The sequence below is a fragment of the Sciurus carolinensis genome, chromosome 9 (assembly GCF_902686445.1).
Source record: "Sciurus carolinensis chromosome 9, mSciCar1.2, whole genome shotgun sequence".
In the NCBI taxonomy this organism is placed as follows: Eukaryota; Metazoa; Chordata; class Mammalia; order Rodentia; family Sciuridae; genus Sciurus; species Sciurus carolinensis.
The window spans coordinates 70,248,093-70,361,549 of NC_062221.1; the positions used below are offsets into that span (position 1 = coordinate 70,248,093).

Sequence of the window (113,457 nt, forward strand, 5' to 3'; positions counted from 1 at the left end):
AGTGGCCGCTTGGGTTGGGTGCCGGCTCACAGGCCATCCGTGTGCCCACGGAGAATCTGCCTTCCCTCCCAGCCAGTGTGCACAGCAAACAGCCAGCAAGGTCCCTCTCCATATGCCGCTGCACTCACCTCTGCATGGGAACTTCATATTCTTTGGCAGAAGAGTGGGGAGGGAATGGAGAGGGAGACAGACGCAGCTGGAGAAGAGACACTAAATAAGTTCCCCAAATGGAAACCACAAGGGTCCAGAAGCAGCCACGGCTCAGTTTCCGGCTACTTTGGTATCCCGACCCCTGGTCACCTTCATGATTAACCTCATCAACTAGCCTTTTCCCCACAGGGTATTTTGTGGTCCACTTCCTCTCTTCTACTGTCAAATGACTGGCAGGTGCCAGCGCCCCAGGCCTCCAGGAACCCCCTCCCTGCAGACATGACTCTGGAGAGTGGCTCTCCCTCCCGGGAGGACGTGGACAGCAGAACGGGAGTCTCCATCTCCATGTGAGCCTGTTAGTAAAGGCTCTGCGAAAATAAACCACACCATCAAATAAATGGTTCAATTTTATTTCAAAATTGTACAAAAGGCCATAAGTGGCTATAAAAAACTTTGTCTTCAGAACACGTTGAAATTCAGAAAGAACAACAAAACCGGTATCATTCACAGTGTAATGGAAAAGCTTCCTCTGAGGCAGAAATTACAACTCCTCCTTCCTTTTCCCTAGTTTTTCGAGGTCTCCCTCCCGGAGGGTTCGAATAAAATTGGTAAATCCCAATTCCTGTTGGGTAGGGAAGGAGAAAGAGAGAGAAAGGAACTTAAAACCCTGGGCCAAAGTGCACATTCCCTTCCCTCCCCACCACTCAGCCAGCTCACAGAGCGTGGGCAGGATTGACAGGGAGGCTCTGCTTGGCCTCTGAGGCCAGCCCCAAGAAGCACGTGAGGAATCCACCCGGTTCTGGGGGCAGGACTCTGGGCCAACCCCTTGGGACTCCTGCAGCAGTGTGTAGCTCTATCTGGTCCTGGGGGCCGAGACAAGTTGGTGCCAAGCCTTACAGCTGTGATGTTCCCAGGGAGCTGTGCTCACTGCCTCCTGAGTGGCTGATTCAACAGCAGAGACCTGGGCAGCGGCTCCCCCAACTCACCGTGCGATCGCTGTCATACTTTTCTGCAAACTTCCCGTAGTGGTAGTAGTGGAAAGTGGGGTAGGCCTTCACAGCCTCCTGCTGACACAGGTCCTGGTTCTTGTCTTTGACACAGTCCACAGCAGCACAGGCGATCTAGGGGGTGAAGCAATGAGGGTCAGCATGGTGCATGCTGGACTGAGGTGAAAAGCAAGAGCTTGGAAGTTATTTCCTAAGAGCAAATCTTGGGTTGCCTGCACATTAACATTTGGAGAGTCAAATGTGTGGCGCACACCTATAAATCCAACAATTGAGGAGGCTCAGGCAGGAGGATCCAAGTTCGAGGCCAGCCTCAGCAACTTAGTGAGACTGTCTCATAAAGGTACAGGGAAGATTAGTGGAGAAGGAGATTGACAGGGAGGAGGGAGGGATGGGAAAGGAAAGGCAGAATGAATTTAATAAAATCATGTTATGTGCATATATAAATATACCATAGGGAATTTTACCTATATGTGTGTGTGGAGAGTACCAATCAAGGAAGGATAATGATGAGCAAGGGGAGGATCAGTGGAATGCAGGGGAGGATGGGGTGGGGGTGGGGGCAAGAACAGGAACTGAAATGGAGTGATCAGATTCCGTGTATGTATGATTTTGCTGGGATGAACTCAGATACTATATATAACTTTAATGCGCTAATTAAAGAAATAAAATAGGCTAAGGATGTAGGTCAGTGGTACAGCATCCCTGGGCTCTATCCCAAGTACTTGGGGGGTGGGTAGGGAAAAGATTTAGAGAAAATGACCTAGTCTTGGGGCCTCAGTTTCTTCAGTTGTAAAATGGGGTACTACCTAGGTTATCAGGATATCAGAAGACTAATTAAGAGAACTCGAATGAGGTGGATGTGCACAGGAACTGACACAGCACGATGGTGAATGGCAGCTGTCAAGGCAGTCACTCCTACAGACCCCAGGCTCTGTCCTCAGAAGCTCAGCGCCTGGAGAGGGAGTTGGATCAACAGATAATCCCAACACGGGATAGCTCATGACTCTGAGCGAGATAGAGGTGACCCATGGTGGCAGTGGAGCTAAGGCACTCTGTGCCATTCACCACGTGAGCAGAGGCCTGCAGGGTGGAGGAGAAAGCCAAGGGAGATTTTCCAGAAACTGGGAAGGAGTTTAGCATGACTAAGGCAATCAGGGTCTTCATTCAGAAAGAGGTTCTCAAACTGGCCACTGATGACTTCTTGTCCATCTAACAAATTCCATGCACTGGATAGCTTTTCCTTATTTGTTGTTCTTTCAAAATAAGAGGGTATAAAGCAAAAATGGAGGACTTCTTTTCTGTTGAAGGTAACAAACTGGAGAAGGAAGGAAAAGGGCCAATTAATGGTAATATACAATACAGAAGTTTCGTGGAAAAGGGGAAAGGCAAATTCAGATGGGGACAAAGGGAGAAGTCCTCTCACCAGTCCACATGTTTTAAAGCCGTTATGTGCCAAGCCCGTTCTAGGTGCTGGGGTACTGTTATGGTTTGAATATGAAGTGTTTCCCAAAGCTCCCGTGTTAATGCATAGTGAATATTCAGAGGTGAAATGATTGGATTGTGAGTTCTGTAACCTAATCAATCCATCCTAGTTTGAACGGACTGACTGGGTGGTAACCATAGGCAGTTGGGGTGTGGCTAGAGGAGGTGGGTCACTGGGGGCTGCCCTGGAAGGGTTCGTCTTCCCTGGGATCCCTTCTCCCATCTCTGCTTCACTGGCAGCCATGAATGGAGCGATGTTCCTCTGCCACACCCTTCCGCCATGATGTTCTACCTCACCTTGGGCTCACAGCAATGGAATCAACCGCTTGTGAACTGAAACCGTGGAAACCATGAACCCCAAACAAACTTTTCTTCTCTAGGTTGTTTTAGGTATTTTGGTCACAGCAACACAAAAGTAACAGGTACAAAGGTGACCTTGACGAAGACCAGTCATTAAATATCTGCCACATAACAAATGAGATTATTCTGGAGCCCAGTGAATGCTGTGAAGAAGTTTGTGATTTGGTGAGTCTACTTAAGACTGCTGACTAACCATGATTCATGGTGCTTTGGCTGCTGGTTACTCACATGAGCATGAGCCCCCTTTCTAGGTGGACAGCTCTGCAGGCCATCAAAGGCCACATCTTCTGATCACTTACTTTGTGCCCGGGTAAGCTGGCTTCTATAAGTACGGGACTGACAGACAGAGAGAGGGGAATGAGGTGCGACCTTCCCTGGAGCCACCAGAAAGCCACACCTGCCTTCCTCACCTCATGCTTTCCTACTGCCTCTTTGGCCACCAAATGTCCTACGCAGTGAGAGTTTTTAGAGGGGAGTTTGCAAACTTGCTGCACACAATCCATAGCTGGCTCTCAGTCCCGTTCTATTTGGCCCACATAGAATTTAAAAAGAAAATAAATTTGAATTAGCTGCCAACAGAGAAAGGAGCCAGAAGATTTAATATAAAAATTTGGCTTTCCAGCTTCTTTTTAAGCATCAGAAGATTTGATGGCACCTGCCCTGCCTTCCCACAGGCTGGAGTGGAGAGGCTGTTGTCTCGTTTGGCGAGGCTTGTGGCCTTCACCAGAGTCAGCGTGGGGCCTGCTTCACTCAGGCTGGCCGGCGGGCCCTGACAGGCTTCTGAGAACCCCAGCTCACCCTCCAAAGTGTTTTCTGAATTATTTAGAAAGGTGAAGCAGATGCTCCTTGGGTTGTCCAATGCAGGGTTTCATTTCTCAGGACCGGCATGTCCATGACTTTGCCTCTACCCAGTTGGCAGCAAAGGGCCCTCTGTGTCCAGCCCTTGGCCAAGGGTGGCAGCTCCTCTGCTAGGCTGCGGGAGTGTTTCATGAACATGGCTCCAGGCTGCTGCTCTCCCTGTATCCGCTTTAAATTATGAATTTAATTTGTATACATGCCCTGGAGCTGTTGGAAACATACTGTATGGTTTTATAAATCTACTAAATTAAAAATGTGCACCTCTTCTGAATCCCCTACACTCACCACCAGCCACAGACACAGAATGTAACTTGTAGTTGCAAAGGGGAACACACTCACTTTCTATGGAGGAGAGACAGCTCATTCTTTGGGAAGAAGGCAGCGACTAAACCTCTTCGCAATGCTCCCCGGCTCACTCGCCCAATGCCTGGTCCATTGGACCCACCAGGCTCTGGGTGATCACCTGCCACGGTATAGACACCTGTGACTTCTGGGTTTGTTCTATGGTAGCTGGCATGAATTCCTGGGTACAAGGTTAAGTGTCCTGATAGGTCCCCTCAGCCCAGTACATGACACAGCCTGGGAGCTCCTTTCTTGCCCCAAGGAACTGGACTGAGGCCAGTGACAGATAGGGGTCAAGGACAAGTACTCTGGTTTTCTGGACCTCTGAATGGCATGTCTCCTGGTGAGGTCTTCCAGGGAACTGAACCTCCGTTTCCCACTGCTATCTACCTATTACCTGCTTCTTTCCTTTCCCGGCTCTTCCTCCATCCCCTCTGGGGCTTCCTGAGACCATCTCCCAAGTATATCCCCCACATGCACGTGGGCCCCAGGCACAAGACTTCTTCTGGGCGGGTTGAACCACACAATGCCTGTGTATTCCATTCTGACTCTGCTCCTTTCCTGCACAGGAACCGAGGGCTGGTCATTTAACCTCTCTGAGCTTCTGTCTTCTCCTCTGTAAATTGAGGACCATAATAATGCCTGGTCCATTAAACTATTGTGAGGACTACATGACATAATGCTGTTAGTGGAAGAAGAGTACTCAGGCACCAGCAGACACATAACATTTACAGGGATCTAAGGTGTCAAGGCTTCGGGGAATTCAAGGGCCACTGAGTCCCTGCCCTCAGGAGGTTTTCTTTACTCCTGATGCACAAGGGCCAGCCTTATGATAGGAGGGCCCACACGACACAGCCAGATTACACCCGTGATGTGGCATTCACAGAGGGGGTGCCTGCTGCCTCCCAGCCTCCCCACAGGGTGACTTTCACACTGTGGCTGGCCCCATCCCGCACTGAGTTGGGCACACCTTTAAGTGCAGTAAAAGGTGAGCCCCTCCTAACCAGCCCAGTGGTTCCCAGGCTCCTCCCTGGCCCGCCAGCTCCCACCATGGATCCTTGTCCTCCATGCACTTTCAATAACACCATTCGTTCCAAGGCTAACAGTCTGCAGCCCTTTCTCCAACAGTGTGTCAACTGATAAAGTCCCCAAGTAAGCTCCTGGGTGGGGGTGGAGGCTCCCCACCTAAAATATGAGCTGCCTCACACAGCTTTATTGATTCAGTAAAATAAATCTCTGCAGGAGCTAATATTGACTTTGGCTATGAAAATGGAAGTGAAGAACCAACTGCATATTGATTGGGGAAGGAACTGGGACTGGCTTCTGGGTGGGGAAAAAAAAAAAAAAAACCAATTCCAGCTCAGAAGAGGCAGCAGGCGGTGGCAGGAAGAATGGAGTTGGAGACCCAGTTCTGGTTGTCCATAAACTGCTGGATATCCTTGGGCAAGGGATACAGCTCTTCTCTGGACTCTTGATATCTCATGAATAAAAGGGGAGTGGACAGGCCAGTGGTTCCCAGATACCTGGGAAAAGCTGGTGGCCAGGACAGCTTTCCAAAATCACTGATTTCGGGAAGCATCCCCCAGAGCCTCCAATCTGACATTTGCAGGATGGCATCCCACAATTGTACACCATGCCTGGAGCACAGAATGGGCACCAGTCACCTTAGCCCTCAGGCCAGATGCTGGCCCTGATAACTGTGCTGCCTACAGGAACCTCAGGTGGGCTGGCTGCTAAGTGACAGTGAACCCTGGCTTGGAATAGGAAGGAGGGACAGAGGGAAAAGGACAGAGGGAACGAACCCAAGAAAAGGCCAGCAACATTACTGGCCCACCTGAAGATAATCAAGCTAAGGAATATCAGTGTTCAAGAGAAGCGGGGCATGAAGGGAAATGGGGACCCTATGCATCAGCAGAGGGGTAATGAGGAAGAGGGAAGCTGGCTCTAGGTTGCCCACTGTGGGCCTGGTAAGCCCACTGTGAGGTGAGTCAGGCCACAGGAAAGGCTGGTCCCAGATGGTCCCAGCAGTGATCCAGTGGGCAGAGAGAGCCATCCTCCAGGGTTTCCTGGCTCCCCTGGCATCTCCCCTGAGAGAAGCCAGCCCAGGCTCTATTCATCAGTGATCCTCAGGATCCCTTCCCAGATCTCCTGGAGGCTGAGTAGATCTGAGCAGCAAGTGGGGCAGGGAGACTGGCCACCTCAGCTATTCTGTCTGTCCCAGAGCACAGTGCTCTAGTAAGGGGTGATGGGAGCTGATGTGGAGTGACAGCTATTTCAGTCCTAGAGTGGGCAGCTGGGCTGTGCTGGACATCTCTGGAGCCCCCATGGTGTGTACAGGGCCTGGGTGTCACAAGTAGGTGGGGACGGTGAAGGAGACAGGACACAGGATGCCCCTTCTTGCCATACCTCTGTCAATCTGGGACAAGCAGCAGGTCTTTATATTCCCTCCTGGTGGGATGAGGGATGCCTCAAGGGCACAGCTAGGACTTATGGGGGACAGTAGAGCTCCCTGACTCCAGAGAAGAGCCCCAAGGTCTGAGTCTAAGTGGGAATGTGGTCCCTAGTTTGTTCTCACCCTCCATGTATGTGCCTGTCTTTCTCTGGCTTACTATCCCTGAAAGTTCTCAGCACACATCTCTGTGCTCCCTCTGGGACTGTGCAGGTGATCCTAGTACACGTATTTCTGCCTCCGTGGGCCTGGAGAGCAGCTGAAGGCCTGCCACTAGGATGGTAATCTAACTCTGCTTCACGGGTGCCCCTCCCCACCTCGGCTGAACCCTGTTCTGGCTGCTTGGTCTGTATGCTGTCTGTGACTCTGCTTAGTGAGTGCCTGGCCCGAATGTCTCCCTGCCCTGGTCCAGCCTGAAGATTCTGCCTGTGAAAATAAGGCAACAGTAGCAGTGCCCCCAATTCTGGGCATAAGTGTGGGAACGTGGGTCCCGCCCTGCCCTGTGCTTCTGAGATCTGTTAGGTGAAAGGTTGCTATGGCTGAGTTCAAGGGCTGGGAAGTCTTCGCAATCATCTCTGCTCACTGGGAAGATGAGAAGGGAATTCAAGGATAGGGGTGGGGAAGAGGGGTTCAGTGACACAGCCCGTGCCTAGCAAGTCCATGGGCTCTGTCCCCATCAGCACAAAAAAAGAAGGCAATGCAAGGACTTGGGGCTCAAGGAACTTCCCTGAGTCCTAGAACTTGTCTTGCCCTAGGGGCCACAAACTGCCCTCTCCCAGTGGCAGTCTGGCTGCTGGAGCTGCCTGAGGGCTGCGCCTGGTGCCTGCATCCTAATCCAATCTGCAGATCCAGCTTGTTAATTTTATGCTTCATCAGCTGGCGGCTGCAGGAGCCTCTCGCTCAGGAAGGATGAGGCTCCACCGGCATGGCCTGGCTCTCCTCCATTTGACTTTTGTGGGTTTTTTTATTTGTGTTTTTAATTATATAAGTGATGCATGACTACAACCCTACTGTAAAAAAATAGACATATGACCCTTTTTACTCTCCCTCCTCCAAGTCAGCACTGTAACGCTTCAGTGTATCTCTCTTAGTGGAATCTGCAGCACAAATCCAGCCTCCTCTGTCTTGCCTTATAAAGAAAAAAAAAATGTCCCAGTTCCCAAAGAACCCCTTTGGCAAAACTGCACCTATTTAGGGACAGGGGCCTGACTGGTAGGGAAGAAGGTATAGGAATGAGTGGCAGGGCAAAGATGGAGGTAGGACAAGAAATGAAGGGGGTATCCTTACCTTCCGGTCATCTTTGAAGGCATCAGCAGTGGCAGTAAAGTATGGGATGACCTTCTTACAGTGTGGGCACCCTGTGTGAGAGGGGACAGATTGTCACACACTGAGACGGCAGAGTCAGGGCCACTTCCATGAGCCTCCAGAGGTTTTTCCAGGAATCTCACATCCTTCCCAACCCACCGTCTGGGTCCATGTGTCAAACTTGCTAATGAAAACACCCCCTGCTTGATATGTGGGCATGGGGCTTTTCAGGAGTCCCTGACACAAGCATCAGTGTGCTCCTGCCTCAGGACCTCCCATCTACCCGCAAGAGGTAGCTCACTGTGGTCTTATTCTCCAGGATTCCTCCACAAGGCTGCCCTTAGGACTGGGAAGAACCTGATCCAGGGAGCAGAGGGAGCTTTGGGTTCAGGAATGAAGCACATGTGCTCAGAATTCCTGAGCCTGTCACATTCTTCTTTTGCCCCAGGATAACAGAAAAATCTCTCTACTTCATGAGTATGAAGCAACACTGAAGTAGCATTGGGAAAGACAGGGGCAACCGCTCTGCCTGAGCCCCCACGGCTCGTGCTCCACTGCTAACTTCTATACTCCTGGAAAGTTCCACACTTTGCTCTAAACCTTGACCTGGAAACCAGGACAGGATTCAAGACAGCCTAGGAAGCAAGACGAACTACAGCGAGTCAAAAGCAGTCCTCAAGGCCCCAGACACTTCCTGTTACCAGGAAAAGGCCTGTCAGAGTGGATGAAGGCCTGTGATGTTCCGCGAACATGTGCCCTTCCCTGGTGGTCTTGTCTCTTGGTCTGTGCATCATCCTGAGCCCCTTCATCTGGGGTGCAGGGCAGGACTGTTTGTGGCCACTTTCTTCAAGTGTCACAGTAAGCCCAGGAAGCTTCAGGCTACTCTGGTCTTTCCCTCAATGTGAAAAGATCAGGACCCAAACCAACCTCCTCTCTCACCTTTCCCCAGATACTGTTGAACAGAACTGCCAAGAGGACAGAATGGCTTTGACCCTGACTGTGGTAATTAATTCTGATCAAAACAGGTGGGAGAGGCCACAGGCTCCAGGGGGAGACCTGGCTCTAGCCACAACTTCCTGCCAAACAGCCTGCATGTCCCCGCCTCGGGGAAGCGGAAGACGTGGTGGGGAATAGAAATAGCTTTGCTCTTCTGCTTTCTCCTTTTTTAGAGTAAGATAATAATGACTGGCATTTCAAAGGGTTTTGTGAAACGAAATTAAGGTTAGGCTACAAATTTAATCTGAATTTAATCAGAACATATCACTTGAGCTATGTTCTGAGGTGGGTGGGTGGGCCATATGGCCAGGCTGGCAGAGTAGCCGGCTGGACCAGAACAGCGTTGTGGGTGGTGGGGAGGGGGCTTAGAGGGATTTCCCCAACATCTGACGCAGAAGGAACAGAAGAGACCTGGGCTGGTTATGGGTCATATCAGAACTAAATGAGAAAAAGTACCTAGCGCAGCCCACACGGCAGATACCAGATGGATTCCTTTTGATTGCCTAAAATGGTAAATACAAGTAACACTTAGCTAATTTGACCTAACAGAGGGACAAAAAGCGCAAACTCATGAAAATGTCATACTATAAAGGAGTGATGTTATATAATTTTCAAAACATTTAAAGAACCCTAACTATTGGTTAACAATGTCTGTCAAAGGCTAACCTTGCAGGCAACTATAGGTCCCTGTGCACTCACTAACAGTATTAGGCTGGCTGAAAATAACCTACTCCATCCTCAAAATCTGGTTTCACTATTAATTTTCATTTTTTAACCTCTTTGCCTATTGAAAGTATAAATGTTAACTGTCAGTTTAGTGCAAATATATGTACCATCAATTTAAAATATCTGGGCTTTAGATTAATGGCCTCAGTTGCATCTCATTTTCTCATTATCCAAAACGAAGAGCACGGCTGATTAGTAACTGGAGGGGAGGATGTTTTGGAAAGCACGTGAAGACGTTTCCGAGAGGTGGCAGGTGGATCAAGGAGGAATGCTTTTTAAAAAGTGGGGCTTTTTAAAAAAGGCACCCCACCTTGTGGAGAAAAGTGGGGAGAGAGGAGTCAAGAGTGGGGAGGGGGGTGGAAAGTCCCACAGTGACTGGCCAAGCTGGCCTAGGAAGGGCTGTCCCCATGACTGGGCCACATGGCACAGGGCAATGACCCAGCAGGAGGAAGAAGAGTGGAAACCAGGGGCAGCATGTGGGGGTGACATAGGTAACACAGGAATGTAGGAATGAAGCAATGTGGGGGTGTGAGGACATGGGGAGGCAGGGGTGTGGGGGACTAATGAGGGGTGAAGTGATGACCGTGGAGTGGGGGAGGCAGACAGTGGAGTGCGGGGCAGCAGGAGTGGGTGGGGCAGGATGTGAGGGCCAGCTTCTGCTTTTGGCTTCACCTTCATCAGGTGTGACTGTACTGCTTGACCTTTCTGCAATGCTGCAGTGTTTAAATTCTCTTTTTTCTTTTTCTTTTTCTTTTTTGCCTGTACTGGGGATTGAGCCCGGGCCCTCACACGTGCCAGACAGGTGCTCTATCACTGAGCTTCATCCCCAGCCTTTTAAAAAATTTTATTTTGAGACAGGGTCTGGCTAAGTTGCCCAAGCTGGCTGAACTTTCAATTCCCCTGCCTTGGCCTCTGGAGTAGCTAGGATTAAGGTGTGCACCGCAGTGCCCAGCTAGCTTCTCTCTATATAAATGAGTTTAAGTATACTGTAATGTATATAAGTACACATTATTTTTATCATTGAAAAAAAGATTTCTTTGTCCATGGGTGGTCTTCCCTTGTCTCCCGACCCCCAACCCACAGACGCTGATTAAAGATGTATCCCCTAGGAGTACTGAGGCACGATTTGGGGACAGAAAAGGGCAAAAGAGAGATGGGAAAACTCTAAGGGTTAAGCCTTTGCCAGAAAGTGAGTCACTGAGTGACAATGCCCCTAAAGGATTGTCGGTGTAGACAGGCCCCTGAGGCCTGGCAAGGACATCCATGGTTCCTTCTTTGTACCATGGGCCACGACGCTGCCCAACACAGTCACGATTTGATCAAAGAAGGAAAGAAGAATGGAAGGTGAATCTTACAGCCCAGCAGGGTAGGAGTCCCTACCTCAGACATCCTGGAGGTTTAGGAGCCTGTCTGCTCCAGTGTCTAGTGGGGCCTTGGGTCTATCATGAGGGTCCCTCAGTCAGGAACGCACCAGATAGAGGCAGAGGAAAAGCCTGGCTCTGGTTCAGAGGCCTGGGTGAAGAGACAGGAACTGCTGGCAGAAAGCATTTCATCTGTACTTTGTGATGTGCACCTGCCCGGAAGATGGTCAAGGACTCCTATAGCCAGGTGCTCACTTGCTAAGAAAACTCTTGCTGAATAGTGCTTGTGACAGAGAGCTGCCCGGCAGAGGAAGGGCCTGCCACTAACTTGATACAAGGCCTTGAGCAGGTCATGCCTCTCCTGGGTGTCTCGTCTCTGCCTTCTTCTGCCCTGAAGGAAGATGTTCTCAAAATCCAAGACTGATGAGGACAGTGAGAAAGAAGCTCTGTAAGGAACTGAGAGAACAAGTCCTGCTCTGAGAAGAGGTGGAAGTTGAGGGGCAGGAAGGCTGCCCCTGCCCCCCCACTGGCCACCACAGAGACAGGTTTGAGGCCGGGGACTGCCAGGCCCAGGCAGTGGCCCTTCCCAGACAGCGAGCGTGAGAAGGCATTACAGATTACTGCCACTTGAACAGTGGGGGCAGGAGGGGAGCAAACAGGAGGGCTGGCTACAACTGAGCGGGTTTATGACTGGATTGAGCTGCCTGGCTTCTCCGTAGACAGCAGCTTTTATTATCCTCACTCCATTAAGCTGAGCTGTAACCCGGGGGAGGGAGAGAAGGGCAACAGAACAGTGGGAAATTCTAAGAACCTTTCCTTCTAAGTGTCAATTAACAACTTCAAAATGGGAATACACAAAAACCCGAGGTCACAAACACCCACGTGAGCAGACCTGTCACATCCTTAGCTTAAGCTCTGATTAAAATGAGAAACACAAGGGACCTGGGATGTGACTGTGCCTGTTCCTGTACCACAATGTTAAACCCAAATGGCTCAGACCCATTGGGAAGGTCATGAGAAGGAGTTCCAAAGTCCCAAAGGTGAAGACAGTGCCTGGAGGAGGAGGAGGAAGAGGGGTGGAAAGGAAGCGGCTGCACAAAGAATCCCGGGATGGGAGGAGACTGGGTCCCACCAAAGACAGAAGCACAGGCTTTACACTGAAAAAGGAGCCCCCCAAATGAGGGTGAGAGCCCCAGGGAGCTGACGAAAGGGAGACGCTGGATGTTCAAGGCCCTCTTAGCCTGGGGTGAAACCAGGGAGCCTGGATCCTAGCAAGTGATTCTCGAGTTGACCAGTGGCTGTCTTGGTCCCTGGGGATGTGGTGACAGCCAGTTGGGTGGGGGGGTGGGGGGGTGGGGCACGGTATGCATTCTTGGTTTGGGGAGCAGCCCCTCTCGCCTCACCCCTCAGGGGCATGAGTTACTTACAAGGAGCATAGAACATGACCAAGGTGTGTTTCTTCCTCTTCAGGGTGTCCCGGAAGTTGTCCCCCACCAGATGCAACACACTTGTCTGCTGCTCTTCCCAAGTGGACTCTGGGGGTGGAGGGGCCTCGGGGCTGCAGGAAGCAGGGGTGGGGGAGCAGTTATGAGGAGGGAGCTAGAGACGGACAGGTGTACCAACTCCCAAATCCCACCCCCACAGGAGCACATATGAATTCCTTTTGGATTACTTCTGGAATTTCGCTGTAAAACTTCTGTTTAAACACTCACAAGTTCATATCATCCACAAAAAGATCCCTTCTGAGGGAAGTCATTTGTGAAGTGGTGGGAGACCTGGTCCTGTTTTAGGCCAGGCACACCTTTGGCTATGGGCCATCAGCCCTCCCCAAGGGTATAGAACCTCTTCCCAGCCCTCTCTCCCACCCTAGGGGTTCCCCAACCATCTTCTTCTCCAAAGCTTTTGTTCTTAGCACAGGCCAAGAAGTCACGCAGGCCTAGGCTCAAATCTGAATTACTAGCCTGCTGTGTGATCTTGGGTAAGTCACTAAATCCCTCTGAACCTCTATTTTCTTTTCTGATGAGTGAACACAGTGGTACCTACATCTGAGATATCTATGAAGAGCAGAGACAGTTTATGTAAAGCACTTATGTGATCAAGCAATGGATATTTACTAAGAACCTGGAAGCTCTAATAAATGACAGACAGTAAATGCTGTCCCCTGAGTAAATAAATGCCTGTCCCCCGGTTTCTTCCACTCTGCTTCATACAAGGATACAGAAATTTTGCTGTAATTTTGATCTGGAATGTTCCCCAAAGGCCCATGTGTTAAAGGTTTGTTCCCCAGAGTGACATTATTTGGAGGTGGTGGAAACTTTTAATAGGTGGGGCTTAGTGGGAGGTTTGAAGTTACTGCTAGGTTTTAAAATTCAGTACCATGAACTAAAACCTCCAAAACTGTGAGCCAAAATAAACCTTTTCTCTTTCAAAGCTGATTATCTCAGGTATTTGTTACAGTAATGGAAAGCTGACTATCACAGAGCTCCAGGGTCATTTAAAAGCTCTTGCTGCCCTTGCTCCCCTGCCTCTACAACCTTTTTTCCCTTCCTCCTCTGAGAAGTGTCTCCCCCTGCACAGCTACAGCCAGGCCTGGAGCACAGCTGGTGTGGCATGGAGTCACTCTGACCTCACTCACTTTTTTGAGGCCCTCTCTGAACCAAAAGCAGCCATGCCCTCCACCTTTGCACACAGTCCTTTCTTCCAATTCTATTCCAAGCCTTTGCAATTTTCAAAAGATGTCATCCCTTTGCATGACTCCAGTGACACCCACGATTGAGAGTAACTCTAGGTATTTATCACCTATTTCCAGGTAGAGGCCCCACTGTCACCTCCAACCCACCAAGACTTAGAGCACATTACTCTTCCCTCCTTCACACCTCCAAATTGGTCTTCCTCCCCCATTTTCTTCCTGTTGGCAAAGCACCCCTGTGCTGGTGATCAAGACGAACCCCTCCCTGCCTTCCTGTCCTCCTCTTTGTCCTCTAGGTCCCCTGGCTCCACGATGACACCACCAACCTGACCTTTCTGCTCTTCCCTTATCCTGAATGTGGTTTTTTTTGGCTGCTGGCCTGCAGGCACGTCTCAATCACCTGCAGCTTGGCCACCTGTGCAGACGCCATCACCTCACCTGGTACCGTCTGCTCTCCCTGCTTCTGGGTGAGAAGCTTCAATCCTCCACCCCAGAGCCATCTGCTGATCATGCACCACACCACCTGGAGGCTCCCTTCCATGTGCCTGGAGAACTACAATTTGTCCCTGGGCAGGGTCCTTAATGTCTCTGAACATGTTTTTCTTCATCAATGAGACAGGAATAAAAACTCTTATCTTATTAAAAAATAAAATCCTCAGTAGGATTTGTGGGTGACACAAGACACGAGTTAGAAGAGCAAGGGACTAGGGATGTGGCTCAGTGGCAGAGCACATGCCTTGAATGTGTGGTGCCCTGGGTTTGATCCCCAGCACTGTGAAAAAGCAAAAGAATGAAAAGAGATGGGAAAGCATCCTACAAAGGCTGAATGGTATCATCGCTTGTCACATATTGTCAGTGAAAGCCCCCTGATGGCTGTGATCAGTCATAAAAATAGCCTCCTTTGAACATTTACACATGAGGCACCACACTAAGCGTTTTTCACACTTAATTCCCTAGACGAGTCTATGAGGAAAATGTTGTCTCCATTTTACAGAGGGGAAACTGGGGCTTCGAGGGGCCAAGTACAAGGCCATGCTCTGACAGCATCCTGCAGTCCACGAAGGCCAAGCTCTTTAGGTTCTCTGTAGTGGGGGCTACATACAGGAAGGACAGGGGCTCCTGTGCTCACCACTTGGGTGCAGGACTCTGGTGCATTGATGAGCAGTGATCCATGCTCTGCATCCCTCCTCATCATCAGGATCTGTGACCTGATCCTCCACCTGGCTCAGTGCCCCCCAGAGCACGGCTGGAATGGTGGGTGTGAATGAATCACAGGCATCAGACACCAGAAGGCTCAGGAGGAGTGAGCACCTGCTCTTTCTCGGAGGTGAGTCACTCCCTTTGGTTCCTCGGACAAAGATCTGGCTACTCTTAGCGGTGAGCAGTACAAAGTAGGAGGAGCCAGGGCCAGGCCCTGCCTTCTGCTCGCCTCTCCTGGACCTCGTGCTAACTCTACTCCCGTTCTATATGCTGCTATTTTCCCCAGTTACCATGGCTGAGAGTTCCATTCACATCTCCTGAACCAAAGCTGCAGGGACAGGAGTCCCAGACTTTGGCCTTAAATAAGCACTTCTCACCACGAAATGCTTATTTACATCAGGTTGGAGGACCAAAGTTTTAACCAAGTACTTCAATCAAAACGCCTTTGTTTTGCACAGTTCTTGTGTTGCTTTGTGACTTTTAGTCTTGCTTTGCACATGCGCATCACTACCCTGTGTACTAGGGACCTTGGTCAAGGCTAGAATATGGCTTCTATTACTCTGTCTTCCCCCAACTGCTGAAATGAGAAACCTCCTGAAACACTCAAGCTCTGTGTGAACATTCGAATCTGGCAGGGGTAGGGGAGGGGCAGGCAGAAAGAAGGTTGCTCAACTGTGTCCTGCTACTCAGGCAGGGCTAGAGGCCTCCTCCCTGTCTCAGTGCACCATGCATTGGGTCTCACTAGTCCCCTCACAGAGGGGGAAAGACTTACTACCGTGGGCTCTCAACCTCTTGGGTCTTTGGGTCAATAATCACAAAGCTATGTAGATTCCCTATACTTACAGGCTGTATGGGTTGAACTGTGTTCCCTCCAAATTCATATATTGAAGCCCTAACCCCCAGTACCTCAGGATGTGTCTACTTTTGGAGAAAGAACCTTTAAAAAGATAATTTAGATGAAGTCATTAGGGTAGGCTAATCCAGGGTAACTGGAGGAGGTTAGGATACATACACAGGGAAGACTATGTGAAGACTCAGGCAGAAGATGACCGGCCACAAGCTAGGAGAGGCCTCTGAAGAAACCAACCCTGACAACATCCTGATCTCTGATTTCTAGTCTCCAGAACTGCAAGGAAAGACACTTCTGTTGTTAAACTAGTCTGTTGTTTTTTTGGTGTATGTGTGTTGTTGTTATGGTGTGTTAATAAACTAACACATAGGCTAAGAGGGCTCTTCAAAAGCTCATCCTCACACTACAGCAGTCGACACTGGACACTACAGGAGGCCCAGGCAACCACCAGCAAATGGGGGGTGAATGAGGCCGACTCCGGAGGTGAAGAGCTGCGTGTTCCCTTCATTCACTCAAACGGAAGGAGTTCAATGCAGATGACAAAATGGGGCTAGGGAGACTTAATGGGGAGGGGAAACAGAGGACCTGGTGAAACTGCATCCCGAGGGGCTGCCGGGAACCCGCTGGCTTGACACGAGGTCAGCGTGAGGGGTGGCCTTCGGACGGAGGATGTCAACTCTACCTTGGCTCCTGTGAGCTCTGGGCCAAGAACCTTGGGCCGTAAAGTGTACTTCATCTTTTCAAGGTAGTTCCCAGTGGCCGACAGCCAGCAGTTAGGATGTGCTATCAAGATCATAAAACTCACTTCTGCATCCACTCAATAAACTTCTTCTTTGTTCTGAGCGCAGGCACTGCATATTTCTCTCCATTCTTAAAATACTTCAATGTGGGAAACTCTGAGATGTGGAATCTCTCTGCCAGGGCCTTGTTGACAGTGGCATCGACAGCTGCAAGGACACCAGAGCTCTGGGATGGGGGAAAGGCCAACCATGCATTACAGCCTCAGACGCGGTGCTGGTGGAGCGAGGAGCCCAGACGCCAGCCCCACGCCCCTCCCGGGCCTGCCGGAGTCTACCCGGGGGTGACTGGCCCCCAGGAGTCAGACATCCCAGGGAACAGCTGAACACTGGCATGTGCTGAGATACGGTTTTTGAAACTGCCCCACCAACCATGCTGGGAAGACTAGGGCCTGCTCCCAATAGTTAAGGTCCCAGAGAAAAGACAGAGCAGGCAGAGGTCACCTAGACAGATACAGGAACATAGCTCCATAGGCTTTCTGTCCCCCTCCATCCCTCGAAGGGGCCCCATCTGTCCAACCAAGATGTGTCTACTGAGGGACACAGAAGTACTGAGGCCCCCAGGAACTGGGAGAGCTACTTTCAGGGCGTACAGGAAAAGTCACTGTAATGATTCTACGTGTCAGTGACTCTTCAAAGGGAAAGATGAGGGACCGGGGAGGGAGCTTACATCCACTTCTCCATGGAGGACTTCTGCTGCACTCTCAAACTCTGGCTTCATCTTCTTACAGTGTCCACACCCTGTGGGGAGAGATCAAGAGAAACCACTTCCATGGCATGAAGACCCCGGTGATGCCCCCTGGTTGCCTCCCCAAGACAGCCTGGCCCCATTCCCAGAATCTGGAGTATGTGAGAGAAAAGAGGACAAATACCAGCTCAGAAAAACCCTCTTCTGCCTAATCCACTGGGGGTGGACTGGGGTGGCAGGGTGCCCAAGAGATAAAAATGAGATAACTACATAAGCAACATGTGCAACATGAAGATAGCCCTGGTGTGCCGGGCACTGATCTAGTGCCTTATATCCTCACATCGGCCCTACAGGTAGGAACCGACAGGATACCCATTTCACAGATGGAAAAACTGAAGTACCAAGAGGGCAGGGGACTGCCCTCAGATGCATACACAACCACAGGTCATAGAGTCAGGCTGAAAATCCAAGTAATCCAGCTGGAGGTCACAGCAGGAAGCAGGTGCCTGCTGTTCCTGTGTTACTATTGCCACCACCATCCCTGGGCCTGGAGTCCAGAATAAGAATTCACAGAAGCAAAAGCACAAGGGAAAATAAGTTCAAGTTGTCCCCACAGGAGAGGGGGTAGGATGCAATAAGCACAGAGATGGACTTCTAGTTTCCAGATGAACAGTATTTTCTTGGGATAAAGACAGCTTTGCCCTTTCTTCACAACCACATGAACGCAGTTGGATGTCATGAAGAATAACATGATACGTTAGGAAGATAACAGGCACTTTGTGCAATGACATCAGGGCACTGGTAAACTCTTCATTTGCATAGAAAGAGTGCTCTCTGGCTTTCGATGCTGGAGGGGTGCCAGAGGGGTGCCGAGGTGAGGTGATCAGGACTGGCTTAAGATCGTAGGCTGCTCTCGAGGAGAACTGGCTGCGTGGGGATCCTGCATACACCAGGCTCAGCGGATGCCAAGATGTGACTCAGTCTTCTTGGGGTGTGCTACTATGTGGGAGCTGACAGCACCGCAATTCTGATTGTTAAAACAAAGATAAGAGGAAAGGAAGACAGACTTGTATGATCAGAGACTTCCCATGTCCTCCCAGGAGCACCTGAGCCACAGAATCAGCTCCGTTGAGCCCTCGGCTGGGATGAAGGTTCCCGTCTCCTTCAAGGTCATTCTTACAGAGCTTAGCTCCAAGTGGCACTGAGACAAGAGCCTGTCTCACTCTTGATCTTTCCATTCTATTTCTGCCTATACTCAGCTTCCTCAGTCTATCCTTGTTCAGTCCCTTCCAGGGACAAGGGGCCCCAGAGCAGCTACTCCCACTTACTGGTTACATAAAATCTAACTGATCATCAAATTCCCATCCAGTGTTGTCAAGACCATCCTCTGGAAAAAGCACTGGGGACTGAACTCAGTCAAGGAACTGACCAACCCAGGGAGCAGCTATAGCTCTCAGCCACACCAATAGGTTGGTTCTTAACAAGTGAGCACATGGCACAGTGACATCACCTCGGAGGTGCCACAGTGCCCAGTGGGCAGGAAGGAGAGAAAGTGCCAAGCACACAGACCCACTGAACAGGAGCTCCTTACACCTGCTGGGCCACAATGCAGAGGAAAGGGGAGGCTTTTCCTTGGGCAATTCCCGCTTAAAGACAGAAAGGAACAAGTTCTTTAGACCAGAGGGGGAAATAGTGCCTTCAAGAGATGAACCAGAAAATTGCACTCTCTGTCCCTGTCCCTAAACCCCAGGGAGCTGGAGGCCTCTTCCTAGAACCCTGACACATGCTGTACACACATTACACTGTCACCAGGCAGGGCTGCACCTACCAGACTATGATAACCTAAAAGGCAGGGCCCATGGGGTTTCTACCTTGTACCTCCACAGCAAAAGGGGTCACCATTTAACACAAACCTGGTAAGTACTTATTGCTGGCAAGGAAAAGAATATATGGAATTAAATAATTAGTAGAGAACAGGGAAAGACTTCTGGAGGAGGCAGGTGACAGGACACATGGAGAGTAGTGAGTAAGAGGGACAGCACTGCCCACTCGGCAGAGCAAGAGCAGCTCAGAGGAACGGGATGCCCCAGGTCCCACTCAGCAGTGCAAATTCTGCTGCTGGGACCAAGGAGGGGCCACTGTCCCAAGGTGCCTCTGGACAGCAGCACTACTGGCCCCAGGGGACAGCCTGGCTCTGCTAGGCCTCATTCTGACTAGAGCCCACTCAGATTCTGGGTCCCTCAAAAACTGAAGCAGGATCAAGGTCACAGCCATTTTGAATTAGAAGAACACTATTTTCCATAAATGAACTTCTAGCGTCATCATAATCCATGTGTCATTTTCTAAATAATCAGTTTACAAAGGGTTGATATGGCAAGTTGGTCGGTTGTTTTCTCCACAGAAACCATTTTATACCCAGATTACAAGCAGATTCCCCAGAGCGACTGCAAACGCCCATGTAACAGAATGTACCTGAAGCATACAGAGTGTGTTTCCATCTCACTGAATCTGCCCCCAGATGGGAAGGCACAGCCTGCAACCCAGCTGAAGACACAGAGCCGGTCCCTCCTGCCAGGCAACAGGATGGAGAGCACTCCGTCAGGGCAGGGGGCGAGGACGGCAGAGTCTACTGCCTCTAACAAAATCTCCTCCCCCGTGTCCCCCTCAAAGGGCACAGCTACACCTCCAATCTCATGAAAGACTTCCAGGGATCTCAGTTCCCCTCACTGGCTCACAGAACTCAGATCCCAGGCCAGGGCAGAAGACTGCCCAAAGTCACTCCAATCCTCTTCCCAGGGGAGGTACATGGAAGGGATGCTCCACTGGTGTACTTCCATGCCACTCCGTAGGTCGGCAGCAAATGGGACATTCTGTGGAAGGTTCTACTGACTTACCATGAAATAATCAAGATTAAAAAAGTATTTGAGGGCTGGTTGTGGCTCAGTTGTAGAGCGCTTGCCTTGCATGTGTGAGGCACTGGGTTCGATTTTTGGCACCATGTATAAGTAAATAAAATAAAGGTCCACCAACAACTAAAAAATATTTTTTTAAAAAAAGTATTCAATTCTAATTAGGATAAGAAGAAAGGAAGAGATCATTCTTTGGGGCTTACGGTCAGGATGAAATGTTCTACGACTCTCAGCCTGAGGTCTACCACCAGGCTGACAGCTCCCTGCACTCTACAGGAGGCGACCACCCATTCTCCTGCTCCCAAGCTGACTCGGGTGGAATGAGGAGGTTTTGTACTACACAGAGATTTTGAGAAAAGAAAATTCAGAGACACTGCTGCTGTTGTGGGTCCATCACCAAGAGCCCAGCCCACACTGGTGAGGAGGAAGAGAGTGATCCCTGCAGAGTCCTCCGAGTGCCACTGCCCCAAGTGCCCTGAGAGCCATAGGCTGGCTCAGTGCACTGGGGAGGATGCCTGGCAGGCCTTGGGAGATGTCCCCTGAACACACTCTCCCTTAAACATATGGTGGTGCTACGGTCAGGCCAGTTGTTGGCAGGGTCCTTGGTCAAAGTGGAGTGGGACTGGAGTAGGGATCAGGGGAGGAAAGACAAAGAAAAGACTGCCATGGACACACATGGAAAACCAGTTTCTAAATGTGCCAATCCCTGTGGCAAGACCCCTGAAGATTAGAGAATCCACCTTACACTGGTAGAGAGTACTACCTTCAGAGCTTTACCAGGGTCCTGCCCTTTGGTGCCATGTCCTGCCTGTTTCTATTAGTAACAGCCAGAGATGAGTTTTGAGACTAAGAATTGGCTCACCTGGGAGATGGGTGGTGATAGCCCGTGGTGTCTGCCATACATGTGGAAGGCTGGCTGGGGCAAGTGCCAGGAAACTTCTAAGACTCCCCCAAGTAAGAAAAAGTTTGCTGTCTTCCGGGGACTTCTAGTCTATCTGTGCAGCCACACGAGATGTGTGACAGAGTTCAGTAGGTCTGTTTTATAAAGCCAGAAATCGTGGCTCCAGGAGATGAAGTGATAAATCCACCAGGGCCTCCACCCTCTTTACCACAGCCCTTTCCCTGATAGGTAAGGTCTCTCTGCACAGAGTCCCTTGTGATCTCACTGGGTCATTCCCTTGTGATCCCACTTGGTTCTGGCCCTGTTGCATCTTCCTGGTTTACTCAAACCCCAATGAATGGGTTATTTCTCAACTAATCACAAAATATTTCTTTCTTTCTTTCTTTTTTTTTTTTTTAAACTGAGGATTTAATCCAGAGACAATTTACCTCTGAACCACATTCCTAGCCTTTTTTTATTTTTATTTTTAAATTTTGAGACAGGGTCTTGCTAAGTTGCTGAAAGCTGGCTTTGAACTTGCTCTCCTCCTGCCTCAGCCTTCCAGGTTGTTAGGATTACAGGTGTGCACCACCTCTCCGGAGCAGCATTACAAAATACTTCTTATTCAAGTATTTCCATGGCATTTAATTTTATGTTGCCTTGTGACTGTTACATTGCTGTGCTCTGATATTTAAGAGCACCCAAGGTATCTTTTCAAAACAGAAATCACATCAAATCCCCTTGCTTAAAACTGTCTGACAGATTAAAATTCCAACTCCTCATTGTGGCCACAAGCCTTGTATCTTCTAGCTCCTGTCTGTTCCCAATCTCAACTCAGGTCCCTGCTCTACTCCATGCTGCAGCCTCGGGCTACCTTCTCCTCTCCTATCACACCCATCTCAGTTTTACCTCAGGGCCCCCGAATATACTCTTGCCTCTGCCTGGAGCATGGTCTTCCCCCAATCTCTGTGAGGCTCACTCTGTATCACTGAGGCTTTGGCTCACTTTTTATTTCCATAGGGACCTTCGCTGACCACCTGACCAGAAGGAACCTCACCTCTTTACCTCTTTTCTACTATCCAGCTTTATTTCCTTAACTGTACTCAAAATAGCTGGAGCAGTCTGATAACTTTTGTCCTGTTTTTCTCTCAGCTGGAATGGAAGCTCCAATAGGCAGAGGCTTACCTGTCTGTCTAGCTGATGGTGAGAGACAACAGTCCTCTGCATGCTTTCTGAATGAATTAACTTCAGGACTGTCCTGTTGAGGTGTCCACCTATGCACACAAGCTGCTGTGGTTTGGAAATGTCCTCCACAGGCCTAAGTGTTAAAGGCTTGGTTTCTAGTCTAACGTGCTATTAGGAGGTGGGAGAACCTTTAAGAGGTGGGGCCTGATAGGAGGAAGACGGGTCACTGGGAACATGCCCTTGAAGGGGATCATGGAACCCCAGACCTTTCTTCTTTCCTTCACTTCCTCTGCCATGTGCTCCAACCATGATGTACTACAACCACAGGCTCCAAAGCAATAGGGTCAATGGGCCGTGGAACAAACCATCTGAAACTGTGAGCCAAAATAAACCTCCTATTTTGTTATCTTGGGTATTTTGTCACAGTGATGGAACACTAACACACAGGCTTAACTTACTGTTTTGTGGGCAAGGGTCATGACTTGCATTCAATGACTGCTGATTTGACTAAGCACCTCCGTATAGCTGGCAACCCTCCTCTCCCACTACCACTGTGCGCTTCCTACTTGTCTAGAAACGTCTTCAGAAATCAATATCTGTTGATGTTGTTCTAACGTTTCCCATACATACCCTAGAGATTCAATTCTAGCATCAACTCTTTCTGCCCCCTGAACAAGACACTAAGAATAAGCAATAAACTTCTGAAAAGAGTTTTCAATGAGACTGGCCAGGCTCAGAAGAGAAAGCCTAGCTGAGCGAAGGTCTCCCTGCCTGACACCTGCCTGTCCTGGAGAGCTGTGGTGACAAATGATGCCTGCCATGACCTGAGCCCCAGCCTCCTGGGCCTGGCCTTTGGCATGTTGCTGGCTGTGTGGGCTGTGGGGCAATCAGAGGAGGAGGGTGAGATGTGGGGAGCAGAGCTCTGGCCTGCTGCATTTAGTGTTCTCATTGTGATTTGACAGGCCATTAAGTTTTATTGCCAAACTTCCTTGTTGGGTTTTTATCATCTGTGTAAGTGCACTTGCTTGTAGTTTCATGATATGGCATGGAGGTCTGCACATCAATTCCTCGATCATGCTCTTTGGGCTGTGGGAAGCTGGTCTCCTGTCAATCCTAACCCCTCAGATTCCTCTTCATTTCATTAAATTCAATTACACTTATGATTTTATTACAGATCAGCTATGGCACTTTCCTGGCTACTAGATTTTTCCAAGGGACCAGATTAATCTGTAAAGATCCCTAGTAGCCAGCTCCCTGAGTAGTACCTGGGTTCTAGGTGAGCCTGTCTTCTGCCTGACCTGGAACTTATCTTAGATCAGTCAGAAAGAATGGGTTTTCTACAAATAGACTCACTGATGCGTGAATACTGTGAAGGGCCCCACGGAGACCTCGAGGGTTCTTCTAAGGCATCTCCCTGTCTCGGCACCAAAGCTGACTCACTGACAGACATCATGGGCAGATTCACACACTGATGGATGCCTCTATGCAATGCGTTCCTTCTTGCACAGTGGATCCCCCTGCTCTTATGAGGTGCAAAATGTGGAAAATAAGTGCTTAAATTCTTATTTCCAGGCTCCCAACCTAAGGAAATAATCTGATATATGGACAAATACTCATGCATGAAAATGTTCTCTGCAACATGATTTATAATGTGAAATTTAGTAAACTACTCAAGCCCTCAACATTATGGTGCTGGTTGAGCAATTTATGGCAGCATTAGTTGATGGAATATTATGTGGCCACCAAAAGCATGTATGAAAAGGTGTTTTTAATTACATAAGAAAATGTAACAGTTCAGGGAAAGTGTAAAGAAAAAAGATGCATGAGTGAAAGACTACATTTACATGAAAACATCTTCAAAACCTAGTAATAAGTGAAAAAAATCAGAATCACAGAAAAATGGATAGAGCATGATTCTATTTTTTTGTTTGTCTGTTTTTTTTTTGTTAAGGCAAAAATCCTGTAATTTAGGTACAAGTACTTAAATTAGGAGAAAGAGGTCATGCCAATCTTAGTAGTATCCAATCCCACAAAAATGAAGTGGGTTTCCACTGATTGTACTAGATTCTGATGTACCTCCTTAACCTGCACTGCCAACAAGAAGGAAGCTGTTAGTATTATTCTTGAATTATTTGTAAAATCAGAAAAAGAAAAGTAATAGCATGAAGGTGTTTTATGGCATGACATTACACAAACGTATACATGTGTTCACAAAAAGGTCAATTTTACTGGATGCTAATTTTTAAAAGTTAAAAATGGGAAAATATAAGAAAAAGAGACTTGTAAGAATGATGGCAAAAAAACAAAGAGGGTATCTCTGGATAATGGGATTATAGGTGGTTTTATTTCCTTCATCATTTATATTACTCTGTACCTTTTTGAATTTCTACAAAGATCATACATCACTTTGAGAATTAGATAAAAATAGATTAAAGGTAAAAAAAAAGACAACAGCAAGACATCTAGAGCCTGACAGGGATCTGCCACCAGAGACAGCCCAGGTCCCGGAAGGCAGGCAGGCACAGTGGCCTCTTGCACACACCTGCTGGAGGTGAGCTGGGGCAAAGAAAGAATCTCACCTCAGGACTGTTGCCAAGGACAAGGAGCAGGAGGCAAGTGGGGGCAGAGTCTGTGCCTCCAGTTAGTCCCTGAAGCACAGGCCAAAGGACGAGCAGGGGACCCTGGCTCCCTGGCAGATTTTTCTCAGGCCTCAACACCTACGGTGTTGGTGGGCCTGGCAGAGGGACAAGCTGCTTCTCAGGGATGCCCTTTGCTCCTTTCAACCCCCTCCAGTGATGCTGACCAAGCTGGTATAACCACAGCACTGTTCTTCCCTAGAAGTTACATGGAAAAGGACAGAAAACAAACAGCAAGAAGAGAAGAGTGACAGTGGACAATCCGACTTCTCAAACAGAATATTGCAAAAACAAAAAAGGTCCGAGGGAGTAGCAGCAACCTGTGTCCTGCTGATATGCCCTTTGCAGACTCCACCTTTGTCTGTGTGATGGGAGGATGGGTCTGGAGTTGTAGCCTCCCACGTCCCATGAGCACCAAGGGCCACAGAGTGGCCAGGTGCAAAGCCTCTCAGACAAAGGAGGGCTAAGTTAGAGGAAGGCTGCTCTAAGGCTGCAGGATAGGGCTCTGTCACACACAGCACTGTGCACATGGACACACTCCTCCAGCTCGGCTCCTAGAGGGCCCATGGGACACACCTGGTTAGAAATCTCACTGTGAGCTGGGGTGCGCTGGAGCTAGCCTGCGTGGAGGGCCTAGCCCAGTGGCTATTGTATGCTTACTCATTCACTGATGACCCGGGAGTCAGGGGACTAAAGAATACGTGTGGGCTTTCAAAAGACTCACTGAGAGGGAGAGAGAAGGGAGATGATGAGGCCACAGGGAAGTTGAGCAGGGGAGTGAATGGCAAGAGAGCTGGGGAGAGGGTAAAGGAGCTGGGGGCCAATGGAAGTCGAGGTGGGGCCAACCTCAGCATACTGAGGACAGACAACCAGGTTCTGTGTGCTCTGGCTGAGGACCCAGGAATGTGCTCCACAGGCGTCCTGTCAAAGTTCCAGGCAGAGAAGCAAGTGATTTGCCTCTGGAACATACAGTTGCCAGGGAGCACCCACCTTGGGCAGGCCCGCATTTCCTTGGGTGAAAAGCAGAAGACCCTCTCTCTCCAGGCTTTTCAAAGTAGAACCAGTAAAGAAACTAAGTGGCTGAGCACTTACTACACAAACAGAATCAACACTGCAAAGAGTCTGTGGGTTCTCTCTGGAAGTACCATGAATAATTTTAATTTTCTTCTCTATACTTTCCTATATTATTCCTTTACAAAATGCATATGCATTACTTTTATAACTAGCTAAGAGTCATAAAAATAAATTCTGTTTTTTAGATTGAGTCCCACTCTTCACTCTTTCCGTGTGTCGGGGTGTTTCTTACTGCAACTGTTTGGTATTTTCCTGCTATTCTTTTCCAGCTCCAAGTCTTGCAAATTTGAAAGTATGTCATGTTTCTTATAGCTTCAATGAACTTGCTGTCTGAAAACAAGTGCACACCCTGTAGGCAGGCCCAGGCCAGGTTCACAGTCACAGGCCCAGAGGGATGCTCCCCCAGGGGTGGCACCACCCTGCCTGACTCTCCACATCGCTCAGGAAAATAGCAACTCGCTCTAGCAAATGTATTAAGAAAGCATGCCAACTCATGCCAGTCACCCTCAGGATTCCTGCGCGTACGGCAATCCCAAGTAGAATGTATGGTCTGCTATGTCGACAGATCCCTGTTTATTTTCCTAAATCTCCACACAACAGTCTGTCCCCAAACCATTCCCAACTTGGCCTGGGACTGACGGACAACTATTATTCTATGATTTGCAGAAGTCACCTTTTCGGGACCTGGGAAGCCTGGGATGGCATCGTGGATTTCTGGCTTCCTGACACTTGTCCTGGTTTCCTGATCACTGGGGGCTTTTTGGAGCATTCCTGCACCAGGTGTAAAGTTCAGCAACTAAAAGTTCTGCTCTCAGCTCACCTGTCCTGAACTCTGAATCCCCTTTAAACCCTGCATTATGTTCCTTCCCAGATCAAAGAACATGCTTCCAGATAAGGAGGAGGCACAGAGAGAAGAGCCTTCAGTGCACAGTCACTGCCATCTGATGGGAAAGTCACCTGGCAGTTCATCGGGACACCATCTCAAGCCTTGGCCTGATCCCTCTTCACTCCACAGTGAAGCAGAAATAAACTCACACGCACAGAGCCATGGATGGCCACGGGATAGTGGGCTCTCTTGCCTCAGACCAGAAGGACAGACAGGTGGGGGTGAACTTGTTCCAGGGGGCAAGTGAAAATAGTCAGCCAGTATCTGCCTTTGTGGCAGGGACAGGGAGGCAAGAATGGCGACTGGGGCTCTGGATTCAACACTGAAACTACCTGCAAGGCCTCTTTCCATCGGCAGCTCTGGGAGTGGCCAGGAGAGCACATTAGCTAGGGAGGCCCACGGCAGAGCAGCCCAGCTATCCAACGGGGCAATCTTTCAGGCACTTCTATCCCGAGGGACACCCTCACTAAGGCCACAGGGGATCTGGGAGTGACAAGCTCCTAAGGCCTGACTGTCATGCCTTTACTCAGGAGGGTCCAAAACTGGAGGATCTTCGAAAGGATCTTTTGAGCTTTCTTCATTTCTTTTGTAGAAACTCAGAAGAACCATAGGAAATACTTCTCCTTTGGATTCTCTTAAGAAGTGAGCACTTCTTAATGAGGAATTAGGGAAATCTAGAGTAATAATATGTTTACAAACAACTCCCAGACGAACCACACCCACGTGATGCTTCAGGGAAGAGGACAGTGAGCAGGAGTCATGGGTCAGGACTTGACCCTGCTCCTCCCAGGTCCAGTGGCCCTGAAATCTGAAGCAGTACAGTACTCACGAGCAGTGCAAACTGTCATTTCTCTGTGTGGCAGTCTCCTTATCTGCAAAATGGGGCTAATCATACTCTGTGGTATGGTGGGTAAGATTAAAGATGACCCTTCCAGAAGCCACTCTCGCACACGGTGTGACACACAAGTGTTAGCATGAGAATCCTATGACATTACAATTATGACACTGACTCATGAAGCATGTAATTCCTGATTTTTTTTTCCTCCTCCACGATCTCTTACCCACCATTGCTGGGCCAAAGAGTTGGCTGGAGGCCCTGTCCCAGGCTGTGCTGATAGGGCAGCTCTGTACCCCTGTGGCTGCCATCTCTTGCTCTCCTATGATCCTTGCTCACCCTTTCAGAAGCAGCCCTCTTCCTCTTGGAAACTAGTTTTCTATTCTCCAGAGGTGTGGGGAGGACACAGGCCCAGAAAAGTTCTGAGCTGCAGGTCTTCCAGCCATTATTGCAAGTGCATGCTAACAGCACTGACATACTTGCTTTCCTTGATTCAGGCTGACACTGAAACCAGGAGAAGCAAAAAGAAGGCATTCTAGAGCTGGGAGATCGGAGGCTCAGTTAGCCTCATGATGCCTGTTCAGCCACCTGGCATGCACAGGCCCTCTCCGTGCCTTCCCCACCCCAGGTATAAAAAGGGTGGGCTACTGCTCCTGCTCTAGGTAGGCTCTAAGACCACTTCCTGTCTTGACTTCTCCAGTTTATGCTGGTGTAGAGGAAGCCTGCAGGTGGTGGACCTCACTGAGCTCTAGCTGAGAGACACCTGTGGCCTGATCAGGACTTCTGTACAGTTCTGACAAGGATGCAGGGCGGAGATCTTGCCTGTCTCCACTGCATCTCTGGTTCCTGGTATCCAACAATAAGTGCCTGCAGGACTTGGGTACCAAAGCAGCACGCCCATGTTACTCTGTGGGAGGGGAGGGCAGAGGAGAGAGCAGAGTTCCACTCACATGGGGCGTGGAACATGACGAGGACAGAGGAGTGTTCCTTCACAAACTGGTCAAAGTCTTCATCGGTCAGGTGATAAACGGAGCCGCCCTCATCTGCCCAGGGAGTCTCGGGGACCTGGGGCTGTGGCGGTTGTGGACTGGAAGACCAAAAACAGGCAGAGCTCAGAGCAAGCCCAGGGCTGAGAAGCCCTTACAAAATCCAGCTCCCTGAATACAAAGCCCCCACTGGCTTGGCATGTCCCATTCCAGGGGTGCAGCCTTTTACATGCCAGAAACTGGCCCTGGTGGAGGAGTCATGGAGTGAGCGGCATGGCCCTGCCCACCTCCAACTTCCCTTCAGAGTCCCAGAGAGGTACTCAGCTCATACCCTGGTACAAATAGTAGCTTTTAGCTATCGCTCTTTAGGCAGCTCAGGAAATCTCACTTCCTCCCAGGAACTGGAGGGTTTGTTAGCTTTCTCAAGCTATTGCAAAATATCAGCAAACTGGCAAAAATAAACATCAACAGTGGACAGCGTGACCTTTGGAAAAGCTCCATGTTGTGCTCAGTACTACCCGCAGGGCAGGGGGTGAATGGGGGAGGTGGAGGGAGGTGGCTCTTTGCAGGGGGCGAGGGGAAAGGAGAGTGGCCAGGTATCTGAGAAAGACTAAATCCAGGCAGGGAAGGAGAAGCTGCTGTAAGGGCGCAGGGGCAACCACTGACCAGCCTGAGGAAAAGAAGGTTGGGATATCCTAACTGACAGTGTCCACTCCACCTCACTAATCCTTCCAGAGGCCAAGAACAAACTTATGCAGTTCTCCTAAAGCCCAAATCAACGCCACCACTCATGAGCTGCAAAATCTTGGGTCACTGCCTGACCTGTCAGGTGCCCATGCCCCTAATATGTAACCACACACTGACACCCGTGAGGGGGAAAGGCTCCCAGGTGCCCTCCCTTGCTCAGGACCAGAACGTAAGGGGCCAGGAACGTAACATCCCTGCTGCTTAACTGCCAGAAGCACCTTCACCAAAGCACCTTAAGTGCAGTTTTGAAAGAACCCTTTAGGATGACACATGTGAAAGACAACCATTGCTTCCTGTCTGTGAGGGCTGATAATAGGGAACATTTTAAGGTTCCAGCAGTCAGGGCTGGAGAGAGCAACAGGGCCCACACAATGGAGCCTGCCGACACCCCACACCCCCACAGCAAAGCTCACACTCGTGCTTCTGACTGGGTCTCACCGGCAGCCCCAGCCTCCCTAGTTCCAAGAGATAGAAAGTGGCAGGGAGATGGCAAACCATGTCAGGCCATGCATACCCAAAGTCTGATGGAACTGGTGGCAAAAATCAAGCTTCAGAATGAGTCACCAGCCAGATGATGGTCCCAGACCACAGCATGGAATCCAGCTCCCTCCACTGGGCTCAAACCACTAACCCCTCACACCACCAATTCCACTAGGGAATTCATCTTCACAATATACCTGCACACAAGCAAACCTACAGGAATTTGAGGGTATTTACTATAGATTATTTGTCATGGCAGAGATGGGATACAAGCCATTATTCAGATGTAGGGAGGGGACAGATAAGGTCAACTAAGGTCCAGTCACACAACCGAGGGCTGAGCACTGAAGGAAGAACAAGGACTCACTCTATATACTGACATGGACAGATTGCTGGAGATGGACAGAATGGTCTATGATTTTTTAACTTGCATAATGGGGAGACAAAATATATTTATTCGCATTTGCTTGATTCTGCATAAGGTCTTTCAGAGCATACAAGAAATGAGTTGAAGTTGTTACATCTAGGGGGTGGGAGGGATAACAGAAGGGAGAAAATGGGTGGAAGAGAAGCTTTTGGATATATACTTTTAAGTATCTCTAAAAAAATCTTTTTTATTATGTGAATGTAATCTATTCAAAAATCAAAATAAAAATTTTAAAAATTCAGCAAAACAATAAACACGAGATGGAGAAGCTGTGGCTTGGCAGGGTCATAAGCAAATGAAAGACCCTAAGATACATGTAGTTAAATATGGAGGAGAATGTATCCCCAAATCATGAAAGTATAGGAATTTTTTTGTTTTTGTTTTTAAAGTATGAATCCTCTGGAGCACAGAGAACAGAAAAGACAAAGCAGAAAAGAGTAAAAGAGGCCAGCACAACATTAGTAGCTAGGAAACTAACTTGGCAAAATGGGAGGCAGTGGGGAGAGCAAGGACAGGGCCCAGAGACCACAGTGGTGTGCAAAGACCCAGGTCTCCAAGGACCATGCCTCAAAGCAGAGCTGCAGACCCCTCTGAAAACAGGTGTCATTGAAACTTGGAGCAGTCAGACCCGTAGGTCCTGGGGAGCACCTCATTCCCATCCAGCAGACCACCAGAAGTTTACTTTCCATAGAGCCTGCAGAGTGGGCGGACTTAAGAACATGTGCTGGAAAGAGTGAGTGGAGGTCTGAGCCCAAAGCACTGACTGATGCCTTCCCCTGCGGCCTCCCCAGATGGCGAGCTCCCTAAAGACCAGCTCACTCAAGGCTCTTCACCTCTTAAACCCAACCCACAGCAGACGCCCAGTAAATGCTTGTCGAATGACTAAATCAGAGAAAAGTGGTTAAAGGAATGGGGGATGTTTAAATTGGAGACGACATGAGAGAACATAGGGGCTTTCTTCAATCATTTCAGACTACCTTCAAGAGAAATTTATTTTCTATGGCCCCAATCTGTAGAATCAACACTGACAAGAGGATGCACCAGAGAAAGAAACGCCAGCTCAGTAGAAGTTAAGACTGTTCACTCAGCAGGAGAGAGGGACAGAGAGCAGAAGTGGGGGTGGCAAGACCTGGCTGGGTCCAACTTCCTCTGCTCACCAGCTGGGGAGCTCAGGCAAGCAAATTCGACTTAAAACATCTGTGGGACAGTGTGTGTGTGTGTGTGTGTGTGTGTGTGTGTGTGTGTGTGTGTGTTTGTGTGTGGTCCTTTCTTCATCTACCTCTCAGGTTAGGCAGCTAATGCAAGCGAGCTGCTTTGTGAATCTGTAAAATGCTACCCAAGTGTCCCTAGATATCATGCAATCTGTAAGAATCAGCCAAACATGGACCTGATCTCAACACGAGGCAAAGGGCACTAAGGAAATGCAAACATTTGGAGGGCCCTGCTGGTCCTTCCCTGCCTCCGACTACTGTCGCATACTCTGTGGTTTGGGGAGGGTGCCTGTCTCTGGCTTTCCAGCACTGAGGGCCACACATCAGTTCCTCACCTCAGAAAGGTACTAGGAGTACTGCAAGGCAAGGATACTCCGCGTTCATTAATTCAGTTAAGCTCTGGTTGGCTTAAGCAACAGCAGAAATGTGGTTAATACAAAGCAGAAAGGTGGTTCGGCCAAAGCACATGGCTGCTTCCGAGTCCCCTACCTGCCTGCCTAGCCCAACCCACCAGTGTGAGTTCTGCTGCAACGATGAGACACAGGCCATTACTGCTGTCAGTGTGCCTGCTCCAGGGCCCTCAGGTGCAGGGACACCAGAACTCACTCCCTGACCTGCATCTCTCCATGCCATCCACCACAGTCACCTGGTAGAGGGCAGAATGTAGGCTCTTCTCTCCTGGGCTTTTAAAATCACTGGGAAATTTAGCCAGGCTGGATTCACCACTTTTTTTTTTTTTTTTCCTATGTCAATTTTCTTTTTTTTTTTTAATTTTTTTTATTTTTAAATTTATTTGTATTGTAAACAAATGGGATACGTCTTGTTTCTCTGTACATGAAGTAGAGGCATACCATTTGTGTAATCATACATGTACCTAGGGTCATAGTTTTTGATTCATTCTGTTAATCTTTTTACCTCCCCCCCCACCCCTCCCACCCTGGATTCACCTTTGTCCTACATGTGGCCTCATAAGCCCTGAGTGACTAAAAGCCAACCAAGAGGCCCAGGGTGGCAGGAAAGGGGAGGGAGATCACTACGGCCTGCCAGGATTGTGAGGGGAAGCTGATAAAGATTTAAAATGTACGGGCCAGGGAAAAACCTCACACAGAGCTGGGTATTCATGGAGGGAAAACCCAGAAGGAAATTCACCAAAACATCATGTTACCTTTGGATAATGGGGTAGGGGAGGGCTTTTTTGGTTTCATTATACTTTAGAGATTTTTCTATAATAAACTTGAAATATCCTTAAAACTAGAAAAGACTTTAAAATCAAGCCTGTGAGTCGCACAGTGACATCACCACTCCTGCTGGAGCGTGAGGGCAGGCAGCTCACAGGATGTCCTTTGGCAGGTGGCCTTCCTGCTCCCGCCCCACCGCGGGGCAGGCTGCAATCCATCTCCAGGGCAGTCCACCTACGTGTGCCCCAACAGAGTGCTTGTGGGCAGCCAGGAGGGGCTACAGGAGCCCAGGTGCCCTTCCTTCCTGAAAGCACCCACGTCCCTCCTCCCTCTGAGACCACACATGAACCTCAGGCTGGGAAGAGGGCTCCTTCCCACTACGAGGAGCAGGAGGAGAGGAGGAGGTGGGAGGTGGAGGGGTGCCAGCCCAGGCAGGTAGCCCTGGGGTTCAGGCAGGTCAGAGCAAGTTCTATGGGGGAGCTAGATGGGTGTGCAAGAAGGAGAGGGTGGGAGGACAAGATGGCAAGCTCCAGTCTGGAGGTAATAACCTGTCTCAGAAACTCCATGATGCACTCCCCTTGTCTGGGACTAGCAAGCGATTCTGAACACTTCAAAAAAAGAAACAGAAAACCAAACCTTATCCTTCCAAAAAGATATGAGGGTGTTTTGAAACCAGGAAAGGTTAGAGAAGGGGGAGGGAAGCAGACAGATTTTATGCTCTGGTGACAAATGAGATTGCTATTTGTTGAAACCTTTTCCCAAAGCAGAGCGAGATATGTCTGGCTGGAGGAGAGGACATGCTTATTATCAAATGAAAAAGGAAAATAGGAAAGTGAAGGCCAGGCTAAGACAATGAATACATGATAATGGGGAGCAGCCTTCCCAGGCAGGGGCTGAAAATAAGGTAGCCGATGGGGACAGAGATGTGAAAATGTTTCCGAGAAATAAAAAATGCTATGCAAACACGGGACTGCATGGATGCATCATCCTCCGGGCCCTTGGGAGTGGGGAGAGCAGCAGACCGAGGTTTTCAACCTTTAGGTATCCAACAGCTGTTTCTATGGTGCTTTTAAAAATTTTTTAATACAAAATCTAACCTTTATACCATTGTGAAAATACTTATTTTGAATTCCCTATCTTTGGATAACTAATTATTTAACTCGGATTTGTACAGTGGGTCCTCAACGTAAGGGTGTCAATTAACTACCCTTGTGCTGGTAACTGGGGAAGGTGGAGACTCAGAGTAGACCTTGGAGGAGGCTGACCTGGACGGTGGAGAGCTGCCACAATAGAGGGTGGGATCAGCTCTAGGACCTCAGGCAAGCTGCTCCAACACTATGCCTCAAGTGACCTCAATGCAAACCGAGGACTCCAAGACCTGCCTCACCACCTGACTGTGAAGTTTAAACAAGAATCCCTGTAAAGTGCTTAGAATGGTGTCAGTCACAAACCGGAGCCCCAAAAACATTAGCTGTTATCCCTATGCACAAATACCCTGCAGAGCCAGCAGGGTGAACGCTCATTGGTGGTGGCCTGGTGACTGCAGGAGGGGACACTGAGCCATTCTGAAGGCACTCATAAGGTTATGATAGGTGGGAACAATCAAAGGGGTGATCAGGACCTGATCACCAGGACCAGTATAGTGGGGCTCCAGGTGAGGGGTGGTGCCAATGAGTGGTGGGATCTGGTGTTCTATGGTTCCAATCACATTCTAAACCAGGGAGGGCGCATGGCAGTAAAGCAGGGTCTGCAGGAGCAGGGGGCAGGTGGGTGAAAGGTGAAGCCTAAGGCATTGAGAATACTTCTTAGTAGTTTCACAGCACCTAAAACACTATTGTGTTTGAAATAAATGTTCAAGTGACAATTCTATTTTCAGAAAGACCTTCAGTGGAACTTTTCTCAAGTCTGATATCCTAGGAGAGAAATACCATTATTCATCAAAGAGTGTGTGTGTGTGGGGGGGCAGATTCTATTTGAAATGTGAAGCCAGGCATGGTGGCACACACCTGTAATCCCAGCAGCTCAGGAGGCTGAGGTAGGAGGATCACAAGTTCAAAGTCAGCCTCAGCAACTTAGTGAAGCCCTGATCAACTCAGCAAGACCCTAAGCAACTTAGCCACACCCTGTCTCAAACTATAAAATAAAAAAGGCTGGGGATGTGGGTTAGTTGTTCAATCTCAGGTACAAAAACAAAAACAAAAACAAAAACAAAACAAACAACAACAACAACAAAAAAAGAAAGAAAATGAAATGTGGGAAGATTTTAGATTTTAGAAAGCCCTTGACTAATCCAAGAGGGCTGACAGGTTTAGGTGGCCCCACCCCCAACTCCTGGCATGCAGAAGAGGGAGAGGGGAGACAGATTCTGGCCAGTGTCTGATCATCACAGGCCCAAGGCATACCAAGTCCTCCCAACCCGGTGATCCAAATTCCTCAGACCCCCACCCTGCGCCAGCCACGCAGGCAGTGCGATAAATCTCCTTCCCTTCCTCACTCTTTCCTGGGCCCTGAGACTGAGGAGCCTCCCCTGGGCCCAGCAGCTGCCCCTCCCTCTGGCTGCACAGTCCCTGAGGCGAGCACCTGACTTACTTCTTCAGCCACTCCACGATGTCCTCAGCTGTGGACCCGTAGTTATCATACTGGAACAGAAATCGGCCTTTCCTGTGAAACATGGAGAGACAGCATGGCTCAGCCAGGGATGCGAATGCCATCAGGGAGGGCTGAGCTCCAGAAGGGAAGCAGGGGACTCACTCGAAATAGCAGATGGTGGGGTAGCCACGCACGTTGTACTCCTCCTTGATGTTTTCAAACTCAGAGGGGTAGACGTTCATCCCGGCTAGCACCTGGAGGGAAGGCAGAAGGAACTAGCCACCCTCTGCACCCTCGTCCTGTCTCCGGGCCTAAACACTGTGTGTTTGTGTGTGTGTGTCTGTCTGTCTGTCAAAGTCTTTCAGACTGAAGTACACCAGGGCCCCTGGAGAACAAGGCTGGCTAGCCAGGCTGGGACTAACAATAGAGAGCTCTGGAAGAGTCCGACTTCTGGGTCCAAGTGCTGCACTCCATACAGCTATATCCTTATGCCTGCCCTGTAGGGTGATCATCCTTGAGGAAAATGCAAAGTCCTGAGAGCTGAGGAAGAAACCTGGCCTTGCTACCAAGTTCAAGCAGGACCTGGAGCAGGGCCATGGCCACTTAAGTGCATCTTATGTCTTTCTGTCTGCCCGTGCTAACGCAGATTGTGCCCTTCTCCTAAGTAATGGAAGCAAGTGGCTTTCAGATACCACTGAGATGAGTACAAGGTCCTCAGACACTTCCTGGATACCTCAAGGCCTGTCCCCACTCTTTCCACCTACACTCGACACATGACATTTGCAGAACTTATGGCTCAGATGATAGCCAAGGAGACTGGGTGGTTCTCAGGTGCAACATGAGAAACGAGGTATCCAGAGGCCTGCCCACCTCTCCTTCCTTCAGACCTCGCCATGCCTCCTTAACTCCCTCCTCCTGTTTGTGATCACCTTCAGCTTGGTTGGACCAACCACAGAAGCCAACAGGTTGTGGTACCAGGGGTCCACTTGGTCAATACCCCCGAATTGGAAAGAGTATTTTAGTAGCTATGCTACTGACATGTGGCTAGATACTAAGAACAACCCAGAATACCCCTGAGATTCTTCCTTTCCTGCAAGAGATACCTTCTTCTCTAGGACTGGGTGAGCCACTAGGACTTGGAAGTCTGTTCTTAGAAGAGAATGTAGCTGGCATGGGCAGACAGAGAATAGTCCGCAGAGCCAGGTGGCAGAGAGGCAAGGGGAAAAGAAGTTCCAAAGGGTCAATAGCAGTTACAGCACAAGAGAAGCAGCCCAGGAAACTCAGTCTTACCATTTCCAATACAAAAGAACACTCAGGAAGAGCAAAGGGAAAACAGTGGTTTCAGTAGACAATGAACCAGAAGGCAGTTCATGTGGCCTGGGCAGGTCACCCTCACTGAGTTCCTTGTCTGGAATATGTGGGTAATGATACAGTCACAGGACTTGTAAGAGAATGGAATGAGATGACCTATGTCAACAGCTTTAGCACAGAACTAGTGTTCAGTGACTATCAAGGTCCTTACTTCCTACAAATTTTCCTGGTGGTGGGGACCACCTGTGCCTCTGGACTCTTCATCCCCAGAGGCACATGGATATGTCTTTCCAACTGTTTTAAGTACCTAGTGCAATGCCTGGTGTACAGCAGGCACATAATAAATGCTTGCTAAATCACTGGTTTTTTTTTCCCAGCCCATTTTGGGATGCTGCAAAGAATAGAGGGAAAATAAACCTGAAACAGAACTTACTAGAAGCCCTGGAGCCCTCTAAAAGCCATCCTGCTCATTTCCCAGATTGATTCAGCCTGTTGCAGTAATATTTGTCTATTTTAAAGTTCTTTTTTTCTGTCTAATTGATCTCCCTAGCGTCAGTGCACATTCACTGCAAGATTAATCGTACACAGTCTCCTCTTTCATTATACCAGTTCCCTGCACAAAAACCTTCCAATTCCATGGAATACAGGCTGAACTCCATCTTCATACTCAGCCCATATGGTCCCTATCTCATTTTTGAATCCTTCTTTCTTACAAAACTCTTACTTGTACACCTGCTAGGGTCTCAATTTTTTATTCACCGGGGAAGAAGATAGCCAGAGATTTCTACACAGGACGTCAGACCTCTGCCTTCTCAGGCCCTGTGGAGCTCAGCAGCAGCACCCCACAGCAACTGGGAGCAGGGGCTCGGGGCTCAGGCCTCCTGGGCTGGAGTCCTGACTCTGCACTTGGCAGACTCATTTCCTCCTTGGACAAGTCCCAGTGCCTCTTTGCCCTCAGCTTCCTCATCTGCAGCCACCTCATGTGCTTGTGGAGAAGATTAAATGAGATAATACAAATAAACAAAAAAAGCATCTTTTGTTTTTGTTTTTTTTGTTTGTTTGTTTCTTGTGTGAAACTAAGGATTGAACCAAGGGCCTTGCACATACCAGGCAAGTATTTCACTGCTGAGTTACATCCTGGCCCATAGGCAAAGCAACTGTAACACTCCAGATGAATTAGTGATTTTTATTACTATTACTAAGAGTCCCTATAATCCTTCCCATAGTTCCAGAGCACACACTGTTCTTGCCTGGCTCCCATTCTGTGCTCTCTGGTCCCCTTCCTAAGGATGCCTGTTCCTCAGCACTTGAGTGCCATCCAAAAATCATTCATCCCCTAAGGCAAATCAAATCTCACCTCCCTGGGTAGCCTTTCCAAATCACCATTGCTTGGGGTGACTCTTAATTCTCTTGAGTTTCTGCAGGACTTCTGTGAAACTTGAGGCACTGGTTAGTTAATAAGATAAACATTTTTTGAAAAACTATGCACACTTTTTGGAGTTGGGAGTTTTTGAAGCCAAGTGAGGCAAAATTATCTAGTCTTGGTTTAAGGCAAATAAAAGGTCACAACCCCTAGGAGTGTGTGGGGTTGTATAGCTGGTACGCCTGGCATGTTCTTTTTCACTTCCAGCCCTCAGCCAGGATGAATCATGGAAGCTGCATGGTGCAGGGAGCACGTGCCCTACTGCTCAAGGGAGGGTCAGACTTCCACAGGCACTCCAGGAGGGAAAACGGAGGCAAGACAATGTGGCCCAAGAAGTAGACAACATTCCCACCTAACTGAACTGTGGGACACACAAAAAGGGAGAAGGGACAGAAGGCTGAGCAAGCTAGCTGGTGTGTGTTGGGGGTTTGACTCTAGAAAAGGCTTTAACCGCCTATGAAACTGGGACTCTAGGGGCTGGGGTTGTGGCTCAGTGGTAGAGCACCTGCCTGGCACGCAGGAGGCCCTGGGTTCAATCCTCAGCACCACATAAAAATAAATGAATAAATAAATAAAGGTATTGTGTCCATCTACAACTAAAAATATATATTAAAAAAAAAAAAAAACTGGGACTCTATCAGAAGGTGATGGAGAGCTACTGAGGTCTAAGTAGCACAGCAATCATGACCCTGCCACTTTTATTTAAGCAATCATCCTTCTGTATATGGGTAGGGGACTGGTTCCAGGACCACCCCTTCTCCCAAGATACTCAAGTCCTCAGATGCTCAAGTCTCATAAAAATTGGAGCACCATTTGCATATAACCTATGCAGATTCTCCCATATGCTTTAAATCATATCTATGTTAATACACATTACAATGTAAATGCTATATAAATAGTTGTGTTGCTGTATTGTTTAGGGAATAATGACAATAAAAAAAGTGTGTATATGTTCAGTACAGAGGCAATTTCTTTCCAAATAATTCAATTCACAGTTGATTGAATCTATGGATGCAGAACCCAAGAATACATAGGTCTGACCACAAAGGACAAGTTGTGTAGAGGAAAGATGTGGGTAGGGAGACAAGTCAGCAGCCTTCCACAACCAGTGTGCCTCAGCAGAGTCTGAGCCAGCATGATGGGCAGGGGCGAGAAGAGGGATGTGAGAAGGGATGTCTGATGAGGCCCCAACACAGGACATGCTTGTGGAGGAGCCTGGGTGACTCAGACGGGGTCCTGAAGGAAAGCTGGAAGTAGTGGTCTGAGGGAAAAATGCTGAGATGTATTTAGATGTCCTGCATTTGGGGAAAAAATCCATACTGAGATGTCAAGCAAACTGTGGCATGTGGTAGCTGGAGCTTAGGTGAAGGACTGGGGCTCACCAGAGCTACATTTTGGTGAGGCCATGGACATAGATAACTACTGAGGGACAGACTCCTGGTGCCAATGGCCCACATTCCATGTGCCAAAAAGAGAGAGTCTTGGAGCACCCCACCCAGTGAGTGGGAGGAATGGGTTCAGGTCGGCTGGGGGAGGGTCTGTCCTCTGTATCTACCGTGTGCTCCATAGGTCACAGAGCTACTCCTACCCACTTGTGCCTCACAACAACCTAGTGAGAAGGACAGAGTTGGCATTTATCAGTCCCACTTCACAGATGGGGCCATGGAGGCTCCAAGGCTGAGGAGCTTGCCCATGTTCTCCCAGCTGGTTGAGGAAGGCAGCACCAGAGACTGATCTACACCAATCTGTCACCAGGACTGTTCCGTTTCCCAGTGTGTGCACCCAGGCTGGTTCATGGTGGCCAAGGTTAACAAGAGACCAGGCAAAGCTCAGAGGCTCAGCGTGGATATGGATAACTGGCAAGGCTGGAGACAGGAATGGGGCTCATTCTGACGGCTTCCGAGACAGGGAGCAGCTCAGCTGCGGATGAGGATGTCAATTAGCAAGCAGTTGGGAGGACAGACGAGATGACTCACCAGACACCAGTGACAGCCAAAAAGAGGCAGATCTGAGTCTGGAAAATGGCAAAGGCCACTCATCCCTGACCTGGCCTTGCTTCTTTCTTATGACATCATCAGGTTGGATACCTCCCAAGAAATCTGTGGAGGAGGAAGAATTCTGACCCTTACCACAGACGCAGCCAGCCAAAAAGGGCTCAAAGATGACGGAGATGAAGAGGAGACAGGAGGTTCGAAGCTGGCTAGATTTCAGTGGTGGGAAGGGGTGAGTGTTTGATTCCTGGGGAATAGCAGCCCATCTGTTAGCCAGGCTGGGCTGCGTGTGTGAAGACAGAAAGCAATCAACACCTCTGGTCACCCAGCCACTCCAGCCCTGTCCCTGGCACCTAGGGACCTGCTGCTGTACCATGAGCCCTGTCCCCAGAGGCCAAGTAAAGCAGGTGGTACCCCTGGTAGCCAGGGTCCTTCCCCTTCTGTGTATCTGAGAAAGGTTCAGATTTTACAAAAGGTGCTTTCCTAAGAAACTAAAGGAAAAATGGAACAAAATAAACCCCAACAATGAAACACAAGCAAGGAAACAGTTCATAAAACACAGAAGCCTTGGGCAGAGGCAACCAACCCCTGGCCACTGCTGGGCTGCCGAATGGATGAACAAGCATCCTGACTCCTGCAACATCATCCAGGGACCTGAGGGGGCACCTTTTACATCTCCAGATTGAGGCCCAGGCAGGAAGCAGCTCCTCTGAACACAGGTGCTCTTCAGAACCAACCTTGTGAAAGAGCTTGGTGTGAGCCTGAGTCCAGGGCAAGGTCCTGGTCCCAAAGACTTCCTTCCCACTGTGTCCCCGTCCTTAAATACCAAAGCTCCGGATTCCCTTAAGAGAAGGGCTGGGGTGTAGCTTGGTGGCAGTGCGGGCCTAGCATGCACAAGGCTCCGGGTTCAAGCCTCAGCACCACAAAATAAAACAAAAAGGTGGAAGTGGGACATCACTCTATGTAGATAAAAAGCTTAAAATAAAAACACCCAGAATGATAGACCACATCCTTGTTCATCCATCAGTGTCCTGGAACCTCCTGTGAACATGGCCCTGTGCTGTGTGCTGAAGTAGGAGACGTGACTCAAACCCGGCTCCTACACCCAGGAAGGTGACATATCATAATTAGCATCAAACAGTGAACAAAGTGATGTGGAACGAAAGCTAGGATGGATGCACCTGGCCAAGCACGGCAGACAAGCTCTGTGGTGGCGGGGGAGGGGGCCTAGAGGAAGACTGCGCTCGGCAGCAGAGGCGGCACTGGCTGAGGATGGTCCACATGTGGCACCTGACTGGCATCAAGTCCTCTTCTGCTTTGATGGGCTGGCTGGGATAATTCACCATCTGATTTGGGGCTGGAGCTATTTATCCGACAGCCCCACAGAGTTTGGAAGTCAAGCTGAGCAGTTTTCTGCACAGGCAGGTAGAACACAGTGGGTAATTAAGTCTTTTCTCCAGGCTAAATAATCTTAAAATATGGCACCTACTGAGGCACCAGAAATGCGCAGGGGAACTTCCCCAGAGTGATGCGTGTGTGCCCCAAGGCCAAACATCTCCAGGCAAGCTTCTAAAAATTCATTAGTGAGAAGCAAGCAGGACCCCGGTGTTGCCCCAAAATGAGGTCGAAAGAGAAAGCACTGGTTCTCTGCAAGCCAGCTTTGCAGTTGGCTAGTGGCCTCTGCTGCCGAGCTCAGATGCTGTCACTTAGACTTCACAAGTTCACTGGGAGCTAATCACCACTTCATTTGATCCATAAGGATCATGATGCAGTTTCAAAACCTCAGATCTCTCTTAATGAGGCTTGGGCCAGCCTCACTGAGATGGCTCCTTGACACCCTTCCATGAAAGGTGTATGTATCTTTTCATACTCCAAGAAGAGCCAGCAGTTATTTTTCTGTTGCCACCAAAAGAAAACATGCCACTCAGGTTAGGTACAAAAATGAATAAACATATATCAAAAAGAATTTGAAGCAAGATCTCAAACAGATATTTGCATAGCGAAGTTCATAGCAGTTATTATTCACAATAGCCCAGAGCTGGAAGCATCCCAAATGTCCATGAACATGAATGGATAAAGATGAATGAATCAAGAAAGTATGGTACATGTAAATGGTGGAATATTATTTAGCCTTAAAAAAAGGAAATCCTGTCACCTGCTACAAACTGGATGAACCTTGGGGATATTATGCTAAGTCAAATAAGCTAGTCACAAAATCACAAATATTATATGACCATTCATATGAGGGATCTAAAATAGTCATTGAAAAAAAATTAGAAAGGTGTTTATAAGGCTGGGGAGCGAAGGGGAATTCATGGTTAGTGGACGTAGAGTCCAGTTTTGCAAGATGAAAAACTTCTGTATAACTGCTTCAAAACAACATAAATACACTTAACATTGCTGAACTGTATGCTTAAAAATAGCTAAGCTGTCAGTGAAATAGTGCTATTGTCACAGTTAAAAAAAAAAAAATCAATAAAAATTGGACATATAGCACAGAAGAAAAAGCCTGGAAGAGACATGACATATGGAGCACCCAGTGACAAATCCTCAGTCCTCCTGGGAGAGGCCTAAATGCCCCTTCCATTTCCTTCTGCCTCCTGAATACCTGGCCTTCTCTGTTCCATCCCAGTTGCTCTGACTTCTCTGACAGCCTTAATGGCTCCTCTTCCTCCTCCTGTCCCCTAAGGATGGGCATCCCTAGTGCACACCTATCTTCTCCCACTTCTCTCGCCCCCTTCTTCAGGGATCGCCTGCGTGCTAGGTTCTCTAGCTCCCCATCCAGGCTTGACTCTTTCTGCTTTGCTTTCTGTGGTTCTCTCCATCACACTGAACACAAAGCCAGGCAGGGATGGTGGAGGGGAGCTGGGCAGGACACAGCCATTCTGAGCCTGCTCTGTGCTTCTATTCCACTCTTATGTCACCGACTTCCTTCTTGGTCACTGGGTTCCTCAGATCACTTTGGAACCCACCCCACCAATTCCAGATCCCTGCTGTCCTGTCCTTGGTCTCTGGCCTCTCAGCAGTAGCATATGTGGCTTGCTGGTTTCTTTACTATTTCATCACTGGCCTTTGACAGGTGCCAAATTCCAGGTCCCAGTAATTCTGTTGAGCTATTTCTCAACCTTCACAGAGCCACATGCAAAGCTTTGTTTTAGAAGCCACCTGGGCAGTGGGGTCAGTCCCCTCCCATCATTTCAACACCTGCCCTCCCCAACCCACGCCTAGCATGGATCTCTGTGAAGCCTGAGAGCCACCCAGCCCTGCTGGCCCATGATGCCTCACTTACAAAGTGGCCTCGCAGCTGCGTTGCAGCCTTCTGGAAATGCGGCATGATCCTCTTGCACATGCTGCACCCTGGTCACAGGCAGGAGAAAAAGCAAACCCGGTTATAGTGATTGTGAGGCCTCTGTACTCTGCCCTTCCTCCCCTCATGTGTCCTCCACCCACAAACATTTATCCCACTGCATGAAGCACAAGACTGACTTGGACCCTGGGAATGCAAAAGGAATAGGAGTCAGAGGTCTAGCCCCACAAAGAGCTTACAGTCAATGGCACAAAACAGGCAGCGCCCAGAACACCCTCCATGAATGGCAGACTGAATAAGCAAATCTGCCACTAGTGGAGGGGAGCACAGCCTGAGTACCTTGGCGTGGCTGGTGAGCACAACAGGGATTCAGGGAACCAGCACCCATGTCCTGAGAGCAATCTCCTTCATGCACGGTAAAAAGCCACCCCTCACCACCCAGTCAGGTGCTATAAACGAACTGGAGCCAAACTGGAGTCAAACGTCACTAAGAAGGAAAAATCTGTGACCATAAAATGACTTTTGGGATTTTCATGCCTCTTTTCCCTTCCATTAACAAGGATAATTAAGCAATGACTAGGGGCAGGCCAAGCGTGAACGGCGCTGGCTCTGGCCTGTGGGAAGAGCTCCAGGCTGACTTGGGACATGGCACTAATCTTCGTTCGACTTGCTGAAGGCCTTAGCCAAGTCACCTCCTCTCTCTGGACTGTTTCTTCTTCTTGCAAAAGACATTGGCCAGATGACCTCAAGCCCCTTCCGGTTCTGACACCAGTGGATCCTGTGACGCTTTGGTTCAACCCTCTCTGGGGTTTCTGTGGTATAAATGGTTACATTCCTCTCCTGAGGCAGTAATGTCCCCAGCCTTGGGGGACTCCAGCCAGAATGGCCAGATCCTCAAGATTCACTCCAATCCAGAAAGATCTTAATTTAAACCCAACCAGAGCACGCTATTTCTGCACTGACCACAGTGGACATGAAAAGCAGTTTCCTCAGTCACCAGGAATCCTGACATGCCAGGCTGTCACCCTTTCTGACAGTTGCTCTCCTGCAAAACAAGCTTTGAGATGCATCTGTAGGCCACAGAAACCAAAGCTGCCTGGAACCACACATCAGGCTGGTTCTCATCTCAACTCGGCAGGGTGGGGCCAGGGCCCACTTGGGAGCAGCCTGACAAGCTCTAATCTGTGTCCAGTTAGCACGTTGGCAGGCTGAGAGCAAAGCAATCCAGATCAGAAGGGCCTCCTGCCAGACAATCAGGAGGAGGTGCATTCCTCCTGGACCACCTGAACCTCCTCAACACCAAGTCCATGGGGCAAGATGCAGACACAGGAGAGTCTAACATGAAACATCCAAAATGCCCCACAGCCCCTCCCCAGCATTCCTGCCTGACAGACAGGTGTACACACACACACACACACACACACACACACACACACACACACCATGGCATATGAACCCTGGGCTTCAGTTCCTGCCATCAGTTTGAGTTTTGGCCCCAAGAGAAGAAAGCCTAATGCTATTGTAAGGTCAGCACCTGTCCTTGGGGGACAAGAGGCTCTCTCTTGGGGACTTGCTACCACAGCACCAACACCACTAGCAGCATGAAGGAGGGAACACAATGCTTGTCAGGGGACATTGTTCCTACTGTGGGGAATCACGGAGAATGGAAGTTGGGACAATGCTCCAGTGGGAATGCACGGTGGACACCGTAGGGAAATCGGTAGGCCACAAAACACAAAGGAAGCTGGGCTCCAAAGAATGGGACTCCGTCTGCATCTGCCCTTGACACTGGCTGGCCAGTGACTTGGGCTGTCTGAGCCTCGGTGTCCCTGTGGACACAGCACTAGCCCCACAGGAAGTGGGCAGAGCCTGGCCCTTGCATGAGATGCTGAGGCCCCTGACAGGAGACATGTCAGGCTTCTACTCCATGGTGGAAAAACACTTTGACCGGAGAAAAAGGAGGCCACTCCACTCTCAGGAGGGAAATAAGGGGTGCATAAGCTGTCTTCCTCTCATTCTGGGCCTCTTCACTCAGTGACTTGAGTGTGACACCCGCTGGGCCAGTCATCCATCAGGAGTTAACTGCTCACCTGTCTCCAGTGTGGCTTCTCTTCCAGCTCTACCCATCTGCAGCCGGTAGCAACATTACCCTTCCCGCTCCCCAAACAGGTGCTACGCCAGCCAGCTGTCCCCAAAGGCAGAGGCCAGCAATTTGGGTGAAGTTATTGGAGAGAAGAGGAGATGAAGAAATAATATAGGAAGCTGCAGGCCAAGCCAGTTTCCAATTTAACTTTACCAAAAATAGAGTTGGTAGTATGATTCCTATCTGAGTTTATCTTTCAGTGGATTCAACTGGGAGACAGGGGAAGAGGCAAGACTAATTATCACTCTCAAAGCCCAAAAGTCAGAGCACACAGCCCTTTTATTTTCTCATTAATTCAGTGAACAAACATTTACTGAATAAGCAGGTCCTGGGGACCGAGATTCCTTGTCACAATGAAAGACTCCCGTTGCCTCTGGGTTCATTCACTCCACATGTGATCAGAGGCTCTGAGTCCTAACAGACGTCCCAGGCTGGGAATTGCTTTGTATCCAGGAGTAAGCTAAATTATGAGGCCAGGCTGTGAAGGCTGGATTGGACTAGTGTAATAAAAGCACAGGTTTATTTCATTAAAAACACATATAACAAAAGGAGTCCCAGGATCCCTGGAACCTTGGAGACCATGCAATCTGATCTTCCACCAAAAGTTAACTTAGCAACTCAGTTTTCTCTCCCTCCCCCACCACTAATATGCTCTGTGACACTTACAGGTTCCTAACTTCCCCCGCCCCAACTTTCTATTATATAAAGATAATCACTATGCTCACATCTCTGCCATGATGAATAGGACAGGCACACTGCCAGGCAGCCGGGAGAGTGGGTGGGGCCAGACCGCACAAACATCAGATGCAAACTGCTAGTGAACCACTATTTCAAAATGATTAATGTCACTACACCAAAACTTGCATGCTTGTGCCATAATCCTGCCATGACATCCACTGCCTTCAGACACACACCCGATTCATTTCACCAACACATTGAGTCCTGAAGGGTTCTGAGGTAAACCAAAGGAGACCCCGCTCCTCCAGGGAATGTGGAGGCAGGGTGACCCCTGAAGTAATTCATAGCTGGGAAGTTCATAAGATCCCTCCGAGGAGAAAAGAAAACAGGGTGAAACCAACTAGTGAACGTTAATAAAGAGAACAGGCCAGGGTTAAAGATTAGTGAGCAAGCAGGTCTGCAGGCAAATGCCAAGGCCTCCTCACACGGGCAGAACACCCTGGGGCTGGAAGAGGTCTGGGGAGGAGGTTGGGGCTGTTGTCAGGACAAAGGCCCATGTCAGGCTGTGTCACCAGTGAACCCCATGGTTCATCCAGCAGAGGATCTCACCACCATCACTGGCACAGAGCGGGAGAACTCAGGGAAGAACTTGGAAGGAGGAATCCAAAGGGCTTTTGAGAGTCAACTGAAGGGCTGGGGATGTAGCTCAGTGATAGGGTACATATGTGAGGCCCTGGATTTGATCCCCAGCACTACAAAAAAAACAAAAACAAAAACAAAAAAAAATGGGGGTAGGGGATGCAGCCTAAACAGAAGCCTGGCACCACAGCCTGTGCCACAGACACCCAGGTATACCCACCTCCCACCAGACAGCCTCCTCTCTCTCCAGTCTTCAGGCAGACAGTGATACCTCTGGCTTCCTGCAGGGCACGAGTAGTCCCCAGAGTCTCTGCCCGAACGGCCTGACCAGGCTTTTACCCACAGCTTTCATTCTGGTTGGGACCCATGGGACTGCAGCTATGGCCCTGTAGTTGAGACTGTCTGTCACAACGACTCAATTTGCTGTTATTGCTCAAAAGCAGTCACAAAAAAAAAAAAAAAAAGTGACAATGTATAGAAAGGGCTGTGTTCAATAAAATTTATTTACAAACATGGTGGGCAGCCAATGGGCCATAATTTGCTGACCCTTTATTACAGACTCATCATGCAGTAGGTATAGCCAATAATTTTGCAATAAAACAGAAGAGTGTGTATTACATCTGGCAGAGCAGCTGGCAAGTAGTAAGGGTAAGTAGTGGTAGTGTTGATAGTAATCGTAATAGTTTAGCGAAACTTATTTACATATAACATATATACTTACAGTACTGGGTTGCAATATAAAATATTTTTTGTTAAATATTTTTTTAGATGTTGATAGACCCTTATTTTTGTTCATTTAGTTATATGCAGTGCTGAGAACTGAACCCAGTGCCTCACACATGCTAGGCAAGTTGTGGCTCTACCACTGATCCACAACCCCAGTCCCCAATAGTTTTAATTCTGTGAACTGCAGTCAAAAATTTTGAAAGACGCTGATCTGACTCAACCCCTTCTCTTACAGATGTGGAAAAAGACCCAGAGAGATGAAGAACATGGCCAAGCTCACCCAGCTTGCTGTTAGCATAGCTGGAATCAGAACCCAGGTCTTCTGGTTGTCATTTCAATGAACCTTCTGCCATTCCACATGGCTTGTGGTCTCATATGGAGATGAAGCCCGATTCTGGGGCCTGATTGCTCTCTGATTTTCCCCCACCTCTCCCAGGTGGCATCAGCAGAAGGATGCAGGAGCCAGAGCTAGAGGAGCTACAGCCCCAGAGATAGGTCAGGCTCCAGATGGTGAGAAACAGGGTCCCTGACAGGCAGCAGTATCACTGAGGGGGAGACTGAGGACACAGGTCTGTGGGTCTGTGGGAGGCAGTGAGTGCAGGAAGGAGAAGCCAACTCCCCTGTTGTGCTGGATGGAGCTCAAGGTGAAGAGGACAGAAGGCTATCAATTCTAGCGCATAGAGCGCCAATGTGAACAGCAGGAGAAAGAGCCAGTGAAAGGCCAAGAGAAAAGCAGAGGTGCAGATGGAGCAATGGACAGAGAGACCAAGGCTGGTTCCCAGTTGCCCCCAGGAACCCCAGTTGCCCACCACCCTCAGAGACTGAATGACTCTGGCCCAAAGAAGAGTTCACTTACAGGGGGCATAAAACATCATGAGCAGTGGCTTCTCTTCCTTCTTTAGGAGTCGTCTGAAGTCCTAAGGCACAAAGAGAGACAACACTGGCAGGTCATACACAATGCCCAACAGGATGTCACTGCTCCCGTCCCCTCCTCCTGCACGGCAGGAGTGAGCACATCAGAATTCACACAGACACAGTCATAGCACATCAGGAGCCACAAAAATCTCAGAGTTGATCTATTCTAGACCACCCTTACATATCATAGAGGGGGAAACCGAGCCCCTAAGGGGACAAATAGCTTTTCCAGGGACACTGGTGCAGGAGTAGGCTACTGGCTTTACTTTCAGCTCCATCTGACAATAAAAGATGGCAAGGAGCTATTTTTGTCCCAGGAGTCTGCTGAAAAGGTTGCCCCTTCGTATGACTTTGGGAGTGATTTTGTGGGGGTGAGGTAGCTGTTTTCATGTCTGCCCCACTTGGCCAGATGCTTCCTGTGGTAATGGGGTCAAGCCACACCCACTAATCTCTTCCCCAGCTCCACTCGTGTCCACTACCCTCACAGGGGCATAAGGATGAGGTCTGCCTCACCCTTTAGAAGGCTACAACCTAAATGGATCTTTCTTATTTGCAAAATCCTTAGATCAGAGCCTGGCACATTATTAAGCAATATATAATGATTTGTTAAATAAATACAATAAGTGTAAAAAGACAAATGGTCACAATGATGCTAATGTGAAGACTTAAGTGTCAGCAGGGTAGAGTATTCTTCCAACAAGAGCCAAAGACAGATGAGAAAAAGCAGATCCATCAAGGACTGCAGTGAAGTACCAAGACATAGCATATTTAGATGAAAATGAGCTCCTCTAATCAGTTTTCACAGAATTAGAGGTTTTCTTCTGAATAATAAGAAAAATAAGAGGAAAACCTCAAAATGCAGCTTTCTGGCAGCAACAAGGCATTAGGTAAATAAATGATGGCATACTCTGCACAGTAGAACACTACCACAGCATTAGGAACGGCGACGAGAAATATTTAATGCCACGATAAGATGTGCATGTTACGTTAAGTGGGGAGGGGGAGCGAGTTACAAAACAGCATATAAAATGTAATGACACTTTTGTGAGTAAAAATATTTATGTATGCATTACTTTAAAAGCCTGGAAGGCTTATAAAAATATCAGCAGTGGGAATCTCTCAATGAAAAGGTATGGGGTGATCTGTGGGTTTTTAAGGCTTAAGTTATATTTCTCCATTTTCAACAACAAATGTGTATTACTTACAAATTTGTAGTTAGATTAAAAAAAAAGATTGTAATTTTTTTGGTGAGGTTCTAAAACATCTTACAATAAATCCTGAAAGTGTTTACTTTTATTTACATAACTAGAGGGTTTAGGCACTCATTCTCAAGTAGGATTGGTGACCAAGCGGTCACCAAGACAAACAGAGAGGGTCTCTAAAATATCATGCTGTTAATCTGGGAGTAATCAAGGAGCACTGTGAGGCCGAAGAGGGGATGGGTAAGGGGGAACTTTTAAGGGTAAATGAAGAGGATGACATAAATTACAATAATCCTTAGCCACAAGGATCAATAACAAAGATGCCATCAGTCCAAGGCTGACCAGTCACTGGTAGATGTCTTTGCAGAAGTATTACATGTGTAAAGCTGCAGTACCTTTGTGCAAGAATGTGGTTCTGATGGAATCTTTTGCACCAGTTCCTGCTGTCAGGCATAAATGCATAAAGGACCTCTCCTTCCTAACCTCACAGCTTTATTTATTTTATTATTTTTTGTTGTTAGGGCTTCACACAGTGACTCCATTTTGATTCTGACAACTTTCATACAAGGTATTTGACCCTAACTAGGGATGACAGATACAAACACTTTAAAAATTACCTCTGGGATCTCTGGAGATAAAAATCCAGTAAAAGATGTGAGAAGAAAAGGTTTTACTGAGCCTGCAGCAATTTAGTTTCATATATTGAGCAGTAATAAATATAACATGCAAAAGATGCTTAATTGCCTTCACAAAGTGTAGAATTCTAAGCCTACAAATTGAATCAGTAATTCAAACCTGAAATTGAACCTATAGTTATTTTATGTGGGGATTCTAGAAGTAGAAAAATAGCTACACCTTGCATTTCTGCATGAGAGAAAAGAGCACAAAGAATAACAACAAGATTACTGACAGCGGTGAAGAAAATACCTCTGCTTAATATTCCTACAGCTCTGGAAGAACAATCTTAGGAAGTTCAGGACATGACATTTGGGATAAGAAGGTGCCAAGCAATTGCTTTCCAGAGAAGTTAAAAATATTTATCATCTCAGGAGCAACAATCAGTTTGGGCTCTTTGTTTTTTTCCTATTCTGGGTCCCCTTGCACCCTCTCCTGTCACTTGCCCCACTCCCCTCTCCCACAGGCCATGTCTTTTAAAGAGACTACCTTCTTGCTGGATTATACTGTCACTTTTTATCACAGGGAATGTTAAGGCCCAGTCCCTTAAACCGAATCACCACAAATTAACCTTCTTAGGTTGCCCACAAGATCACATATGATCTCTCCTCCGGAAAGTAAGGCACCATTTCCTTTTGTGGTCAGGAGTGTTGACAGTAGAGCAGGCAAGTGTGGTGACACACACCCGTACTCCCAGCGACTCAGGAGGCTGAGGCAGGAGGAGCACTTGAGCCCACAAGTTTGAAGGCAGCCTGAGCAGCACAGCAAGACCCATTCTCAAAAAATAAACAAAGACTGTGGGTTGTAAGTGTCCATGTTATTTGACATTAGACAATTAATATAATTCGCCTCCAAAACTGTGAGCCAAAATAAATATTTTCTCCTTAAAAAAAAAAAAAAAAAAAAAAACTCAATAATTTTAAGTGAAAAGGGAGATGAGGCAGAATAAGATTAAAGTTATGTTTTATTTCACCAAGATAAGAACAAGCATTCTCTCTCTATCTATACGATGCTGCATAGTCCATATGAAACCTAATAGAGAAGTTGCTGCCCATCCCCATGGGAAGGCAGGACTCAGCCAACAGGGCACTGACACAGACAGAAGTGAGTGTGGATAGGATGCATACTCAGGCCGGGGATGGGGGGCGGCCTGGAGCTGGGGCAGCTGTATCACAGCACTGGTTAAGTACCAAGAAGGGAGGAATACTATAAACTAAGCCTACCCTTCCAGCCTTCAACTAGTCAGTCCTGAAAAGTGAAGTTTAAGAGGATAATGTGTTCAACCAGCAGCTTGGGAGGCTGAGCAGGAGGATAGTGAGTTCAAAGCCAACCTCAGAAAAAGCAAGGCCCTAAGCAACTCAGTGAGACCCTATCTCTAAATAAAATACAAAATAGGGTTGGGGATGTGGCTCAGTGGTCGAGTGCCCCTGAGTTCAATGTCCAGTACTTCCCCTCCCAAAAAAAAAGCAAGTTCAAAGTTACACAATGACTCAGAATTGTAGACACTTGACCCATGTCTTTGGAAATACAACCTAAATCAGATTATTTATTACCATATTATTCTTAAAAAAAGAAAAACCATCCACTTTAAAAGACAAGTCAAAAAGTGCAAAACCAAGCCCAGCAACATCTAGATCATATATATATATATATAATTAAATGAATACATAAATATTTATTTTTGTGAGATGCTAAGGATCAGACCCTGGGCCTCCCAGGCCAGGAAAACACTGTATCACTGACATACATACCCATTAGGGAGATATTTGAAACTCTACTCTTGTAAAGAAAATATAACATGTTAAAATAAATTAAATAAGGGGGTCAGGGCTGGGGCTGGGGTTCAGCAGTAGAGCACTTGCCTGGCATGTGTGAGGCACTGGATTTGATCCTCAGCACCACAGTAAAAAAATAAATAAATAAAATAAAGGTGTTGTGTCCATCTACAACTAAAACAATTTTTTAAAATAAATAAGTGAGGGGATGGAGGATGAAGAAAGTCCTTGGGCAGTCAATCTGTAACTTGATTATATCACACAGCTGAGTAAGGGAATCGAGCATTCGGGTCCTGGTTCAATTCTCCTTTCTCAGTTCCTCGGCTTAGTTCCTCTGGATCAGGTACCAGAGAAGCTACATGCATCAGAACTGAAGGGGAATATATTACCTTTTCACTGTCAATGTGAACAACATCTTTGGCTCCAGGATCTTCCTCCCACAGTGGAGGCCCTTTTGGATCCTTCAGAAAGGCCACTATGGACTGAGAAGAACAAAGAGAAAAAAATGTGTTTTAGCCAGGAAGAAAGGGAGGTAAGGGAATTGGGAACTGCCCTGTTTCCCTGCCTGAAGTCCCAGGTACACGCAGTGCAGGGCTTGGGACTGTGTGGCATATGCTTGGAGGGTGAGCTATTTCCTTTGTCCACTGACATCACTGCTAAGTACCCCAAAATGCACCACCATCATGCCAGCTGGCTTTTTCAAGCACAAGACACCTTGCAAGTCAGCTGATCCATACCTAATTATGCATTTTCGTGGACAAAAAAATAGAAATATAAGCAATGAACTGACATATTCAAACCAGACACACTAGTGCTTCTACGAAATCTTACCTCCTTTAAGAAGCCTTTCCAATTCAGCCTTTCCAATTTCTCTAGCCTTGTCCCAAGTAGATATTTCCACATTTCTGGAGTCACTAAAACTGTCAACCCCATAAGCAAATAACTACACCTACTTATTACCTGCTTGCTATTTCATGATCTAAACTGGTTTGGAGTAGGTCTGACCCTGACTGTCCTCTGCTGTGTGTGGATCAGTGGTCCCAGGCTGGGAAGCCCCCGGGGCAGGGTGCTCATCAATATGGCCAGAAGACCGGCTGTATTTCCCTCCCTGCAGGCCCTTCTTCTAGACCAATAGGAATAAAGCTAAATGGCTTCGCTGGCCTTTGACATGTGGACTGCTGGCCCAGACCTCTACTTCTTCTGGAAAAGGGATCTGAGGGGCAGAGGAGAGAGGCACTGTCCCCCCGCTGCCCTCCCTGCCACCCTTTGCTGGTGTGGACAGAAGTGGCATTCTCTTTCCCCTCAGGCAGTGTCTCTGGGAAATGACTCTCAAAGTCTGTGAGAACCAGGAAAGGTTTGCCAGAAACCAGTCACATCTCCAACCCTCCCACCCTGGAGGGGAGTTGCTGGCTTGTGTCAACACACCAGGCTCTCTGTGTCCCCAGCTTGATAAAGGAAGATTCTGTTACTCTGGTCAACTTTGAACAAATTCCAATGAGCAGATGCTGAACTAGGTGGGGTGTGTGTGTGTGTGTGTGTGTGTGTGTGTGTGTGCGCCTGTGTGTGTGTGTTTTTGGGAGGAGGGGTCTGAGGTGAGAAAAGGAAACACCCCTTTAATGAGGCTGTGCATTCAGCCCTTCTGCTGGTCACACACAATGAGGCCCTCAGCAAGGCTTACCATTTCTGGAAACTCCTAGATGGAAAGAACTGCTAGGGGAGAATGGGAGACTGCCAAGCCTTTGTAGGGTCTCATTCAGGTAGCACTTCCGAATGAAGTGCTGTTCAAATGAAACTGTGAAGTACTTCCTGGCAAGGGAAGAACAGCCATTTCTGCTGCAGCAAAGGGCAGATCTGTCCTTTCACAGGCCCTTGTCAGTGTTTCACTGGAACAATATAGGCCAAAGTGGAACTGGCAGCACCTTCCCAAAGCCCACACTTACCCACAGCTGCATAGGTGCCTGCCCATGTGGCATGTGGGTGCTCACCTCTTTGCTGCTCCAGAAATACCTGGTGTAGGGGTTTTCAATCTAGGGACACTATGGACTTCAGGAGTGTGGAAAACCCCAGGCTCACCAGGAACAGCTACTGCACTAATATGCAGTTTCTAGGAAGATGGTTCCAATTCAGTGGATTGTCAATGGGATCAGAAACCCACAATGGGTTAGGAGCTGCTGCTCTGGGGGACTCCTGTTCCTACACCCTGCATGATTAAGCTTCAGGGTTAGGACAGCCTCCATCTGCTCTTTCCCCATCAAGAAACAAAGACAAAATCAATGGAAAAAGAAATGGTCTCTTTTAATGTAAAAACTGCAACAGTCCTGCTTGCGACATTCTGGTTTTCAGGAAGGATTATTCTCATTTAACTGAAGCTGAATAATCCCATCCATAGGTTCTCTCCAGCTGGTCTAACAGAATGAGATCCTGGGTGGAAAGGTCTGCAGGAAGCAGTACCTGGAAGTCCACCCTGGGTGCTCAGAATCTCTGGGAAATGGTCCAAAAGCTGCACTTGGCCTTCAAGACATATTCAAGGCTGTGGGCATGGTTCAGAACTATAATGCCTTGGGAGAAGGACATTAGAGGGTCTTCTGAATCTAGATTCTCAGGCATCTCAGGTTCTTCCCACTTAATAAGGACTTTGGTTGACACAGGCTGACAAGCAGAAGTTCCTTTTTTAAGTTTCCTGCTATTTGCAAGTGGGGAGATGTAATATGCCCTTACGTATATGGCCTTTGACTTCCTTTAGGGGTCACAGCACAGTTCCTGTGACCAGGCCCTTGCCGAACCACGCAGGATGGCAGCAATAACAGCCAGAGCATAAGCCTGTGGGCTGTGTGCCACCCTTGCCAGGGGCCCTCCATCTTTCCGGATCAAGGTCCCAGGAACATCCTGAAAGGAAAGTTAATCAGTGACCAACGCAGGTTTGATCTCAGCTGCTCAAGCAGAAGAGTCAGAAGCCATCAGGCAGTCATAGAGAATGTTATGTCACTATCCCCATGTCCTGGAGAACTCTAGGGGCTCTGTCCTAGTCCCTCCCAGCCATATGGACTTTAGGATCCTGGGGCTATGGGTACCCACCATGTCTGAAATCAAAGACTTTGACCCTGGACAAGGCTCAGCCCACTGTTCCAGCTCGTTGATACAAAATCAGAGGAAGGGTGAGGAAGCTGCTTCCCCCACCCACCACACACACACACACACACACACACACACACACACACAGGAATGGGACAAAGGCCAGGACTCTGTCTCCTCTACCATTCAGTGGCAAGCTGGGACCTCTATTTCGAAGAATTCTCCAGATGTCTATGTGGATGTTAACACAGTAAGTTATCAGGCCAGGCACCTGCAGAGGGTGAAAGCTATAGTAATGTAACAAAAAGGACAAGTTGTGAGCAGATAAACAAGAAACAAGCTGGGGGGTGAGGCGTGGGAGACAGGGAAAGAAGGAAGGACAGCTACACAGATAGATGGACATACAGGAAAGAATGGAAGGAGACATGGAAAAAGGAAGATAGAATCACAGGTCCAACAGACTGAGAGACAGAAGAGTTAGAGAAGCTGAGTTTAGCCCAGGTTAGGGCCACAGGAAATATATGGCCCCACACAAGGCAGGGAGCAGCACCTGGACCAGAGGTGAAAGGAGACTGGATTGAGGAAGAGGCTGCTAGAGCTGAAGAAGAAGGGCTGAGGGCTGGGCAACTGCTCTGCAATAAGCAGACAGAACCTGTAGACTACAGGGTCTCACTTATTTTCATTTATGCTTTTCCATCTATATTTTGATTACTGGTAGCAGAGAACACTTCAGTGATATCCACATCTCATCTGGAACAAGCCAAATCAACCCAAAGGTACCATTAGTTCAAGTTACCAAAGTCCTATACCTGGGCACATAGCATGACCCCTTTAGCAACGGGTGTCCACTGTGGGCACCACCACAGAGATGAGGAGAATGCTTTGAAGCCACAGCAACCTGGTCCTGAGGAGCAGAGAGGCATGACATCACCTCTTTGAGGCTGGACTGTTCCCTTGTGTTAAGTTACAAACTTTTCCAGACACTCTGCTGACACACAATCTAGAGATGAGGATCTTCAGGTCTTTCAGAAGAGCCACTGTGCAATCTGCCCTTCCTTCTCTCACAGGGAACCTGCCAGACTTTGGGCATCCATTCAGACACCACCTCAGCTGAGAACGAGGGAGGTGAATTTACCTTAAATGTCACAGCTCGGTTATATTCAGTATGAAATGCACCATCCCTGTCAAATGAGAAAAAAGTGTTAACTTTAAGAATGGTTATAAAGATGCATACCTTTGGTTTCCTGAAGCATCTTTCCCCGCCCCCCTTTATTTATTTATTTTATGTGGTGCTGAGATAGAACCCAGTGCCTTACATATGCCAGGCATGCTACCACTGAGCTATAACCCCAGCCCCTCCTGAAGTGTCTTAATAAGACTCAGCTACTGAACACAGTTCACGATTTTTTTTTTTAAGAAATAAATGTAAACACCAAAAAAAATCATTCTGCAATAAAATTAATCTAACTAAAAACTGCTGTTCTCCGTGAATACCAATGAAAGCTTTCAGCACTTACTTGGAAATTGGAATTGTCCCATGTACTTACTGGTAATGGAATAATTCAACCTTTTTGTCCTTTGGGCTGAGGTCAACTTTCATCTTCTTGCACAATTTTCTGCTCTCTGTGTCACTGAAAAACACAAATGTCAGGAACCATTTGTTACCTGAAGTCTTCACGTAGGTGTTGACAGCAAAATCTGTTGGTGGCCTTAGAAATAAGCCTGGTAACCTGGAATTCTCAGTAGCAAATGAGGAGTTTGAGAGTTGGTTCTTAGAGAATTGGAGAAGGAGAATACCCAGCAGGATACAGTCTGATCAAGAGAACAGGGACAAGCAGACAGGAGAGGATACATCACTTCTCATAAGTGGTCACACAGATGGGTCCAGACAGAAAAAGTGTCCAGAAGCTGAGTGGATGGATGGCACACTGCGGTAAGAAAGGTAGTCCCTAAGCCAGCTCTGGTGGCATGCATGTATAGTCCTAGCTACTTGAGGCAGAGGGATCACTTGAGCCCACGAGTCTGGGGTCATCCTGAGGCACATAGTGAAACCCTGTCTCAAAAAAAGGAAGGAAGGAAGGAAGGAAAGGAAAGAAAGAAAAAAATGAAAGAAAGAAAGAGGGGGGAGGGAAAAGAAGGAAGGAAGGACAGGAAGAGAAAGAAACAAAGAGAAGGAAGGAAGGGAGGGAGGGAAGGAGAAACGGAGAGAAACAAAGACAGGAAGAAGGGAGGGAAAGGGGAGGGAAGAGGAGGGGAAGGGAAGGAAGAAAAACAGAAAGGAAATCCCAATCCCTGTGGCTCATCAGATTCACCTGTGGAAGTTTAAACCACACTGATTCCTGATCCTCTCAGATGGTTACTTCAGGATCATGGGGGTGAGGCCCAAGCAAGATTTTGTTTTCAAAGTTCTAACCTGTGTCATCTGTAACAGACCATCTGATCCATAAAAGAGGAAAATTTCCTACCATATTGAAGAAGTGATGAAGATGAGATACTGACAAAAGCTAGAAGAGGAAGGGAAACATTGGTGAAAGGAGCCCCTCCCTTGCCCTCTGAGACATTATGCTTCCAATTCTTCTGACCAGAAATGTCTGTTAGTGGAGCTCACTGTTTAGAGTGCCTGTGCATGACCTCATTTAATCTCGGTCCTTCCTGCTAGAAAAATAGATCTCCTAGTATGGTCCCATTAGACATGCAAAATCTCAGCCCCATCCCAGACCCACTGAATCAAACACCCTTAGGGTATTTGAGCAACTATTTTAACAAGTCTTCCAGGCAATTATGATGCATGCTCAAGTTTGGGAACCACTGAGTGGGACTCCTATCCTGCAGTGGCTCTTCCTCCTGGCCCCTACTTCCCTACATCAGTCCCTTGGAGGCCATACTTGCTCTCACCATCCTCTCTGCACTCAGCCAAGCTCCCAGAAACCAGCCAAAGGCAGCTGGTCAGTGTGCATGTGTAGAGTCCTGCTTGTTACGTCAGGCCATGTCTCCAGATCCTAATGGATGTGGTGAGAGCATCTGGGCCAACTGACACCCACTAGATACCACTGACCACTCTTCTACCAAGTACACAGCCACCTGCAGGAAGTCCCTTCTTACCGCACCTGTTTACATACCTCATCTCCCTCTATAGTCATCAGCTTCACACAGCTGTGCATGAGCGCCTGAACAGATGGACTCATTAAATCACTCAGCTCAATTCTAAAAGCAACACTCATCGATGGACAAGCAAAATTGCAGGACATCAATGTAAGTGTAAAGATGTAATTTGCAAGTCAAGAAGCATATCTCCATGGACAGGGGCGTGTGGGTCAGGGAGATGTGCCCCTACCCACTCAGGCCCTGGGCTTCCCTCCCCACTAGCCCCAGCTGTCTAGCCACCTCTGTGGTCACGATGGCTTCCAGATGCAGGCCTGCAAACAGTGGGGACTCAAGAAATGCATAATGCATGAAGAGAGGAAAGGGTAATGACATTGCAATGGCTCCTCCATTATGTAGTGAAGGGCTTGTAAGATAGGGAGAGCAAGCAAGAAGGAATAAGCTGCAGGTGAGGAGGAGAGTCAGGGAGAGCCAGGACACAGCAGCAGAAGGAAGCCCACAGCATCGGGTTGCTGGAAACTTTCTTACCCTAAAGCCCTATGGGGACCTCAGACATGCCTTTTCCAACAAGAGCTATTCTGGTTTAAGTCTGCCTGTCCCTCCGGGACTCTAGACTCTGTTACAAAGCCACACTGATAAGTGGCAGGTTTGTCTGAGAGCAACCCACAGCAAATCTGGTGCCCCTTCCCTGCCTCAGAGTTAATTCCACTTGGGACGTTCACAACCTGGCACCCTCCTTATGGAGCTTTGTTGTCCTGCGCTCAAGTGTTCCTGTGGCCACCAACCATACACGACAGCCAGCAGCTGGGGCAGGAACCACGCCTCAAGCCCAGTCCCAGCCTGGGCGTCAGCAGGAGCACCAGCAGGGGCTTGTGACCTTCGCAAGGCAAAGGGCTCAGGTCATTCCCACCCCAATCCCTGCTCAGAACATGCTCAGGAGCAATGCTCCAAAATAACCACGTGGCTGACGGAGCTGGGAGCACAGAGGCACCCTGGTCAGTGTGGCCTGAGGTCCAGCCCAGCTCACAGTAAGAGGCCTTTGTTCCAGTTAAGTTAATCACCCTTCTGTGCCCAGGATTCCTTGTGGCAGACTCTATGCACCCTCTTCCTTAGGTTATGGGACACTTCCCAAGACTTCTCTTCCCTGCTCTAACCTCTGAACACACACTCTTTCTGTCAGATGGGTGGGTGAGGAGGTGGCTTCCTGCCCTGACACAGCACACTTCTGCCATAGACCTGAGAGCCTCAGTCAACCACTGGATCCAGCATGCCCACCTTCCCTTCCCTTGACTGCATTTCAATATCTGATCAGCTGTCCACTGACTGCCCCCCATTGGAAACATCTGCTCCCTGAAGGCAAGGGATAGGTTTTGTTCACACTTCTTTCCCCAGGGTCACTATGACACCTGGCACACAACAGTCACTATAAATAAGCTCACTGTGGGGGGTGGGAGGGGTGGCTGAACAGAATCAATGGTGTCTCAGAGCTGCTGGGCTGAGGTCCTGCACATCAGGCTTTCTGGGTTATCTGCTGGGCTCCAGGAATCCTGCCAGGTGACAATTCCTAACGGGGTACTCTCAGCCCTGCTCCCCTCCCCAAGTCCTGTCTCTTACAGAGTCTCTAAGTGTGCACGTGAACATGTACTAATTGTGCAGCACAGACAATAAAAGTCATAAGAGTTCAAGAAGGGGAGAAAATTACCCAAGCTCAGGGACTTAAAAGGATCTGAGTTGATAGATTAAGTACAATTAATTGATCTACTGCCTCCCTGCTTCCCTCCTTCTGCCAGCCTGTGGCTGAGGCTCTAGGGGAAAAGGAGACAAAGGCAGCAAGCAGGGATATGAGCTGCTTTGCCAGAAGTCGTGGAGTGCCAAGGGTCACCCCTGGCCCGCGGCCCCTGGCCTGCAGGAACCAGCCATCAGTCTGCCTACTCACTTCCCTACTGTTCAGGGGCAAGGCATCAAGGCCACTGATCTGCTAGAACCCGTCCCTCCCCCACTTGCTTGGATCTCCTCTGAGGAGAATGAGGAGGGAGAGATCAGAGGTCTGTACACACTCCCCTGCCCCCACACATAAGCATGGCATTGTCATGTGGCGTTGCTGCAGGTGGCTGGCTGCTGCGGGCATGTGATGCTGTGCTGATTTAATCCTTGTGTGCGAAGATAATCACCCAAGAGGCTGTTGACGTACACTTCAGACCCAGGGACGACAGGTGGGGGTGAGAGAAAGAAGAAAGAGAACAAGGTGCTGGAGGCTAAGAAGAGGAGGTATCAGGTCTCTGAGTTGCAGCCTAAGTACCAACAACTTCCCTGAAGGGAGGTGCCACAGTCAGCTGCAATGGTGGCTTCTAGACCTGATTCTGCCACCTTCGACGAGACTCTCGATTTCTTTTTTTTTTTTTTTTTTATTATAAAATTGTAAACAAATGGGATACATGTTGTTTCTCTGTCTGTACATGGCGTAAAGGCATACCATTTGTGTAATCATAAATCTACATAGGGTAATGTTGTTTGATTCATTCTGCCATTTTTTCCCTTCCCCCCCTCCCCTCCCACCCTTCCCCTCCATCTATACAGTCCTTCCTTCCTCCATTCCTGCCCCCCTCCCTAAACCCAACTCCAACCCCAAAACTAACCCTTCCCACCCCCCATTTGTGTCATCATCCACTTATTAGCGATATCATTCTTCCTTTGGTTTTTTGAGATTGGCTTATCTCACTTAGCATGATATTCTCCAGTTTCATCCATTTGCCTGCAAATGCCATAATTTTATCGTTCTTTATGGCTGAGGACTCTCGATTTCTTGAATTGCAAAATGCAGGAATTGTTCATGTAAGCTGAGCAGAGCTTCTGACCCCTCTACCAGGCCAACTAACACTACAGGATCAAGAGAAGTTGCCTTATGTTCTGACATAAGAACTAGAAGTCAGAACCCAAGATAGACTATGGAGACTCAAAAAAAAAAAATCAGAACTCCTATTATCTCTCTCCTCACCCCCACTGGATCCTCCCATTCTTATGTCCACAGCATACCACGTTCCGTCTCCTCCTGGTTGGGTAGAAAGTCACCTCTGAAAATCAGCGGGCAAGGCCTCCCCATTGTCTGGCATGAACTCTGTGCTTTTGGTTACCTCAGCCTCTCTGGATTCCATTTCCCCATCAGTCAAAAAAGGGTAAATCTTTTCCTCCCATCTGCCGTGGCAAGATTCCAAGCAGATAGACCTGTGATCCCTGAGGATGTGGAGGAGATGAAAGCAGGGCCTCGCTTCAGAGACAGGAAGGGCATGGGGGTTAATCAGAGAGCAGCAGATACTGAGGGTGACTGTCTGCAGTCAAGCAGCCAGGACAATGGGAAGGAATGTGACTGGAGAGTAGGAGGCAAGGGACAATGAGAGAACAGTCCTGGAACAGCTGGACCTTGAACTTGGACAGACCACAGTGCCACATAGCACTCTCTGAAGGGACTCAATAACAGCGACCCTCCCCAACTGACTATTTTCCTTGGTACCTACCTCTACAAGGTAGGTAATTCAGCACAAGCGAGGCACCGCAGTCAGTAAGAGTGATGGAGACGAGAGAGAAGGGCGAAGGGCGAGGCTTCTCCACAGATGCCCTCTCCACCTGCCTGCCCAGGCGAGTGATTTGAAGGTTCTGCTTCTTAGCAGGAACATGTCACGGCAAGTGCATGGCCATGTGCCAGAAGGAATCTGAAGCCACAAGATAAATCCGGCACTTCTGGGAGTCTATTTTATCATTTTATCCCAGGGAAGTGATGTTTGCCTTGCTTATATATAAAGGGACAAATGCTAAATGCAAATAATTTTTAGAAGAAAATCTAAGACTTCAAAATAACGTTACATCTGCTTTGGCAGGCCCCTAATCTTGCATCTGGGGAGTCAGTACCCTTCCAGGGAAATCAAGCAGATGGGAGGAGAGCAAAGTAGAAAGAATATGTGGTTAGGCAATGACCTTAAACACTAGGAAAAGAAAGCAGCATGCACCCTACAAGACAGTGTCACCCCAGCAGGGCAGCTGCAGGAACCAGAACACCAGCCTCAGCGGCTGCAGCTGGCTCCAGCTCAACTTCCCGACGGCAGCACCGCATGCCTAGGCCCAGCCCCAGGCTGGCAAGGCATGAGGGATGACCGCGACTCCTTCATATAACCTGCTTAGCTGGACAACTACCACCAGCCCATCCAAGCCTGACTGTGGAGGTCAGGGCTGGGAGGTGGAGGGAGGGGGAAGGAGAACTGTCAAACCCTTGGACAGAAGCCATGCTCCCTGCTGACACCTCACAGCACAAGTGACAGAGCCTGGGACCAGGGAGAAACCAAGCAGAAGGGCATGTGTGTGACTGCAGGTGGACATCCAGAACAGCAAGGAAAGAGCCAGAAGAACCAAAAAAGAGGAAAAGAGGTAGAAAAAGAGGGAAAAAAAGAGGCCAAAAGAATGGGAGAGGCAGGGACCAAGTTCCCTCTGGGAAGAAGCATCAGAAACTTAGTAAGAGAAGAGGAAAACGGGGGGGGGGCACAGAAGGTAGCACCTTAGGGAGAAGAATAGGGGTCACACATAACAGGGAGAGACACAAAAAAAGAACCCAGACACTGGAAGGCACATGCCTCCCACATACCTGCACATACACACCAAGTCTGGCAGCTTCTGGCATTTTCTGAACCAGGCTAATTTAGGGATGAGAGCAACTTGGAAGAATCTACTCCACATTTCACAGAAGATTAAGCTGAAGCCCAGAGAAAGGTAGTGATTTGCCAAAGGTCCTGCAGCTATTTGTGAACAGCCTGGACTTAAAGCCAGGTTTCCTGTCCTGGGGGCCTACAAATTCTGCTATACCCCATACTTAAGGGGCACAGCAAACACCCCACAGGCTGTGGCTGACTCCCATGCCCAATACATCCTTGAGGGGCATGCTCCCCAGAACTAAGCAACCTCACCCAATAAGAAGTGCTCAAAGAACAAAATGTGCTACTTCTCCCATCCAGCTTTGTTCTGATCAATGTCACCCCGATAAAAAATAACAATAGCAGAATGGCATTTCACATTTAAATTGCTTTTTCGTCGAGAACATTTACTTACCTGTTCCTTACCATAGACCTGGAAAGAAGACAGATTGCAGATGAGGACAGACTTGGGTTAACAGACTCACCCAAAGTCACAGGGCTAATAAGTAGAGGGGCTGGCCTCTTAACCAGGCCTCCTCTTCCTCAAAGGCTGTGCCTGTTATTCCATACACCTGCGAAGACACCTCAACACCACAGCAGCGTCTTCTCTTACCCACAAGTTCCCTGATCCTCTCGCCTTCCCTTCACCTGCTCATTCCCAGTATTCCTGGTCATCACCATCTCAAGCCCTGGCGTCCCCATTCTAGCTACCAACCCTCTGCCGGAAGGGCAGGAGGTGGCACAGTTGGAGAGGATGAGATGGGAACCTCAGTAGGGCCCACTGGAGGGGAGGCGCACTCCGACTGACCATCTGTTGCTTAAAAGCGGCGGGTTGAAGAGAGCAGCGCTGGCTCTGCGCCACCCCTCCCTCCTCTGCAGACAGCAGCAGAAAGCATGCCCAACCTCGGCCCATCCTGGGGGTGTCGCAGTCACACACTCAGACATAGATGGAACGCAAATGCACAGGAGACCACAGCGCGAACTGCCATCCCAGGGCCCCAAGTTAACATGGGGCTCCCCTGGGGATTTACAGGGCAAGTTTAGAAGTCCGGCGCAGGAGTGGCTAAGCAGAGGGCAGAAGCCAACTTGTGCCTTGGGATCTACTTGTCTCACAGTGGTCCCTGAGACCTGCCACCCAGAGTGACCCGTAGGGACCAGAGCTGTCCCTTGGGTTGCTCGGGTATATTCAGGTGTGCTTCGCCTCTAATTTCAAAGTCAGACGCAGTTATCCTGGCTTCCAACATAATCCATGTCAGCACCATAATCCACCTACTTATCTACACTACTTTAATGCTATTTAACATTTCAGTGTGTACTTCCTCTTATGGGGATAAACTCAATAAAGTGAGAAGCAACTACGTGGAACATTCTATTCTTTTCTATAAGGTGCCTCTTTTAAGCTCTCACATCAGATTCACAGGATTTTCTCATTGGCATTTTTACTGACTCCAGACATCAGGACTCCAATCTTTAGTCCTGAGCCCTAATCCTACCCATCCGTCTTCACATACTGGCCCTGACCCCATCATTTAGCTCAGGCATCCTGCTCTGGATGTTCTGCAGCCCATCTAGGGATCACAGCAGGCCTTTTGCCCCCACAGGGAGCACTTGGAAGCCACAAGGCAGAGGGTTGTCTGTGGGCACTGTGAGCAAAATATACTCTGAGGACTTTACCCCCCATTGGAATTGCACCTCTTCTGGGCAGCTTTCCTTGGCCTTTCCATTGGCATTAAGTGACTGCCCCTCTGGACACAGAGCCTCTGTTACAGATTCTCCATCTGGGAATTTAAGGATCTGCTTGTGTATCAGCCTCCTCCCTGCACACCAGGCTCCTGAGGGCACTGCTGCTCATCTGTGTGTTCTCGAAGCACATAGTGGGTGCTCAGTAATGACTTACAAACAGATCCCGGAGAAAACAGCAACTAAATCGAGGCTTTTCTGCCCATTCCTACCACTGATGAGCCTCTTAAGAATTCTGCACAATAGGGCTCCGTCAGCTTGGCAGAACTATTGTCATCTTCAGATATGGAAATTCTAAAGTGACTTGCTCCTCCAATAGGCTTTGTCACTTTGCCAGTCACACAGAGCACTGCTGGTAAATGTGGGCGTTAGACCCCTGGAAGACAGTACTACTTTCAGACCAACCATGAACTAGAATTGGCCAGTGGCTAAGATCTCACCAGCCACCTAGAGAGCAATCTGTTCTGTTCAGCTTGTGGGGGAACAAATCTGGGTTTGTGAGGCCAGATGCATGCAGAGGTACTCACATTCACCCCCACACACACACTACTTGGCTATAGACATATTCTCCTGGCCTTGTTCAGGGCTTTGTTAAAATATGAATCTCCTTTAATTCTCTCTAATTGTAGGTGGAATAAGCCTGAGGTCATCAACCTATAAATCAGTGTGTTCCAAAACTTCCCTTGCAAAACAGTCATTTAGAACTCAGATTGAATCAGAGAGGATTACACTGAAGTGAGGCCCATAAAAGCTCACTTAACCTGCAGGGTGGTGGCAGGGCTTGTGTCTCAGGCAAGAAGAGCTACGTTAAAGGTTAAAAAGACCTTTGCAGGCCTGACCCACTGTAGGAGCCCAAGCCCAGGCACAGTCACATGGAGTAGCTCACCTCACTACCTTTGTGCTATGGGCAGCAGAGACTTCTAGTGGGAAGGCCTGGGCTGGAGGTAAAGCTTGTGGTTCTCACCGCAGACTTACCACAAGCCAATCCTAAAAATCACCAAGCATCTCTGGCCCCCACCTCTATAAAACCAGAACCCCTCTGCCACCCATTTCCCCCTAGGAATACAAAATAAAGCAACAGATGAATGAAAAAAGAGAATGTGATATATATACATATACACACACACACTCAGTCATAAAAAATAATGACTTGTTGATATTTGTCAGTTAATGGATGGAACTAGAGGCTATCATGCTAAGTGGAATAAGCCAGTCCCCCCAAAAATCAAAAGGTAAATGTTTTCTCTGTTATGCAGAAGCTAATACACAATAAAGCAAGTGGGGTTAAAAAAAGAATAGAAGAAAGATCAGTGGGGTAGACAAAGAGGAATGAAGGGAAGGGACAAGGGATGGGATAAGGAAAGACAGTGGAATGAATTTGACCTAACTATCCTATGTACCTGTATAAATAAACCATAGTGAATCTCACCATCGTGTACATCCACAAGAAATTAATTAAAAAAATAACTATGGGTAAATGGTGGAAAGAGTAGAGAAGAAGAAAGGGATCAGGGGTGGGGGAAGGGAAGGGGAAGTACTGGGGACAGAAACAAAATATATTCCAATTTTTTAAATTGTGTCAAAATGGATTCTACTATCATATATAACTAGAAAGAAACAAGGAAAATAAGAACAACAACAACAACAAAGGAAACAGAAAGTTAAAACTCTGGAAAATGAGAAGGAAACGGCAGGGACTGGGAAGAAAGGGAAGGACAGACCTCCCCTCTGCAGGGCAGGGATAATCCTCACATGACCTGCCATCTTCTCTGCCAGAGGATTAACCAAAGGACAATTCTGTCCCAACCACCAAAGCCCTCACGCTCCCGCCCGCCCCCCAGGACATACCCACAGTCCACCCAGCAGATGGTGCCTTGTCCTTTCACTGCCTGGGCCACAGTGGACAATAACCTGAGATGATTTTCAGCTGCTGCCTCTGTAAAAAACAAAACATTAAACATTTATGTCTAAAGGTTCTGAAACCTGGGGCAGGATGGAAGAACATCAGAAAGGAAAGGTCTCTCATTGGTCCAGCATCAATCCCTGTGGATCTGGGCAAAGAACCTGGGTACTATTGTGAGATACAGGGTCTTGGGGACAAGCCTCTGTGGCCAGTGTTTGATACCAGCACCCAACACACTTCCGGTCACCTTCCCACATGTGACCCCAGTTAGTAAGCTCACTCAAAAGGTGCACCAGGCAGATGCGGGTAGGGAGAGCAGTCTGCTGCCTTTCATGCCCAAAACCATGTGATATGTCCCAAAGCCAAGCAGAAATGATGTCTGAATTACGAGCCTCCATGAATCTTCTCTTCCAGTTTGGATAATGGTAGCTGTTTGTGGATACAAAGCAAGCTGAGCCTTTCAGACGCCAACAAAAACACCGTTCAAGAAACACTTCTGGGCCCTCAGAGGAGGCCCTCCCAGGCAAGAGGGTGAGCCACTGAAGGGGGAAAGCCTCCCAATGTGCAGGGAGGGGCTTGGGGCAAGGGATAAAGGACAGCAATACAGAAGTACCCCACCACCTGTCCCAACCCTGCCTTTCAGTCACAGAAAGGGAAGGGAAGAAGAAAATCCAGTTCTATGATGCTCAGAAAACACACTGGAGGTCACAAGTCTCATGCGACAGGTGTGGGAGAGGGGGCAGGGGGCTGAAATAACTGCCCAGGCCCCTCCTCCAGCACTCCAAAGCAGGAAGGAGTAAGGTACATGGGTAGCACAGGCGCTCTACTGCCAAGAAACTGAGAGCAGGCTAGGCAAGGGGCAGGGACCAGAGCTCGGCCTGATACACCCCACTCTAACTTCCTGTAAAATTCCCTGTCTCTGCCCCAAGCTGATCTCAAAGTTCTCTATCACTGCAGAATGAGCCAGTTCTTCCTATCCTCCTTAAGAGGACACAAGAGCCAGAGGCAACTTAAGGGGCCAGTTATGCTGCCACTAGCGGGGAGAACTCAAGCAAGTCAGTTACTCCCTCTTAGCTTCAAGGCCCTCATTTGTAACCTGGATGCAGTCTGACAGCCTGCACAGCCTCCCCTGTGGCAAGGGAGCAAATGAGATCATCTCAACAAAGTACTGTGTGTGTCATAAAAGTACCTTGTATCACAGGACCTGTCCCAGAGAAGGAGCCCAGCATGCTTCTTCACTGACAACCAGCTCAGCTGCATGAGTGTCCCAGGGAGTGAGCGAGGTTTATTCAGGGCCCTGTACCTGGGCCTCCAGAGAAACACTGCTTCCCCCCTGCCTCAGTTTCCCCCATCCCAAGAGCTGAGAAATGCTAGTCACACTCTAGGTTTCCAAAAACTAACTCAGGGAGTGTGTGCACCAGACCCTTGGAAAGGGAAGGAGCAGCAAGTGGCCACAAGAACAGCCGTGTGCCAGGGACGCTTGGGGAGCACAGGCTTCAGGAGGGTCACGCGTCCAAAACATCCATCAGTCGCAAGTGCCAATGATGTCGAGGATGAACGGCCAGGGAGAGCTGTGCCCAGAGCTGGCCCAGCTACTGGCTGCTGCTTCTCCAGGAGCACAGAAAACTTGACATCCTTGGGAGCTGCAGAAAACACTTCACTCTGCTGGAACAAGACCAACCATTGCCATTTGCCCTCCCAAAGTCCCTGCCAGGAGCCAGGCCAACCTCTCTCTGTCCACTGTGCCCTTGCCTGTCTTAAGGTCAGAAGAGAGGCAGGCTGCTGCTCCCGCCCCAGTGAGCTTAGGGCCTACTCCAGAGTCAGTCTTGTGTGCCTTGTGTCTGACCCAGAGAGGGACAGGTGGGGACCAGGCAGGGCCAGGGCTGCTGGCCCGGGTGAGTGCCTCCGCACTTGGGACCAATTCAGCTGGCAACAGGCAGGCTCAGGCAGTTAATCAACAGCTCCAGCAAAGCATACCCCAGTGGGGCTCGGCTCTGCTGGTGCAGGGAGCCAGTGTCCATCCCGCTGCCCACCCTGGGGTTTCCGTCCTTCCAAGGTAGTAAGGGGCTCCAGAGCCCTTTTCCCAAGGAATACTCATAATCAAGAACTTAAATGACCCTCAGGATGCAAAAGCAGCTGAACTAATGCCCGTATGTAACTCTGCCTCCATCTTCTGAGGAGAGCTGACACTCTAACATCCCTGGACCCTCCCTGAGTGGCCTTAATCCGAAGGTCTTCCTTACCGCCTACACCCCACCCATTTTATGCTGCCCGGATGGATGATGACAAGGTCAGGAGAGACACTCACCAGATTTGGAGTAAAGCACCAATACGTTATTCCGGGTCCTGAGAATTTTTTTCAAGTCCTTGGGGTCAGAGATTCTCTCAATGAGCGAGGAGACCTTTGCCGAGGATAGCCACGTAGGCAGGACCACCTGTGGATCAAGGAGCCAAGGACCATGAGTCCCAGGCCCCAGCCTGGCCCTTGGAAGAATCAGTGTGTAGGTAGGTGGCACCTTGAGCACATTTTTCTTCTAGGGAATGAGGTTACCAGCCCTTCTCAGGGCACTACCACACCCCCCCTCTTCGCTTCCAGAGACACCTCCCAGTCTCCACCTGGCCCTTCCCCTCCACGCACTTCATGAGGCTAATATGGACGGTGGGGTACACAGACATGCAGCATTATCACTCCAACTGAAAGCCCCCTGGGAGGTCAATGTCTGTAATTGTATACATTTCCCAAATGCCACACACCGGTGCTGTATGAAAACCCATCCACCCAGAAGCACTAAAGCAGAAACCCACAGGGAAAGCACATCTCCCCTTTGTGTTTGGGATGGGAATGGGCGAGAGGTGTTAGTTTTTGTCACTGTTACGATATCTCCGCACTGAAAAAAATTCCTAGAAAAAAAAACTGAAAAGGATATACAATAAGAAAAATAAGAGAATGGATCCATTAGACACAAGACCCAAATTAAAGGAACTCCAGAAAAAAGGAGAAAACTAAGGAAAAGAAATTATAAAAAAAAAAAAAAAAAAAATAGGGCTGGGGCTGTAGCTCAGTGGCAGAGCGCATGCCTAGTACACCTGAGGCACTGGGTTCAATCCTTAGCAGCACATAAAAATAAACAAATAAAACAAAGGCATTCTGTCCATCTACAACTACAAAAAAATTTTTTTTGAATTCAAGAAAATGTTGTAATATGAAGAGTGCGTCTTCAGTTGAGAGAGCCCAGAATCCTGAATGAAAATAGACCCTCACCAAGGTACAGCAACTAAAAACTTTCATAGTACTGCTGACAAAGAGGAGATCATATAAGCTTCCAAGAGAAAATGCACAACAGAAGACAATGAAATGCTGCCCTCATGATTCTCAAGAAGCATCATAACCAAATGGAATTCTATAACCAAACTGTCGTGAGTATAGAGTTACTCATGCAGACTGATGATGTCAGATAAACAAAATTTCCCACCAACACCTCTTTCTCAGGAAGCCACTGGAACCCAGTGCAAAACAAGAAATAAAAAATGAGAGCACATGGAACCTAGGTAAAAAGGATCCAACAGATAAGAGAGGCAAGGAGAATTATCACATTGGTGGTGAAGAGAGGTCCTGAGACAAAAGGGACTATAAAGCAATCAGCCTGGACTGGAGCAAGGACAGAGATCATAGAGGAATGTGGTCAATGAAAAGGGGCAACTGGAGACGATTTGATATGCTCTACCATATCGAGGAGAGTTTTAATTTATGTCAGGAAAATTTTAAAAAGAAAGAATCTGATCAAAATTCCACAGCTAAAAAGGTCAACCAGGGTATCCAAATCCCAGTCTCCCTGCTTTGCCCCTGTGTCTCTCAGTCCATGGCCTCTTGGTGGCCAGAGTTGAGTCTGGACTCTACCACTCTACAACTAAGATACCAGGTAACATCACTCAACTTCCAGAGGCTTCATGGAATATGACATGGGATACCTTCCTCATGCGACTGCTGTGCGGGGGTGAAGGGATAACTTATGGAACATGCTCTATAAATCATAAAGCACTCTGACAATATCAGTTACCATAATATATAACACAAATTTCCATCTCGGCAGCCTAGAGACAGAAAACATGACCATAGTCCAGTGTTTCTAAATATAATCTACCAGTAGAATCCAGAGGTTCCTTCTCTGCAGAGTACAACCTTCCAAGAGGAAGAGTCAAGGAATTATTTTTCCTTCAGTCCACCCTGCCCATCCTGCCCAAGCTAGACACAGTGCTTGAGGACCCACTGCCCTTGTCCAAGTCACCTAAGAGCTCACCAAAAAGCTCCTTCAACTTGATTAGTATGTGTTATCCAACTGCTCCCAGGGAGCTAATGAACTTCAGTCTAAAATGTCCATAGTTCAATGCATGTGGTGATGAGAGAGAAAAAAAAAATCTGTTTAAAAAACAGATTGCCTTGCTGCTGTTTTTAATCCTCAGATAATCTGAGCAGTCAAGAAAAACAACTGCCCTGGCACAGGACTCTTGACCTACAGGCCAGCCCCTCCTGAGCCTGGCAGGCACCTACTTTGGGAACTGCAGAGAAGGAAGAAGAACTGTCCAGGCAGAGGCATGCAGCTGGGCCACAGTGACACAGTGTCCACACAAGAAACCACAGGAGCCTGTCTCAGACACAGCTGAGCTTCCTTCCTATAAAACCAGACTATCCCTCAGGTCATCTAACCAAAGGCCACCTGAGATTAAACAAGCCACTTTCCAGTCAGTCACCTAACCCAATGTTTACCATGACACAGTAGAGAATTTAAGCTCCACAGGAAATACACTGAGCAAATTGACTTTGCCTGAATCCTATCACCAGGCATCAAGCTGGGGCTGACAGGGGCACTCCCTGAAGTCTGCCTGCTCTACAAGTCTCTATGAAGGGTTGGTCTGCTCCCTACCCTCACCTCCACCCCCATGATTAAGAGCTCTGGAGGGCAAGGCCCCGTTGAAAGCCCTCAGGAAATGTTTGTCCAGCTTAATAAACAGGACAAATCACATCCATTACCACTCTGACCTGCAGAGGTCTCCTACCAAGAGTAGGTTAGAAAGAAGGCGAATACATGGCAAGTTTTGGAGCTCTCGAGGGAACCAACCCACACAAGTGAGGGGCTGGGAGTCGATGGCCTGGGCAGAAAGCAGGTGGGAGCATGGCTGACCAGTTAACAAAGGAGTGCAGGAATGAGTGTGGGATTATACAGACTCATCTGCCTGTGACCGCAGACTATGCAGCAGCCATGGAGGCTGGAGGCATAGGGACCAGCTGGGTGGCTACCCAAGCGGAGAGAAAAGGGTCAGTCCAAACGCCTAGAGGGAAAAGCTACAAATTCAATGGCTGCTCATAGGTGAGCAAGGAAGAAAGAAAAAAAAGTTCAAAATGCCTCTGAGGAGGCTGGGCTGGGAGACCGGAACCCACAGCCAAAGATGGAAGAGTGGGAACAGAGGTGGAGGAGGCTTTTCTCTCGGGGTGAGAAAGATGATGGCAGACCCAGGTTGGAGACATGTGAGCAAGAAGGAACCCAAAGAGGGTGAGCCACAGAGCAAATGAAGTCTCTGTGGGTGGGCCAGAGGGGGCAGACGACAGGAGGGAGGTGGGAAGGCAGTGCCAGCTCAGGCCAGGCTGACTGGTGAGGGGCTAGGAGGGGCTGCAGCAAGTTCCCCAGGACGTCTGGGAGAATTTGAGAGGGGGGAGTTTTGGAAGACAGGTTGCTGAGTAGTCTTGCTGAGTGCCAGAGCTGGTGACAAGGGAGGGGTGAGGAGGCCCAGCAGGGTCAGGAGGAGGGGCCATCTCCACCAAGACTAGCCTGCAGGATTTGCCTAGAGAAGCAGAGTTTGAAGGTCAGAGAGAGAGAGAGAGGAAAACAATGGGGATAGCCAGATCCTGGCAGAATCCAGGAAGACTAGATCTAGAGAGCTCAGTGTGAGGCCTCAGGTTCTGAGGTGGGGAGGGATGAAAGGCCCATGTCCCCCACAGACAGACATTACCCTAGCCAGCAAGCACTGAGACAAGCAAGAGAAGGGTTACGACCTCCCTCCCCTTAAGCCCTAGGGGACTTCCTCAGGCCACTTAACATTCACCTTTCTGCACTCCAGTCTGCTTAACCTTTCAGCATGGGCTCCTTCCTCTCCAGGAGATGCAGCTCCAGTGAGCCTGGATCGCCCTGCCCAGAGCCTGCCTGCAGACTCCATAAGTCACAACCCACAAACCTCGGTAACAATAACTAGAGCTACAATAACAACATTAATGATGCAAAGACTGTCTGTTCTTTTGTCACACCGTGGGGGGAAAGCACAGTACCGAACAGGTGCCCCCAAAGTCAGCCTGCTTGCAAGCCAGCATGGTGGTATCGTTTCTGTGCTTGGCAGGCTCTTCACATTCGAAGTCAGCAGTCTAGAGGTTGAGGGGAGAAAAAGGATCCCTTTGTTCACCATGCAAACTTCTCTGATGTCACCAGTCACCATCTTCCTGCTCATTAGCCCTCCAATTTACCTTGGGGCTGAGCTGCCCCCATTGGCTGAGTGGAGACTCATGGAACATTTCCATAGTGCAGGTCAAACACTGCCGGGAAGAATGGCTTCCCCCTTTTCTACTGCTGGGGAATGGTGGCCCCCAAACCAGGTCCTGCTTGTATCAGAAAACCAGCACTCTACCCCATGACAGCACCAGTACCCCCCAATCTGTCACAGCACTAGCACCCTCCCCTCCCCTGCATTGGTCCCCTTCCACCACCTTCCTGCCTCCATCAAAGTACAAGGCTCTCTTCAGAGCCCAGGAAGCACCCAGGATGCTCCCACAGTGGTCCTTGCCGGAGCCTAGTGCAACTGCAGGCAATGGTGGAGGAGACTGAGTTCCTTCCTTTTGAGCCAGGTGTTTGCCCATCTCGCATGTCTCTAAGCTCTGCCCGCCTCTTCTCCCTTTACCAGCTGTGGAAAGAGCACTGACTTTGGAGTTGGACAGACCTGGGTGAACCTAGGTGTCACCATTTAGAGCATGAAGACCTCAGGCTTGTGATACACCTCTGAGTGTCATCTCCACGGCCAGAGGATGGAGAGGACAATACTAATGCCTACCTGGAGGGTTGGCACAGGATTAAATGGGGGGGGCGGAAACGATATGATGACCCTAACATAATGCTTGCATATGGAAGCACATAATAATTGCTGAGTATCTTTATGACTACTACTAGTAAGCAAGGACAACAGAAAAGCAGGACCACCTCTTCCTCTCCAGGGCCCTGCCTGCAATCAGGCAAAATAGCAGGTCCAGGCAGGAAGGAGCACACACGTACGCACATTTAGCACCATTGGCCAGCTGTACTGTGACAAAGATCGAGAGGTTGCCCAGCACATTTGGAGTGTGCTTTCCAGGAATCACGCGCATTGGCTCTTTGACCCTTCACAGTAGCTCAGGGGGTAAGTGCTCCCTTCTCTAAAGATAAGGAGAAAGAGGCTCCAAGGTTAGGTTACCAGGGTCACACATTAGGCAAGCAGCACAGTTAGGACTAGAATTCAGTCCTGACTCCTGGCCAGAGGACTTCTGCCTCTCCACTCCACCAGCCCCCTGGTCTGCTGCAACGGACCTGGAAAGCCAAGCAGAAAAGACCAGCTCCTGCCCAGGTAGGTCCTGTCCACACAACCAGGAGCCTACATCTCCCAGAACCGTGGCAAGGCGGTCCCCACAGGAATTTACACTGACCCTATTTCTGGCAAGCCCAAAGGATCCTGGGGGTCTGCCAGGGGCCTCAGGGACAAGAGCATGAAGATCCCACATGTGACCATTTCCCCAGATCTGAACCCTGGGGCCAAATCCAGGGGTGTGCACTTCTTCCTTTCCACCTTGCCCTGGCCTCATGCCCCCCCCACTTGTGCACCCAGCACACTCCTCTATCAGCTGAATGAGCCTGCTACCCACCCACCATCACCACCAGACTAAAGAGTCGTACAATTGTGGAAAATAATCAGGGAGAACAGTGCTTGCACGTTATACCCTCCGCTTTAAAAAGCTCTGTCTCCGGGGCGTGCGCCAGCACCCTCATATTCGCTGTAACCAGTAAAGCCGTCTGTCATTATAGATTTACTTTCTGCTGCAGATCCTGAAGCCAGAGACAGTCAATTACGTAAAAGTGGCTTGCTAACGAAGGAAGATTTGGGGACAGAAATCTAACATTTAGGAGAAGGGGCGGAGGTGGGCAGCAAAACTCGACCTTTTTAGTGCTCTGTCACCTGAAAAAAGATACCCTTCTCATGCCGGGAGCTGTGAAGAAATCGGTTTAATTTAGTTTAACCCACATTTTGCTCAAAATAGCTTTGAAATGTCAGATTCTAAAAGTCTAGAAGCTAAAGAAGCTGGTGGTAAAGGGCCTCAAGGAGAAGGTTAAAAACAGATGAGGTCTGAACCCAAGGTCGAAGGACTTACGCTGGATGAGAGTTTAGAGCTTAGGATTTGGGGGAGACAGCAAGGTACTTGGAGTCCAACCCAAGTTTAATGCTGACCTTGATAGTTACTGGCTGTGACCTTGGACCAGTCATCTCTCCTTGAAATCTCAGTTTCCTCTTCTGGAAGATGGGGGTGCTCAAAGTGACTTCCAAGTTCTTTCCAACTGTGGCTTCTGGGACTCTCATCTTGAGGACTACCAGAGGTAATCACATCTCGTGAAGAAGCCAATGTTCCTCTGGGCATGTGGCCGCCCCCCAATAAAAGTCTCACTTCTCAGTCTCCCTTGTAGCAAGTGTGGCCATGTGGTGAGATCCCAGTCCCTGGAATGTAAGCCTAAGTGTTATAAGGTCACTTTTAGGAACTGTCCCTAACAGACATCTGATGTGAGTCTTCTCAGTCCCCTCCTCCTTCCTCCAGCTGGAATTTAGACAGATGGTTGAAACTCAAGAAGCCACCTTGAGACCATGAGAAGGACTTGCTGAAGATGTGGAGTTAACAACAGAGATGACATCTGTCTCCCTGGCGCCACACAGGGATACATCGGCCAGGGAATATCCCTTCTATAGGAGTGAAACAGTCTTTAAGGCACTATCATTCTGGGTCCTCAGGCACATATACAAATAGATTAGAATACCTATTAAAACAAACGTTTTAACTAGAAAGAAATATTAACATCTGTTCCAGTGGGGATACTTCAAAGTGTCTAAGGCATCAAATCTTGCATTACACTTTAGATAAATTGTTTATAAGGAAGGAGACAGAGAGACTGACAAGGGATTGATCTGCCCTGTGTTTCTCCTGGGTATCCAGGTTTTCTCTGACCCTGTTCTCATCAGGTATCTTGGTCAGCTGGTTAACAGCTACCCAGGAATGTAAGAACAATTAACTCTCCAGTTTCCCTAACTCAGCCCCTTTCTATTAAGGGGACCCTGCAACAGACTCAGCTCAGGATGTCTCCTGCAGGTGACTGCTTTGAGTTGGGTTGGTTGGTTTCCCTATACAGAAATCCTCTCACATGTCATCTTCAGATGAGCCCAAAAAACTCAAAAATTTCCTTAGCTGGTTCAACTCAGCCAGACCCAGAAGGTTTTGAGATCTTGATACGTTAATACTCACGTAAGTCCACATCCTCTGTCCTACCCATTTCATCTTGGATAGCTCCGATCATAGAATGTGTAAATTACTCCCCCTCCCACACCAACCGTCAGGCAATCACACTCTAAAGACCGCAAATACGTCCCCCTTAGAAATCCCCAGGTGAAATACCCTAAGTCCTCACGTGGGACCTCAAATCCCTCTCTGTCCTGAGGATCTTCCCTAGACACTGCTATCTCCAAGACCTCAGAGCTCATCCTGATGCTGGGGAGTAGTGTTACCACTTGAAAAGAGCAATGGGCTACATTGTATTAAAATTTATTTTTGGAAAGAAATACCAATGCTCTCATAATTCAAAATCCAGGAAATTAATCTAACACCTATCTTTACTGGTGGGCCTCAGTTTAAAAATTAAAAAAAAAAGCTAAGAAGCATCATTAGTCAATCACTTAAAATATGGGGCCCAACTGTCATATACTGTTGGCAAACACATAAACTATACATTTCTTTTGGAAAGCTATTTGACATAATGCATCAGGTATCTTGAAAGTATTTATGCTCTTTGATTTTATAATTCCACTTCTGGGAATCTGCCTTGAGGAAATTAGCAAAAGTTCTGACACAGATATGACTCATACATCCCTACTCGGAAGAGGCAAGACCTGTAAACAACCTAAATGCCCATCAGTAGGGGAATGGTTATACAAAATGGAAAACAATACAGATGTTTAAATGATGTTTGCAAAGATGGTACGATGCAAAAAAAATTTGCCTTCATGTTAAATTTTTAAAAAGCAGAATGCAAAATACACATAGCATGACCACGACTACAAGCAAACAAAATTACACTTAGAAACTGGTAAGGGGGAAAAAATGCAAGTTAAGGTTTTGTCCTTGGATACTATATATTCTTCTCCTTTCTCTAATTTTCCAACTTGCCATAATAATTATGTCTGATTTAAATATATATAGAGAAAGAAACCATCATTTGGCTACCATTATGGAAATAATTAACAGTCTCAAAGTATCTCCCCAACAGAAAATACAACTTTACAGTGGATAAGCAGGGCAGAAACCCCCTTAACTAAGGGGCCAACATTAACAACACTAGTGATGGGTCAAACTGACAGCATGTGCCTCCTGACAAAATGTACTGAATGGAAACATCATCCAAAACCAAATTGAGAAAAATTCTTCAAAAATGTCATGGCCACAAAAGACAAAGACTAAGAACTGTGCCAGATTAAAGGCAACTAAATAACAATTAAACCCAATGTATGATTTGGATTGAGTTTTGAATCTGTGGAGTCCTTCTATATCTCTATATCTGTGGGTTCCTCATCTATAAATTCAACCAACTTTGGATGGAAAAAAATTTTTTTTTAAATTTTCATCTACACTGAACAGGAATAGACTTTATTTTTCTTACTATGGTTCCCTAAACAATATAACAAAAACTATTTACAAAGCATTTTCAACTGAACCAGGCATTGTAAGTGAGCTAGAAATGATTGTGACATAAAGTACATGTGTAGTTTTTATGCATGTACTACACCATCTTATGTAAGGAACTTGGGCATCCACGGATTTTATTATCTGTATGCATTCCTGGAACCAATCCCCCAAAGATACTGAGGGGGCCACTGTACTACCTTTCTGATTTTAATCACTATAGTGTGGTTATGAAAGAATGTCCTTGCATTTTAAGAAATACAGTCATGCATCACTTAACTACAGGGATCAGTTCTGGGAAGTGCAGACCATCACTGAACAAAACATGTGCCACATGACCGTACTAAAGCATTTGGGGGCAAAGAAGCATCACATACAAACTTTACACATGTAGAGGAAGAGCATGATTAAACAGATGTGATAAAATACTAATATTAATGAGATATAAGAATCCTTTGTATTCTTCTTGCACCCCTTTTATGGGACCAGCACTACTTCCAAACAGTAGGAAAAAAAAAAAAAAAAAAAAAACTTGTATAACAAAATAAGAAAAAAAGAGATGCTCAGCCCTACCTCTTCCACAGCCTACTGATACCAGTCTCTGTCCCATAAGTGCTCATTGGCACTTTCCCATGTAAGCTGAGAGCTTTTTTACAGGAACTATTACAGAGAAACTGCAAAACGCTTTGTATGCAACATACACCTTACAAATACTTGTAGAATGGCTTTGACGAGAAAGATACACAAAAGAACATTAATTTTAAAATGAGTAAGTTATGCTCCTTAAAAGTCAAATTTTAAGCATGTCATCAACTGCCACAGTTAAGCACCACTCTTCACCAGAAGTGAAGGCCTAACGGCAAGTCAAGATTGGGAACTTCATCACCCACACTTCCGAACGCTCAAGTGTCTCTCTGGCAGCCTTCAAAATAAGAACGAGCACCACGAGTCCCCAAATGGTGACATTGTGCACGGTGTGTGTGTGACAGTGTGTGTGTGTGTGTGTGTGTGTGTGAGAGAGAGAGAGAGAGAGAGAGAGAGAGAGAGAGAGAGAGAGAGAGAAAGAGAGAGAGAGAGAGAGAGAGAGAGAGAGAGAGAGAGAGGTGGGACCCCTGGCTAGCTGGACCTGGGGGAGCTAACTATGCTTATTAAAGAGGGCGTGGTGGCGCAGGCCTGTAATCTCAGAAAGGAGCACAAAGTCAAGGCCAGCCTCAGTAACTCAGTAAGACCCTGTTTCAACATAAAAAATAAAAAGGTCTGAGATGTAGCTCAGTGGTAAAAACAGCCCTTGGGTTCAATCAGATAGAAAGCAAGAGAGCTAGAGGGAGGGGGGAGGGAATGGGGGGAGATGGGGGGAGGGGAAAGCATGTGAATAGAAGACTCCAAGAGAGGATTTTTTTCATTCCAAAATTCAGGACCTAGGGATTAGCCCATTATGATGAGAATAGCAGTGTGACCAGTAGTGAACCAAGCAGTTCACACAATTATCTAATTTAATTACCCTGACAAGTATAAGAAGTACTTTATTACATTCATTTCTTAAAGAGTCTGAGTTAAGAATTTTGCTGAATTATTAAGCTTTTTGTCACTATTACAAAATACTTGAGATAATTAATGCCAAGAGAAAAGGTTTCTTTTAGTTCGTGGTTTTGAAGGTTCTGTTCTAAGGTCAGGTAGATCCACACCTCTGGTGAGGGTGCCTGATGACAAGAGCAGGAAGTGGATGGTAAATTTCATGGTCAGGGAATCAAAGAAAATGAAGAAGGAGCCGCATCCCAATGGCCCCCTAATGTTAGGTTCCCAACGACCTAACTTCCTTCCACTAGAGCCTACCTTCTAAAGGTTTAACCACCTTCCAATAGCGCCACAGGCTGGCAAGCAAACCTTCCACACCTGGGCCTTTGGGGGACACTCAAGATCAAAACTACAGCACTTGGTCAAGGTCACAGAGCGAGTAAGTGAGCTGTGACTCAGAACCAAGTCTGACGAACCCCGGTGCCCAAGATGAAGCATAAAGAAGACAGATTCTGACAGTCACACATCTTACTATTGTTCCCCCAAAACAAGGGAGGCTGAATTTCTTACACAAGCTAAGCATCCCTAATCTAAAAATCCAAAATCCTAAATTCTCCAAAATCCAAAACTTTCTGAGTGTTGACATGAGCTCAAGTGGAAAATTCCATGTCAGAGTCAAAATGCAAGTATGCCAAATGTCAGGTATGAAATTACCTTCAGGCTGTGTGTATGAAAGGTGTGAAAGATAAATGAATTCTGTGTTTAGTCTTGGGTCCCATCACCAGAATATCACATTATGTATCTATGCAAATATGACAAAATTAAAAAAAAAAATCTGAAATCCAACACTTACACTTTCAAGCATTTTGGATAAGGGATACTCAACCTGCATTTTGCTTCCTTTAAAAAAACATAACACCTTTGGGTGCAATGGTACATGCCTGTAATCCCAGTTACTGAGGCTGAAGCAGAACAGCAAGTTTGAGGTCAGCCTGGGCAACTTAGCAAGAAGCTGTCTCAAAAAAAAAAAAAAAAAAAAAAAAAAAAAAATTAAAAAGAGCCGGAAATGTAGCTCAGAGGTAGAGCACCCTAGGTTCAACCCCCAGTACTAAAAGAAAGAACAAGAACAAGAAACCACACTTTATATATAGGGCTCCACAGTACAGCCTCCCTTCTCCCCCCATATCCCCCACAGCACAAATGTGGCTGTCAACAGGGACAAGTCAGGGGCAGTACAATTGATCCGAGAGCTTATAAAAACAGGTTTCTTATCCTGAAATTGCAACTGCAGTGCATTTAACCAAGACTTAAGTCCCTGAAGCTTTTAATGTTTTGGAAAACCTCTTTTGGAGCCAAGAGGACTTTGGGTGGCTGCCAACCTGGTGTGCCAGGCCTGTTAACGAGGAAGAACCGGTAGAGGGAACATTGAATTAGGCAGCAGGGAGGAGGAAGAGCAGGTGAATTCCCACTCCGGAAATCCAACTCTGCCTCAAATCTCTGCTAATTGATAAGAAAATAACAACTCCCTCCCCCTCATGACCCACAGTGCACAGCTGCGCTCTGATGCACATTATCTCAATTCGTCCTCTAAAGGTGAGAGTTCACCATGGTTCTGCCCTCCAGGTCTCAACCCAAGAGCAGTCATAAAACCAATCCATTGGGTGACACCAGCATCTTTTTAAAATGGCATTAAAGAGCAAACATAGTGTGTAACATAGGCGGCAAGACTAAGCATTTAGGGGAAGCTTTATATCTGTTGTATTTATTTATATATACTGGACTAGATTTTAAAAGGTACAACTGTTCTTGCAGGAGTCACAGTAAAAATGTTTGCAAAACTGCTATAAACAACCAGTGTGGGAAGTGGTAGAGATGTGAAAACTGAGGCTCCAGGCAGTTAAGAGACCTGCCTCAGGTCAAGCCCAGACAATATGTCTAGGACCCTAACAGAGGCCCAAGAGCACAAAAGCTATGCTCTTCTCTAAGGACCCGGACCCCACGTGGAGAGTTCCCACAGATACTGCTCGAGCTCTCTCCCTCCCCTAGGGCTCCATCCAGGACAAAGCCCAAGAGGCCAGCAAGTCTGCTTTCCCTTCCAACCTGCGACTGAGTGTGACCAACTGCAAAGAGCCACAGGGATGACCTGATCCATCCTTCCTCTGCTACCTGCAGTCCCCCAAATCCCTTCAGCAAGAACAGCGTGTGCTCAGGTCACATAACGCTGGAGTGGATGCTGTGCAAGTGGAACCTGTGCTATGCCACTCAGTGCAGAGCAGCAACCCTGCCCAGCAAAATACTCCCCACCACACAAAACGAATGGCACCTGCTACAGTTTGGATCTGGAGTGTCCTCCAAAGGCCTGTGTGTTAATGGCTTGGTGGCCAGCCTGTGGTGCTATGGGCAGGTGATGGAACCTTTAGGGGGTAGGATCATGGGGGGCATACCCTCAAAGGGGATATTGGACCCCAGCTCCCTCCTTTCGCTCTGGCTTCCTGGCTGCCACGAGGTGAACTGGCTTCCTCCACCGCATGTTCCTGCCATGATGTACTGGGCCATCACAGGACCACAGCAATGGGGCAAAGCAAACATGGACTGAAACCCACAAAACTGAGAACCAAAACAAACCTTTCCTCCTTTTAAGTTGACTATCACAGGTATTTTGTTACAGTCATGGAAACCTGACTAAAACATGACATTATAAATTTCTGTAGCCAAACCACAGTTCTAAGTACAGGACTTTTGGAAATACAGACTCATGGTCCTTATTCCTGAAGAAAATCATCCCTCGTCTGGAGGGTGTGCAAATACATACATATGTACCCTTAAATTGTTTTTTATTCACAGCCAGGTTGGAGAAATTCTGTCACTGACACACCCTTTAAAAACCCCGCATCACACCCCACTCCATTCATAGCCAGAATTTTCCACTACCCCACCTGCATCCATTCCTTATCCCTCTGAAACCTGTACCCCCTTCACCACCAACAAAACAGCTCTTGGTGGAGGTTCGACAATCACCTCCCCAGTTCTCATTGTGTTCGACCTCTCAGACCAGGCAAGCCATTCCTGGCCTCCCTCTACCTCTCTGGCCAACCTGTCTTCTTCACACACCCTCCTTTCCCTTATCCCTTTGCACACTGATGTTCCTCGGCCCTCCCTCAGCCCACCCACTCTTCCTGCCCTACACTCTCCCAAGGAAATCTCACTCACTCTCGTACAGCACCCTAAATTAATGTCTCCAGTCCCATCTCTTCGAGGAACACACCCTCACGTCCTGCTCCCTCAGCAGTTCTGACTCCAGAGTCAAGGGTATGTCAAATGTTAAAAACCTAATTCCCATAAAAACAGACACTGAACGCATTTCAAATTTATATTTAACCACTGCTGGGCATGGTGGTGCATTCCTGTAATCCCAGTGGGCTTAGGAGGCTGAGGCAGGAGGATTGCAAGTTCAGAGCCAGCCTCAGCAATTTAGTGAGGCCCTAAACAACTTAGTAAAACACTGTCTCGTGTGTGTGTGTGTGTGTGTGTGTGTGTGTGTGTATATATATATATATACAGAGAGAGAGAGAGAGAGACAGAGAGAGAGAGACAGAGAGAGAGAGACAGAGAGAGAGAGAGACAGAGAGAGAGATGGCTAGGGATATGACTCAGAGGTTAAGTGCCCCCAGGTTCAATCCCTGGTACCAAAAACAAAAAAAGGACCCACTAAAATGACAAAGTTTGGTCAAAAGAAGATACAAGGGGAAAAAAGCCTTTAAAAATACTTTTATAAAGAGGATATAGGGCTGGGGTGTGGCTCAGTGGTAGAGAGCCCACCTACCATGTGAGGCACTGGGTTTGATCCTCAGCACCACATAAAAATAAATAAAGGTTTTGTGTCTATCTACAACTAAAAATTATTTTTTTAAAAAAAGAGGATATAAGAAAGTAATACACATATGGCCAATGGGGAGAAGGGGAAAGAATCGTGAGTTAATATTGCTAAATTAGAAACCAAACTGGTTACAGTTCTTCAGGCCAGTAACAGCTGAGTTTCTCTTCTCTATCAAGCAGGAACCATTCACATCCTACTTAACCCTACAGTGTGTGGGTCCTGAAGAAAAACAGGCTGCATCACCCAGGACAACAGATGGCCCTCAGGTAGGCTTCTTATGCAATGCCCCAGTACTGCATTAAAAGGTCACAAAGTCAACTCTTATTTTCAAATTTTGAACACTTTTTCTTTGCATTGGAGTCTATGAAGTTGGGTGAAGAGAAGTTATACTTTTATTTTCACCAACCTCGAACTGAAATCCAGCCTTTACTATAATTGTATTTATGAATGTTTGAATGCTTTCTGCATTTGTGAATGTGGGCGGCACATTACAGTGGTAATTACGGCAGCAGTGTCTGACTTTGCCAACAGAAATCACCTTTTCCAATCATATTACGATTAGTGTAGATATCTTGAAACACTGTTCATGCACATCGCTGCTTAAAATTATAGAAGATATCAAACCTATGGCTTAATCTTCTCATCTGATACATCAATTTAAGAAAGTATTATTTTATCACAAATTTACTGTTATATAATTCAATATGTGTTCTATTTCGATAGAATTGTTTCCTTTATAAGTCTATATGTTCTGTTTTGTACATTTAAAAACATTCTAAGAGAGGGTCCGTAAGTTCTCAGAGAAGGCTGTCCTGACTCCCTGCATCAAGCAAGGGATCCCTGATACACATTCTGTTACCACCTTATATTTCCTTTCCAGCACTTACTGTGTGAATGAAATCATTAACTAGTGGCTCTCTCCTAAGTCACTGGGAGGAGGGACAGTGTCCATCTTATTTATCATTATATCCCCAATACCTTAGTGTAGGGACTGGCTCACAGATTCACAGGAGATATCCATTTGGAAAAGCGGTGTCTGTTGAATGGGCACACCTGTGACACATGCAGGATGTCAAGTCTGGTCCACACACCCCTGATGCAGACATATAATACTCTCCCAGAACACAGCAAAATTAGGCCCCTTGATGACAGCAGACCCACTGGCCCTTGGGCACCCTCACCTACTTGGCTTTAGCCCAGTCTGCAAATGGGCTTAGCTGCTGAGTCACCTGTGTGCTTGAACCTCATTTGTGACTCTCCACCTGGATCTTCCTTAGCACCTTCCAACAAGGGACTAAAGGACCTGCTCACACATTCGTGACACCAAGGAGTTGGAGGAACTGCAGGATTCTTTGGCAGGAATGGATACTCCCCCACTGCCCTGGCAAGCTATAGTGAGTTAGAAACTGCACATACAACTGGGACCTCAGTGTGACTTTGAGGAATAAAGACACAAAAAGGCTATTCTAACATCATGCCATCTGAGCATCATTAACCCCCCACCACATGATTGCAAAGCTAATAGTGAGAAGTGTTCACAGACTGGTATGTGGCATAGGGAGGTCAGAGGGGACAGCAAACTGGAACTACTAGGGAGGATAAAGTCATTCCGTGTCCATCTGGCTGCCCCTCCTGTATTGCAGCCATGAGAAGCTAAACAATAAATTGCAGGGATGGTCCAGGAAAATAGCTGCTGGCATGGCTACTTAAACATGCAAGTGAGCCACTGTGTGTCTCAGTCTATTCCTCTGTGCCTTCACCTTCGAGACCACATACACCTCCAATCTTGTCAAATCATATATTGCTCCCGACCTCTGCCCATCCCTCTCTGGGGTCAGGGAACTTAACCAGCTTACCTCATCAAGTTAACCCGGGACTCAACACTACATTGATATGAAATATGTAGAAGTGCCTTGCAAACTCTAAGGCCCTCTTCAAATGTAACAGGTTTTACAAAATTCAGGAGAGCAGAGCAAACAGGCAGCTGGAGGCTCCAGCCCATACTTCAGGATGGACAGCCCACCAGGAGTGTGTGCTGCTGCTCCTTCCCTCTCCCACTGGGCCCTGAGATGCAGGGGGCAGGGAGGCACGTAAGTGGGGAGATTCAGGCAACATGAAAGAACATTAGCCTTCCTCATACCCCATGCATCCGGTTCCGGCCTGTTGGCACTTAGCTTCAAATCCTACCACAAGCACTAAGAAGACATGAAAGTCTCACAGAGCAGACCACAAAGCCAAGGCAAAACCCTCCAGAGATTAGTGTGGTCGGCATCTCTGTTCTCAAGAGAGCATCCACTTTCAGGAGGAAGGAGAGAGAAACATAGTGCACTTAAATCCTTAGTCCCTCTGTATAGGACACTTGCCAAGTACCTCCACAGGGGGTAGGGGGAGAGGGAGCAAGGTGAGTCAAGAGCAGGCCCAAGGGCCTCAGGGAGTACCCCAGCAGCACAGGGCCCCCTATGTGGCATCCATGTCACACCCCCACTCTGGTCTGCCACTGGCCGCTGCTCCCTCTTCACTGACTCCCCATCACCTCATATTTAACAGCCTGCAATGGCTGCTGAGGTTCCACTGGCCAGGCCTTTCCCCAAGCCAAGCATTGTGCTGTGTGCCTGTGTTATTTCTGATCCTTTCAACTCTGCAAAATGGATATTATTATCACCACTTACCAACAAGAAAAGTGAGGCAGGGCCTGAGGCCACACAGCTCCTGAGCTAGGTCTAGCTGGCTAAAAGCCCACGTTCTTTCCACACGTCACACTTGACTCTATCTTGTGGATAACAGGGAGGAAATCAAGAGGATGAAAGTGTATTCTGGAAAAGTAACCCAGTCTCTCCCCTCCAACCCAACTCAACCCAACCCAGCACGAGGCCTGATTGATGTTGTTATTAAAAGGGCGGCTTTGATCACGTCTTTTCATCACCTACAGGAACCACTCTCCAGGGCTTTGCCGGGCATTTAAGCTTCTTTATGACCCATTGCCAGACTCAATCCTCCTTCCAGCAGCCTGGTCTCTCCCTCCTCGGGTCTGCTTTGGAGGCTTCCTTCCCTGCCCATAACATTCATTCTTTCCAACACACACACAGACACCTGCACACCAGGCCTGGGCTGGGGGCTAGGGACGTGTCAGCCAGACAGGAGGATCCACACTATGGTCACAGGGCTCAGAGTCTGCCTTTCCTTGAGGCCAGCTCTCAACTCACTCTTTCCTGTAGCCTTCTCTGGTCACTCGGTGCCCGCTGCCTGGCCCCATCCCAAATCCCCAGCAGTTGGCACTTGTCATTCATATGGCACTCAGCCACAGCTCCACCTGATGCACTGGCTCTGTTTTAAGACTTCCTCCTTAATGTGTTTATTTCTGTGGGAAAAGTGCACTCCAGGTTCCAAACAGCATTATAAATGGCAATAAGGTCCCCAGGCCAGCCCACAAAAGCCTATTAAATATATAATGGTCCCAGAGAAGTGCAGAACCTGAGTGAGTGTACCTTAAAAGCTCTGCAGGAGAGACCAGGGGCAAAAATCTGTATCCAGTACCTCCACCCACTGTGTCCCCTAGGGTCTGAGCTTCAAGTCACCATCAGGGGCAAAGGCAGAGGAGCAGGCAGGAGATGGGGGACTGGGAGGACAGGAGTGGGAAGAAGCCAATTTATAATGTAGCAGGTCTGGCTCTACTCCAGCTCTGCCCTTGCTAAGTGGGTGGCTGTGAATCTTGTCCCTCTGGGAGCCTCATCATTCCCTCATAAAATAAGAGGGCTGGAGTGGGTGTAGCTCAGTGGTGGGGCACTTGCCCAGCATTTGTAAGGCTCTGAGTTCCATCCCTGGTACTTCAAATCAAACAAAATAAAATAAAAGGCTGAATGAGAGCAATTCTCAGACTTTTGAATCTTAGGTTATATTTTTAATACACACACATTCCCCACCCACCTCCCCCCAGTACTGGGTATAGAACCCACGGGCACCACATCACCAGCTGTTTACTTTTATTTTGAGACAGTCTCACTAGGTTGCTAAGGCTGGACTCAAACTTGCAATCCTCCTGCTTCAGCCTCCTAAGTGACTGGTATTATAGATATACACCAACATACCTGGCTTAAAATACATTTTTAAACAAAACATGCATCATACATACTCAAAAATAAATGTTATCAAGGACTTTTTAAAAGGAAATCACGAGGTTGGAGTTGTGGCTCAGTGGTAGAGTGCTTGCCTGGCATGTGTAAGGCCCGGGGTTCAATACGTAAATAAATACAATAAAAGATCCATTGACAATTAAAAAGATATTTAAAAAAAAAAAAAAAAAAGGAAATCACAATATGCGACTGACAGTTTGACCTTTCAAAACAAAACAAAACAAACGAACAAACAAACAAAGAAAACACAAGAAACACCCCACCAAAACAGGGACATCAAGTCAGAAAAAGAGACAAGTTTTTTTTTAACTGAAAATATCTAGATTCAGAGGAAAAAAAAAAAAAAAAAAACAGCAAGAACATTCATTGTTGTTATTTTTCCAATTTGTTTGTGAATCAGTGAAAACCTCATCACAGCACAGCTCCAGGCATTACCTGACGTGTGAGAACCACTGAACTAGGAAAGGGTGCTCCAGCCCTGGCAGGACACCTCTCCATCCTGTGGACTGGATGGAGACGGGACTGCAATCTGCAGGCACCGCCCCAGAAGAGGGTGCACTGCAGGGAGAAGTAGGGCTGATGTCACTCACAGGGCTCGGTGGGACAGCACAGCCTGCCCCTCAGCAGCCCCCGGGGGCAGAGATACCCAGCCTGGAAGCTCTGGGGCTAACTTGACCCAGGGGTTGACAGTGCCACTCTCAACTCCAGTACTTTTCTGAGAGGTTGAAGGAAGATCCCCAAAGAAAGGTTTTTTTAAAAGTCTTTAACTTCTCTGATTATAAAGTAGTATATATTCACAGGGAAAACATAAGAGAAGCAGAAGCAAAGAAGTAAGTGAAAATCATCCACTACTCCACCTTCCAGAACAATCACGCGGTTAATATTTTGATGCACTGCTAATTCTTCACGTACGTAACATCGGCCACCCTGGGATTTGGTTTTATATCCTGCTTTTCTGGTAATTACACTTGGGCATTTTCCACACATTCAGATATTCTTCATTAACATCTTAACATATTTTAACAATAATCAATAGATTTATTTATAAGCATTGCAATGGGCTGAAAGTATGTAGCCCCCCCAAAATTCATACTGAAATCCTAACCCCTACTGTGACAGTATTAAAAGGTGGGGCCCTGGAAAGGTGATTAGGCCATGAGGGTATGGCCTTATCAGTGGGATCAGTGCCCTTGAAAAAGGGACCCAAGAGAGGTCACCAGTCTTCTTTGTGTCACACAAGGATGCAAACAAGTCAGTAGTCTACATCCAGGAAGACCACCCCTAACCCTGGACCCGATCATGTGAGTAACCTGGTCTCAGACTCCCAGCCTCTAGAATTTTGAGAAACAAATTTCTATTATTTATAAGCCACCCAGGCTATGATATATTTGTTATAGCAGCCCAAAATGACGAAGACAAATGTCACTTTCCATAGTATGAACAAGGTCAGAAGTTATTTACTTGTATTACTATTGTGGAACATTTATGTCATTTCCATATTTTTGCTATAATATGGTGGGTGTGTATCCCTAAACACGAATCTCCTTAGACCTCTTTATGTAGTCCTCCCTTGTCCAAGTGGGATAGTTCCACAACCCCATGGACGTCTGAAACCAGATAGTATCCAACCTTACTTACATATAACATTTTTTTCTGTGAGCACATACCTATAATAAAGTTCAACTTATAAATTAAACACAGTAAGAGATCAACAACATTAACTAATAATAATCTAACATAACTATACTGTGATAAAAGTTATGTGAATCTAGTCTCTCATTCAAAATAATGTACCATATTCTCCCTTCTTGTTGACCACAGACAACTGAAACTGCCGAAAGTGACTGAGGATGGAGGACTACTGTTCTTCCTTATATTTCTTGGGTCTCAGCCCAGTGTTGTGCACATATCAGTCCTCAGTAAATACTGAGTGAACAAAGAAACCCAATCTGCTCCCAGGGACTCAGGAAGCCCTTATCTGATCTACATAGCATTTAAATTTACAGAGGCCCAGCCCAGTGTCCAGCAGCCACTCACCACTGTCCCTGTAGGCTCACTCCCTCCACCTCGCACCTGCTAAGCCATCTCTTGATTTCAGGGAAAGAGAAGATACAAATTGTTTGCTCAGGACTCCCAGTTTCTAATGCTCTCACAAACCTCCGTGCTCTTCCACATGGCCCAGAGGACACCTGCAGGCCTCCACTGCCTAGCTAACTACAGCACCCGCTCCCTACAGTGCTGCTCAGACCATCATCTCAGGAAGGCCATGGTTGACCTCCCTTTTAAATTAATGTATGGCTCCCATTCAGCTGAAGCTACCAGCAGTAGGGGATTAGCACCTGCTCTTCTGTTATTTGCTCACAGTACTAATACCCCACCCAGCCTAGGGCCACACCATAGGGCAGGCACAATGTACATTTTGCTCCCCACCCAAAATCCAACCCTTTGCCAAGCAATGTGGTTGACAAATGTTTGCTGAACAAAACTTCAGATTCCCAAGCTCCATTTTCACAAGAAGGGTAGAAAGGAAGATGGCAGAACCCCCTGAAAGAGTCCTAAGGCAAAGACCTGATGGGTGGCAAAGACCTGATGGGTGTCAAAGACCTGATGGGTGTCAGGCAGGAGATGGCCCCCAACCCCTGCTCAGTCCTGCCTTGCCTGGAGACCTCCAGGGAACTGATGGCAGACATATGCAACACACCCAGATACTGTGAAGTGACAGTGAAGAAACCCACTCAAGCCTGGTTATATTCTGGAAGGAGAATGGAGACCTCAGAACAGAGAGTTTTCTTCCCCACCCTTTTCCAGACAACCAGAAAATGCTGGACCACTCCTCACTGGTGATTCCAAAAGGACAGGGTATTGGGCGATGGAAATATTTAAACCAACTGTTTTTCTCCTCTCATTTGCCACTACCCTTGCCACACCCAAAAAAAAAAAAAAAAAAAAAAAAAAGGCTGAAAAAATCTGGTTTGACTAGTGTGCCTGGAGCTGGAGGTTCCCTACTTCAGGGCAAAAGGGAGCCAGGATGGTCCCAACATGAGAGAGACCAGAAGTTCTGGAAGAGAAGTGGAAGGTCACTCATTCCATCACACTCCCACAACAACACCGAAGGCCAAACCCAGGTCCTCATCTGGCCAGGCACACCCATTCCGACCTCTTCCAGGGACCTCGGAGGCCCCCTTAGTAGAGCAAATTCATGTCACCCATCCCAGCACCGTGGCCCACCTCTCCTCTACTCCTGTATGGTGTTTGCCGTTTCCAGATCTCCCTTCTCCGACTTTTCATCTGACCCTCCCAACAACCTTGAGATGAGGGGTGTCTTGACTGTCCCTCGTCTCACGGGTAAGAAAACGAAGATACATTAAGTGACACGCCGCTCCACGCCAGAGCTAGAAAGTAGTGGGGCTGGAGCCAACATCGGATGGATGTCGGAGAACTCCCCGGGGGTGGTGACCCCACCCAGACGGCCGAACCAGGTGGCGAGCCGCAGTTTCCTAGTCATCTGGGGTGGAAACCAAGAACAAGGGTGGTTCTAAAACAAGGATCCCGTAGTGCAGGTGGAAAGCACCCTCGCCCCACACTGCACTCACACAGGTGCAAAGCCTGGAGTCTGGGGCGAGGCGCATCCTCCGGCCCATCAGAGTCCCGCCCTGGCTGGGGGCGACCCCTGACCTGCGCCCTAGCAAAGTTATGCCGGGGCGCAAGCACCCTGCGAGGGATAGCCCAGCGCCCCAAGGCTGCCTCTGGCCCCGGTGTCCGCGAGCGCTCGGCGGGAAGGGAACCCGGACCAACTCGCTGTCTCCTGCGCGGCCACTGGTTACCCGCCTGCCTGCCACGCACGCCAGACCCGGGTGCCCGGAGGCAGCTCCCGCGCGCCGCGGGGAGGGCCGGCAGCGGAGAACGCGGACTGGCAAGCCGGGCGCACGTGTCGGCCCGGCCCCCCGCTCGCGACCTCGCCCCACAGCCTTACCCAGATCGCCAGCAGCAGCCCCCACGCTGGCCTGGCCCGTGCCATCCCCGCCGCTACCCGCCGCCGCCTCCTGCCTCCACTCTGGCTCCCACGCCCGCCCGCTAGCTCCGCGGCCGCCAAGAGCCACCGCCACTTCCCAACCACTCCCCGCCTCCGAGTTCCCGGTGCCACGTCTGCCAAAGCATGCGCACCAGGCTGGGAGGGGCAGCCGGGAGAAGGGCTTGCTGGGACTTGTAGTTTGCGACCCCGCAGAGCAGAGTACTCACGCGTAGGGACTTACCCAAGAGCCACGTAGTAGCTTGAGTGAATGCGAAAAGGCAGGGAGTTATGAAAAGCTATTAGTTTGCAGGGTGATGCGGGGAGGGGGTTTTTCTGTCAATCAGCACACGGAAATAAGAGTTTTTATTTTGTGGGTTTTTATTCCCCCCATTGTAAAGATTAGGAATCAGCCCAGAGAATTTAAGGCATTTGGTCCAGATCGCACAGCTTGTAAATGGCAAAGTCCAGGGCTTCTTGGGGAGGATAGGAAAAGCCCTCATCCCTGCCTCCCAGGTTCCCACCTACCTTTTCTTTTTCCCTCAGGAAAACTTTATCAAGCTGTTGGAAAACAGTTTGATCCAACCATTCTTTATGTACAAACTCAAAAGAATTGAAGATGGGCATTCAGACAAACGATTGTACATCAATGTTCATAGGAGTAATTTTTACATTAACCAAAAGGTAAAAACAACCCAAATGTCCTCGAAGGACAAATGGATACACAAAATGTGGTATATTCATACAATGGAAAATTATTCGCTCATTAAAAGGAATGAGGTACGAATCATGCTACCTTGTGGACAAATCTCAAAAACATTATGCTAATAAAAAAGCCAGACACAAAAGCTCACTCATATTGAATGATTACACTTATATGAAATATCTAGAATAGATAAATGATAGAGACAGAAAACAGATTAGTGGTTGCTGTGGTGGGAGGAAAAAATGAAAGACTGCTTAGTAGAGGGGACACCTTTTTGGAGTGATGAAAAAAATTTAGAATTAGAGGTAATGGTTGCACAACATTGTGAATGTACTAAATGCTGCTGAATTGTGCATTTTAAAATGATTAATTAATGTTATATGTATGTTCCTTAATTTAAATTTTTTAAAAGAAAAAATCCTTTCTTTTTAAAAAATGTGTTTATTTGTTTACTTTGGTGATGCGGGGGACTGGACCCAAGGCCTTGCACATGCTAGGCAAGCTCTCCCACTAAGCTACCCCTTGACCCTTTTTAATTTTGAGACTGTCTTATTGGCCTGCCTACTCTGACCTCAAACTTGTGATCCTCCTGCCTCAGCCTCTTGAGTAGCTGGGACTACAGGCATGTGCCACCATTCCCAGTTAAAAACAGTCTGTTTGTTGGACCCTGGAGGATTGAGATATATACTAGTTAGAGGGATGAAGAATTGCACAGTCAGAGGTTGGTAGGTTATAGCTGAAAAGATCCTTGCCCTCCTTCTAGAAGTTCAAAGCCAAAACTTAGAAGTCATCTTTGATCAACCCTTCTTCTCAACAGGCCCATCCTATCCGTCACTATGTCCCAATAGTTTTACCTCCAAAATATATCTCTTCTGCTACCTTCTCTAAGTCACTTTCACGTCTCACCTAGGCCAGAGTGACAGACTTCTAAAGAAGATGCCTGCTTCTTCCCCATCAGTCCATGTGGTAATGTCAGCTGGATTTTTCTGGTCACTCGCCTGAAGCCCTCCCATGACTTCCCATTGTCCTTAGAATAAAAGCCAGTATCCTCCTGGACCTGCAACTCTGCATGATGTGGGCCCTGCTCTCTGGACCACCCCTTCTGCCCTCCCACCCTGGCCCCCTCTGCTCCAGTTATACACGCCATCAGTTCCTGCCCCTTCCCCTCCCTGGAGCAGCTCCATTTCAGGGCTTAAGCTTTTCCTATTCTCCCTGCCTGGACATTTTCCCTCACCTTTGCCTGACCAGTGCTTTCTAATCCTTGGGAGCTCTCTTTCTGTCCTCCCTTGGAGAGGCCCTTCAGAACAACCCACCTAAAGGTGCTTTCACCCTCCCCACCTGAACCCCTTATTCCCTGGCTCAGGTTCTGTTGAATACTCATCCAGCACTTAACCACTATCTGCAATTTCAGTCAGCCTTCTATATCTGAATCCACAGCTGTGGATTTGACCAACTGTAGATTGAAAACGTCAAAAAAAAATGTGTCTGTATGGAACAGGTACAGACATTTTTCTTGTTAATATTCCTCAAACAATACAGCCTAACAACTATTTACATAACATTTGCATTGTATTAGATATTGTAAGTAATTTAGAAATGCCTAAGTTATATGTATATACTATGCCATTTTATATAAGGGACTTGAGTATCCATGGATTTTGGTATCCGTGAGGATTCTTGGAACAAATCCCCAGCAGATACCAAGTGTTAGTCAGCTTTGCATCCCTGTGATGAAAATACCTGACAAGAACAACTTAGAGGAGGGAAAGTTAATTTGGGGCTCATGGTTTCAGAAGTCTCAGTCCACATTGTTCTGTGCCTGAGGTGAGACAGAGCATCATGGACAAAGGATAGGGTGGAGGAAAGCAGCTGACCTCATAGTAGCCAGGAAGCAGAGAGAGAAAGAAGAGGTCACAGGGAAGATGAACCTTTCCATGATATATCCCCAGTGACCCACCTCCTCCAGCTACACCCCACCTGCCTACAGTTACTAGTCAGTCACTCAGTTCATTCAAACTAGGGTGGACTGATTACAGCTCTCACAATCCAATTATTTTACCTCTGAACATTCTTGCATTAACACAAGAGTTTTGGGGAAGACACCTCATATCCAAGTCATAACACTAAGGGACAAATGTACTTAAGTAGTTGTCATGTTTGTTGTCTGTTGCACCCACGTGCATGTTTCTGTCTCTGCTGCTCACCACCTCACTTTCAGAGCCTAGCACAGGACCTGAGCCGCAGGTGGTTCCCAATGCTACTTTAGATGAATGACCGAATGAGGTAATGTGTTGGGGAATTTCAGAAATTCCTAAAGCTGGATGGGGACAGGGCTTCATCGGCAAGCTCATGATCCACATTGGGTAAGTAAGCCTTGCCCCTCTTTTCTGTGGGTCTGTTTCTCATCTGCAAAGTGAAGCAACTGATTAGGATATAGAAAAACTGGGACCCTCACATATTGCTGATGGGTGCACAAATTGGTTCAACTGCTTTGGACAACTCTACGTGTAAAAATGCATTTAAAAATGTTGATAGCAGCTCAATTCAGAGTAGCTGTTATGGACTGAATTGTGTCCCCCAAAATGTATATGTTGAAGTCTCAGCCCCAGCAGAAAGTGACTGTATTCAGAGACTTTAAAGAGGTAATTAAGGTTCAGTGAGGTCTTTGGTGTGGGCCCTAACCCCAAATGACTGGTGTCCTTATAAAAAGAGATTAAGGGCTGGGCTGTGACTCAGTGGTACAGCACTTGCCTGACACGTATGAGGCACTGAGTTTGATCCTCAGCACCACAAAAAAATAAATAAATAAAATAAAACTATTGTGTACATCTAATATATGAGAGATTAGAACACACACAGGGAAAAAGTCATGTGAAGACATAGAGAGATGGTCATCTAAAAACCAAGGAGCAAGGTCCTCAAAGAAACCAACCCTGCCAGTACCTTGATCTTGACTTTTAGACCTCAGAATCATGAGGGGGAAAAAAATTTTTTTTTCCTGACGTTTAAGCCACTCCAGTCTGTGTTACTCTATTATGGCAACCCTAGGAAACTTGTACAATAGCCCAAAACTGGAAGCAACCCAAATGTCCTTGAACAGAAGAATAGATAAATAAAACAGTGTATTCTGTAATAAAAAAGAACAAACTACTGATACATGTAACGGCCTGGACGAATCTCAAATTGTTTCCAAGTTGAGCAAAAGTAGCCAGACACAAGGGAATATGACCACACGATTCCATTTATCTGAGGTTCAAGAACAGAAAAGGGTGCTTTATGATGACAGAAGAAAAGCAATGTGGGGAGAAGTAGAGATAGAGAGTGGGGAAGAAGGAACCAGTGTTCTGGATACTGGAAATTTTCTATATCTTGATTAAATAAATGATCATCGCATGATGTCTCCATACATAAACGTGAGTTCATTAATTGAACTGAATTAATTCTTTGTGCTGCATGCAGAGACTTGTACACTCTACTCTGTGTAACTCATACAGAGTAAAAAGTCTAAACAGGGAAGGGTGGGGTGAATCACTGATGTACAGAATTGCTTATAATTCCAGGATCTTCTGAGCACGAGGCTGGCTAAAATTTCCTGGCCAAGGAGGCTCAAGCTCAGCCAACATACAACTGCCAAAGCCAGGTACAGTGGCACACACCTGTAATCCCCGTAGCTCTGGAGGCTGGGGCAGGAGGATCATGAGTTCAAAGTCAGCCTCAGCAATTTAGAGAGGCTCTAAACAATTTGGTGAAACCCTGTCTCTAAATAAAATATACAAACTGGCTGGGGATGTGGTTCAGTGGTTAAGCACCCCTGGGTTCAATCCTTGGTACCAAAAAAGGAAAAAAAAAAAAAAAAATCCAACTACTAAAAGGGGAGAGAGTTGAGGAGAGGAAGAAAAGAAAGAAACCATGCACCTATCCGTAGGGGAAACAAGGATAAGGGACTGAGAGGGAAAAGTAAAAATTGCCAAGAAAACAGGCCATTTCATTCTGCAATTGAAACAAGCTAAAATGCGATTTACAGCCCTTCCGGGAATGTTGAACAATTCTAAGCTTCACTCTCCTTGAAATATTAGGAGGAGAGCACAGGGCAAGTGCCGTCTCTCCTCCATTACAGCCCTCAATGGGAGCCATCCATTCTCCAGCTGCAGCCGGAGGGGCCAGGCCAGAGAAACTCCCATCCTGTGGTGTATTGTGCATTGTGAAGCACCTTACATTTGTGTAGCCAGTCCCCTCCATCATCGCAGCTGGGATGGGGACTAGCACAATGACCATTTTCTGACATTCCAGCAGGATGGGAATTAGCTCAGAACAACAAAAAAGTAGTGAGGCAAGAAACCAGACACAAAAGGGTCTATTCTGTACAACTCTGTGTACAGATGGTACACATAGAGGAGAAAGGGGTGGAACTCTTGAGGGAAGGGTGTGAGTAGTCGCTGGAAGATGACTCTTGGGTTGCTGATGAGGCTCAGTGTCACCTCTGAGTCAGGGTACATGGGTTTGTTCACACTGTGAAAACTCATCATGCACACTCACAGATTTATGCTGTACAAGTGTTAGATTTCAATAAGAAGTCTACAATTTTTTTTTAAAAAAAGAGGAGAGATTAGATTGGAGGGAATGAAAAGTCAGCTCTGAATAGAGAAGATGAAAAGAGGGGGACAGCTTGGAAGTCATTCGATGGACCCTACGGCTGGGTGAGGGGCCAGCAAAGAGGGACTGACCATGATGCCAGCTAGCACTCAGAGTTCCCCAGGCTGCCTCCCAAGCCTTGCCTTGCTGGCCACGTCTGCAGGCATGTCCACTCTGCCCTCACTCTCTTGCTAGGCTGATACCGGCTCCTCCTTGGGTTTCACTCCTCCAAAAGCCTCTTCTGACTCTCATCCTCCTCCCACCAACACTGCGCCAGTCCAGGGCTGAGCGTCCCTCTCTGTGCTCCGTGCACAATTCCCCACGAAGAGCATGGCGCTCCAGAACACAGGCTGTGGCACAAAGTACCACAGTGGTGTATTATTTAATAGGTGGAGAGTTTCTGAATGGTATGATGATAATTCTGGAGGCGGACAGTGGTAATGGTTGTGAACAACGCGAATGTTCTTGATGCCTCTGAACTGCAACCTAACATGATTAGAAAAAAAGAACAGTCTTTTCAACAAATGGTGCCGTGCAAATGGGACATCTATGTACAAAGAATGAAATCAGACCCCACCTTATGCTATATACAAGATGGATCAAAGACCTAAATACAAGAGCTAAAACTACACAGCTCTTAGGAGAAGACACAAGGGGATAGCTCTGTGATGTTAAATGTGGCGATGACGTCTTAGAGGTGAAACCAAAAGCACGAGTAAAGAAAGTCAGAGATAAACTGGATTCCGTTGTTGATTGAAAACTTTTGTGCATCAAAGGACACAACCAACAGAAGGAAAGAACCTACAGAATGGAGGAAAACACTTGCAAATGATATATCGAGTAAGGGATTAATAGCCACAATATTATAAATGACCATAAAAAATGAATTTAAAAATGGACAAAGGACTTGAAATACACATTTCTACCCCCAAATACTTAATGAAAAGGTGCTTGATATCTTTAATCACTAGGGAAATGCAACCCAAAACCACAATGAGACACTGCCTCATACCCAAGGCTGCTATTAAAAAAGAAAAGAAAAGAAAAAAGGGGGAGGGGAAAGAAGAGCAAGGACATGGAGGAATTGGAACCCTTACACACTGTTGATGAGAATGTAATATGGTACAACCTCTGTGAAAAACAACGAGGTGGTTCTTCAAAATTTTAATTGGTAGGAGATGAGGGTATAACGGAGCAGTAGAGCATGAATCCAACCTTGGGTTTCCATTGACAGCACCACACGCAAAACCAATTGCCATATGATCCGGCATTCTGCTTCTGGATATGTATCCAAAAGAATTGAAAACAGGGTTCTTTTCGTTTTAGTTGTTGATGGACCTTTATTTATTCATTTATTTATATGTGGTGCTGAAAATCAAACCCAGTGCCTCACACACGTGAGGTAAGTACTCTACCACTGAGCCACAACCTCAGCCCCAAAACAGGATTCTTGAAGAGATATGTGTGCACCATGTTCATGGCAGCATTGTACATGATAGCCCCAAAGTGGAAGCAACCTATTTGCCATTGACAGATGAACGGATAAAGAAAGTGTGGTCTATGATGGAATATTATTCAGCCTTAAAAAGGGAGAGAATTCTGATATACCCTAAACAGGGGTGGAACTTGAAGTTGTTGTTCTAAGTTAAATAAGCTAGTCACGAAAAGATAAATACTGGGCTGGGGTTGTGGCTCAGTGGTACAGCGCTTATCTAGCACATGTGAGGCACTGGGTTTGATCTTCAGGACCACACAAAAATAAATAAATAACAAATAAAATAAAGCCTTTCAATGCATTTTTTTTAAAAAAGATAAATACTGTGTGGTTTCTCTTTCTCTCTTCTTCCTGTGTGATTTTTCTTATCTGAAGACCTCGACTAGTCAAATTCCTAGAGATGAAAAATAGCAAGATGATTGCCAGGAGTGGGGGGAGGGAGTGGGGACTTGTTGAATAGGGATGGAGTTTCAGTTGTGCAAGATGAAAAGTGCCCTGGAGATTGGTTGCACAACAGTGTGAATGTTCTTAACACTATTGGAACTAGGTGCTGTGGTGCCTGCTTGTAATCCCAGTGACTCAGGAAGCTGAGGCAGGAAGATCACAAGTTCAAAGCCAGATTCAGTAACTTAGCAAGACCCTGTGTCAAAATAAAAAATAAAAGGGGCGGGGGGGGGGTAAGGCTCAGTGACTGAGAGCCTCTGACTTCAATTCCTAAAACAAAAAATAACAACAACGAGAAGAACAAAAACAAAAACCACTATTGGATGTACACTTAAAATGAATAAGACGATAAATTTCATGTTAGGTATATAATACCAAAATTAAAAAATGTAAACTACAAAAAAGGAAATGAGAAATCAATACAGCAAGACTTCGGGGTTTTTTTAAGGTTAAAATGGTAAATTTTGGATTATATGTATTTATGACAATTAAAAAAACAACAAAAAATAACTGTGACCTTAAAAAGACATGAACATGGGTCCTGGCTCTGTCACTTACTAGCCAGGTGATATCGGAGAAGTCACATGACTTCAGAGGCTCTCTGTGTAAATGGGAATAATAATGTTACAGAGGGTTAAATTGAGGAGTAAATGTGATGATGCATGCAAGATATCTAGCTAGCATTTTTATGGATGAATATCGATCTGTTCTTTAATAGTCTTCATAATGTTACATTTTCCTTTAAAGTTTAGCTTCTCAACCATGCTAATCCCTATAGTGTAACACACACACACAGACACACACACACGCACATGTGCACACATTCACACATACGATGTGAACTCTAAGGACAAAGGCTGCATCTGGTTTACTTAATTTCTCTTGGTACCCCAGTGCCTGGCACATAGTAGGAGCTCATTAAATGTTTGAAATGAACTGTAACAAGAGAATTTGACAATACAAAGGAAACCTTCCTAATACTAATATGGACAAACTGCAGAACAGGCTGATCAAGTAATCTTTTTTCTTTCTTTTTCAGTTTTGGGGATTGAACCCAGGGCCACACACACTAGGCAAGTACTCTACCACTGAGCTACATTCCCAGCCTTTTTAAAAAATAAATTTAAGTTACCCACACTGGCCTCTAATTTGCCATCCTCCTGCCTCAGCCTCCTGAGTAGCTGAGATTGCAGGTGTGCCTGGATAATCTTTCAAGTAATCTTAAGACCAAAAAGAATCCTCATAGACCTGGGTTAAGGTATGTCCTTCCAAAACTCAGGGTTTGGAAGGGCAGCTTCAGGGTATCTCTGTCAGCTCCTTGTTTCCATGACAGGCCTGGAGAGATTGTAGCTGGTTATTGAATAATAATTAGTAATTCATTATTGGACATTGATTGGACATTCATCATGGGCCCAGCTGTAGGGTTTCCATCTGACATTTCATTAAGAAAACATCATATTACAAGATCCAGATCTTTATCCCTTCCAGCCATCTTTCCCCCCTTTCTATCTAGTCCTCCTGGCTCCAGCTAGTAGGCTGCTCAAACCTGTGGCCCCCTCAGGCTCACTTCTGATCATCAGTTAGAAAATGACCTTCCCATGTGACTGGGGTCCCTCCAAACTCCACCAATCATGACCCCTCTGCCTGTGCTTTGGGAATGCTGGAAGCCTAGACCCCAGGTGAGACCAGACGACCTGAGGGGGCGTGTCTGACCTCCCCCAGATCAGATCTCCCTTGGGAGCTAGTTCCATAGCATGTCTGTATTTTTTTTTAAACTTTCTCCTTCTTTCTCAGATCTCAGCTCTCTAACTGATTTCACCTACAAGGCCCCAGGCTCTAGCTCATTAAAAAAAAAAAAAAATCATTGTCTTGCTAGAACTAAATCCAGAGTTGACCTTAGAAGACATCATTTTCTTTCTTAATAATAGCATTTGTATACAAAAGACTTCACATTTATATTTAAAGCCAAGTGTTAGAATGTAAGATATCCTCGCATCTTCTACCTCAGAAGGTGTCACCCTTCTAATAATAGTTACATTTAAATTACTCAAAACCTCATCTTCCATATAATGAGAATACCCATACCTTCTCCATACCAAATTCCTTTAGAGAATTGCAGGGACTCTCAGAGATGGGATCTGGGGGTCCTCAGGGATGAGATGTTTTCCTTTGTCTTCCAGCTCCAATGTCTTATTTACACTGAAGCATGAACTGCTTTGGCATTTTGGTTTCTTTCCATCCTGTGCTGACACAAATATGATGCAGTCCCATAACCTTCAGAGTCTACAGTAACTCTGGGAGCCAGGGTCAGAATGGAATTGAACAGTGGGATACCCAGATGGCATTGGAGAATCAGACAGGAGCCTCTCTGTAATGGGGATTGATCTTAAGAGGTATGTGTGTCAAGGGGTGGAAACTGCAACTAGATATGTCTTTTTTTTTTTTAAAAAAAAAACTTTAGTTGTAGGTGGACACAATATCCTTATTTTATTTATTTATGTGGTGCTGAGGATTGAACCCAGTGTCCCACGCATGTGAGGCAAGCACTGTACCACTGAGCCACAATCCCAACCCAACTATGTGAGTTAGGATCCTGCCCCATGTTTACAGAAGGCCCCAACCATATTGCAGGCCAGCTGTAGGCACAATGGTCCAAACTCAGCCAATCAACTACTCAGGCTGATAATTTTATCTTTGGAAAAAGTGCTACAAATGACACAGAGAATGTTTACAAGGTGTGTACTTGTGTCTAGGCATCAGGCCTCCAGTGTCCTCCCTCAGCAGGCCATTCTTTGGTGTGGGCCTCAACTGGAGAACTAACCATGCAGCTTCCTGATTGTTTTACAAGCCTAATTCTCCAACTTTCTTGTGAATTTTTTTGTATGGTGAATGAATTCAATGACACTTAACCCCTGAGCCACATTCCCAGCCCTTTTTATTTTTTATTTTGAGACAGGGTCTTACTAAGTTGCTTAGGGCCTCACTAAGTTGCTGAGGTTGGCTTTGAATTTGCAATTCTCCTGTCCCAGCCTCCCAAGCTACTGGGATTATAGACATGCACCACTGTACCCGGCTCCTGTGATGGCTTTTAAATATGCCTACAAATTATACACCTCACCATCAAGAACTGGGGCTAAATTCCCCTCCCCCTGAGTATGGCCTAGACTTAACGACTTGCTTTTCTTGAAGAGAATATGGCGAAGTGAGGATGTGTGACTTGTGAGACAAGGTCATAATGGGCATTGTGGTTTCTTCCTTCCTGTCTTTCTGGGATTGCTCGCTCGGGGGAAAACCAGCTACCAAGTCCTAAGTACATTCAGGCAGTATTATGGACAGACCCATGTGTGAGAGAATGATGCTCCTTGCCAATAGCAAGGAAATGCTGAACCAAGGTTCCCTACCAACCTTGGTTTCTCATGATCTCCTCCTCAGTGAGTGCGCCATCTTGGAAGAGCTCCTCTAGCTCCAGTCAGCTTTCAGAAAACTGAAATCCCACTGAACATTCTGAGCGCAACCTAATGAGAGCCCCCAAATACAACCAACCAGTTAAACTGCTCCCCAATCTCTGATCCCCAGAAAATATCTGATTATAGATGTGTATTATTTTTAGCCTCTAAATTTTGGGATAAGTTGTTATGTAACATAAATAGCTAATATACTTCTGGATTCTGTGAGGTACTCAAAAAGTCTTCCAGTGAGTTCCTTTTCTGCTTAACTTAGCCAGGGTCAGGGTTGGTTTGTGTTATTTACAACCACGAGCCCTGGACAGTATCAATTCCTCACATCTTCTCTCTCTACTGAGGCTCTGCCAGTCTGTACCCCACCCCCACCCACAGCCCAGGTCTCTCAGTCCCTGTTCCTTAATCAGGCAGAGTAGTTCAGGTTGCTCATGATCTCATCTAGGTTATGTTTTAGAGGCTTCACCTTCCTTATCCAATAGGTGGGCCAGATCTTTTCCTGGTTGGAATGTCATCCTTGCCACTCCCCAAGGAGGCAAAAGCAGCCCCAGCCTGCTGTGGCATTAAGTCAGTACAGCCCCCTCTCCCTAAGTCCTCACCCTCTGTCTCCCTCCCTCAGCACTGACTCACGGCGCCCTTGGTGGTTTCTCATGATCTCCTCCTCAGTGAGCTAACTCACCTTGTCTGCATCCCTGAGAGCTGTCCTTTCTTGGCCTGTCTGCAGTTTGGAGCACCGTTCCCCAGCTCCCCTTTTAGGCTAGATGGCTTCCTGTGCTTCCTTAGTTCCCCTACTCCACGGGCGGCTCTGCTGTCTACTTCACAGACTGCTCTTTCTCTGTTTTTCAGGTAACTCATTCTCTTATGTCTTAAATTTAGTTGCCCCTCTTCATTTCTTCATTTATGCTCTCCCTGGACTGCCTCGGCCTTTCTGCCAGCTCCAGCTCTCTGCTAAGGCTGACTCCCCAGTCTCTGTTCCACAGCAGATTTCTCTGCTAAACGCCAGGCCTCATTTCTTTCTGCTCAGTTACTCTAATTAGCTCCGTCACTGCTACCTCAGCTCAACATCGGTGTGCAAGAGCCTGCTCGTCTTCCCTCCTATTAATGGTCTCATCCTTCCTTCTAGAAACCAGGTTCAGATTCCAGTCATCTTTGACATCCCTTTCTCCTTTACTCCCACTCTCCTCAATGCTGAGTTCCACCAAGTCCTTTCCCTCTCAATTCCCCACTTTCCTTTCCAGTCACTCAGGGTCTGTCACCTCTCATGCTGACCTCTGTGGGTACATCTTTGTTATCACTGCACCCCATCTATACTCTCCCCCACATGCAGACTTCAGGGCAATATTCCTAAGGAACAGTCTCCATCCTATTTACTGCCTTGCTTAAGAACCTTCCGTTACATTCAACAGTTATTGAGTTCCTACTGCATGTGTATTATTTATGATTCTTTGCATGCAACCTATTGAAACCAACTTGTGCCAATTTAAACTGAAAAGGGGGAGTAGATTAATGGATACAGGGAGGTCTCCTAGAATTCAAGGGCAGGAATGCAGCCAAGTCTCAGAACTAGGAACTCTCAGGACTCCACAGTGTTCTCCCTCTCCATCTCCTCTCTGCTTTTCTAACACAGGCTCCCTACATCTCCCCCTGCAGAGCCCAGCTCTCTCTGGTACCCAGCCTCTTGCAGGAGATTGATGCCTCACAGAAGTCGAGGTTTATTTTTATCCCTGCCACTCAAGAGACCACCCTCAAATGGGAATGGAGTCTTTCAGTCCCAGTTTCTAATTTGCAAGTGTGCTGGTCTGGAATCTTCTGTTTGCAAATGATAGAAAATCAACATAACTAGCTTGAACAGAAGTTTAATTTATAGGTTCTTATAAACAAGCTTTGGGAAGGGCAGGTTTGAGGTGAGCTCTCCTGGTCAAAGAGTAAAAGGGACCAGAAAACATTCCTCTCTCCATTTTTCGTCTCTGAGTGTTCTTTTTTAAAAAAATAGACCTACTCCTTCTATGTGTTAAAGAACAGGACTCCTGATGGTGCCTGATAAACCTCACCAATCAAGGTTAGCTCATCTTCCCCAAATTCCTATGTAAAAAAGAAGACTTCTTAGAGAATTCTATTGGTCCTGCTTGGGACAAGTCTCCAGATGTGATCATTAGTAGACAAGGGCAGAGGACTAACACAGGGTCTTGAAGGCAGGCTGCCTGGGTTTAAATCTGGACTCTGTGACTTATTAACTGTGTGATACTTGGCACTTAAACCTCTCTATGTCTCAGTTTCCTCATCTGCAAAATAGCAACAATAACAGGACCCATCTCATAGATCGCTATGAGGATTAAATTTAGAGGGTCTAGGACCGTGCCTTGTACAGTGCAAGTCTGTGTTAGCCAGGACAAGGATGATGATGATGATGATGACAACAACGATGGTGATGACATCCATGACAACAACCATGGAGCGAAAGAGCAGGGAGGAGAAAGAGTAAAGGCTTCTTGAGCCACAAGCAGAGAGAGGAGGAGAAGTTCACCAAAGAGAGGATTTATTCGTTTCCTAGTACTGCTGTAATGAAGTACCACTGGGTGGCTTAGGACAGAAATGGATTGTCCCAGAGCTCTGGAGGTCAGCAGCCTGAAATCAAGGTGTTGACTGGGCTGTTTCCTTCTCAAGCAGAAGCAGCTCCCTGCCTCTCTCTTGGCTTCCAGTAGCCTCAGACATTCCTTGGTTGGTAGATGGTGTCTTTCCCTTGTCCTCACATTATCTTATCTTCTGCCTCTATTTCTGCATGTCCCCATCCCTGCCACCACCTTTATTTATATATTTATTTATTTATTTATTTATTTATTTTGCTACTGGGGATTGAACCCAGGGACGCTTTACAACTGAGTTACCTACTCAGCCCTTTTTATTTTTTTGTTTTAAGACAGGGTCTCACTAAGTTACTCAGGGCCTAAGTTGCTGAGGCTGTCCTTGAATTTGGGATCCTCCTGCCTAGGCCTCCAGGGTTACTGGGATTACAGTCATGTGCTGTCAGCCTGGCTAGATGTCCCCTTTTTATAAGGACATCAGTCATAATTGTTTAGGGCACTTCCTTAAGGCCTCATCTTATATTAATCACCTCATCTTATATAAAGACCAAATGCGGTCACAGTCACAGGTACTAGGGATTCAGACTTCAACATCATTTGGATGGGGGGCACAATTCAACCTAACAGAGAGGATGGAACCCTGCTGTCCAGACCAGCACGTAGATGTTCCCTCCATTTCTAACGCCTAGGACTAATTATACTGATCAGTCCAGCTTGGGACAGTTGCTCATCCCTAGTTCTGTCAGCAGCCTCTTAGGGAAGGAGGTATAGAGCCATGCAATGCAAAATAATTGCTGGGTAGCGTGGACATGTCTCAGGGAAAGCACTGGGATGTTGGCTCACCGGTTGGACAAACATCTCAGGCACAGCCCACTCCAGTGTACAGAGTGCTGGCTGTTCACAGGAGCTTGTTGGAGATGAACAAGAAGATACTTATACTGAGGGGAAGTGCTGATGGTATAGCAGGTGCTGCAGAATACAGGATCCAGGGGATGGACGACCCCGGGGGCAGGAGAGAGGACAGACAGGCTCCACATTGGTGGAAGAGCCCGAAAGCGCCTTTCTGGAGGAAGGATAGCTTAATTAATCTTAGAAGAAAATGTGGATGCATGAGAAGATGTAGGGGTAGGAGGGGAAGGATGAAGATTCACCAGACAATGAATTCTTCACCAGAGAATGGTGAAGAGGTAATGCCAGGCATCTGGGTGGCCAAATGAAACACAAACTGACAGCTCACATTCACTAGGAGCCACCTGGGTGCCAGACACTGCTTTGTTGGATGGGTGTCCATCATCCCTCTCTCCTCAGCAGACCTAAGCACGTAGCCATCACTCATGCTTCAGGAGAGGTTCAGGGACTTGCACAACATCACATGCCAGGAGATGGCTGGGCCTAGGGTCTCCATGCTCAGCTGCTACCTGCGCCTCCTCTCCCGTGGAAGACTAGACTGGGAAGTCGGTTAGGCACATACATGGCCGCCTTTCCAAGGAGTTTGAGATTTATTCCACAGGTAACAAGAAGCCACTGAGGAATTGCAGGCAGAAGAGGACCTGATTTGGCTTTTATTTCAGAATGACAGCTCCGTGGCAGTATGGAGGATGCTGTGAGCAGGGGGAGATTCCAGGGGAGCAAACACCTGCCTTCTCCCACCCCATGGGGGAGCTGAGGAATTAACCAGTCATCCTTCTATATAAGACAGCACCAGGAGCCTGGGGGACTATTTGCTACCTCGTTCTTTTTAATTTAGTTTTTATTGAAGCATAACCTGCGTACAGAAAAGTGCACAAATCATAAGTGTGGCTTGATAAATTTTTCATCAGATAAACACTCCTCATGGGTTCATTCTTAACAAGCCCAAATCCTTCCCTATCAAGGCTGCCTCTGAATCCACCACTCTGACTATTTCATCCTTCTCTGGGAAAACTTCTACTGCTTAATTATGGCTCAACTCTTTCTTCGGGAGAAATACATTATTCTTGAAAAGTGGGCTGGGTTTGACAGAGACCAATCTAAGTCACACAGTCCTGCCAGCCTGGTGTCCATTTAATCATGGCGTGACCTCAGGCAAGTTCCTTTATCTCTGCAAGTCTAGTGTCTCCATCTGTAAAATGGACTTCGTTTCTAATTCACAAACTTAATAAATTAACCATAAATAAATAAATGCATGATAATTTCAATATTCCATTGGAATTGATAACAATCATGTTATATTCATATTACATAAGATATAATTCATAAGGTTTATAAATTAATTAACGAATGGAACCGTAAATATCGGCCATCATAATCCTTGATGGTAAGCATTCCATTTATTTGATATACATTTATGAAGGAGTTTCTATGTCACCTGGAGTCAAGGTACTGCAGGGGACACAGAGGTAAGGAAGATGCAGACCCTCTCTCTCCCAACAAACTCCCAAGATTTAGTGGGGAGAGGTGAGAGGTTGCCGTGTGGAAGCCAGGTACACAAATGACCTTTAAAGATTCTCAGGTGGGTGTGGTGTTTTATGGGGCTCTGAAGGAGTGTGAGCTATTTACTGTCTCTCTCTGCTTTGCTCTGAAGGGCTCTGCCTCAGGGCCTAGGGGAATTCAAGCCCAGATTCTGTCCTGATTGATGGTTAACCTTTTGCTGCCCAGAGTCTGTAGTGGGGGTTGGGCTAGGAGCCAACATGAGACACCTAAATGCTGCACTTTGCATTTTCAATGACCAATAATTGCATTTTGTCCTCCCCACCTCCCACGTCCAGTCAGTTCACCCCACACTGCTCTCCCCTCTGTCCAGCCCACAAACTGGGAAGTAGAAGAGCTTACAGCCCACCCCTTGAGGGCCAGGGCCATGCTGGCCATTTCATAGGTCATCACAGTGACCTCCCGACACTTGAGCTCTCAGCTCCTCTTCATCCTTAGTCTCCTTTGGGATTAGTTCCCTAAGGCATCTTTCCATGTCTCCCCAGGTTCCAGGGTATGCATGTTGTGGGAGAGGGGAGTGAAGTCAGGAAAAGCCATGGCAAATGGAAATTGGTGTTTCCTAGGATATCAGATCCTTGCTCCTCTGGGATTTATTTCTGAGGTATGAGTAAATGGGATGTTGGAGTCCAGGCGCAGCAAGTCAGAAGCCCTAGTCTCCAGTCTACCTCTCACCAGTTCTGATTCTTTTCCTATTTCTTTACTTCTTGGAGCATCAGTTTCTTTTTCTATGAATGATTATAACTTGGGCCTAACTCATCTCAAAAGAGATAGTGATAGCACTTTTAGGACTGCAAAGTGCTATGAGGAATGTACAAGAGAATTATCCTCCTCTTTCTTCCCTGCCCACATTGGTGCAAAGCCTTATACAGATTCTCCTCAACTTACAATGGGGTTCTGATAAACTCATCATAAATTGAAAATAAGGTAGTAAAAAATGCACTTATCCTACCCAACACCATAGCTTAGCAACACAACACTGCAGAACATTGGAGGTGTCCCCTTGTGATCTAATGGCCTAATTAAGGGAGTGCAGCTGCCCAACATTGCAAGAGAGTATGGTACTGCATATTGCTTACCCAGGAAAAGATCAAATCTCAAAATCCAAAGTGTAGTTTCTACCTCAATGTATAGTGCTTTCACACTAGAGTGACGTTGAAAAATCATAAGTCAAACCACTGTAGGTCTAGACCACATGTACTATTTTTAAAAAATAAAATTGTAAAAGTAAATACATGTTGGGGTACACAAAACAAGCAGTAGTGAAAGGTCTAAGGTCATGTTCATGTTCCCTTTGCTCTCTCCACCCCTGTGCCTCCAAAGTCACGCTTCCAAGACCACCACTACTGCTCATTGCTTACGGGTTTTTTCAGACACCTTCTGCACACAGACAAGTGAATATGTATGTAATAGTGTTCTTTTCACCCAAATCAGAACATTCTATACATTCTTCCTGCATCTGGCCTTTTTTCATTCAGAATTCTTAAGACGTTTTCATTTTAGCACAAATAAACTCTTTTAAGTGGCTGCATGATGATCCAGGACCTGAAAGTACCATGTTGTGTTTACCGGTCCCCTAAAGCTGGACGTTTGGGATTCCCATCCTTTGGCCTCTCAGGATGGCAATCTGGAGGCTCCACAGCTTTCTCTGACATTGTGTGCTTCCTTGTTTCATCCTCTTAGGAATCCCAGAGCATCCAGAGTCAGGGCCTGGATGGAGCAGGCATTTCCAGTCTCAGGATGGGAGGAGCAGAAAGACTTGTCGGCACCCATGGGTTGAGGTCCCAGGGCACAGGAAATGGAGCAGGAAACAGATCTAGAGGTGTCATTCAGGGTCTTTGTCTCTGTTGACTTAGCCTTCCTAGGTGTGGGCCCATGCTCGGATGTTCAACCTGACTCCTGATAGAATCACCTGGGGAACGTTGCCAATCTCCAAGCCAGACCACACTCCAGGCCAATCTAATTAATCCAGAATCTCTGAGGGCCAGCCCTGGATCTCAGCAGTCTCAGACTATTTCAGGTGAATCTATTGTGCAGTCACAGAAACTATAACACAGAAACCTGGAAATAATAATGGCATGACCAACCCCAGGGTCTTTGCTATCTTCCTCTTCAACCCTGTGAAAGCAATATGATTACCCCGCAGCATTCAAGCTGGGATGTATTTAACCATCTTGCACACACAATGTGTACTTGGAGAGTTTCTTATTTAATTCCTTGCTAAGTTTTATTTGGTCACCCTTTTGACTCTTATTCAAAATTGTTTATGTAAATTGGTAAGAAGCTTTTAGCAGGCAATTTGGCAATATGTATCAAGAGTCATATAACTGTTCAGAAACCTTGGCCTAGCTCTTCCACTTTTGGAAGCTATCCTAAAAAATAACATAAACATAGAGGAAAAGCTATATGCATAAGATGTTCATTGCAGCATTATTTATGTTAATGGAAAACCAGAGGAATCTAATATCCAATGTTACAGGGATGACTAAGTAAAGCGTGATATATCTATTTGGTAAAATATTAAGTAATCAATAAAATTATGGCTATAAAGACAAAATAATAACATGGAAAATGTTTGTCCTATAAAATTAAATGAAAACACAGAACATAAGACTGTGTAGGTATACTCTAATCACAACTACATGCAGAGGAAAAATATAAAGGAAAAAATTAGAAAGGAAAATAACAAAATGCTAACATGGATTATGTTAGGATAAGATTGATTTTTTTCTACTTTCCAAGTTTTCACAACCTGATTACATTACTTGGATGGAAATAGAGAGTAAGGAAAAAATTGTGTGTTTTTTTCATGTCTGACGGATACTGGGGACACCCTAAGGTTAAGTTTGCTACACACACTGCTAAAGCCTCGTCCCACACCCAGGCTGTCTACAAAGGGGTTGATAAGAGATGGGGGTGCAGCTCAGTGGCAGAGCACTTGACAATAATGGATCAGAAGAGAATCTGGCTTTCAGCCCCTGCCCCAACTTCACAGTGTGTGTGACCTTGACCAAGTCCTTTCTCCTTCCTGAAACTCACTTTCCTCCTATGTGACACAACAGATTCAAACAGGAGGAAGCTGAAGAACCTTCCCATCCTGAAGTGTGTGACCATGACCCTGAGGAGGATGAAGGTGATGTTAATGAGCCCCAAGTGTGTTCAGAGCCACTGAACAGGAGATGAAGAGGCCGAAAATTAGCTCTCCTAAAACGCATGCCGGCAGGCTGCCTCTGTGCCTCATTTCTACATTCAGAACTGCTCCAGCTCATCCTGTAAATCCTAAAAAGCATAACTGAATAAATGTAAGGCAAATCACACACCTCTGTTCAGTGTTTGGTAATTTCTCTGCACATCACTCGCAAGCAGTCCTGATGACTTGTAAACACAAGTGCCTCTGAAATATGCAGGAAGCCCTGCCCCACCCCCACCCAGACTTCTCATCTTGATAAAGTGATTTTCCTCAACAGGCAGAGGACGGGGAGTCATAAATCAGTGACAACACAGCTCCTTGGGGTCTCTGCAGCCCTTGGCTTGGGAAAGATGGCTCTCTTATATGATATGGATGCGCCAGCCTGGGGGTAGAGCATCACAGGGGGAAAGGGCTGGGGTGGTTAAAAGCAGAATCACTCTGATGGGAAGGAAAATTGAAACCCCAGGATTTAAGGAGGGCAATAAAGGTGATGATGGGAAACATGAAGCCCATGGATGCACAGTGCTGCCTCACTCATCTGGCAGGAGGTGAATCGCTGCTGGGATTGGTACATTTTCCACTTGGCTGAAGTTTAACTGTTGGCATGCCGGGACTTGACCTTTTAAACCCATTAAAATGCATCTCTATCTTCTTAAGTGCCTGTGTGGGACATAATTTAGTCTTTAAGGAAAAGGAACCGAGATTTCTATCATCATGTATTTATTTGGGTGATTATTTGTGAAATGCAGTATTTACCACTGAACTGCACAGTCCGTGAGGACAGGAACTTGCACAGAGAAGGCACTTGAGACATATTTGTTGAATGACTGCTGAGCATCCCTAAACTTTAACATGTCAAATTATGAAGGATTCTGTTGGGTTTTTTTTTTTTTTTTTTTTTTTTTTTTTTTTTTTTTTGACCTTTTCTGAGTTAGGCAACAATGGAGATGTGTCAGATGACTTTATGCGGTCCCTAGTGGAATCGTGGTCTTAGGGATTGATTGGGAGCAGGTTAGAGCCCTGGGAAGCTTCTGGAAGCTTCTCACCTTTGCTTTGGGCTCATTCCCTTCTTATTCTCTCTCCTTGCTGACCGTCTTTCTCTGCTTTGCAAAACAGAGCTATATTCATCTTTCAAGTTTGTTGATTCTCAATTTCAGAAGTAAGACTGACCCCCTCTTTCTCTGTTGTTTTTAAACTTTTCAGGGCAGGACTCCAGTTGGTGCGTATCTCAAAACCAATCAACTTTGGCCAAGGATCATCCTATTGGTCTTGGTACCATCCACTTTATTCACATTATCACTGTTCTTCACCTGTAAGTCAGGTGGGCCTTTACAAGTGGAAAAACAGGTTGAGAAAGGGTAAGGAGTTTGGCCAAGGTCATACAAGGAGTGATAGGTGGAGGCTGGAGGCAGGAGAGGTAGGAACAGGTGGGCCTCATGCTATGCAGGCTGTTGGGCCAGTCTTCTGAACACTGGCCATTTCTTTGAACTGTGGAAATTGCTGCAGACACGATAGCCCACAGGGTTGAGTGAGCGCTGACCCCAGGGAACACCCTGCAAATTGCTCTCTTGGAAAGGCCCCAAAGTCAGCTTACTTTTTGGCCATTTGTTTCTGTCTCAGATAGCTAGGTCAAGGTTGTGGCCTGCCTGCTCTTGGGGGCAATGTATTGCAGGTTGCCTTTCTGCAAAATTAATCAGTGAATCAAAGGTCAGGGCTGCCTTCTCCCCAGTGATTGCTTGGTCCTCCAGAATAACCTTTTCTTCTCCACCGTGGTCATCAATGTTTTTTAACTCTTCAGCAGCATGGAAGTCAAACCACTTGTTTCTGCATCTCTACCACCAGGGACTAGTCTTGGGCCCACTGTGGCTGCATGTGCGGGAGGCTTGTGTCTAGATGTGAAGAAGCACGACAGGCATCCAACTCATCCTCATCTGGTGGCGTGAGCACGATCTCCTCGAGTTCTTTCTAGTGTTTGGCTTCCAACAACCTCTCAGGCATAGCAATATGAAAGCTATATCTTTAATATTGTCACAAGGTTGAAAAAAAATCCTCTATAGTGTCTACATGATAGAGCATCTTGCTCATGACATTTGTTTTGTAATAATACTTCATATTCTGAGTATTCCCCTGGTCCACAGGTCAGATCAGGGAAGCAACATGGAATGGGGAGGGTGACGGGGAGGCCAGGAAGATGGCAAAAAGATTGTCAGAACATAACCTCAGGGAACACTTTATAATTACCTACTAATAAGATGCTTTGCCTACCCAGGGAGTTCTGTGGTTCTCAAATAATCATTGCTGAAATGTTCAAAAGGATGTTAGTACCAGTTAGGAAAAATATCTTTGTCTGAGAGCAATTGGTACCATATATTTGAAAGATCCATATAGTGAAATTTCTAAAACAGATTATAAACTCCTAGAGGGTAAGAGTTTTCAAGAAACAGAAAACAATTCAAAATAACTGAAGAGATGAAGACATTTATCATTAATTCATGTAACAAGAAGGGCAGAGGTAAGGCAGTTTTAGGATTGCTTAATTGATTGGTTTAACAGTAGCATCAAAGAACCAAGTTCTGTGCACCTGTCTTTTCTGCCATCCTCAGTACACTATCTGGGTTCCTCATAGTAATAAGGTGACTGTACTTATCTCCAGGCATCGCATCCTCACACATCACCATCTAGAGTCAGAAAAAGACGACGTTTTCCTTGTGTTTTATTTAAGACTAAGAAACCTCTTCTGAAACAATCTACCCAGCAAATGGCTACTAATATCCCATGGGACACAATTCAATCACTTGTCCTTTTCAAAGCCAATCATCAGCAAAATAAATAGAATTATTTTGAATGACTAAGGCTGCGTGCTGGACTAGGGTAGGGACAATTCATCCCTAAAATACATGGCTGTTTCATATCTGAACGTTACATTTATTCTATTAGCAAGGACGTAGAAGGAGGTGGCTATGGATCAGGGCACAAACAACGTCTGCTACGGGGCTCAATTCACATTTCTTGATTTTAATCTATTTTATTCTTCTTAAACCCCAGGACATTTGATTCACTGGCACCTACCGGGATAGATGTCATTAAGCCTTGCATAATAACAAACCATTTTCAGAAACACCATAAAACTGCTCAAGAGAGACAGTATTCAGGAAAGAGTTCCTTGAGAAAGCTACAAAATTGGTCTACAGCTTCATGATGAAGTGATTGGTTTTCACTAACTTGGTATAATCTCCTAATTCCATGTCTCATTTTGAAAGGCCACAGTAGCCCTTCAGAAAATGCATGACTCCCTCAACACACTTGCTTGCGAGTCCATTTGCCTCGTTAATTAGCACCAGGTTGGAGAGAAAACGCATGATATTTGAAATAAAATTTTTACCCATA

General features: G+C 47.2%; 1 protein-coding gene and 1 non-coding gene across 3 annotated transcripts; one reads left to right on the top strand and one right to left on the bottom strand.

Annotated features, from left to right (window-relative positions):
• Positions 1-544: 544 nt before the first annotated feature.
• Positions 545-91,205, bottom strand: Pdia5 (protein disulfide isomerase family A member 5). Of its 2 annotated transcripts, XM_047564430.1 has the most exons (18): positions 91,062-91,171; positions 75,076-75,339; positions 68,870-68,996; positions 66,507-66,594; positions 56,688-56,771; positions 56,276-56,321; positions 52,458-52,550; positions 48,358-48,418; positions 43,298-43,365; positions 35,446-35,537; positions 35,284-35,355; positions 28,616-28,752; positions 17,243-17,313; positions 16,581-16,741; positions 12,464-12,594; positions 7,936-8,006; positions 1,137-1,271; positions 545-772 (listed from the first exon to the last, which is right to left on the bottom strand). In XM_047564430.1, exons 2-18 carry the CDS (start codon positions 75,202-75,204, stop codon positions 692-694), a joined length of 1,647 nt encoding a protein of 548 aa, XP_047420386.1. In that variant the 5' UTR covers positions 75,205-75,339; positions 91,062-91,171; the 3' UTR covers positions 545-691. The 2 variants fall into 2 exon arrangements, with proteins under 2 accessions (XP_047420386.1, XP_047420387.1); XM_047564431.1 differs by lacking the exon at positions 75,076-75,339 and having other exon boundaries at positions 91,062-91,205.
• On the top strand, positions 38,496-38,568 carry Trnaa-ggc (transfer RNA alanine (anticodon GGC)). The gene has a single exon. It is a non-coding gene; the product is annotated as a tRNA-Ala (tRNA).
• Positions 91,206-113,457: the final 22,252 nt, after the last annotated feature.

Bases quoted from the DNA above. Each gene is read 5' to 3' on its own strand.
- Pdia5 (XM_047564430.1), bottom strand. From the start codon at position 75,204: ATGAGAGTCCCAGAAGCCACAGTTGGAAAGAACTTGGAAGTCACTTTG. The intron at 68,997-75,075 runs GTCAGCATTAAA...CTTGATCCACAG, and splicing joins CACAGCCAGTAACTATCAAG to GTGGTCCTGCCTACGTGGCT. The intron at 16,742-17,242 runs GTAAGCTCCCTC...CCCCCATCCCAG, and splicing joins TCCTCCATGGAGAAGTGGAT to AGCTCTGGTGTCCTTGCAGC.